General features: G+C 40.0%; 2 protein-coding genes across 5 annotated transcripts; one reads left to right on the top strand and one right to left on the bottom strand.

The window, feature by feature from the left end:
- Window positions 1–6,849: 6,849 nt before the first annotated feature.
- Window positions 6,850–23,563, top strand: PDGFRL (platelet-derived growth factor receptor-like). The gene is made up of 6 exons (XM_010570070.1): window positions 6,850–6,955; window positions 7,966–8,260; window positions 16,650–16,801; window positions 18,262–18,555; window positions 18,860–18,999; window positions 23,304–23,563. Exons 1-6 carry the CDS (start codon window positions 6,850–6,852, stop codon window positions 23,490–23,492), a joined length of 1,176 nt encoding a protein of 391 aa, XP_010568372.1. The 3' UTR covers window positions 23,493–23,563.
- A 5,625-nt stretch (window positions 23,564–29,188) lies between these two features.
- Window positions 29,189–121,201, bottom strand: MTUS1 (microtubule associated tumor suppressor 1). 4 transcript variants are annotated; one of them, XM_010570046.1, is made up of 15 exons: window positions 119,150–121,201; window positions 116,670–116,865; window positions 104,503–104,685; window positions 99,818–99,952; window positions 97,680–97,769; window positions 96,373–96,420; window positions 59,261–59,478; window positions 45,638–45,704; window positions 36,778–36,992; window positions 36,130–36,235; window positions 35,064–35,137; window positions 34,865–34,960; window positions 32,170–32,286; window positions 30,738–30,835; window positions 29,189–29,881 (listed from the first exon to the last, which is right to left on the bottom strand). In XM_010570046.1, the coding sequence occupies exons 1-15, from the start codon at window positions 121,199–121,201 to the stop codon at window positions 29,665–29,667; spliced, it is 3,912 nt and encodes a 1,303-aa protein (XP_010568348.1). In that variant the 3' UTR covers window positions 29,189–29,664. The 4 variants fall into 4 exon arrangements, with proteins under 4 accessions (XP_010568348.1, XP_010568350.1, XP_010568351.1 ...); XM_010570048.1 differs by lacking the exons at window positions 96,373–96,420; window positions 97,680–97,769; window positions 104,503–104,685; window positions 116,670–116,865; window positions 119,150–121,201 and adding exons at window positions 68,015–68,035; window positions 102,930–103,119 and having other exon boundaries at window positions 59,261–59,496; XM_010570049.1 differs by lacking the exons at window positions 96,373–96,420; window positions 97,680–97,769; window positions 99,818–99,952; ... (1 more) ...; window positions 116,670–116,865; window positions 119,150–121,201 and adding an exon at window positions 83,476–83,913.
- Window positions 121,202–144,179: the final 22,978 nt, after the last annotated feature.

Genomic DNA, 144,179 nt, shown 5'->3' with positions numbered 1-144,179 from the left:
CCCCCCCCCCCTGGCCGCCCGCGGGGCAGGGCCGGGAGCCATCTCGGGGGCGGCGGGGCTCCGTCCTGCGGGGCACAGGCGGAGGGGAGGCGGGTCGCTGTCTTGGTCTGCGGCCAGCAAGTCGCCGAGACTTTCCGTCGGGGACCGAAAACGCGGCTTCGGCCCGTGCTGGGGTTTTGGGGAGAGGCGTTTGCGGCAACACCGGCTGCCCCCCCGCCGCCGTTTCTCTTTAGGGTCGGCGTTTAAGTCCGCGGCTGAAATGTGTCTGCGGCGGCCGGAGGAGGGTCGGTGCTGGACGTGGTTCTCGGGTTTAAAGAGGGGGGGAAAAAAAAAAACCGGGTGGTGGTGTGGTGTGTGTGCACGGTTGTTCGTTTATAGAGAGGACCAAACTTTACTCGTAACTCAGTTTCAGGTTGTGATGAAGTCTTGGTGGGGAAAGAGGCAAGTTTTTGGCTGGGAAGGGACATTCATAACCAATCCTTGACTTCTATAGACTTTAACTAGGCAAAAGAGAGGCTGTTTCCCTCTTGCAAAAAGCAAATACTTAATGAAACTTCTTCTGAAGAAACAACAAGAAAAAATCCTTTGTTTTTCACAGGGCTTGGAGAACGAGGCCTGTGTAGCCCGTGGAAGGGTTTATAGAGAAATCAGAGGCAGGCTTTGAGGTGCGTGGTGAAAGGCAAAGAGGATTACCGCAAGTAGCCCGGGAGGCCATAAGGAAAAAATTCTTGAAAGAATCCTTCACCCCGAGAGCTGTTAAGCACTGAAAGAAGTTGTCAGGGGAGGCTGTAGAGTCTCCAGCCTTTGGGATAGTCAGAACTCAACTGGACAAGGCTCTGAGCAGCTGAATGGGGGTGGGAAGGGACTTCCAGAAGTCCGTTCCAGCCCAATTTTTCTTATGACTATGTGGAAAGGAATTGCACTCTGGACCAGTGTGGTGTGGGAGAGGATTTCTGCTGAAAGATGCGGTCTGTGGGTGTGCACTACCACATCAAGAAGAGTGTTTTCTATTTGAGAAAGAGGCAATAAAAGCACAGAATGAGAAATTAGTTGTAACTTGGGCAAAAGATTTCCCAGGCCTATCTTTTTCTTAGTTTGCCTAGTTCATACAGAGGTTTGACTGTGACAGCATGAAGCATGTCCAGAAGCTCAGCTATGGGAGAAAGTAATCTAGCATATTTAATTACAGTTCCTTATCTAAAGATAGAGGTTTAAGTCTTAATGTAGACATTGTGATTTCAAAACAGCCTTCCTAATTTAGCTTATATTAGTTTATGAACGGTGAAATATGTCCCTCCAGATTGTCCATATGAGTGTTGATGTGTCACCCTGTATTGTCTGTATGAGTGTTCAGATGATTAACTTTGAAGTACCACAAGTAGAGATGTGTCCAACCTGTTTTGTTATATTAGTTGTGATCACGAAGACTCTTCCCTCTCATCTTAATCCTGGTGGTTAAGAATTATTCTTTATGGTAACCTCACATGTAATTTTTTTTTTTCAAGGAAGAATTCATCAGTATCAATGAGAGTTGAAAGGTCTCTGATGCTGCCAAGATGTAGCATGGGGCCTGCCTCATGGAATGGGTACGTCTGGCGGACAGTGAACACGATTCCTCTGTCCTTGTGGGAGACCTTGCTCGCTCTCTGCTTCTGAAGTTCTCTAGGTGGACACTTGAAGAAGATCAGGGGCCTTCTCAAGTTATAACCTGTGCAGCTGTGAAACCAGTGGAATGTGCATGTGGATATAGGGGATATCTCATGTCAAAACTGGGTGCTTTTTAGCATTATGTGACTAATGCTCATTTGGGGATTGTTGTGTTTGTAACATCTGTGAGAACAAGGGGAAGACAAACATTGAAGGATAGGATGAGACAAATACTGTGAACCAGGAGCAAAAGTACTATGTGGTGTATTTCTGTGACGTATTGATGCATAGCCTTCTACCTTGGTGTGATGAGTTAGTAGGGACCCTGAATGTACTGTTGCAGAGGAAATGAGTGCAGTGCATCTTGGAAGTGACATTAGGAGCTGATCAGAGGTAGAAAGGAGGAGTTTTCTCAATGAATATTTTTCTACTAAGTCTTAATTTTATTATTTTTTTAGTAAGAAGTGCTGTTGCTGGTTTAAAACAACGAGGGCTCTGCGCATAAATCTAGCGAGATGGTAAGGTATCCCAAATAGGGCATATTCATGTACTTGCATAAAGGGGCTAGTTGAGTTTGATCCCTTCCCTGGGAAAGTCTTGCAGTTTGGGTAAGGAAATGGAGGAATCTGTGTGGTAGGTTCTGTGTTCCTGGAGGGGTTTGGTTGTATGTCCTTTTTATCTTAGGTGATAGACCACTGTACCAGTTAATTGTTTATTGGGCGTACAGATACTTGATTCAGCCATGAGAGAAGGCAGGATTGTGAGGTGCAGGAGTGCTGTCAGTAGATAACTGGACAGATTTACAGGGAGTGTTGGGGAGGAGTGTGGTTGTGGTTTGCTTGGAAACTCAACTCATGGGGAGGCGTGGCAGGGAGGCGGAACTAGGTTTTCAGTGTAGGAAGATAAAAGCTCCTCTGATGATGTTTCCTGAAATGCCCCTGCTGTCACCTGCAGGGAAATACAAGGTCAGACAGACAAGAGTCTCACTGTGTAGCTGGTAGTGTGGTATAGGAGGAAAGTGTTCAGACTCACTGGGAGCTACAGAAACATGTAACAGAGGGAGCTTGTTAGAAGAAGAAAAACTTCATCTAGAAAAAATCAAAAACGGGCTTCTGGCACTTAAAATTGAAAAGCTTTCATAGGTGAATCTTCAACAGTTTCTTAAAGGCAGAGTGTCAGGTGTGGAAGAGCACACAGTTTAGGATGGTGCATTTTCTTAAGGTGAGGTTATAAGATCTGTGTGCCTTTGAACAAGTGTCAGGATTGAGGTTGGCAGAACGTAGTGGAAATGGCAAAGAGTAGTTTGAACAAATAGTCCTATTTCAATACAGGTTTCTGGGGGAGGAAAAGGGTGGCTGGACCAAAGCTTGTGTGTTTCTACAGACAAATCTGGAAAGTACAACAGGGAACTGGAATGGCTGGTTTGAAATGGGAATGCTTATCCAAAAGGCTTATTGGGCCTGTCAATGCGACCTTCTAATACTAGGGCACAAATTACACAGGAAGGATGGAATAGTTCAACCCAAGGGAGAAGTGGCAGTATGTATTGAAGAAAACTTTAGTGTTAAATCTGATTCCTAGTGGGTTTTGTTAGTAAAAGTCATCTAGACTGAAATACCAGCCCTGTGGAGAACAAACCACCTGGTTACTGACCACCCAACATGATGGAGGGAATGAGCGCTCTGTTAGGGAAAATCAGAGGGGCAGCAAGGACTGGATAGAAAAGGAAGAATTACTTACCCTTGCGTAGGTTGGATCACACACGTTGGGGTGTGACGCCAAGTGTAATTGTTTAGATGCCACAAATGATGACTTCTTAGAGCCGCTACTTGGAGAACCCTCAAGAAAAGCAGCAGTTCTTAACTTGATCCAGAGCAGTACTCAGGTAATTGGATTCAGATGTTGCTTTAGAACAGCCAGACTGTAGTTTTAATATTCTTGCAGGAATAATAAAAGCCAAAGAAACGACCGATGCATTTAATTTCGGAAGGGGGAATTACATAAGATGAGGAGGCTCATTAACTCACATATGGGTTAAATATAAAAACCAGAATAAGGCAGACAAAAAGAGTTTGAGAAACAGCTTGCAAAAGGGATACCAGCCATAAATCCTTTTCTTCTTCTGATGTGCTGGGGTGGGGCAGGGAGACATGGCTGCAAACTTTGTAAAGCTGGTAGGAACAGGGGATAAGAAAGAACACCTACAGAAAGTAAAACTTAAATTAAACAATTATTTGTGTGCTCACATATTCCCTGTGGAGGTGCTTAGGAAGGTTTTAATGGAGAATGGTGACATAAGCATATCAGAAACTTTGAGTGCAGTATCCTACTGAACACTGTAATAGCAGGCTCCAAGACAGAATCTTTCTCTGTGGGGAGAATCATTAGAGGACATGTCTCATTAATATGCCAAAAGAGTTGGCTTTAGAGAAAATCAACAACATGAGCAGTGTCAAGTGCCATGATTTGATGATATACACCTGAGACTTAAAAGAAATTTGAATCTGAAATGGCTGAGGTCTTAACTTACGTGCATAACCTATCATGTAACTTATCAGGGAAATAGAAACATGCCAGTATTTTAAGATTTTTGAGGGAGGTACAGGCACAAAGCCGGATCTCTGTATTCTGTAAATTGAACTAATGAATAAATAGGCATGAATTGCAGAAGAGTCAGTATGGCTTTGTATGGATGCCCCCCTGAAGCGTGTTTTGTTTTGCAGATCTGCTGAAGTTCTTTGAAGGACTTTATAAGTGTGGCCATGGATGAGTTGATTGATGTACTTGGATACCCAAAGGCTTTTGATAAGCCTGTTGTTAAAAGACTCCATGGGAACCAAGGTGCCGTGAGACAAGGGAAGACCTCTCATGGGGTAATAACTAATAGAAAACAAAGAGTAGGAGTTAATCTTCAGTTTTTGCAATCTGGGCATAGAATTGTTTTTATCCAGTTGAATTTCACAGGGATCTTGTAAGGCACATGCTTTTCAGCATATTTATAAACCTGCTAAAAGAAAAGAAAACTGTCAGTAAAGAGTTGCAGAAGGATCTCTCCATTTTGAAAGACTGGGCAGTGAAAATAGAACTTGAAATTTAGTGTTGGTAGAGGCAAAGTAACAAATGATTCTAACTTCGTATGCACATTGATGGATTTCTACTTAAAAATTTCTAACCAGTAATTCCTACTTATGAAAGTGATCTTAGAGTTAGACTTGATTATTCTAGAGAAAGTCAACGCCTAATATTGCTTTCTTGAAAAGAAATGAGCTATTTAGACAGGAAAGAAGACACTGCTAATATGTACAACTGTGATTTAACCATATCTTGAACCTGGTGTACAGTCTGCTTCTGTCTTCTTTCCATTATCCAAACGTGATGTAACTGGACTGTTGTAAGAAAGATGCGTATTCTTTACAAGGAACAATTAAATAGAGTAGGACTTGTCAGTCTGGAAAGGATATGTTTGAAGAATGCTTAAGTTCTGTAAAAGTACAGATGCTGCAGAGAAAGTTGTTGGAGAAACAATGGATATTTATTCACTTAATGCAGAAACTAGGAGGCATCTAATATTTATGTATAATTTGTGTAGTTTTGAAAATTGACTAGACAAATCAATGAAGGAAAAATCCACCAAGGGCAATAAAACAATGGCAACCGTGGTTCACAGATCCCTTGAGCTAAAGGTTCTTGGAAGCTAGGAGACTAGTATCAAAGGAGCAGAGATGGTTTCCCTGTTCTCTGGTTGACATTTGACACTGGGTGGTGTCAGTGCGAAGATGTTGGCTAGGTAGACATTTGGCCTGACCCACTGTAGCCTTTCTAATGCAATGCGGGGAAGAAGTGCTCCTGCAGCAACTGCTTGCCCCTGTAGTATATGCATTGTGTCACTTGCTAGGGTAATGTGCTCTAAGTAACTAGAAAAGCCCTATTTCATGGTCTTCCATGGGAGGCAGCAATCACTTCTCTGAATTTCTCCTTTGTTATTATCATTCCCCCAAGTTTGTCAATTTTGCATGGCCAGTGGCATCACAGATGTGAAGAAAAATTGGAAGAATCATAGAATGGTTTAGGTTGGAAAAGACCTTGAAGATCATCAAGTCCAACCATCAACCATGCCCACTAAACCATGTTCAGAAGTGCCTTGTCTGTGCACTTTTTTAATACCTCCAGGGATGGTGACTCAACCACTTCCCTGGGCAGCCTGTTCCAATATCTGACAACCCGTTCAGTAAAGAAATTTTTCCTAATATCCAACCTAAACCTCCCCTGCTGCCAACTTGAGGCCATTTCCTCTCGTCCTATCTCCAGCCACCTGACAGAAAAGACCAGCACCTACCTTGCTACCACCTCCTTTCAGGTAGTTGTAGAGAGCGATAAGGTCTCCTCCCCTCAGCCTCCTCTTCTCCAGACTAAACAGCCCCAGTTCCCTCAGCTGCTCCTTATAAGACTTGTGCTCCAGGCTCCTCACCAACTTGGTTGCCCTTCTCTGGACATGCTCCAACAGAAGCATAGGTATTTGTTTCACTCTCCCTTCCAGAAACTATAAAATGTTACTCTTTGTCTTAAAATGTCATGATCTTTGGAAGCCATTTCTATTTGATCTCTAAAGTTTGTGGCTTATTTTAAGGTGGTGAGGCATCTTTGCAATGAACTTCACCAATGCTTATAATGTACAACTGGGAAAAATGTTTGTCTTTGTGGTGGGGGAGGGATGCACCTTAGTAACTGGATGTGTGCCTCTCAAAAAAATTATTCTTATTACGTAAGAGTCCAAAAAAGTTCAAAATGCATTGGGCAAACTAAGAAGACTGCAGCATTGCTGTCTTCCAGTTTATTTTCCAGTTGGTGAGAGACCAGAAGGCAAACGCTCCTACACAGGCAGCCTTACTCTGTGTGCTGAGGTCATGGAGTCACAGAATGGCTGAGGTTCGAAGAGACCTCTTGGGATCATCCAGTCCAACCCCATGCTCAAGCAGGGCCATGTAGAGCAGATTGCCTCGGACCATGTCCAGTCAGGTTTTGAATATCAACGTGGCTGGAGACTCCACAGCCTCTCTGGGCAACCTGTGCCAGTGCTTGACTATCATCACAGTAAAAAGCATTTTCTTACGTTTGGATTGAATTTCCTGTTTTTTAAATTTGTGCTCACAAGGCTCTGTGCCATTTAAAAGAGGTGTGGTGTACATCAGCCTGGACTGAGAGATGTGGAAGGCTGAAGCGGCGCAAGGTGTCCAGCTGGGGTATGAGGAACGTCACAGGAGCCATCAGTTGTGGGAGTCTGGAAGTGCCGCCGCTCATACTGCGGCCAGTACCAGTTTTAATTCATGCTAACTCAGTATACAGGAGGGCTATTTTTAATTCCAGAAGGAGCTTGTTGATTGATTTGTACAACAAAAATACCTGAGTGTTTTCATGTGGAAAAGCAGTGTTCAATGTTAATTAGCTGTCAGGCACAGTTAGTGGAGTTTTTGGTGTCTGGGGACAGCAGTTTTGGGCTCATCTCACAAAAGATCTGTGCTTCCTGCTGTCAGTTAAAGTGGGAATATCTTGATTTTTTTTTTTAATTTTTTTTAAATTTGAGACACTTCACTTACTTTCAGTTTCCTTTGTTTTTAAAGGCAGCTGGGCATCCCTGTTGTCTCTAGCAGGTAATGAAATCTCTTACCATTTGCCTCTAAGGTTCTGTTTTCATCTGGACTGTCAAAATAAATGGCTGTTACAGAGAAGTGATGAATTAAATACTGCCTTCAAGTGACTTAAGTGCTATTTGTATTTTCACAGTACTTATTGTAAAAGAAAACTACTGCATCACTATCAGTATTTTATAAATTGTCATGAAGATCCACACTTGCCAGTTTTTCTTCGTGTGTCTTACAGTAACATGATGTGTGAAAATGTTATGCAGAATCAATGGGTGTGCAAAATCCTTATGAAGACATAGAACTCTTGTAGCATTGTGTACTAAATGGCAATGACATGAGGTTGAAATGACAAAAGTAACTGGCAATAGAAATGCTGTATTTCTTTCCCTTCCCATTTGTAAAGTTCTCATACCTTACATATTTGTCTGTGTATGTGAGCTCTAAGTATAGATTTTCCACATGTTGTTGAAAGCTCTTTTTCCTTTTTCCCCAGGAAAATGGGTCATGCCAGAGACTTCAAAAACTTATGGAAATTAACTCTTAGTCATTTTTATGAATCCTTTATGGGAAGAATGAAACTTTAGTTATTCTCTGTGATAATAAGGAAGATTTTTTTTTTCAGAAAGACTATATAACCTTTTTCTAATCAGTAACATTACCTTCTTTATTTCACTAGTTATTGGACAGCCTGCGAGGAGTAAGCGTCCAAAAGAACCTGGGGAAAACAAAATTAAGCCTGTTAACAAAAAAGTAAAACCTAAAACCCCCAAAATGAAGGAGAGGGAATCTGCTGACTCCTCTTTGAAGTCCCAGTCCATACTGACACAAGTGATGGATAAAGGTCGTTTCCAGAAACTAGCTGCCACTTTAAGCCTGTCTGCAGGACAAAGCATAGAACTGCGATGTAAGGGGACTAATGTTACTTGGAACTATCCATCGTACTTAGACACCTTTAAAGACTCCAGGCTCAGGTAAGCTATTTTTCATTTTGGGGGGAGAAAGAATCCAGAACTTTTTTTTTTTCTTACCACTTTAAACATCATTGGGGTTTTTTTTGTTGTTCAGGTTTTTACAATCAAGGTGTTCCACCTAGTGGTTTTTATTGTCAGCAAAAACAGATAAGCATCTTTCAGTTCTCACCAATTGCTGCCCTATGATTTGCACTGTGGAACAGTCTTGTAGCATGTGAACTGGATTTCCTTCAGATTAATCTAAAATAGAAGATATGGTCCAGCAGGACACCAGTGTGCTCCAGCCACTAACAGGGCACCACATTAGAGCTAGTCCAAAGTAAAACTCTCAAAATGTGTGAGTGTGGATGTCAGGTACTCACTACCAACTCTGTTGCTCTAGAGACCTGCTCCTGGTGGGCTCTTCTGGTTGCTAATGTAGCTACTACCTGAGATAGTGAGATTGATTTCCTGAAGAGGCTCAAACCCACATCTCTCAACTAGCAAAAAAAAAAATACACCAACTGCCATACTAGGGAGCAAGTAAGAGTAGTCTTCACTTTTTCAGTCAAAGGTACCTTTGTGTGCAAAAGGGAATTGCAAGGTTTGTGATGTGGCAGAGTTTAATGCTGAGGATAGTCACTTTGGCTTTAGGAAGGCTTTTTCTTTCATCTAGTGACATCTTAATGGAAACTGCATAAATAGTTGTTAGAGCAGGAAGAGGAACTGAGGACTCTCCCTTTCTCTGCCCCACCAGGTGAGTGTCCTGTTGCTCTAAATATTAAATATCATCTCCAAACCCCCATACGCTTATTTGCCTTCCCAGTTTTTGGGTATAGTACACGTAGATAAATGTAGTTTAAATGTAGTAATTTAGTTCTGTATTTGAAAGAGGAGGGGCATATAAAGAACTTAAGGATGTCTTCCACAGGCATTTTTTTTTGCCGTGAGTAGTGTTTGTTTTCACTAGCTGTTTTATGGAGGGAGATCCATGTGTCTATGAAAGATGAGTAGTGAGCAGACTGTGGAGCACTGAGAACAATGCCCTAAGAAAGAGCTGTAGGGAGCTTTTCTTGGATTATTAGGTGAGAGGGGCACAGAGGTATGAGGAAAGTTATCCATTCCTTATTGTCCTTTTGTTCCTAAATTAAGTACAAGTGTGTATGCCCTCTGTAAGTAACTGAGGTCATCTGAATCTCTGTGATCCATTTCACTTATTTACAGGTATGATGCTACCTTAAAATCATTCCCAGTTAATTAATTTTTCATATGTATTTTTCTCCTTCCCACTTCTCTTTTCAAAGAGGAGTGTTGAGGATTGGCAGTTAGACACTGTGATGTCTAGCATATCCTTCTGAAATTTGTGAGCCAGTTCTTCTCGTGAATGTTGATTTGCTTGTACCTTGATGGCTGAGGAGTTCAAGAATTGCAGTGGCTGAATAAATCTCTGTAGCTAGTGCAAGGCTTCTGTCAGAGTAAGTTGGAGCAGCAAGCCTATTTCTGCTGAGGGCTTATCGCAGCAATATCTCTCAAAAGATCTTGTGGCCTATTTAAACTACTGCCTTTTCTTTTGCAAGAAGTAATGTTTTATCTGGATTTATTCCAGTAGGTGGCGTTTATCAACTGCAATACAGACCTGGCCTTCCAGCAAGCCAAAGCTGAACGTTCAAAGTAGTATCAACAGGGAGCACATGTGTGCGCGGTGGTCGTTGTCGTTTTCAAGTGTATCTTACGTTTTGTGGATTTGCAAATAGGTTGCTGGCATGATTTGGTCCTTTAGACCTCCAGGTCATGTTATCTGAGTATTAGCATCTGACATTGAAGAAAGCATGACAAGTATTCACAGTTTTTGGAGAGGAATCTGAATGCTTCTTCGTTATTTGTTTGACTGACTATTCCTCTCTTGCAAAATTAAGTAGTTTTCTAGTGATGCACATGGGACAAAATACAATAATTTAAGGTAGTTTGGGGAAAAAAGATACACATTTCCTAATTGAGTCATTTGGCATTTTGTAGTATTGAAGTAGTTTGGGATTCTGTTGCCTCAGCAATTTACCCTTCTGTTCTCATTCAAGATCACAGAATTTGTAATATTTTAACCATATAACAAAAGTTAATAATGCCACACAAGAAAAATGCTATAAAACATTTTGGCTGGGTGGGTATAACTTGCCTTCGTATTTATTTTCTTTTAGAAGTATGTTAGGTTTATATTTAAGGGTCTATACTGAAATATGATCTTCACTTTAGAAAAATTACTTTGAAATAAGTTATTGAAGCAATAAGGCTGAGTTAGACTAAACAATTTTAAATGTAAGCAGAATATCCTGTAATTAACTGGAGAAATTGAAAACAGGTTAGTAGCACTCTTCAGAGTCACAGAATAGTAATAATTTCTGGAGACACTGACCACAGAATCTTGTGCAGTTATATTTTCGTCACATTTTTAGCATGACTTTGGTAATTATCTCAAGATCTTTGCTGTAGTGTTAATGGATACATATGAAACAAAGTCTGCTTTATAGAATGTGAAATATGACACTTTATTCCATGGTTCTAGAAAGCTTTGATTGACTTTAGCTGGAAATACCATAAAGATAGTATGTTATTTAGTTAGCTCAGTTGGTAGTGTTTGTAAGTGAACTGGCAGCGGAAAAGATTATTAACAATGTTATATTTCAAGAGGAGCTTAGATCTTCCTTGCTGTGTACAAAAGACCGTGTACTGATACTACAATAGGCAAATTTTAAAATTTTACAAATATATTACACTATTATTTTAAAACAAAATGCTAAATGTAGGGCAAAGGGGAGAATCAAAAAAATTATTAGCAAATAACCTACAGAAAAAATTGTTTGATCATCTAGATATATGTCCAGTAGCCTCTAACATTTTTTGAGTGCATAAAGACAAAGTATAAGGTAATCCTTTCATTACCAAATTAGCGAGGTGTGGAGTGAAACCCAAGCTAATTAAGAGGGCTGGGCTTTTTTTACCTTGGATTTCCAAGCTGGTGTTGCTGGAGTTGGGGCACTGGTGCAAACCAGAGTGGGTGGCAGCAGCAGGGAGAAAGTGATTGGGGCCTGAGGAGGTAATGGATAGTGAAGAAAGAGCGGGTTGCTGGGCCTGGAGGATAGGAGAGGAGAGGCAGCAGTGGTGAAGTCCATGCGATTGCTGGGGACTAATGACTACCATTCTTTTGTCCATTTGTATGTCCCCACAGCAACAGATGATTAGGCATCCAATTCCTGTTTTTTCTGTAAATAATAGGAGGGATGTACAAATTCAACTGGTCTGGTGGAAATTTTAACAATGAGCAAGGTGTTTTACATCTCCTGGGAACTGTTAACATCCTCTAACTCTAGCTGCTATAAGAGGAGGCTTTAAGGACCCTGGCATCTAACAGAATTGCAATTACGGGAGGCAAAAGAGACCTTATGGTTGAGGGTGGCGAGGGCATTTGTGGCTCAGTTGGTCAGAGGTTGTGTTAACAGCAGAGGTCCAGGGCAGGAGCTGATGCTGAAGATGCTTACTGTGTTGTGTTTCCTGTCTGTCGTTCTGGGAGAAGAAGGTGTTTTGGTTTGCAACTAGTTAAATTTAGCATCCATGTAATGTATTTCCTATGGGTGGCTGCAAAAAGAAGTAGTGATGAAAGCCAGATGTTTTGTCTCCATGCCATGCTTATCACGTTTTTAACTCACCCATATGGTAAGGAGAATACAGCAGCCTGGAGGACAATATGACTTTTCTAAGGAAGAGATTATAATTAGAAAAGCCATTTCTTTAGTATTAGTGGCTATGCTTTCTTTGAGTTTGTCTTTGTAGGTATACTTTATGACCTGGTAAATAAAATATTTTTGCTTGCTGTACTAGAGAGTCTCAGTTTTTAATTGGTCTGTAGCTGTTAACATATGCTGAAGTTATCATATGGGAGGAGGGAAAGATGCTGAGTGAAAGGAGGATGAGGACTCTTTGGCTGTTTCTTGTTGAGCCAGAGGAGAAATACTCCAGTTAGGATAGCGGAAAAAGAGGAAATAACTGTACACGCTGAAATGATTTACTTAACTTTAGAGACTGTAGGATGCAATGCAACTCTGGCGAGAAAGCTAGAATCATGCAAACTTGGCTCCCAAGTTAAGGGGACACACCAGCTTGCTTCAGGACTAGCTTATCTGTAATGTTTTCTTGCCCTGTGCAGCATAAATATACCTTTCAGATAACTTCTTTTCTGAAAATTTTGTGTACTGGCTGAACTGGCCAAAAAATCTTGGTGGTGTTAACGGTCAAAAGTAGCTTGTGTACCTCCAGAACAGATGGGCTGGAATGCTGTTTTGTAAGACTGTGCAAAACAAATTAATGACTGTAGGCTTACTCAGAAACTGGATCTACAATGTATGAGAAGGATCAACAGCTGAGAGGGATGAAAGAAGAGTAAGGGCAAGCACATTTTCCCTTTCTTAAGCTTTATAGCAAAAAGCTGCTCTAGATGAAGGCAGTCTAACTTCACATAGTCTCTGCTCTGCCTGACTTGGAACATGGGTCCCTCACTTGCCAAAGACTGGCTGTATTTGTCACAGAACTTTATCTGATAAGTAAACTCATGTGGAATGGAACTGCTTTAGTGAAAGAAGGTGAGGCAAAGAGCTGGACATGGATCACATGCACATTTGTGTTTGGTGGGGGGGTGTATGGACAGGAGCATTCTAACAAGTTTTGAGGAAACTTAAGTTGTAGAGGGCAAAACTAGACTGCCTTCAGTGAATGCAGGTTCCTGCTGGCTTAGTGGGATGTTGGTTGTGCTCATGTGCAGAACTGAATTTCATTTTGTTCCATGTGCTCTGAAGTCTGAAAGCTGGGGATTTTTTTCTTGTGTTAAACAGTAAGATGTTATCTTCCTCTCCTAGTGAGCTTGTATTTGAGATAAGCTCTCTTTTGTCAGTATGAATGCAGCTGCTTGAGAGGAGTTTGCTAGATGCTCTTTGAGTGATGCTCTATACACTGTCTTTTTGTCTTTTTATATCTTTTAAGCTTCTAAACTTGGCATAGTTTTTCTGGCAAAGATATTTTGAACTTCAAATAACTAAAGCTTAATGAGATGAATGTATGGAATAAGATTTTGGAGTAGTTTTCTAGTTGTTTTTTTTTTTTTTAAACAGTCTCGAAATGTTTGTATATACTACATTTTTACTTAGTGATATGTAGAGCACAGCAAAGTCAGATTTTCCAGCATCTAAAATACTAATGAAATAAAAGTTATTCTGGAAATATTGGTCAGCTGCAGGGTTTACCATTTATGATTTACTTTATATAGCCTGTTTTGTCTGCTTAACGTGGTCATGTCACAAGTTCCAACACTTCCACTGTCAGTTGCCAGGTTTTGTTAGTGCATGTTTGTGGATGACTACCTCACTAGGCTATTTCCATTGATTACTGGATAGCTTGTTCTTAGTTAAGTAGAACACACTGTACAATAATTAATTAACTCTGACCTTATTTTTCTGTCTGTTGGGATTTCAAGCTATAGTTCAGTGTCTGCATTAATGGTTGGAGGCAAAAATGTTCTGGCATAATGGTTTCTCAGTAATGTTGACATTTAGTACTGGATACTTGCAAAACATTTTATGCTGATGTAGTCATGTAGCCTATGAAATGTGAACTGTGAAACTAAATAATAATAATACAGACTAAGATGTGTTTTGGATTTCTCTTTTCTTCCTGTTGGGTATGATATACAACAGGATCTCTTGCACGAATAGAAATCTCTCAAAGCTTATCCAAAAACTGAAGATAATTTATAATGTAAGGTAGTGTATATATTAAAAATGAAAATGTTACTACTCCATAATTACATGATTCCAAAAAGTGGAATCAGAGAAGGTCATGTAGGAAAAGTGCATTAGCGGGTAGGAAACATGATTTGCCTGTTGCCTTAGGCAGGCCTGAAAACTGTTCTGTGGTGGATGAGTGTACTAATGGTGTCTGAGGGCTTTAATGGGAAAGATAATTCTCAGTTAGCCCTGTTTGTGTTGTGTATTTGGTGGTGTTTGGGTTTTTTTTTTAATTTCTAAGCTACTGGCCTTCGCTGGAGGCTGAATGTTGGGTTACATGAACTGTTGCTTATGATTGGTGGTAGTAGTGCAGACTGCTAGCAGAACATGTAGGGAGTCGGAAGGTATGCGTGTAGCTGGAAGTAGTGGCCTCTCTGTTTAAGCGGTTATTCTGCCTGCAGTGGAGACGTAAGCAAAACAGAGCATTTAGAGCACACAGTACAGTCAGGCACGTCTACAGTACTACTGTTACGCAGTGACAAGGTGTTTTAGAGGATAAGCATTTCTTCAAAGCATCCATGAAATAAATGATTCAATCAGGCATCTGCCTTACAGAATAACTGCCTCATTAATAAGAAACAGGAGCATGGTAAATATTCAGAGAACACACAGTTGCATAAGAGTATGGGAGCTGTTCAGACTTCATGCAAGCTGTGTATTTGTCCAGAGCTCATTTGAAACACTGGAAGGAAGTTTGCTATCAAATGCCGAAATCAGGAAAAATCTCTTCTGACTTGGTTAGAACAGAAATGACTTTGTAACTCGTTGTCTTGCAAAGGAAAGCGGGGAACCCACCTTTGTGTTCTGGATGTGCTACTGTCGTGGTTTAAGCCTGGCCAGCAACTAGGCACCACGCAGCTGCTCTCTCCCTCCCCCCTGCCCCATGCCCAGTGGGCTGGGGGGGGAAGTAAAATTTGTGGGTTGAGATAAGAATGATGTAATAACTAAAGTAAAATAGAATGTAATACTAACAATAATAATAATAAAATATAATAATAATTGTAATGAAAAGGAATACAATAAAATGAAATTTTTAAAAAGGCAGCAGGGGGAGGAACCAAGAACAGACAAGTGACGCACAATACAGTTGATCACCACTGGCTGACCAATGCCCGAGTAGCAATCCCTCCTCCTGGCCAGCTCCCTCCAGTTTATATCCAGAGCATGGCGTTCTATGGTATGGAATATCCCTTTGGCTAGTTCGGGTCGGCTGTCCTGGGTCTGCTCCCTCCCAGCTACTTGTACACCTGCTTGCTGGCAGAGCATGAGAAGCTGAAAAATCCTTAACTTAGGGTAAGCGCTACTCAGCAACAACTAAACCATCAGTGTGTTACCATTATTCTCATGCTAAATCCAAAACACACTGTACTAGCTACTAAGAAGAAAATTAACTCTATCCCAGCTGAAACCAGGACAGGTATCATGTAAAAGGCAGGTGGTCAGAGGATTTTTAAGGGTCAGAGCAGCAGTGGAGTGCATCAGTACTGCCACATGGCTGTCCTGACAGTTTCCCAAGAACTGGTACTGTTGGACCGTTGTTTTTGCAATCCATCAAAAGTCAACACAGCAGACTGCCAACTATAACACCATCTGTCTGGAAGAAAGAGCCAGGAAAGCAAACCTTAAAATAAAAAAAAAGAACAAGATGAGATTGTAGCTGCTGAATTTTGTAGATAGGACCTTTGACCCTTAGAAACATAGTCAGTATCTACATATATATCTACATATTTATAAATATTTGCACATTTACAAGTGTCAGTCCACTGAGAGAAGTATCTTGGAAATTCAGGAGGAGAAAAAAGCAAATCAGGTCTGAAATAATCACACAGGCTGAATTTTGTGTAGTTACGTGATGACACTGCCAGTATACCTCCAGCAGTTCTCAGGGTCATGCTCTGAAATAGTTGAGGGGTGATGAGGAAGGAAACTCCAGTGAGAGGATGCCAGTGAGGTAGCTTAGGGCAGAGGAGTAGGCAGTGCAAAATGACTTACTTGCAGAACAAATCCAAGTGGAGATAGAAGCTCTTTATGATGGTGTTTGCAAGTGGAAACTTGGACCAGTATGTTAAAGATAGGAAAACATTCATGCTGAAAGCAGGCATAACTCGTCAAACAAACTCTTATTAAAGTACCTGCTGCTTAGTACTTCTGAATTATCTTTGTTACATACTATTGAAGCAGTGCTACAGTTAATGGTATCAGAAAAGGACTGAGATGCGTGCAGGTTGACTTGGAGCATGAAAATATGGAATATACATGGACAAACTGAGACAAAACATAGATGAACGTATTGTCTACAGCAGTTACAGCCCAGTTTCAAAATGAGGACTGAAAGGCGTCCAAGAATGAAGTGAACAAGACAAATGCTTGCAAGTGCTCCTGTGTAGCTGAAATCAATAAAGCTACTCATGTAAGCAGGCCTTTGCTGGAGCAAAAGGGGAACTTGCAACATAGCTCTGAAAGCAAAAGGTGGGTCAGCTGCAGAGTAGGAATAAAAAAATCAAAAGTAGAAGTAAGCTGACAGAAATGTATGAGGAAATACATCTGTGCTTGTCTGTGCCTTTTGTTTTTCATCTCCCCAGTATAAAGCAGCTTGACAGGTATGGTCAGCTGATCCTTGCAAACGCCACTGCAGCAGACACTGGTGAATATAGCTGCTGGCTTCAGCTGTGCAATGGTAACAAATGCAGGAAGGATGAGACTAAAATGGGTTCAACGTACATCTTTTTCACAGGTAATTAACTCACTGGGGGATTATTAATGGAAATATATTTGCTAGTAAGACAGGAATAAAGCTACATCAGCGATTTTACCGTCAAGATTTTTCCACAATTTTCATCTTTTTAGTGGATGTTAAGGAAGACAGTGCTGGTGAGCAGAAAATTACTTGCATAGGGTGATTTATGAGTCCATTTTCCCTATGGATTATGCTAAATGTGTATCCAAAACAATGCATAATGCAATGGAAAGTAAATATCTTTGAAAATAGTAACACACATTCTAATGATCTTCTACAAAATGAATAAAAAAAGCATTTAATGTTTTGAAAATGTGTCTGGATAAAGAAAATAAATCTGTGCAGAAGGTTCATTTTGTCATGGCATTCAGATCACCACATGGACTCTTCACCCCCATTTCCAGTTACCTGCACTGACTTAAAAATCTTGATCTCATTGATCTTGGTAAGGTTACAATTTTTCCCAAGAGTCTATATAGTCTGTTGAAAGGCAAAACACTCTTAAGTACATGTGTTGTTCCACAGAGCTTGGGATTGACTGTAGCCCTAACACTGCATGGATAGGGTCATAGTAGGTAACTGTGCACAGTTTACTGCTATTTGGTGCCACAGAGCTGAAATCAAATGGTTAATTTGTTCTTCTCGTGGAAAACATTCTGAATGGTAAAACAACCTTTGCTGCCTGATTAGAGCTAAAGCATTCTTGGCCAGCAAATATTTCAGTACAAAATGCTAAGATAGGATTGTTTGTGATATGTTTTGGAGCCAAATTAGACTGTGCAGAAGCTGTTTATCAGAAGTGCTTAATGTTCTGAGGTTATATTCCTTTAGAAAGGCTGGAATAAACTTTTCAGTCAAGTTACTGTGTAAATGCTCGTGCTAGGAAGAGGAATTTCAACTTTATATTTCTAAGAAGCATGCCAAATATGGAATTACTCTTTATCTGTCATTCTGAAAGCACTAAATATTTCAGCTATTTAGAGCAGTAAATCAAACATGTTGTCTAAAATTATATCTATAAAAAGGCTGTAGCTCCAAAGAATATCTCTTTCTAGTAGTGCTTATCTTACCAGTGGAGGGGGGGGGTGGTAATGTGTGTTACCATTTAAAAGTGGGTGAGTGAACAGAATTAGATCCAGATGAGTATTTGGAAACTTATTAAAAAGGAATTCCAAAGTTTTTTTTTAAGATTAAAAAAATCTGATTACAGTGAAGAATACTTTGTTTTTCTTTTTGATTTAATGTTTTTAATGCAAGCTGTGTAAATATGTACTCGCAGGTTAGAAAAGTTTTTTGTTTGGTGTTTTTTTTCTTTTGTGTACGTATTTAAAGCAAAAAGCTTTGGGTTAATTTATAATGTTGCTCGTAGCTATTTTCTTTTGTCGTATGTACTTTCTCTTCTTTCTGTTAAACAAAGATGTAAATATTATTCTAACTATATCAACTCTTCTGCACAGATAAAGAGGAACTTTTTGTACCTACCCCCAGTTATTTTGAGATTGTCTACCTGAATCCAGATAAACCTGCAGTCATCCCCTGCCGTGTTACTACTCCTTCAGCAAAAGTAACTCTACACAGGGAATTTCCAGCAGAAGAAATTGAAACAGATGGAACTGATATTATTTATGATGTGAAGAAGGGTTTTGTCTACCAGCACCCTACTTCTGATCATAAAGGTATTGTCTACTGCAAAGCAGAGTCTCAGGGAGCACCTCAGATTTCCATCAAGTATCACCTGTTGTATGTGGAAGGTAAGATGCAGTTTACTGTATGCTCACGTTGACTCTTGTTTATTCTGTAGGCATTGTTTAGAACACAATTTAAAAAAAAAAAAAATTAGTCATGTAATCAGAGTTTTAAAATCTTGATCAAAAGTATATGTGACAAAACTTTGTAGGTCTAAATTCCAGCAATTTCCCAGTGTAGAGGGGAAAGTTGCAGATGTACATCACTTACCTGTTGCATTAAGCAAACTGAGGCAAAAATTGACTCCTGAGTTTACTAGTGTATTTAACTTTAGAAACTAATTTTCTGCTTCCAAACGCTGTCTATTAGTTCCCAAGGGCCCGCCCTCAACCACAATTGCAGCATCATCCAATAGAGCAGAAGTCGGTGACAGCATTCATGTAATCTGCACGGTCCTTGGGGAGCCAGATGTAGATGTGAACTTCAGGTGGCAGTACCCAGGGCAAGAGGTAAGAGATGTATGCCCTGGCTGGAAATGGTTTGTTCTTCATAAAGGCAATGCTTTGAATGCCAGTCAGTGTGTAGATTTGGAGTAAAGGTTCTTTCAGATTGTGGTGGTCTGCCTCTTGCTAGCTCAGGCATGCTGGCAGGAGGAGGCAGCACAACCCTTTTGAACTTCAGCCCATCTCACCCTGAGAGGCTAGAAGCACAGGAATGAAGCTGAAATGCTCTACCCACCTTAGCAAAAATCAGGCTCAGCAAAGCTCACTCCTCCCTCAGGTTTCCATTCCAGAGACACTTGGCCTCTGGGCAGCATTTACAAAGAAAAGCCTCAGACAGGGTCAAAGCCAGCCAGCGTCGGGAAGCTTTTCTAGGGCAAGCCACAAAGCTTCACTGATACCTCTGCATTTGATATCCCTTCCATCTCCATGGCTCAGGCACATGAATCATCACAGCACAGAATCTTTAAGCTTAATTGTTGCCCACATCCAGAAGCACAGAAATCTGTTTCTGGGCAGCCTCATCTGAAAGAATCCACCAGAAACATCCAGTGAATCTGAGAACTTTGTTGGTCCTTTTTCTTGCACAAAATAAGATGTATCTGACTAGCATCATGATGGTCCCCTCTCTTCTCCCTCTACCCACCTCGACCAGTTACGGTAGGGACTTGTTTCTTAACCAGCCTCATCTCTACTGCTGTTTATCTGAAGCAGGCTAGGAGCAAAAGGAGGACTGCTGGAAGATGGAGTGCTTCACCAGGAGAAAGGGGTCCTCTAGAACCCGAGGGTTTGCATTGTATTCCATTTGCCAGCCCTCCTGCTGCTGGGTTGTCAAAGGACGATGCAGAGCTTGCTAATAAGGTACTTGTATCAGCATTGGTCTCCCTGAGCAAGCATAGAATTAAGTAATTTAACGGCAGAAGTAATTGCTTAAGTGAGTGATTGGAGTTGAGTGCTTACTAGGCTTGAGAAAATGAAAATCTAAAGCCCCAGAATTTTGCTGTAGCCATTAAGATAGAGACTGTAGCACTCTGCTGTCATAGGAAGGTGTGTGCCTTTTCAGGGGAAAAAATAGTGAGAGAGCAAGAGAGCACAAAAAGGATTTGAACTGCTGGTGAGGGCACTGGGCATGTAAAACCAGGTTTCTAGTCCTTCCTTGCTTAGATGTTAGTTCATTCTTTTGCTTCCCCCCCCCCCTGCTGCTTGTCTGAAGTTTTCCTGCTGACATTATTGAAGTCTGAGAGTTTTTGAGGCACTACCAACTTACCCTCCCTGCGCTGTCCTGGCTGTTAAACAAGGGTAGCCTCAACTGCATTTGGTGAGGAGCTTGGTACTGATAGCGTGAATTAGGTGATCTGAAGAGTAACTACTGGATGGAACACTGGAAGAGCTTGGCAGAATTCCTGTTTCTGGTGTCCATTTGAAGTTAGGAAGGAAAGGGGCAGATGTCTAAAGGAGCAGAGAAACGTGCAGCTGTCAGTGAAGTAAAAAGTAAAATGCTAGGGAAAACTGAAGTGCCTCCAAGTTTGGGGAGCTGCAGAGCAATAGTGGTTTTTGAGTTAAATGCCCAATGTCTTCCTCTGAATTTAGCTCTTAGCGTTACTTTGAGATGCATCAACAAATGGCAGTGTCTCTGTCCTTCAAGGTGGGGCTCTTATAGTCTTAAAACAATTCACTCTCTTGGGTGGTTAAGAGAATTAGCTTTGATTGATACGGTTTTCTGGGGTTTTTGTGTGGTTGGTTGGTGGTTTTTTTTAGCTTCCCTCAATATCTGTGTATTAGACTGTAGTAACTGGCTATGCAAACCCCAATTTTATGTCTTTTGTTAACTAACTGTAATTACTAAGAATGAAGGAATTAAATTCTAGACTCAGCTTGGTCTTCCAAGAACTCTGTATCTTATTAGTGTCCACCCCTTGCTACTTTTACATCTTCCACAGCTGAATGGCTGCCCAAGCCTGGTTGCTGGCTGTTCTTGGCCCAGTTGCTTCCAGTGGTCTTACAGCACCTGATGCAGTGCTGGCATGTGCACTGCAGTTATGCCTCTCTAGCACTGATTGAATGTAAACAGCTAAACACATGCAAATTATGTCCCTTGTTGGCTGTGGATGCTGCAGCTGCAGTGCAGGGCACATGCATGATCAGCAGAGGGCTACACTCTCTCACTGCACCCACCTACAGGGGTTGAGAGAGAGACTTTGGCCTGTGGCCTGCATCTGCCCTGGAACGGGCTGATGTGCTTATCCACTGGAGTAAACAGTCTCAGCTCCAGCTGTGCCTGGGGATAGGGAGGGAAGAGTTGTGTTTGGGTTTCTGCCCCAGCAAAATTATTAAGTAAATGTCAGAGTAGAAGCACTGTATGCTTGTTGGAGACTTAACATTTATTAAGGAAGTGCTCACATACTGCAAAGGAAAAAGGTGGGGGTGGAGGGAGAAGAGAGTGGACCATCAGTGATGCTGTTCAGATACACCTTCTTTTGTGCAAGAAAAAGGACTGGAAGTTCTAAGATTCACTGGATGTTTCCATTCATTGCTGCTGCTTTCAGTGCAGGGAGATCAGTGATGGTTTTTGTTCCCTGCCACCACCCCACCTGGTGCCTGGGCTGTCACCTACCACTTGATCCCTGAGCAGAAGCAGCACTTTAATCCCTGCTTGCTCCTAGGTACACTGCATTAGAGACCCTCATCTCATCTCTGTAGTCACTAACCTCTCTCTCTTACTTTTTTTCACTTGGTTGTTTTTTTTTCCCTTGCCACTCCCTGACAATTGCACTTGCTTATTCACCTGCTGTGAATGCATACTGATCCACTCCTTAATATGATTCCCTGAAACTAACTTCAAAGCAGAAGGCAATTAGTTTGAGAAAAACTGGGCTAGCAGGAGCCCAACCAGGCAAACAGTATCTGCCTTACATGGCCTTTACCTTCACTTTCAGTATGGTCAGGGAAGTTCCACTTGCTGTATTTAAGGACTAACTTAGACTTGAATTAAGTGTGCGGTAGTACTTGATTGCAGGTAGCACTTGATTTTCAGTGCTCTGCTAGGTACAGCTCTGCTAAGTGGCTTGATTCCTTCTAAAGGCTTAAGAATTTCTAGATGAGATTACCAGTTTTTCAAAAAAGTTCTTGCTAGTTGTAAATACCTGCCACTTCCTAGGCATTCCTTGACTGCACTGTGACTCATCCCTGAGCTTCAAGAAGACTGGCATCTTCTTCTGTACTGGCCATTTTGCAAGTGTGAGATTGTAGCTTTGGCTCTAGTTAAGTGTTTAACTTATCCTTTTGCTACTATTAACTTAAGCCTTGCAGCATTCCTATTGGTAACTGGATTATCCATCTATTTAGTGAAGCAGGAGGAGACAGTTTCCAAGCAGAAACCTCTCTCTTACCAGTTTTATCCAGGTTACTGGTATAGCACATGCCAACATGATCAAAGCTGCTGGCTAGCACGATGGATTTTGGAAGGGAAGAGATGGCCTTATTCCATCTTTGGGCCAGCTTCTCTTATCCAGTCCTTTGCAAACTTCTGAGGTGCCAGGGAGTGACCTCATAAACAGTCCATCAGAGAATTCTCTTATAGAAGAGGAAAAAGCAAGCCTGCTATACATATAACAACAACAAAATCTAAAAAGCATCTTTCTAAGCATCCTTGCTTGTATTTTTAGCTTTGAAGTTACATACATGTTTTGGAAAGCATAATGTGAAGATTAATTTAGAAACATTTCTGAATTGCTACTGTTTGCTTGTATGTTTTCTAATACAGTTTCTGAAACTAGAGGGGGAGGAATTAGTTTGCAATACATGATTTAAAGCTATTCGCTGTGCTATAAGAAAACCAGGTAAAGCTTGGTCAACTAACTTGTGCCACTGCTGCCTTGCCTCTTTGAGACATGCTGAAAGTCTGAAAATAAGTTCACACATCTCCCCCAGGATACTTCACCTATTTGATCAAGTACCTAAATGCAACCTTAGTAAGTGGCCTGCAACTGAGTTCATGCATATACTGCAGGCAGAGCTCTGGCAGCCCATCACTAGAAGAAGATACACAGTACCTGCACCTGGAGTGGAAGAGCCATTGTATTATCCTTATTTGGCATAACTTATTGGTATGTCAGTATTTAATGCAAGAATGTTGCTGCAACTGCCAGACACCTTCAGTTTCCTCACTTAAGGCTGACTTTTGGATATAGGCTCCTGCTCTCTGACCTCTTCGTTCAGGGTTTGATAGGGTAGTGTCACTAAATACACTTTGCAGAATCACGTATTTTCTTATGTGGGTGTGTGTGTTTGGTTTTTTTTTTTCTTTTAAACAGTCCGAGAGGCCTGTGATTATCCAAAACTTCTGGAGACTGATAAACAGAGGAACTGGACATACCACAAGAATCTCGAAGAGCGTTCTTGTTGTTGAGGATTTTGAAGCCAGAGATGCTGGAAACTACATTTGTATAGCTCAGAACCTACAAGGAGAAACAACAGTAGCTACTAATGTTGAACTAAATTGATAGGAAAGGCTTCTTGACATAGAATGAACTGTATGTTACTTGACATTATAGCCATTTATTTTCTTTATTAATGTTTAAATGACTCTTTTCATATGTCAATGCATTCCATATTCACTAGCTTGACAGGCCAAAACAGAGTTCCCTATGCCTAGCAGTAGCCAGTTGTGAGTTAATAAAACTACTATGAAGCATTAAAGTTTAAGCCTGAACATGCATACAGCTGCATATATTTAGGAATAGGTGCTCTTGGGCTTTCCTTTGCATATGTTCTTTTTCCTCAAACTCTCTTGTAAGGTTAACCCACTGTATGGTTTGCGCCTTATTTGTGTATGTGAGAACTGAGAGGATATTAAATATCCTCAAAAAATCCACCAAGCAGGTATATCTCTTCTGGTGCTGTGCAATTTAGAGTACTGTACGTGTTTAAAACAACAAAAACCCCAACTTGTTACAGAATTAGCCAATAGCAAATGTTTATTTTGCAAGAATAATTAAATTTTTGAACATTATGAAACCTTCAATGTGTGTATGCACCTATATATGTGTGTGTGTTCATTTCATATATGTATAAAGACATAAACACAAAATTCTCAGTCCTGGGGAAGATTAATACTAAATATACATTAATGTGCTAAAGGGTATCTCCAGAGACTTTTAAGTGGTTGGCTATGTTGGATTTTCCTTGTATGGATGTTGTAGCATTCTTACAACCTTCTTGTAATATGTAGCTTATTTAGAGTTCACTCCTCAATAGATGTATGGTGTTATGTTTACTAAATTATGTAGCAAACTATGTTTGCTGAAGGTAAAACTTGCATTTATTTATGTAGTATCATTTACAGAAGAAAAAAACCCAAACGTAATATTAGAATAATGTTTGATTATACAGCAGAATCTCTTCCCAGGTTAATAACAAGTTCAATGTGATTTTAATTTACTTAGGAGGAAAGGAAAGATGTTTCATTTACACAGAACTATATCTGGATAAATAAGCAACTGCTTCTTTCACCCTGGGTTTAGTTACCAGTACAAGGAAAGAGACTTTCCAGAGAAAAGGTAAGAACTTGATAACAACGTTGTTGAACTTTTTGGCAATGTTTTTCAAGCCTCAAGCACAGAATCTGTGTAAGTTAGAACTTCCAATACAAATCTACTCAGTGGTGTAATTGTGTGACAAAAAAACTCTTAATGCAAGCCATTTGATTTACAAGGCATGTGAAAAACAACTTACTCTGAGCATACAAGGAACCGGTCCCTTGCTTGCATGCTTCAGTGTGTCTCAGCCTGCGTTTGACAATGCTTCCTAAAGCTTTCTTCTGGTGAAGGCTTGAAGTAGGCCCTTTACTCCAGATAATTCAAACCTTTGAGCAGATGTGTACCGTACTGCTTTGAGTAGTGATAGCTACTAAGTACTAATGTAAAAATGGCAGTTTTTCAATCATGTTATTAACCTGATTATTAGTATAGCTAATGAAAACATTAAACAAGCTTGCTCAAAGTTTTTTCTTCAGCATGCAGGAACCTGAAACAATGTAACTGATATGATAAATATCCATGGTAAAGACTGAAAGGGCTCTAGCATGTTTCATGAAATAGGCTTTGTGGAGAACACCCCCCAGATGCCTGTAATAGTGCTGGCCTCTGGAAACAAGGTCACTAAAAACCAAATAAAAGTTAAATACAGCAAGCAATAGGACCAACTTCGAAGGCATAAGAGGCAGTCCCTTGTTAATCTTTCTCGTTGCTTATTAACAGGCATCAAGAATGTTACACTGTTGTAATGACTAAATAGTTGTTACACAATTTCATAGTAATACCTAAAAGAGGTCTTTGTACCTTGGTTTTTTGTGGTGGTTTTTTTTTTGTTGTTGTTGTTTTTTTTTTTTTGTTGTTGTTGTTTTTTAGGCAAGGCTTCAATCTGACCAAAGTAACTTTAACAATCCCTGAGCTTCTGGATGAGGCTGTGCAATGTGTTCATCCCTTCTTAGCGTTTTCATTTATCAGAACAACGTATTTCCCTTTGAACTACAGGAGCTGTGCCAACTCCTTAAATTTCAAAGCACTTTTGAGCCTTTAATTTGACAATTGATTTCTTTTAAAATATCTAGCAAGTGGGAGATAGTGTCACCTGTTCAGACTTGTTCAACAGTGCAGCAGTTCACATGGTAGCATCGCTTCCTCGGTGAGTTTGGCGGGAGAGGAAAAGATGATGTAAATCCTTTGCTGCATCATTGCTCAAGTAGTCTCCCTCAGATTTAATGGTTATGTGTACCAATCACATGCAGTTTCTTGAGGTTAATTATAACTACAAAAGTAGTGCCTTTAAGGAAGAATTTTTGGAATTTTTGGTGGTGTTTCCCCCCATCAAAATAATTCTCATCATTGTAAACAATGAGAATTATTTTACATAGTTCTTATTTTACCAAAAGCCTCCTGGGCATGCCTGATTCTTTTTACATTGATGCAATTACACATTTCCACATAAATGAACAGTGACACAGGGTAAGAGAATGAAGCTTGGGAACTTAAATTTAAGTGACTTGTCAAAGTCACCTGCTTAAACCTGCTGGTATTGTTATTTCTATTTCCATACCTCAGTCACCACTCTGCTAAGGCAAGGCAGCAGCAATGGACAGAAGGTATTTGTTTCTTAAGGGTTCAGTGATTATTCCAACTTTCTGATGACCTTTTTGACTCCAGCTCAGCCCTAAAAGATTTCCTGGCTGTCAGGTAACTACAGTTTTGAAGACCAGTGGTTACTCACTGTCTAGAAGGAATTTCCTGCATGAATTGCATGATACCCGTTTACATGCAAGTGTCTTTGGTGTTTGTAATGAGAAACTTCAAGTCTTCAGTTAGCGTAAGGAAATGATTCACCTCAAATTTTACAGGAAATACTGTACAAGTTGCACTAAGACCTTTAGAAGTGTTGAAGGGAGGTGAACCACCTTATGAATAGTTTGAATGGTAACAAACTATTTGGTACAAATATAAATTTCACTAACTTCCTCTGAAGCACATCATTAGAGTTGGAACTACTAGTTAAGGTTGAGTATTTGAAGAAAATCACTTGTTTAATTGCTTGACTAGCACTAGGCCTTTGGCCTATATTTATGGTAAGCAGGCTTCTAGCTTTTCCTGAAGGAAACTTTATACTAAAGAAATCACCAAAAAATATGTGAAAGTTACTGGATCGAACAAAGCCTTTGCTAACACATAGTGTTTAAGTTAAAGCTTGAAATATCAATACTCAGAGAAAAGTATTGAAACCATGCTTCAAGATCAACAGAATTACTTCTTTCAGACCAACAGGACAAACACTAAACAGGTATTTCTATAGTCTGATTTCTATATACAAGGATTCTTCATTTCTTCATAAGAGTGTTATAGATCCTACTTTAGAGAAGTTTAGAGGCGAGGAGTCTCCTGTATTGTGAAGGGAAACTATTGACAAATTAACAGTCTTTGTATTATTTACTATACCATACTTCTCTGTACTGGTAGCCTGGAAAAGCTTTCCCCTTCTCTGTTACATGAAGAAGGGGTACACTATATTTGATCTTCAAACATTTGTATGCACTCTTGCACATTTTATTTGAGGCATTAACATTGCAACTGTTCTTGTGACATGATGTTAGATTGCTAAACTCGAGGTGGCTTTTCTCACACAAATTTCCTGAGTAAGGTGAGCATTTTAATAAGAGGAGGCCTGCAGGATGCCTTTACCAGGCATATGCACATTGGGTCCCTATATTAAGCCAACTGCACTCAAGTATTTTATTATTGCTAGTTCTGTATGTTATCTGCAGTCTTTTTTTTTTTTTTAACAAACAGCCAACTCAAACTGAATCACTATTAATCACAAGCAAGCTCTGTGTAGCTTCTACCTACATTAGAGTAGTAAGGGTAGATTTAAAATTTTCCAAGGGTTAGCTGAACATTAATAATTTGTGCAGTGAAGCTTCACTATTGCTGTTCTGCTGTGCTGAGCAAGTACTAAGAGTTTTTAGTATTTGGAGGAATGTTCCTCCTTAGATTAAAGATCATTTGACTAATATAAGCAGGAAAAAAACCCTTCAATCAGTAAAAAAAAATTTATTTTTTAAGCATTCAGGTCAAATACATGTGATCAAATCTCTTTGACCATAGAAAATAAGAACGTTCCAAGATATACTTTAATCCAAGTTTTAGCCAACAGAGGATTTTCATAGTTAAATTTGAAACCCCTAGAAAACATTAAGTACTGATACCACAAACAAGTGGTATATACAGTACCCTAAAGAGGATAAAGCGAGAGCATAATGTTCCATAGAAATGGCACCCTTAACCTGTACACTTATGGAAAATTAAGTAAATTTAATGAAATAGTCAATCACAAGTTTAAGTATATTACAAGTTTACTTACTGTATAAGCACTGTTAACAGTCTGTGTTCCTCATTACTAGCCAAGATTTTTCAAGTTTGGGGTAATATAGTTTGAAATGGTTCTCCAATTGAGTTCCCTAAACGCTTTCCATCCCTTTGATTCCTGTCCCCAAGCTACTGAAACACACAGGGAAACTCAGGAGACACAATTTACCATAACAGTTACCAGTATAGCTAACAGCATTAGCTGAACAGTAGTGTAACAATGGTCCTGGAAGTGGTACTGTAAAACCCAAGCTATTGCAAGCATAGGCAGTGTTTTGTAATAATAGTTGGAAGTTGAACCTGTGTTTAGTAGGGACAATGTAGACACCTTAAACAGGTCTGACCAAGGGTGTAGCAAGGCTATGCAATTACCTTGTTGAAGCTGAAGCTCAGCATATGACATTTCCAGAAACACTGACACCCCCAGCCTCCAGTTCCGGCAGCCAGGACAATTTTTTCCCCTACTCTACAGAATCTCTTGTAAGGGATCTTTTGCCAAATGGACTGGCAGAACACTGATATCCTGCAGTCTAAGAGGGAAGGTATGGCAGAATTAGCAAGATAAATACACAGCTACCACATTCCCCCTCAGGTGAATTTAGCCAACCCTGAAGAATGTTAATACGAATGTTAATACAAATGTTAATGCTTAAAAAGGCAAAGTGTGTCACTAGATACACCGGAATTCACAAATTACTTAAGATTCTTCTTGAGAACTGAGTTAAGAATGCACCTAATGACTACTGCATTTTTCTCTTTGGCTTTCAAATCTACATCTAGTTTATACTCAGCAGACAATCTCAGCAATGGACATGCTGTTTTGGGGAAATCAGTGATTCCTTTTCAGCAGGTAAGAGGACAGGTCTAGGTTTCTAAACCTGCAGCTCAGCTATTAACTTCTGACCGTGAGGGCTACTGTGGTTCTGACTGCAAGCCTGCTGACTCAAAAGCCAAAATCCACTGTAACCTGCAAAAAATGTTTCCTCATAAATGGCAGAGTCGTGCAGTGCAGGGATATTAAACCAAGAATCCATGCAAAATATGGCTGCAATTCAGTTTGTTTTTAAAATTAATTCAAAGTTAAGTTGCATACTCAGGTCAGCCAAGACACTAGCGAGTCAGTTGACAAAGCTTTTCCTGCCTTTTTTTTACTGAACTGAAACCAGAAAGATGAAGGAAACTAACCTATAGTACTAGCGGCAGTTTCTCCTCATTCCAAGGTGAGTGTATTCTTTGCTAAAAGCATGCGTACTGACAACATTATTAAGGAAGTACATGTCAATATATAGTCTTCAGCTTTTATCCTTTATTATGTACACAGCAAAGAAGGCAGCATTAGACACACGCACCGTGTGTTACATCCATTCCATCCACAGCACACGCACGCACACACGCATACACACAGCCTTAAAAAAGTGTCTGTGATAAGGAACATATTATAAAGGTTGTGATCTTTATCTCTGAGCCCCTGAGCTTTGTCTTATAGTTAGGTGAAAAGGCAATGAACAAGTCTTTCCTTGCTCTGTAAGTGCTTTGTGCAACAATGTCCATAGAGGTCATAAACAAGTCTTTTTGCAAGGAGCAATGCGAATGTCTTACTCCCATATTCTCAGTCTCTTTATCGCCATTTTTGCACCAAAAAGTTTCCAGTTATGTTTAGTTGTCATACTTGGCTAATATAGCTCTTGCTCCTGTGATTAAAGTTAGGATTGGTTCTGCAGATTGCAAATGAAATGCAATCCCCTCTTTCTCTCAAGAGATGTCATCTCGGTGATACTGTAGGACTAGAGAAGTTACCAGAATTTCGTGGGGACTGCAGAGGCACGGATGGAGAACTGGGAGACAGTTTTCTTGGGCTGCATAGGTCACCATTGTGCAACTTCCACAGAAGTTCTTCATTTTCCATTGACAGGCGTTTGTTTACTTTTGATTCCTTCTCTAGCGACTCCTGTAAAACAGCTTGCTCCGTAGAAAGTTGCCTGCAAACATAAGATTTACATCAGAACACATAACCCAAGGTGGAGGCTACAGTACTGAACTTAAAGAAAAGTTTGAAATTGCATAAATCCCTGCTTGGCTGACAACTAAATTACTTCCTTAAAAGGAGGATATAGCCTGTTCTCATCCTTGCTGCATTTAAACTGGTAGCTTGCAGAAAACAGGAGACAGTCCCAATAAGAAAAATCCCGAAAGGCCAGAAAAAGCATCTGAAAAGTGAGACTTGTCCTACTTGACATGACGTTTGTCCTACATGACAGATGTTTTTAAATGGCCATGCTGGAGCCTTTGGGTCTCGTTGCAGGCTCAGTTCTACATAGAAGCTGCATTTCTGTAGTTTCCTTCAAACTGGAAGAGTTGGCCCATCCATTTAAGCAAGAGTTGAAGTTAGGAGAACCTCAGGCCCATTTTATTCATGTTAAATATCACCATTATTGCTACATAAAACACACTGGCCTTTTCACTCATCTAAATTGGGGACAAATCACTCAACTGAAGTGGTTGAAAGTAAAACCAGGTTTAGCTCACAAGCCAGTAATAATTAAAGAGCCAATGTACCATAGGATGATACTTCTGAGTTGCTTTTTCTTCCCTGAAAATACTGTTTTGAAGCACTGAAGAACATACTGAGCCTTTCCCCCTTGCAATCTGTTCCTGCTTGTTCTTCTACACAGGAATGCACATTTGCAGATACACAAGTGGGGAAGAAAGGGGTGTGTTCTTTTACAGAGTACTACAAAATCCCAGTCACTAATATTTACTCAGAATTTTCTCTCGTCACAGGAACGCCTTCCCCTGGTTCATAAGAACATCTAAAAGTCCACAGATATTTTTTACCTTGAAAGCTCCATGTGTTTGTCCATCCGAGCTTTTAATTCTTCATTTTCTTGCTGAACCTTCTTTAATTTATCCGTTAGGATTGTATTGGTCTCCAGCTTTGAAAAAAGGTCACAGTTACATGCAGTCATCGAGATACTGACTGAGCTATCACAGACATTCAGAATCTGGAGTTTGCAGACCTTGTTACAGTAAGTGCAAAAACCTAGAGTAATGTGAGACTGACCTGCTATTGTGGCTTAGTACTGTATAATAGTCAAATAGATCCCACTTACACAAGGATAAGGTAACACTGGCATTTTGCCAGGTGTGCTGATTAGATGTCAACAAAGGAGTACTGGATAAGGGATCTACTAGTTAACCAGCATGTTCTAGTAACTTCTGCCAGTGGTGGGCAGCAGTTTTAGAAGCTGTGGCAGACAGAAGACTGTCTAGAAATAACATGCTAATGTGACAAATTCAAGAGCTCCCCTGTGTAAACAGCTCTCCCTGTTACTGTCCTCATTCTACTTCATTGCTGCAGGATGTTATCAGAAGTTAAGGAAAAACAGTGATTAAATGGTTGGATAGTCCAAGGGCTTCTATACTGCAGCCAATGTCTGTCAGGAAAGATGAAGGCTTACTAGTAATTTACTAGTAATTGTAGACCAGGGCAACATATGGTGCTGTACAATACTGAACAACTGACATGAATGTATTCCTTTGTATCCAAACCTCTTTCTATCCTTCCTCATTAAAATCTTGCTTAAGTAAGTATTACAACAGTGTTCAAAGGCCCCACCCAGGATAAGGACCCTGTCCTGCCACAGATAAGAGCATGCTAAGTAATTACAAGTTCTGCCCCTGAAATTGCCTTTTCATGTGGAATTATGCACAGATCAGGATCAAATCCACACAGCTAAACAAGTAGCTTAAAGATAATAGCTCAAATGATTGACCTAAGCTAATCAACTCTAGATGAAAACATTTACTGCACTCCATATTTGATCCCTTCTTGTTTAATTAGGATCATTTCCATGTTAATGATTTCCTGCCAGTGCAATCTATCTTCTGTAACACTCAAGCAAACACAGCAGGTAAGGATTTTTACTTTGGGGGATGGGGGACAAGAGGAAAGGAAGAGGAAAGGAAATGTGGAAGAGGCTCCCAGATAACCCTGTACTAACTTAGCAATAGTTTATGCAAACCAGTAGTTGTCTTAAGAGGTTAAAAGGTCATTCACAGCATCTGGTGATTCCTTCCCCCTCTTTACACTACAGCCCAATGTAGATATAATTGTACCTGCAATGTAAGCGTGTCCCAGCATCATTTTGTGTTTCCTTTTAAACAAAAAAAATTAAACCTTGCACATAAGTCTGACCAGCCCGAGTTCATTATCAGAACATAACCCAGAGACACAGTCCAAACCTGCCAGACCCCAAGGAAAACTCACCAGTTTTTCCATCTTCATTAGCTTTATATCCTGCTGATGGAGTTTCTCATTCTTGATCTCCAGCACTGCTTTCAAACTTTCCAGCTCCTGTTCCAGATACATAATCTGTGGGTTTTTCTGAAAGATTTCCACAGAGGTTGCTTAGTACCCTGAATTTCAGGAACAATTTAAGTGTTTCTCTGCTATTTAGAAAGAGCACAAGAATACATATGGTAATGACAGTTTCTTGGTTTAAGTGAAATCAAGTCAGACAGTTTAGAATTTAAAAAAAAAAAAAGAGCTGGTACCACTTTCTCCTCTGATTTTGTTTGTCCTTCAGTGTAGGTGGACAGTTGCAGTTTTCCTTACAAGCTGTTCAGAACACACTCTATGCACAAACGTGAAAAACCCTTGTGAGTCAAAGGAAGGCACTAAAGCTGTCACAGCGAAACTTGTTTTGCAGGAGTGCCCAAAGGCTCCCTTTAAGGCTAGGAGTTCCAAAGTTTATTTCATATTACTCATAACCCATCCCAAGAGGTAATTAGAGTAAACATTTGAAGAGTTTTCAGATGCTGGAATAGTTAAAAAAGCACCAGAAATTTAAAGCTATGAACTTGACTGTAGCTGATTTTCCCTGTTTTGAGTCAAAAGGTAGCTGATTCATAAGCAGAAATTGAAAATTTTCAGGTTTACATTCTTCTTAAACCCTAACAATGCAATTGCACATAAAAAATCTTGCACTGCTGTACATCCCTGTCTTATCTACAATACAGCCAGTTAGCACTTTCTTTTTTATTTTTTCTTTTTTTTTTGTTGTTATCCAGGAGGTGGAAGGGAGACCAGGAAGGGGACAGGGCAGGGTCAGATCTGGTTTCCTCAAGAAATTCTTTTCCAGAGTAATGAACCATTCAAACACTGCAGAGTAAAACATGCTCTCTGCATTTCAAAGGCAAAGTCACAGGCAAAAATAGGAAAAATAAAGCAAGTCTCAGTCCATTTCCAGGTAGTCTGAGTGGAATACAAACAGAAATCAATAAATGATTAAGTGCATTGTGTAACTAAGCTTATCTTTAAAAACAAACAAAACTTGTTTTTGCATATTTGGGTAAGAATAGTGGTGTACCGCATTGAGTAACAGCTTCACTGCCATGTCAGAAACCTCAGACTCTGAGGGCAATGCCTGCAGTTTTGTGGGGTGCAGTGCCACAAGGACAGAGCCAGTACATTTTGCAGGTAACAAGGGCCTTATCACCTACACATTTCATTCTCCTGCCTGTTTTTAAGGATTGTGGCATTAGTGGTTCTTGTTTAATTTCTACTTTTGAACAGAAGTCCATGTGAGGGTGGGGTGTGCTGTGCTGCCTCAGAGGAGGAAGCAGACAATTTGAACTTCATTCCGCCTTTTTGTGGCTTTACATGGAATCTAGGAGCTAGAGAGAAAAGTGATCCTGAAAAGTTTTAAGTGCAGCTTACACTATGTTCAAAATTTAATTTTTTTCTTTCCCTGTTCTGCTCCAATGTTCTTAAAATGTCTTTTTAAAGTTAAATCTGAGCCACCTCATTAGCTACTAATAGTAGACCACAGAGACAGATAAAAAGACTGAAAGGCCCAGATAAGATTTTAGCAAAAAAGCTGGGAGTATCAAGTGACATTATCTAAATAATACTGGAGAGTTGGAAATACACCTCTGTCTTCAATGGGCTAGTGGGAATTCTGATAGCTCAGAATTTGTGTTTAGTACAGAAGAATATACTGGGTCAAATCAGTATTTTTCCATACAGAAGCCTCAAGCTTATGATGTGTCTTATGCTGTCAGGATGCAAAGTGCATTTGCAGCTATGTAAAGGCACTTGACTATTGCTCCTTCAAATTAAACATCTGAGCATGCCTGTAGAATACTGTTCAAACTCCCAAGTGCAGTGTACAACATGTTCTCTTTGGTATCATCTCTCCCAACCACAACAACATATTGTGGTTCCACGTTCTTGTGGCAGCTCTGTTCTGCCACTAGAATAAGCAGTAAGAGAGGAAAAAATAAATTAAATTCCTGTGAAAACTAGGGCAACTTCTACTAAAAGCATCCCAAGTGAGTTTTTAAGTGTGTAATTTCTCTCTGTGGGATAAGCAATACTACTGGTATTCCAGTTATTTCCAGGTAACCAGAAAGATAAGCATGTTTGTAACCCTCCCAGTGCATGAAAAAATTCTGTCAGAACACATTTCTAACCCAGGAGCACCACAGGCAACAGCAGCCTTTGGAGGAAAGGCAGGACAAAATAAAAGTTTATCTGAAGGATAAATCATCAACAAGTATGAATCAATGTTTGAATAAATGCATTAAAGACTCAAGAAGGGAGTTTTGTGATAGTGACGTAAGCCTACACGGATCATAGCAGCATTAGAATATTTACCAACTGTCCAGAAGAAAGCTATGGTACAACTTTTGTATACACAAAGGTCTTCAATTTAACTTTGGCTATAACTTACACCATGGACTTAGACACTCAACAGCTTTATAAACTTATAATGATAAGGTTAATATATAACACTGTAGTGCTTGAGAAGAACTTCTGGCAAGCAAGCCATTTACATAAAAAGTTAACAAGTATGGAAGCCCTATCAGGCTTGATTGCAAACTTTTCATACTATGCAATAAAACAAACCCAGGCTTACAAGATCTGCTCATCTGCATTACTTTTGAAGATCAAGACTTACAAGATTGGCTTTTTCTTTGGCTATTTGTTTTTGCTCTTCTAATTTCAACTTCTCACTCAGAGAGTCATTTTCACATTTTAATTCATCAATTTTTTTCTGAAATGAAAGATATGGTATAGTTAGGCCAAGAATTCAGTGCACATCTCCAAACTGCCTTTTAAGTTTTAGACTGTAGCAATGACCCCAACCCTTAACAAACCTCTAGCCATTCCTGCTTCTCTTTAAAGGAATCTTCAAGTGACTTCCTTTCAGATTCATGGGCGCTCTTGAGCTCTGCAACAAATTATTTTTGCAGATTTTTAATACTGTGTAAGACATGAAAATTCTTTTTGAAAAGCAGCAGCACAAAAAGCCAGCCAATACACATATGCACAGATGCAGAGGCAGTGACCACACGGAAAGAAGATTTATCATGAACTGATCCAAAGCATGTACGAAGCATCAGATTTATTGCTGCTTCAGATTTGTTGATTGTCCCCTTGCCTATCCATGTCATTAGTTGACAGCACATCAGTTTTGAAAGCATTCATCTACATGGAACAAAATGGATGAATTGAGCCCTCAAAAGCTCAGTTTCTGAAGGGAAACACAGCAAAAACTGAAATTGTGTCTTCCACAAGCTTCTAGAAAAACATTTCCTCTCCTACTTTGGAGATGCCACACAGAGGAGTTTGCTCTTTGATTGCAGTGGAAGCATCACCAGTTTTAATGACACAAAAGTATCACTGGAAACTTGGCTATCAAGTAGAGTTGGAGGGAGGATGGAAATCATCAACACTTAAATCAATTAGATGCAATGCCATTTAAAACTGAGCACACTCACCACCCACTCCCTGAAAAACAACCTTTGTCCCAGTATACTGTAAGCAGTGTGTAATATTTCTCAACATTCCCATGTCAGTCTGGAAAGCACAAAACCCTGCTTGGCCTCAATTTCAATTTTGAGGTGCTCCTTATAGAACTAGGGGGGTTGGAGCAATCTCTCATTAACTTGAGATTTTGAGGGCATACTGCAATTCAGACATCTTTTACTGAAAGAAAAGGTCATCTCCACTCTTAAACTGTTTTAAAAGTTTCATTCAACTACAATGGGATCATGGTTATTTCTGTATGTAAAATGAGACTTGTTCAGTTCCAAAAAAAGGAATTCAGTCAATGTTTATAAAGATAGCTGACTGCCAAGAATAATGAATTGGACATATTGATGAGAATGCTTGTGTAAGTAGCAGTACTATAGCATATGTACTTGTATACAAAATACTTGCCTGAAAAAGAGGATTCATACTCCTTTTTCAGCTCCTCTACTTTTTCTGAGTGGCTGTTTTCAAGTTCCAGCTTAAAGTTTTCATGTGTGATATTTAAGTTGTCCACCTGCAATATGATGACATGATTTTTCTCCCCCCTTACATGTGTCAACTTAACCTTTGTTTAAAGTATTGTTCCAATGGCTTTATGCAGTACATTGAGTACTTTTAAATGGTCTAGGTAGCACTTAACAGATGGTCACAGGAGAAGCTAAGCCACATACAAGACTTAATAGATGAGCACAATGCCTTACAGTTTACCACTACCAACAGGATGATGTATGCATCTGTTGCACTCATGGAGTTGTTGCAAAGCAAGGTCGCAGGCCAGGGGCATTTCTATACATCTTGAAACACAAGCTGCCTCAAATATCAGGTGGAGATCTAGAAGTCATTGAAGTTTGCAGAACACAAGGAATCTTCACCACATTTAAACACAAGCTTAAGATCTGGACAGCTTAGTGTAGTAACATTTTTACCATTGCAATGAAGTGGAGTTTCACATTAGATACAGTAACGCCATTATCAGCAAACCCCAGGATTCTCTGAAGGCTCATTTGTAGCAGAAAGCAATTGCTAGAGAACATTTCTACTTCAAATGTTACAAACCTGCTCCTGGAGTTGCGCTTTGTACTTTTCAGCTTCTTCAATGCAGATACTTTGGAGTTTCTCACATTCTGCAGTGTAAAATTGTTTAAGCCTCTCCTCCAGCTCAGCTAAATCATTGTGATGTTGCTGGTTTAACTTCTGCAAAAACCCTTCATAAGCAACTTGCAGTTCATTCCTGTCTCTCTCCAATTTCTCACAAGCTGCAGAAGTGGTTACTGAAGATGTCAAAAGAAAAAAAGGTAACTGGATCAAGTTCAATGCTAATTTCACTGTCTTCATTACAAGTATTAAAAATAGTGAACACTCTGCACAGCAACACGATTATACAAAGACAAATATAATTTATCCATGAAATGAGTGCCACCTCCAAGGACACATGAAAAGATCTTTGCAAAAGTATTGAATTCAGTGTTTCTTATGCTGCAAATTAATTGAATCTTGTTAAGCCAGGAACCTATATAGAAAGCACAAGTGTGACAGTTTGTCATGACATAGAAGAATGAATGTCTCACAAGAGACACTGGAGTGCTCCAATAAAAAAATTAATTGGATTTGCTACTTCATCTAATTTGATCCCATTTCAGTAGCATATTTGTCAGAATACTTTCATTTTTGATATATAAGCCACTTAGCTAAATTTGAAAGTCTTAATATCCTGAAGACCATCCATTCAACATGTTACTCTCACTCAGATATGCAGCAGAGAAGCAATTCTAGCCTGACATGGACTGCCCGATACAGAGCAATACAGAACATCCAATCTGAAAGGTACTGCTAATATGCATACGCCCAAGATATTTAAATATGCAAGATACAGAACAGTTTCAGGCAGAAAGTGCAGAGCATTAAGAACACAGAAAGAAATGCTGTGTAATTCTCTTTACATTTATATTAACACAGGTCAGCTAAAAAGACTACCTAGGTTTGTCTCCCCATAGTTACAGCTGATTAAAAGGCAAAACAGAAGTTAGTAACTTGTACTTTTGAGTTTGAAATTTAGCATTCCCAACTCCAGGCAGGCAGGCCCAAATAGGAGGAGTCATTCTCCTGCTGTTAATATGACTGGAGCAAGCGCCTTCTGCAGTTCAGCTGCACCCAAAGCCTGGAAGCAAGGTGAAACAGGACCTCTAACCCAAGTGTGTGGTCACTGACCTCAAACAAAACTGCTTCTATACAGACTCTAGTGCTTTGGTTTAAAATAAATTAGGTCAGATGAGTGTCTACTTAAAGAGAAAAATAAAGTAAAACATTAGTTTGATCTTTAATCAAATACAGAAGTGTGCTTGGCACACTGCCCAAACAGTATAAATATAAACTCTATGTAAAAGCATGGGAAGATTCACGGATTTTAGACAGGCAATACAAGAAATTCTCATCACAGCTGTGTTTGAGCCTTAAGATACATAAATTACAGTATCTTCAAGGACCGATTCCCAAAGCAGTACTGGGCTCTGCTCTAGGGAAAGCAGCCTGCCCCGGCACAGTGCCTCAAGTTACATGCGTCTCAGATTCCCTCTTTGCTACAGCTCATTAAGAGCAAGCGAGTAACTCGATGAATGATACTTGCACTCTCTTTTAAGGAAACTGTAAAGAACTCTTGGCCCTGCTGCCATCACTTGGAACCTGCAGTTGAACGAAAAAGTGTAAGAGAGTGAGCTGTACTGCATGGGAATCAATCTGCGTGTGTGCCTACCTGAATGAGTTTTAACAGCAGGCTTAGCTCTGCGCTAGGTCTCTGTGAAAGATCTGCTGATCAGGACAGATGTAAGCCAAGCTGTTCATCCCCTGACTGGCAACGATGCAACTAAAGGCTCAACTGAAATGTACCACAACATTCTCTGCAACCCAAGCAGATTTCACAGTTTTCTATACTTTTATACCACCACCAAGAAAGGTTTTAATTTCCCTATCTTTATTCCTTCCACAAACTTCTATTATAACTGCTCCCCTTTGGGAAAAAAAAAAGAAAAAGAAAAAAAAGGAAAAAATTAGCATTCACACTTCTATCACATTGCACTGGCATAAAGTTATTGAATATATATGCTCTGCATTGTCACGTTCTGGGGGAAGAGGAAACATCACAGGTAGAGGACATTATTCTATGATGCAGAGAACCAGGCAGCAAGCCAAATGGAGACATTACAGAGCCAACCAACCACACGCAGAACAGATCTCACCATCTATAGCAGAGTAAGAGGGGTATAGCTGAGAGGCAGGCAACACACATGCCTCATGTTAGATGCTTCAGAAGAAGCAATCATCCAATTCTTTATTTGTAAGGCCAGAGCCATTCACTTGCCTCCATTTAGCTGAAAGAATGTGCTGCCTATCATTGTCTTATCTTTAAATGTCAGCACACAGAACTTGAGATGATGCAAAACACTTCAGGAAAAAAAAAAAAAAGGCAAATAGCAAACCACACCTTTGTCAAAGGAAATAGACACATCAGTTCTCAGCCAGTCTGCAGTTCAGATTTAGGAGAAGACTAACGTTACAAAGGCAAACACAAACTTTTAAAACTTGCATTTGCAGTTGAATGTTGTGCTACCTTCAAGGTAATGTCTGGCTTCCACAAAGCTGGAGGCTGCAATGCTTCCTTGCAGATCGCAAGTCTGACTTGAATCCTTGCCATCCAAACCAGGAGCAGAACCACCACACCACCAGTGAGCTCCCAGTATCATGGTGGTGCAAGAAACTGCGCGTGTGAAGTTTCAGCAAAAGCACTGACGCAAGAATTATCAATTTGAAATTATGAGAAGTCCTGTAAAGCAAAGTTTGTCCCCATACTCCAGATTCAAGTGTCTGCAGCAAGTATTTTGTGCAGCCCTACCCATCTCCAGACTGAGTCATGTATTTTATGACTGTACACTGCCTTGTTTTAAGAAAGGGACAAGCCATAAAAAGGCAATTCCTTAGTTTGACCACTCATCCACTGCAAGGGGATGCTGCACAACTCCTGACTAACCAAACTGGGTGGCTACTCAACTTAAGAGTTGTCTCATAGAACTGGTGCTTGGTTTTGAAGAAAAATTTGTAACTGGAACATGTGCACTTCCAGGAGAAGCGCACAGAAGATCTATTTTGATTTCTCGACTTCTCTTGACTGTTCAGAAACACTTGAAGGGCATGCTTCAGAGCTTTTGTACACAACTACTGTGCTTCCTCTCCCTTCTTAAAGCACTTCCCTCCACAATTCTACATCTTCATTATGCCATGCATTATAACAGACCACAGACCTTGAGCAAAAAACAACAGGAGACAAACGGTCCAACAGCATTTGAGAGAAAAATCAAGCCACAGAGATGAAAAGATGCTCCATCAATTTGTCCATTAAGTTTGTTCAGTCTTATTTGTAAGTCTTATCTTAGTTTTAAGCTTTAAGGATAGAGCATATGGAATGGTGTACTTAGCAGCCAGAAGCAAGATTTACTTCTTTATTAAAAGCCATTAGTATTTTTCCTCCACTTGGTGGTCCCAGCCTCTCCTCCCAATCATGCAACACTGTCTCTCCCTGTATTATTACGACAGGGAGCAAGATTAATCTGTATTTTTAGGCTTCTTAACACTTGTTTCTTATAAACAAAGAGTCTGGTTCTTCTGGGCAGAACCATGACCTCTGGCAATCAGAAAGTTTCTGTGATTTGGTAAGAGTGTATCTTCAGATCAGAAATACTGATTTTTACTGATGTAAAATTAATATTCATCTGTAGTGTTTAACAATGGCCACTTGCATCTTGGGTATTTCATTGCAAAGCTTTCTGTGTGCCAGAACTGTAAAAGAAATGCCTGCAAAACAGAAGTGCAGAGAACCAGGCATGTGGCAACTCCCTGCAACTGTGCAAATGGCAGCAGATCCAAACCACGTGAAAAGTAGCATCACCTGAAGGAGAAGACTAGAAAAGTCACCTTATTTTGTAGTATCCCCCAAAAATCTATTTCATATTTTCAGTAAAAGTAGGCAAGAAATAAGACCTTAAGTTGTGCAATATCTCCTTCTTACAAAAATTTATTTTTTCTCATTCTAAAACAATTTATCATCTAATTCAGTCCTTATGGCTAAAATGCTTACATAAAAACATTTTTCAACTTACATTCTGCTAAAAGTCATGATAACCATAGCTCTAAGAAGATAAAACACAACAGATTATTTTTCTTTTAATCCTAAATTAAATTGTTTTGAAACAAAAGTTATCTTCATAAAATTGTCTAAGTCACTCACTGGTCTAGGTATGATTTATGAGAACCCATTAGACTATCCGACATTTTGAAACAGAGGTCACTAGGACAGTAAACTAGCAGGATTTTAATAGATGTGGGGGATGTGAAAAGGGGATAACTACCAGAAAACGTCAATTAGTTAGCATGGTGTAATGTCATGGTACGTAACACTTTATTGCTCTAACTTTATATTTCACATTGCAACATCTATTTATTGTATATGTTCCATCAATCAGCAAGTCTATTGTAGACACAAGGGCTCATTTCCTTCTCTATATAGTATTTTTTTTTAAATTGTTATCCAATAATTAATTGGTTTTCAATATTGGAAATTCTTCTACCCAAACATGCTTCCGAGTTTATGACCAAGGTTTTCTTGGTGTTACTTCTATAACGAGACTAACAGTACAGTGTGTTAAGCCACATTTCGTATTTTTGTTCTTGGGCAAGCTGAAATGAGACAGGTAGACCAAAAAAGCATGCTTTAAGCTACATTTAAGTGGGTATGGTTGAATACATATGTGAAGCATTCAGATATCTGCCAGGAAGTAAGTTCCTATACTCTAATGCTGCAAACACAACAGTGTCAGCAGGCAGGCGAGCATGCAACTCGTGGCAAGTTAGGCCCTGCCCCAAATGATTGACAGAAATGTCTACCTACTAATAAGTATTTTTTTAAGGCTTACCAAAACCTGAAAACCAAATCACATTCACTCCATCCATCTGTAAAATACAATAGTCTTTTTTTATCCCAACCTCTACAACATTTTTAAGGTCATTTATTAATAAAAAATAGCACAAAGGTATTTTGAAGAAAATACCATTTATCAACTGCAATGCCACAAATGGAGGGAAGAGAGAGGAGTAAGGCATTTGGCTGTACAGGATACATGGAAGCCTTTCCAGCCCACTGAAAAAGGCTCACGAATGGCAATTTTCAAAGGGCCAAGGCGGGCGCAGGCTGAGTCAGCTTTGCACCTGCAGGTTTGTAGGACTGAGCTGGATCACATCCAGCACGGTTGCAAAGAGGCTCTGAAACAATTTGGAGCGCAATTAATTTAGAGGAGGCGTTTCGTACCTCTGAAGAAATATGCAGCTCTTGCAATTTCTGCTTACCTAATTAAACGGGTAGCTAGAAATAATTTACAGACTAGCTTGCATCTTAATAAGATGGGAGACAGGTGACAAACAGGACATCTGTACCTGCTCCAGGCCCCAGAACCAAGGCATTTACATTCAAATAACAAAGTTTAGTCTTTGTGGCTGGCGATTTTAAGGAAACCCAAGTTCAGAACCTGACTGTTAATGAATTTTAACTCCTTTAGAAAAGCCTGACCCCAAACACATCATCATTTCTAACCCTCACAATGCGTTTCCAGCTACTGAGAGCAGAAAGCAGTGTCTGGTAACCGTCCACCCCACGCTCTACACAGCCACATGGTCGTTGCCAAAGGCAGGATCTGGGATCACAATGCGTATTTAAATCATTAAACAAAAAGGTGTTTTGGTAGAAAGGCTCATGCAGAATAACCCAGCAAAATGGGAAATTTGACAGCAAGCCAATTTGGTTTTTTTGCAAGGTACATCAAGGAGCTTGGGAGCACACACAATTAAATTTTAAAGGAAGAAACTGAGGAATCCAAACTGTGCAGGGTGCAAGCTGCAAGAGACTTCATGTTCCTCTCAGACTCAGCAATATGCAGGGCACAAACTACACTGAGCTGGGCACACCTGGTTCCTCTTCCTAGTCTGCCTGCTCCCAAACTGCAAAACAACAGGCATTAAAAACACAGAAGCTGGGGCTCCAGGAAACACGTACACATATCCACACGGCCAAAGTAAGACTCAAACTGTACTTAACTTTCTGAGCCAATCCATGCCTAGATCATACTATGAATCAAAATTTGCAGTACCTAATGTCAACACAGCCTATGGAAACCTTAAGTTCAGCTATATCCATTTAACAGTGGCACTAGAGAGCCGATTAGCAGGTGTGTATTTAAATAGATTATTTTCAGCTAAAGCTACTGTTACAAGAATGCTTTTCTTACACCTTGTCAACAAGTGAGGTCTGGCTGGCTTATTTATTTTTCTTAATTTTTATTTTTGAAACATATCTTTTTGAAGACAGATGGGATTGAAGACCTGTGTCGTTTTTCATTTCTGTGATTAAATCCACTCCCTTTACATGCTGCAGAGAGAAGTACAAACAGGCTAGACGTGTGACGTGGTTGAGACAAAGAAGCTGCATGAAGATAAATGCTTCACTGAAAGCATGGTCTGGTAACCTTACGAAGAGAAGCGAGCCCGAGGCTGCCACTCAGATGCTCCTGCAGAGCTGACCCAGTAAGATCAGCTCCGTGAGGGGAACAGCTGACAACCTCGTCCAGCAGCACACCAGCCAGAATCCCCAGCTGACAGCTCTGTGCACTCAGGCATCACAGATCCATCAAGCTCAGTTGCATTTGAAGTTTTTTCTAGTTATCAACCTACTGAAGGGCATATTCTTGCAATGGGAGTCCCACATATGAGCTCAGTAGGCTGTTAATCAAAGCAGGAAGGTAAGAAGTTTATGGGAAGCTCATTTAAGAGTGAGGCACTGTTAGAAAGAACCAAGCTTTCAAACAAAACAAAAAAAACCCCACCAAACCAAACCAAAACCAAAACACCCCACCCCAAAAGCAGTAATGGCCAAAAGTGCTGGCTACCTTTCGGTCTGCCCATCTAAGCTGAATTTTCCCTTTCCTGATAAGTGGCAAACATAATACCAAGGTTGATAAAGGAAAAACAATATTGAAGATGCAAGCACATAGAAGAATAGAGACTTTCTTGCTTGAACAGCAATCCTTCTGAAGTAATTTTCAGGATAAGGTAAACAAACGGGTTTGCCCAGAAAGTCACACATAGGTACACACACACACACAAAAAAATAATCTAGTCTATAATGTTTATAACAGAACTTTGTAGGAATGCAAGAAGCCCATTTCTGCACTAAGACTCTAGTTTTGTTGTTGTCACTTCAGGGTGACAGAAGCGCCGGCTGCAGCTGATGGGGGACACAACCCTCCACCCTGCTGCTCCTTCCCGTCTGCTCCAGCACCGGTGCTCCTTCAGCCACATGCTGAGCCAGGCCGGGCAACTTTGGCAAAACAGCATTTCGAGCTGCTAGTTTTCAGCTGGCTGAGGTCCCCAGGCAGCTCACCACAGGGCTCGGCGCACGGCTGCTCGGGCAGTGGTGCTGGCACAAGGCAGGACAGAGGGACGCAGAGGCAGAGGAAGGTCCGGCTCTTTCAAAGCCAGCCCCTACTGAGACCTGCCTGAAACAACTGCGGAACTGCAGTCCAGGTGCTTCCATCAGTAGTAGGAAGGTTAAAAGCTGCAGCTTGACAGATGCCAGACTGCATCAAGCTCTAGAAAAGCCTCAGCTTTTTAATACTAAGCTTCCAAGAAAGAAAATGCTACACATTTCTGCAGTGTCTTTGGTACTCTCGACTATCTATTTAGGCTGCAAGGCTTTCTCTGTTTGTGATACTCCCCATTCACACGTTTGCAATTTAATGCAGCACCAAATAAAGCTCCCAGAAAGCAGCATTTTAAAGTAACCCTCTAAATTGGATGTCAGAAATAGTGACAAGTGGAGAAACTGCTCTGTTGCTTCAGCTGGGGGCACATGGGTACCGCCTCCCCCTCTGCCACTTCCAGCTCTGAGTAGTTGCCAGGGAGCCCTTGCCTTATTAACCAGCACTAAAAAATAAATCTGAACATTAAATGCAGCACCTGCAAGTAACAGACCTACATTCACACTCAAGTTTCGCTGAGACAATACTCAACTCCCAAAGCATGTGAAAATAAATATTTCTAACTTTTCAATGATAAGTACATACCTGAAACTGCTCCACGTTTTACTTCTGCTTTCAAAGCTTTTTTTATTTTTTTTTATTTTTTTTAAAGGGGCTTCATCATAACAGAAGCGTGCTTTTATAAAATGCTAGCTTCACTTTCAAGTGCTATAATTTTCAAGCAAATGACTTTCTGCACTCCACAAGATGATTCTGCTTGGAGTTCAAGTTATACAAAGTTACCATTAAGTGCAGTTAAGTCAAGCTTCAAAGTTGGCAAAACTAGCCCTTGCACATTATAGCTCAATTTCATATTATATCTGTCCACTAGGATGAGTTCAAAGATTTAATCTCATTAGCCTGATAGCATTTCCTTCTGTTAATTTTACACGCATTCACCTACAAGCCACTAAAGCAGAATGCAGATTTTGTGCAGTATATTTTACAGGTTTATGGATTTTTTCCAGAAAATCTCTGAAAGACTGTGTACAAATAACTTAGGGATCAAACAGAAGTATATATACTGTCAGCCATCCTCCCATTTTTAAGAAACTGAGTGCTTTGGTCATCAGACACATGTTTTGCAAGGAGGCCCTGCTAGGCGCAGTCAGATCAGTGCCAGGAATTCAGTGAACCTGGGGTCATGCTGTCAGGGCTCCAGAGAAATGCAGCGATTAAAGCATCTGAGCAGATTCAGTCAGGGAATTAAATGACTGCCATTACAATACCAGGGCATCTGTCTTTCCGCAGATGTGTTTTGCTGCATTTCTGTTCTCATGAAGCATAGAAAAATAAATTCTTACCTAGTTCTCCTCGAAGGTTAACTAGCTCTTGAGATAACTCTTTACGCTGTTTCAGTGCTTCCTCCCTCTGCAGAGGAAAAAAAAAACAAAAAAAACAAAAAAACAATCCCAAACATTTGGTTACTAGTGATCTGAGCAGGGCACCTTCCAATAATTAACTTACATGTGTTCTGTAGGAAAACAAGAGGCAGGAGCAAGAAGCCAAGATATGAATCATTTAGGATAACAGTTCTGCTGTTACAAAATACACAGATGTTCTTCTGTTGTTAAGGAAGTTATAATTTAAAACAAAGAATAGCTTTTTCCAGGATAACACTGCAATTAAAATCCTACTTTGCAGCAATTAGTTATATATTTTATGATGGGTGTAGCAACATTAAACCTCCAAAACAAATCAAGTGATAGCTGTCAAGGGCACAAAAGTACGGTATATATGTGAAAGAGGCATGCATTAAATACTTATCTTCTGCTCACTCAAACACAAAACCAAAAAACTTCACTAAATGCTCAGTGTTCCATGAAGGAAAGGCACAGCCCCGTTCAAAGTTGAATACCACCCACCCCACTGCTTGCGGTTCTTAATTTTAAGAGAGATGATGTTTCTTACACTGAGAGAATCCTAACAAGTCTGCTCAAAACAAGCAGAAGCACCCATCTCCCGGCTTTGCCTAGTTGTTGTGCCTCAGCCGGGGGAAGGTGGCCGGCCGGGCCCCTCTGCCCCCGGACCCACACCCCAGGGAGAAGTGGGGGCACAGCCACAGCAGAGCTGTTGCTCCACGGCTCGGTGACCGGCACGCCTCACACCCACGGCCACGGCAAGGAGGTGGCAAGGTCTGGGCTTCCTACTCCCAGGGCGCTGTCACCTTCAAGCTCCCGTCCAGCTCCCTGCCGTCGGAAAAGCGCTGCGAAACAAATACTGATTACCCTTGCTGCAGCACACTGAGAATAGAGGCATAGTTTGCTGCTAGAGCAGCCCATCTTCCAGCTCCGGCGGACCCCCGCTCGGCCCCCCGGCCCTCATAGGCAACGCGCAGGTGGCGGTACCACCGGCCAGGCTGGTCTGGCCACGGCCGAGCGGCAACCCGAAGCTGGACCTTGCCTCCGCAGGTTATCCTACTTCCGCGCCGATCGCTCCCGACAGCGGCAGATACTGCAGCTTCTGCAATTGGCACAAGCAGCCAGCGATTACTTAAAGCCACAGCCCTTCTTTTATGAAAGGCGAGCCCCAGACGTTAGACCAATCGATCTGGAACGGCAGCCGGGATGGTGAAAGGGAACGCTGCCCTTCTCTGCAGATAACGGAGCTTATTTTTAGCCGGTTCGGGCTTGCTATACACTGCTTTCGCGCTTAATTTGTTGATGCAAAAATAAGCCGCGGGAGGCCTGAGCTGAATGGGAGAGCCACAGATACAGCAGCTTTGCTGCTGTCAGTGCCCAGGCTCGCGTCCATGGCCCCTGCGCACGCAAAGGGCCTGAAACTCTCTTTGTGTGCCTTTCCTTCAGCTAGAATACATTAGAAAAACTAAAAATAAAGCACTGGCCCAAAAATCACTTAGACTTTTTCCTTCAGCTACTACACAGCTGACCACGGTAGATGAGTTCGCACACTGGCAGGGCCACACCTGCACCTGGTTTTCCTCAGGGAAAACCTCACCTTTACAGCAGGTTCCGCGTTTGCCCCCAGTCACTCTTGCCACAGCCTGACCCCAGGCTAATGTTGGCACTCGCTCACCAGGTCACCCGGTTAAAAGCACCCCGGTCCTAGAGGTGGAGATACCCACTCCATGCCTGCAGAACAAATAAAGCAGTAAAATACACTGTTCTTAAGAAAAAATAAGAGGGAATGAGCACCCAGAAGCCAGACATGTATTAAGGCCTGACACAAGACTAATCAAAATGAGTGATTATTATGCAATGCACTCTCATCTGCTGCAAGTTATAGGAAATTATTCTGCAGCTGAAAAGGCTGTTTAGAAGAAAGGGCCAGCCCTTTACTAGCAATATTTGTATTCTTGACCTTGTATGGGAAAGATGCCTTTTTAATCACTACAGTTTAAGCAGTCTTAACAGTTATTTGGACACTGACACACTGGTAGGGGTATTAACTAGCTGTATTGCAGTTTCACATTAAACACTTAGAAGCTTTCTACAGTGACAGTGGGCTTAGATTGAAAACCACGCCTCGCCCTCCACAGTAAATTCTCAGGAGAGCAGAGAGCTCAATTATTGAAAGGACTCGCCCTGCTCTTCCCCATTTCCCTGCTCAGGAAGGAGAGATGAGTCATCTTGCTCCCGTTCAACACCAGTTCCTGCTACGGACACAGCATCTGATGATGGAAACGCGAAAGCTGCAGTGAGGTATTTGAGCTGCATCCTAGCACGCCGGGACACAACCACATAGTGGATTTGCAAGCAAGTTAACTACCGAAGCACTTTTATTTTCATGATGTGGGCTCCTGATGGGATTTTCCAAGGCATTTACAGTAATCTTGTCCATTACTAAATTAGTGTACAAACACATTTAGGAGATTTATTTTGTTTTTAATGCCCCCCTTCTTGGTTTGCATACTCACTCTTCATTCTAATTCTCAAAAAAATCATCCTTGAACCTGATTTCTTCCAGCCCACTATGTCAGTAAAATATCTCAAAGTTTTCTCCCTCAGCCTAGTGGCTGGACTACGCAGCAGTCCCTTTGCAAACACTAATGTTTTTGCTTAGTGTTTCCAAAAGGCCTACACTTCACTGTCCACACATTGTGTTTGTTATTAGTTAAAGCTATTTCATGAGAAAAGGGCATATAAGATCAGAATATACTAAGGACTGACAGAGGCTGAGACTAAAAACCCCAAATAGAAAAATACTGTCTTTTTTTTTTTTTTTTTTACTCTTTCTTGCTTTCTGCTGCTCTTAAGTACTCTTGCTTTTACTACTGCTGTTTAACCTTGTGCTTCAACCTCCAGCTTGTCCATTCATAGTTTCACAAATCAAGAAATACAGACAGACAGACTTGTATCATCACTGCCTGTTAAAGAATATATTTGGAAAAAGCTAGCCATAGAGACTGCCAGCCTAAAATAAGAATAATGAGTTGGTCATATGGTTAAGCAGCCACATGAAGTAGTCAGACTGACTAGCAGTTAATTTAGCAGACTTTTATCTAAGTTCTGAGAGAACTGAAGCTCCAGGTATGGGAGTCTCCTCAAGAAAACATGAAAGTTTCCAATATGTGAAATCTAAGTGCAGTGAAATACCAAAGACTACTCAAATAATCCAGTAAGGGCCATCTTCAGTACTTAAAGACAGGCATGCACATGCTTTGGGCTGGAAAATCGAGCAACCTTCTAGTTTATAGTTTACAAGATTCTAGCTGAAAAAATCGATACGAGAAATTGAAAGAGCAGAACCAAGTGGGAGCATACAGGATTGAGCAATTTTGGCATTGTTCATTTATCCAGATAAATCTAGCAATAGGGATTATCATCGCTTGGTTGTCAGAGACTCAAGGAGGGTCTTCAAACCAATTTAAAGCTGTTTCTGGCACAATTTATGAGTTTATGCCAAGATCAGGTAAGATGACTGGGTACCTATTTTTCTTATTTCAAAAAAAATCTATTGTAGGTGCACAAGAAACCCAGTCGAGCTTTAGCCAAAACATTGCCCCTACCATAAACATGGAAGCTGTAGGAAGGAACGAGTTTGGGGAAAAAAAGCTTTTCCACAGGCAGCATCAGGGAGGTGCACCTCTGCTGTCGGACACTACAAAAAACCCCTCTCAGCACAAAGGAGGAGACTTGGACATTTCTTGTTATGTGAAACATTAGGCAATTAAAAATCCTTCATGTTTTGAAAATTTGAGAAGCGAGTTCAGGAGGATGTGCACCCTGTAGCAAGGGCGCTTGGGAAGGTGAGGTACGCCCCACTACAACTGGATGGCAGAAGAAGAGGTCCAAGGTAGGGTGCTGGAGAACATGACAGTTTCAAGATGACAAAAATGACCAAGTCAGGAATAAATTACAAAATTTCTCATTCATGTTTGTGCTACTGGCAGTTATGCAGGCCAGTTACAGGCTTAAGAGTATTTTTCCTGGCAACCAGCTATTTTTGCTGCAGCTCGAGATTCAAACAGACCATTCTCGGGTCATTTTAGATACAAACAAGGGTGAAGATACAGCAACATCTGAACAGTTTCCATTACTTTGCTTGAAAAGCAGGAAGCTCTACAAAAGTCCACGTCCCAGAATGAACAAAACAGGTATTTATACCAAGCACACAAGCAGCCAACCTTCTGGCTACGTACCTATACCAAATCTTCACATGAGAAAGACACGAGATACCTCCAAGAGCTGAGGTTATGAGCAGTTCTCAAGCTGGAACGCGTGGGTATTCCTGAAGCCTCCCACAGCTCCCACAGCAGACCCCAAATCCAGGAGCATGCAGTTTTATGGCAAACTAGCAACTCTTATTTCCTTGAGAAGACATGCAACTAGCCAGACTAACCATTTCAGGTTTCCCAGCACAGTCCTGTTGCTAGCCAGGTGAGGTGACCTTTGTGTGGGAGCCCCATGCTCTGCCTGCAAGCCAAGGCTTTGAAAGCCACAAATAGGCCATGCCTGGCCAAAAAGCCCTATTCACCTTTTGCAAGTTTTTCCTCCACGTTAAAAGCTACAAGTCTTTCAACAGCTATCTATGTAAAAGAGCAACCCATGGCAGAAACCGGGTTTCAAGTATGTGCATCCAAATAAGCCAGCACCTCCCATCTGGTAGCAATTATCCACACATCACAGTTCACATTTTAAACAACCACACTCCTTCTGGAAACAAAACGTGTACTCTATTAGAGCCTTACTAAAGAAAGAATTCACAAGAAGCAATACTGAAAAGTTTGCACTTATATAGCAAAATATGGGGGGGTTGTTTGTGTGTTTTTTGGTGTTTTTTTTTTTATTTCAAGCAGCTATTTCACACCAGTATCTGTGATAAGCTACCTATCACAGTTGCCTAGTCTACCCCATGCAATGTATCACCTCCTCCAGGAGCTCTGTGGCATTTCAAACTTCTTAGCAAGCTTCTGTCATTTAACAAAACCCTCTCACTCAGTTTTTCATCCTCAGATTAATGTTTCCAGATTATCCTCAAAACTGCACTCATGGGAAGCCTTGTATTTTCTACACATTAACAGCTTCAGAACAAGCATCATGCATTGCCGCAACTGAAAACTGCAAAGCACTAGTACACTGCAAAGGAACAGACACAACCCACTTTGAGGTCCTGAAATATCTTGGGGCATCAGGTCACGTCGTGGGACTCTTCCCGTGACACAAACATACCGTGTCCATACTGCAACTTTCCCCTTTATAAGGCTGGGCTGCGACATGGTCCCTGCCCAGAGAATGTGGAGAAAGGCCCAGATGATGCTGGTACCAAGCGCTCCGTGGCACGCAGGCAGGCAGCTCCAAGTCACATGCAAAGGGCAGCAACTGTACCTGTCACAGGCAGAACTGGCAGGTGGAAACGGCTCTCACCTGAAGGCTGTGGATCAGCCTTTAGTTTTATCAGCAATACACGTTGTAAACAAGTCATTTCAAGAGTCAAGACTTATGGAAGGAGAACATAGACTATCAAATACAAAAACATTATGATGCTTTTTTAAAAACCATTTCATTAGACCATACTAAATAAAATTTGTTCAGAGCGCATAAAACAGAAAGGAAGCACTTAAATGTGTTTTACTGTCACACACAGGGCCAAATTAATTTTATTCTGGGAAAGGAAAGCCTGATTTTTGAAAGCCATTTGCTCAAACCACAAGCACTTACTCCTAAAAATCAAACTTAGAGAGAAATACTGAGCATCTTTAAAAAATAATAATAAATTATGGTTATTTGCAAGCAGTTCTGTAATATGAGTGCTTAGACCTTAAAGGAGATGGACTTAACTTGTATGGAAGAACAGATTATCATTTAACTACTTAATACTAGTGCAGTCTCAGTTACCACCAGTTCTTAATACAGGATGCATCTCTCATCTGAACACATACTCCTCCTACGGATGAAGCATTAGAAATTGGAGTCTACTCATACTTGTGCTGCACCAGTCATGAAAAGATGAGCATCATCGTTGGCCATACTGTAGAAACTGAGTCACATCTTTGCATAAACTCCAGTCATTCATGTGTCATCAGCTATATCCTGGAGGTAATTATGAAGCGGTAACAAAAGGGCCATTCATATCTGCTTTGCAGAATGACATTTGCTTTGATTATTTTGGTCCTTATACTACAGTATTTCTACCAGTTCCTGGTCTTTCTTTGCTGGCAAAACCCAATCCTCTAAATAAATCTTGTAAATAGAATTCAACAGTTTTAGAAGTGATTTTTTTTTTTCTAAACTCACCTGCCCCTCACCCTGCTTAAAAAAAAAAAAAACCAAACCCTTAAAATGTCATTTCTTTTGCATCACTCAGAGGTAAGAGCAAGGTAAAGAAATGAGCCAAGGAAGTGGCATGGCAAACAAGCTTTACTCCCCCTGCGCCATGTACATTTTTGAATCGAGGAGTAGGCTATTCCTGCAGTAAAGTAAAAATTCTATTAACCATCTCAAAAAAAAAAAGTAAAAATATCTACAGTGAAACAACTACTTTCAAATTACTGTTGGCATTTACCAAATGAAATAAGCTATCAATTTTTACCTTGGCTTATTACTTCAAATGGAATTCAATTAAGGCTCAGACTACAACACTTAGGATATTAGCTGATACAGATTCACTGTAATTTCTAATATTTTACTTCTCATTTGCTAGGTACATTCATCAAGAATCAGATGGTTATTCCCTGGTGTTTAGTGTGAAACACTAAAGCAGAGAACCAGCCAAACAGGATTCCTATGAGTCACTTAATATTTAACAAGGAACTTACACTTGCAGGCTCTTTATGCCTTCACAAGCTTTTTATGGGTTCTTATGCTCATATGGGATCTTTGTTTTCCCATTTTGAAGAAGTGATGTTCACCTCCATGCAATAGCTTTACAAAGTTAGGTCCAGGTGTAGTAATATGGGCTATTTAACTTTACTTCTCTATTACAGCCTATTTTCTACTTCACAGCATTTCTGAACTGTAATATTAGTTTTCATTTGCCACACAGAATGACTCCTTTCTTCCCTGTAAAAATTCCCTGAGCAATTACTTTTTCTCAGTATTTGAAGTTTTTTGTCTCAGTTAATCTCATCTGAGTACGAGACAGTCTCCATCAGATACCACACAGCTTTAACAAGTTACACTGTCACAACTTAGGTTCTCACATCTATAAAATTATAATTATAAAGTTCTTTGAAATGTTAGGATATGAGATCCTATGCTTGAGCACAATATTATAGTATTTGTTTTACATCATTCCGTTGTTAAGGCAGTTTAGAATTCCGTCTGAAAAGGCAGTACAAAACAGAAGAGGGAAATGAGAAGCAAAGATGTTATTTTCTTTCTTGCACTAACCCCTCCCTATCTATGTATCCATGTGGTAGATACCTCTAGCTTGCTACTGTCACTAATTCTGCATCTTGAAAAAAGTAAATTAGGAGAAATAACAAGCTGTAGGACGGGACTCCCAATTGTCTCCAGCTGTAACCCATTCTGAATACCCAGATATACCCAATAAATTGCTTAACTGAGGTGTCTTCTAAAAAGCTATTTCCACCAGAGCCTAGTTTCACAGTAATCAATGGATTAAAATATTTGTCGGTATGTTAAAGCTCACAACCCTTCAACCTGTTGCCAAAAATACTCTTGTCCATCAGCAGCCATGTGTTACAGGGACCTTGAGAATAATTTGAAACTTCCTTGCTTTCCAACAGCTACCTGTCAGATGCAAGCTGCAAGAGCCTAGGTTTGCCTTTCAGAGGGAAGCTACTGTGTTATTTCTCAAATACTCTCCTTTACTGAACAGAAAATATTTGAATTCCTCAAATTCAAGATATTATCTTTTGACTTCTGTTCTGGTTTTTTTTGTTGTTTTTTTTTTTTAATTCTGAAGAAACGCAAAAACTATCTAAATTAACTATCCTTATTCTCCCTTGCAAAAAGTTATTTCCATACTTTGGGAAGCCAGATTTAAAGAGAAGTACACTGTGGATGAAAATCCTAATGAAAACCAGTCAAGTTTGATGTTACGTTCTAGAAAATCAAAACTATAAATTTAATTCAAAGACAGCTGCTCTAAACAATAGGCCTGCCAATATATTTTGGATTTATAGGCCAAAAATATGACAGTTCCAAAATTCTTCCTTTTACTATAAATGGTTCTGGGTTTAGTGATGCAAGGTGTACTTCTGCTCCTTAAGCTGGATATGCATTTCTCATGTGATAAATATTTTCTGCTGAACTTCCACAAAGGCCAGGGCAAATTTTTCTGATACATGTGTCTCTGTATTCCAAGATGGAAAAAAACTCTTTAAAGTGCTAAGGAGTTCTCAAAACAACTAGTATCTCGACTCAAAGTCATCCACATGTCAGGAAATTCCAGTTATAGTAGCTCATACGCTAATGGTTAATTTCTGTTTCCACCTAGAAATACTGAAGCCCATTTCAGCCACACAATTTCTAGCGCATTATTTATGTTGCTTCCTGTGTCACATCCAGTATTAGTGGTATCCGCATATTATTGTCAAGGCTCTACAGCCTCTCTAATGGCATTTCCCTCTACGAAGGAAACTTCTTGAAGATGTTACCACAGTTATTCTCAAGTAAAGTTTGAATTGTAAATACCAGTCTTCACATAACCATACCAGGAAAAACACAACAGGGAAATTTAGTTTCTGTTCATCTCTGTAGCACAGCCACAAATTTGTAGCTCATTTCTACAGCAGAGTCTGCTGAGAGCTCTTGAAACTCTTAGATTCGTTTACTGAAGTAGAACAGAAATGGGTGTTTATAATAATTAAACATTTTACCATCTAAAGTTTTTTTTTTAAACAGCCTGAGTAGTTCTGAATGTGGCAATTTATGCATTAAAATGAGAGGATGAAAATGTACTATTTGTCAATTCATACTTTGAGCAGTCACAAACATGTTCAAGTCACTCTAATAATACATTACCTCTCCACTCAAAAGCTAAGCCTTCCTTAAACAGTTTTAGAAGTTACCAAACCCAGATTTAAACCCAAGCTAGTACTGTGCTGTTAAAACAAACACCCCCCATCCCCAAACAGGTAAGAGTTTATACGTGGCAGTAAGTGATACAAACTCCCCAGCTGCAGCGATCACACAGCCTTGCAGGGGGCAGCCCTGAGGCAGGGGAAGGGGCTGAGCACCCCCCAGGAGGCAAGAAGTAGAGGCTCGCACAGGAGCCGCCACAGCCTCAGTCTCATCAGCCGGTAATGTACCTTTGCAGGACATCACGAAAAGAAGCAGAGTTTGAGATTTTCCTTCCCAAGGAAGTATCTGGCTCCTACCCATAGCTGCAGACCTCTTGGGTGCGTGTTCCCAGCACCGGGGGTTCTTCATTGCCCCTCCTTCCTGCACTTGGGGTATGGACAGACCTATAATACTAGATGCATAATTGGGTTTTTTTCTTCCTGACTGGGTGCCTGAACTGGCTCCTCAAGGCCAAGTGAGCACCAGCCCACAGAGACACAAGGGCAAAGGGAGAGAGGGCAGGGCTGCAGGAGTGGCAGCCACGGCCTGACTTACCGCAGACGTGCTAAACCACGTATTTAAAGCCTCTGTGAATGCATCTGTTACTGAAGGGACAAGAAATAAATTCAAAGTTAATATGCAAAATGAATACCAGGGCAAGTTAAAAGATCAACTCAAATGCAGTGGTGCAAATTTCAGAGCTTAAAGTAGTCAAAGGTTAACGGAAGATAGCTTTCCTTGGCACTTCTTGCACTTACTGTAAATGGCTGATTTCACCATTTCCTCTGTACTGCCACTTTTCCTTTCTCATTTGAACTTAAAAAAGAGGAAAATAGTTATGAAGTCACAGGAATGACTGGAGAGGAGAAAAGAACTTTAGCCTGGAGAAGAGAAGGTTCCAGGGAGACTTTATAACACCCTTCCAGTACTTAAACGGGGCCTACAGGAAAGATGGGGAGGGACTCTTTAACAGGGAGTGTAGTCATAGGACAAGGGGTAACAGTTTGAAACTGAAAGACAGTAGATTTAGATTAGATATTACGAAAAAATTCTTTACTGTGAGGGTGGTGAGGCACTGGCACAGGTTGCCCAGAGAAGCTGTGGATGCCCCATCCCTGGAAGTGTTCAAGGCCAGGTTGGATGGGGCTTTGAGCAACCTGGTCTAGTGGAAGGTGTCCCTGCCCATGGCAGGGGGGGTGGAACTAGATGATCTTTAAGGTCACTTCCAACCCAAACCATTCTATGATTCTATTCTACGAACTACCAGGGGATTGGGGGAGCGCAGTAGTATAGAAAGACCAAGCTTGCTTTTGTGACTAGCCTGCAGTTTGACATGTTTCCAACACCACTAGTGCACACACATCTGTAACAACAGAAAAAACTCGGTACAGCGTGGCATTCTCGGCAGCCACAACGTTCATTGCCATCAAGTACTCTAGATGCCAAGAGGGTTTCCATCTGGTATTAATCCAGTGCAACAGTAGCTCCTGCAAGGTAGAAATTGGGTTTTTAGGATTTTTAAATTCAAAGGAGCCTTGGTAAAGGTATTTAAGCATAGAAATTCCCTGGACAAACCCTGACAGCTCAAGTGTGAAAGTATTATCAGAGCCAGCTGTTAATATTGACAGCTCCAAGATAACGCTTGCAACAAACAGGTTTTTGCTCAGGCAGAGTTTTGTGAGAGATTCCTGCTGGGCTAGAAACAGCACAGCAGCATTGCTTAATCTCGTTTAACCCTTCAACAGCAGCCTCTCAACTTCACCCCAGATGGGCTGGCTGCATTTTGACAGAAGTCATTGCCAGCAAGTCCTGATTTTGTTCACAGCTATCCCATTTCAAATGAGCTCATAAGAAGAAACTTTAAGTTTTGTGCAGAAATGAATTGGGACCTCTTGGAAAAAAAAAAAACCAAAACAGAAAACAAACCCAAACAAACCCAACAGCTGAATCACCTCCCAGTAACTTCAGCTTTGCAGGGAAAGTGGGAGATGCTGGGGCAGGTTTTACCAAGAGGCTCGGGCTGGGCTGCACAGCCTCAAATTAACCTAACAGCTCACTCCAGCTCTTTCCTCCATTTGGCCAGGCAGCCTGTTCTCCATCCCATCTCACCCTCACACTGGCTCTGACCACACATTAGGACAGTCCACGTTGCTAATCTGGCAAAGAAATGCTCTCTCTTTGGCTGGGTTAGCTTTCTGGTAGTTGCAAGCTGAATCAGCCTTCTGCAGGGACAGATCAGCACCAGGAGTCCAGAGCAGGACCTTCCTCTGGTTACAGCAAGATATTTCATCAGCTTACACTGCATCGTGTCACTTCACACTTGCTCTACTGGGAGGAATGGAAGCACAGCTTTATTCTCCCTGTAATCAGCTAAGCACAATTATTTTTTTTTTTTAAACCAGAAAAGCTGAAGTTACTTTCAGTTGGATCTGCAGTAGTTAAGCTATGAGCCCCTGCCTTACAAGCTAAAACCTAACACCAAGTTTCTCCCCAAGTTTACCCAAAGAGTTTGAAAACTACATCAAAGGGATCCCCAAGAGATACTTCAGAAAAATAAACATAAGGCCAGTTGACATTGTTAGCTATATCAGACTTCACACCTCACCAGAAAGGGGAAAAAACCCAAACCAACAAACAAAACCAAAACAAACCACAAAACCAAAACAACTCTTCACAGTGTTCCCCAACACAAAGAAATCCTATAGGATGTTACCCTCAGCTAACTACCGGATTCCGAGTATTCCTTGCACCACCATGGCAGAAGAGTCCTTCTCACCCCTACAGTAAGTACACAAGAATAAGACAGTGACTCTTCAGCAAGCATTGTCTTATCCTAGGAAAGGAGAGAACAACCTCAATACCAGTAACTGGTATGAAAGTATATCAGTATGTCACATTTAGCCCAGCTTCATGTGCTTAGACTTAACTTTCCAAGATTACCAATTTTATACAATTTGATAGAGATAAACCAAAAGAATAATGGAGGAAGAAGGAACAAAATTACTAGTTTCCTCCATCCAGTTCTGTCTTCCCTCCAACACCACTTTTTTCTTTTTTTTTTTTAAAACTTTTCCCCCCTCCTTTAAAAAAAAAAAACAAAAAAACATTCCCATTATTCTAAAAAAAAAAAAAAAATATCAAAAAACAAACCAACCATCATTTTTAGACTAAGTGACCTGTAAAATAGCCTGGAAAAAGCAAATACGTATGACAGGCTTCTTCTCATTAAATATGACACTGATCGAGTATTCCTGAATTTTAAAAAATTGCAATGCAAAATATTTGAGAGAAGGATCTAGGCCAAGACATTTAATTATAAAAGTTACCAAAATTCAAGCTGTTTATTATACAGTAATTAGAAGATTGCACACAAGTTCAGCAGTGAGAATGTCAAATATAAATTTCACAATTTCCTATTAGATGACAGACATCCAAAAATCCTGTATCAAACTGCTTTGAAGATCTTAAAACTAGTTCCCTAGCAGAGAAAGGTGTTCCAATCAAGAGTTTAAAAACCCCAACCAAACCCAACCCACAAAACTGGCTAAGAGCCACTGCTCTTACTGAGTTGAACCAGACTTGGACTTAAATGCAGTATTTTTAGATGAAATGAGAGCAAGCAGGTATTTATTGCACAAGAAGAGAATGTTATGTTTCTGGCAGCATACTAAGACAACTCAGTGCTTTTTTGTATACCAGACTATAAAATTACCACATATCAGAACAGCTGAACTAAAATTGATACCAATCTTGGAACATTAGTTATAAATGCAAGAGAAACTGCTATTAAAACCTGCATCAAATGTTGCAGCCTAACTCCATAACTGTTATAATTTCCTTAACTTCAGATTTTTCTTCTCTCAAAAGTTTTCAAAGCAGACCAAAAGCTCCTAGTGTAATATTAAACTGATCAGATCATTATGTGTGTCAGACTAGAACAAATAAACATTAAACCACATCAGATTAATTGCACTCTAAGTTCCAGGTGCATTTCTAAATTTTTTTTTTTTTAATTAAATGTTGATAATTTTAAGATACCAACAATAATGCAGGATTCAATAAATACAACCATTTTATCTCACACTTTATTTTGAATAGCTCAAAAACATATCTACCCCTTATATACTCTTCTATCCAATGTCAGATAACAAAGCAAGGTCATGCAGATTATCTGTTGAAACTAGTTTTTCCTACAAGGGCAGAACTTGAAGTATATACTTGGAAAGGTACTCAACCCTGAAGGACTTTCTGACTACAAACATTTAAAAACTTCTCTTCTAAAAAGGACGTGAAGCTGCAAAGAGGCCAGTGTCAGGGTTTTTTATTTTTTCTATCCAGCTGATGCCAGGAGCAGGTTTGCTGCTGCCTCCACAGGAAAACAGAAATCTTTGGAATGGGAAACACAGATGTTATGTATCAGTATATTAATATTTTCAGAAGCCCTTGTGAGAAGAGTTCAAAAAATAAAGCCAAAATTGATTAGCTGCAAGTTTTTACCTCAGATTGCAGGTGCTGGATCACAACTGTTAATGCTTCAAACTTCTGGTTACTGCTTGTCAGGAATCTTTTCAGCTGAAGGATAATTCCACTTTGGGTCTCACATTTTGTTTTGTACTGTGTCAACTCGGCTGTTTTTGTGCCAGGCGAATGCACATCTGTGGAGGCTTGAGTCTGTATGCATGAGCTCTTGGGACTCCGCTGCTTGCCCTTGTCAACTAAAACAACAACAATAACTAATTAACATGCATTTTATGTTGACGTCTCACCACAACTTAAAAGACAGGTGCAAAAGAAAGTCATTATAAATTCTTATAAAAACCTCCTGAAATACTAACTAGGAGAAACGGTTATTTCAGTAGCACTGCAGAGCAGACACGATCATCTGCCAGGTTAATTTCTAGCACCATAATCTTGCATACAATGTTTTGCACTTCATCCTCACCTTCATGTATTCTGTGGCTCACTTTTCAGCATACTCTTCACACTGTGCTTTGAATAAATATTTTCATAAAATGCAAGATCTCTGTCATCCTACCTATCCAGTAACTTATTTCTAACATAAGAGTCGAACACTTTTGTTTGCAACACGGATTTCACATTTCCTGCACTCTAACATACTGCTGAATACAAAACCATTTTCCCTACATTTACTTCATCTTTTTCTTCAAGATATTCACTGCAAAAAACTCTCCTCTCTGCAGCTCAGGTTTGAGCTTTATTAACTAGAGGTCTTGCAGCATTTCTTAGTGTCAGCAATTTCAGTCACTAGGATGAGACTTTAAAAAATGCTCTAAAATGAAATATATTTCAAGTTCGCCCTGCCACTATTCACAGTCCAAGCATTATATTGTTGATTTAATACTCCTAGTTATGTTGCAACCTCAATCCCTTCACAGCACACAATCATCTCATGTCAGAGGAAACCACATTACATAATGCAGCGCTTGACTCGTAAACACCACGGAGGTTACAGGTTTCTCTGCTGCCTTCAGACTGGAAAGGGACTACACTACTGCTGTGTAGATAGGGCCAGTCTTCCCCATTTGATTACACAGGGAACGAGCAAACACTTCTGCAATAAAAGGCTGATGCAATACATAAATATCCCTTGACAATTTAATGAAGACATCTAAGTAGATTACTTTGTACAGTTTCAACTTAACAAGATTTCTTCAAGATAAAGTGAAAAAACTGGAGAGGTGAGATTTGAGAAAAGAAAAATAGGAACATGTGGAAAAAATGGGGGACAAACTAACCAACTAGAAGTAGTTGCTCATAAATCCCTTCTGAAGCCCAAGCACCTGGTTTGAAGGTTGTCAAGTGACTCTGGAATAGTCTGAGCAGTATAAGGTTCAATCACACAACTGGAGACAGTATTAATAACAAAAGCTTTGATTCTCAGGTAATGTTAGTCTGAATGACACGTCAACTATTGCATTAATACATCAGTCTTGCACAGCCTTCACTTGTTTTCAAAGCATTTGAAAATATGTTTCCTGTTCAAAATACTTGTGTCCTCTGTGCCTCTCTTACTGAGCCTGGTAAAAAGTGGCTCCTGAGCCTATTAATTTTCCAAATAAATCCTCTCTAGGCAAGATTTTCTGTCATCTCTCATAGTTAGAGAATTGTCAGCACATTGCTTTATCATGTTCAGATGCTCTTGTATTCTTGGAGATTTCACTACACTTCTGCTCAGAGATGCTGACTGTTAGAGGGTATATTTTCAATTAGAAACATACCATCTTGCAGTTTAATAGCAGAGCTGTTAAAAGGTATATCAATGTGATAACCCAAATCAAAACACAAACCTGTAGGGGAAAGAAAGATCAAGCTTGGCTGCCAGTTCTGGTTAGCTTATTTTTACCACCATTTTAACTAATGTGACCACTTTTTTTCTTGCCATGCAGACATAACTATGTCCTTTGAGTAGACCTCTTCAAATGAATGACAGTTCACATTTGAGAGCAACCATGTCAGATTTCCAGCAATCTTATGGAGAATGCTGTGTTCAGGAAAATACTGGTTACCCTCTGAAGCTCCTTCAAAAAAAAAAAAAAAAAAAAAAAAAAAAAAAAAAAAATCACAAGACACAATCAAGAAGAGAAGAAAAAAAGAGCAGGGACTAGAGAATAAACATGTACAGTCAGTCCTTCCCTGCCCTACTGGCTCACATACTCCTCTTCTCTCATATATTCCACCTCTCTACCTGAATGCTCCACTTACAATAAATAGAAAACTAGAGCACTCTTCCTGATTTGAGAGTACTGGGTAAATTCACTGATACAGATGCTAATGTCATCATTTAATTAACTATATGAAATGCCTTCTACATCCATTTGTAGGACCCTGACAGAGCTGCATTAAACCTGAAAAAATGTTTGCAAACAATTTTTATTCTGGGAAAAAATGACATCACATACTGTTACCTAATGAAGTTATTTCATTTAAATGCAGCGATACAACAGCTAACCACAAATGACACGAGACTCCAGATATCCACTGTTTGCAGAGTTCAGTGAGCCTTTATCAGGTTGCCAGTTTCACACTATTGCTTTTATCGTGATGCCCAGACGACCAAGTCTTTTCCTAGAAGCTCATTCAAACTTCCAACCAAGCCAAGCCTGTATACTATACTAAAAAAAGCTGAACAAAAACCATGCACTAGAGAAACTCAGTGACATTCCTGTTGGCAATTTTATCATAGACATGTGCTATACACAGCCACTTCAAATGTTGAAAAGCATTTCTCTGCTAGCATGAACCCTCTGTAGCATGAACTGCCTCTACAGATTAACACCAGCGACACTCCAATGCTTATTTATGGCTTACGTACCTCTGGGCAATGACAGATTGTTTCCAGATTTGTATAGAAGGCATGCTGTGATGTCAAAACAAAAGCCATGTTTTCATTAAAACAAAAGCATCATGAGTCTAATTACTGATACAACACACCAGTGATGGACTCTAAATTAAAGACAGTATTGGTTACCAGCCCAAGTCCTCCTCACTTTGGCCTTTTTACTTGCCACCTTTACACAGTCAGACTTGTAAAGGAGAACAATTTCCACGCTTAAGTTAGGTTCTGGATTCCTCTCCAACAGGCTCAAAAACACTGCACCCAATCTAGTTGAAACGCTCAATTTCTGAAAACTAGAAATCAGATTCTCAAGTACCGCATGTAGCACAGTAACCGGACAGAATCACTATTTAAGGTCCTATCCTTCTTCATATCAGTTAAAAAAACCAACCAAACAAAAAACAAACAAACAAAAACCCCAGTGATTTTGCAAAGACTAAGCCTTTCGATCACTGAATCATTCCCAGAAGATTCAGTATTTTGCTGGCAAAAAGAATACCCCATGACTTTGGAAAAGGTCCAAAAATCCTCCTACTCCCTCTACAGTCGCTACCTGGACAGCAGCAGCGAACTCCAGTTCTTTGGGGAGAATATTAGACTCATCCCAAGCTTTTCCATAAAGCAAACTGATTCCCATACATAGCTTCCCTAGTTAACAGGCATTCAAAAGCAAGAAACACACTGTCTGTACATCAGGGTGTGTTCCATAAAGTTATGTTTAAGTGCTGTGGTATTGCCCAGTACTTGAAATTGTACTTGGCTGGCTATCTCAGAACTTGCCTGGTACCGTTGGTTTCCTGAGCCTCTCCATCTTGTGCACTGTTGCTGGATTACCAGATGAAACATCTCTCACCCACTTTTTGGTTTGCAGAGCCAAATCAAAGCCTTCCTTTGCTTATCATATACTAGGAAGGTCTATGTAGTAATGTCTATACTAGCTAGAAATTATTTTCTTTAAGCAAGAGATTAAATTTCTAAAAAAATTACATTTCTTAACAGCATTCCAAATAGCCTAAACAAACTACTTGACAAGCACAAGTAGGAACAACCTCACTTCTCTCCCCACACTTTTGCAGTCACCATTGTCTTACCCCTAAGCACCTTCTTTTCACATTCCTCATCCAAACTGTTAACTTCCACAGGTTTTTCAAAACCCATGTGTGTCTTGTGTAAGCATTTTTCAAAGAAAAATCCTCGCTCAACATTTTCTCTTGTAGGAAGATGCAGGCTGGTAAAAACTTTCTGCCTCTCCTCCATTTTCTGGAAAGCCTTGTCTACACATGTTAAATTAGTGCTCACTTCTTTGATCAGTAAGACCAGATCAGCCTGAGTATTTAATCGAGCTTCCATTTCTTCTCTTACTCGCTGGATTTCCTCAAGCACAGTTCTTATATCCAAGTGACTGGACTTCACCTCCGCTTTGAGATCTTCTTTCACCTGTTGTTGGCTCCTCTGAAGTGCTAAGACTGTTCTGATTTCCTTTTGAGATATTTCTACATCATGCTTTAGTTCCTTCTGTCCAGCCTGCATTGCCTCCTGGCTAGCTTTCACTTCTGCCAACAGAGCAGCGAGGCACTCCATCCTGATTTCACAGGAGTCGCAGGACCTCTTCCAGTGTCACAGCTTCCAAGCAGTCAGGGACATTTGTGAGCTGATAGCAGGTTTCCTTGGATAGCGAGAGAGCTAGCATATAGCCCTCAGCGTGGTATCCTACCTCAATTTAGTGTGCTGCAGTGAAGGTACTAGGTAAAAGTCTAGTACAAGACAAGACAAAGGCACTAAATAAAATAGTTCAATAAGCAGGGCTCTAGAGCCAGAGCTCCTTCTCAGGGCTCAGCCAGAGCACTAATCAGTTTAATTGGCAGATTATGCCACACCTGAATTTTTTAAAATCTTTTGCTGACATCATTGTACATGGGACGTCACCCCAGAAGCCACTCCCAACAGTCATTTGATCTGTGCATCAATCAAAGTATGCCCAGGCATCAGTAACCAGATTTGTTGCAACACAGCCAAACACTCCACAAGAATGCAGCTGCCCTTCCTTTCCAACACAAAAGCTCAAAAGGAGCCCGAATTGCCTGCGGGAGCTGAAAGCCAAACAGTTCAACAGCGCTTAGTTATTGCAATTGTATATTCAACAAGGTGATTATGCACCTGTCCTTCTGCTAATGTTTGCAGTGAGGGTTCAGGAGTACATCTGTGAGCACCTTGGACATTGCCCCACTCCCACTGAATGCCCTCCTCATTCCCACAGCTAGCAATGCTCTTTTAGCAATCTGGAAGAACCCAGATCCTGAGGAAGCCCTCTAGTCCAGAAACAATAAACAGTTACCAGAGCAATACAGGAAAACTGACTAATGGAATATTTTTGGCAGGTTAAGAAGACTAAGCCTTTTAGCTACCAGGTCCAAATGTTAATTTTTCTCTGTAAAGTCTAAGGCTTCTTACTTTTAAGCACAGAACTTGGAATAGGTCTAGGCTCCATGTAAAAACAGGTAGATTAATGACACCAGGCTGTTAGCTGTTTTGTTACACAGAGATTTAATTACCCAGTCATTGGATTCAGTGTGGAAAAAATGACCCAACACAATGTAGATCTTGGTCTACAGAAGGCGTCAGTCTCTGCCTTCAAAGAGGTAAGCTGGTATTCAGTGCAACAGCCAGGATTCAGAGCAGGACTCAGAGCAGCACACAAGCTGGAGCTCAGGAGAGATTTTACACCACAGCTTTGGCCCTGTCATGGCTCCAGGATGCTTGTGGAGGCAGTGATGATCCCACAGACACCCCAGAGCAGAGGACCTATGCTATCCATCCAAAACTATGGCAACCCCCATCAGCACCGTTTGGGGCTGGGAAGCGTTACAAAGAATGCCGATAGTCCGTGCATGCACAGATGTAGGATTTCCAACTCACCATAGTGCTACTGGCCAAAGAGCCAATCTGGGCAGTCCTGCTTGCAAAGATTAGTGCTTACTTTCCAGTTTGCCTCCTACACTAATCCAGGCATACTCATGGGACCAGGAAGGTAGAGACACATCCTCCACACAGAGCACCTCATGGCTTACACGTATCCCCCGACTATGCTGCTATTACAGTGGTCTCACAGACCCTGGTGGACACAATGTCAGTGGGAGAGCTTTTTTCCAAGCCTCTGTATCACCTGCCAGAACACCAGACACTGGCTTCCTGATGGGGTCTCCCCAGCACAGCTACAGGCCACAGGTGTAGTTTCTTCCTCCCTCAGCCCCTTGCCCCAATTCTAGCTAGATAGCTATCCCAAGAGCTCCTGAACGTTATTAGTCACACACAGTCACCGTTAAGGACCCGTACACAAAACAGACTGCAGAAGCACAATCTGGAGTTTGAATCCAGGCAACATCTCTGGCAAAAAATTTAGGTAGGTGAAGAGAGCCAGGTATGAGCACTAGCAGTACTTCTACATCCCTAGACCAACATCTGCAGTAATTCACCTCAGCAGCATAACACTTCCTTCTAACCTTTAGCATGCCGTAGTGGTTCCTAGAAATCTCACAAACAGAGGTGAAGCACTTGCAGAGACCTTGTCAGACACTTCCTGGCAGCAAATCAGAGTCCACCTGAATTGATTTCCATTGGTTCAGGCATGATACAGGTAGAGAATGGGTCTCTCTGTGAGAGGGAGGGTATTCACCAGGCTCATTGATGTAACCACCTGAGATCTAACTCTTCCTGACAGCCCAAAGGTTGCAGCCTCCTTTCTACATGTGTGTGCACCCACCCCAATTGCCAGCTGCTCTCTGCTATAATAAAATACACTGTGATAAAAAGCTCTCCTTGGAAACTAGTCTCTTGCTCTATATGAAAACATTAATTCCATCCTGAATGTAATTGATGTGTTTGGTACATTCCTCACTCAAACTAAGAGGTGTGATCACTAAGGACTCTTTGCTGATTTATAAAGATCACCTTCACAGAGCTTCCAGGCAGGTTTCCTTTGCTTTTCTCCACTCTGGAAGACACTCTTCAAAAACTTACCTAAATTAAATTTGCAAGTAGATACTACAAAGCAAACTAAAAGTCTACAGAGCTTGCCGGTACTTTGAATTTTACAACCTGTCTCTCAACAGGAATACTTGGTAGCTAATGACACACGAATAATAGCTTTCAGCAATGCACAACCTTCCCAAGCCAGAATTCATCGTCTTGGAAATACCAATTTCTGCTGCTGTACATCAGCTTCTGCTCCAACTAAGCTGTCTCTATCCTCAATGCATCTCAAGTATCTTAATGTTTTCTCCCATTTGGGAGGAAAAACCTCCTGATTTCATAGACTAACAGAAGTCTATGAAACATCAAACACTGATGAGGGATTTCCTCTCAAGACCAAATTAATGATTAGAAGAAAAAAAAATCATATTTAAATAAAATCTGGTCTATTTGGGTGGGATGTTTGGGGTTTTGTTTTTTTGGTTGGTTGGTTTTTTTAAAGTATTTCGTCTGCTTTATGAAAACACAGAAATCATTTAAACAATTAGCTACCAGCAAACACAAACCATCCCTATTTCTATAGCTCTAATATTAAAGAGAATAAAAACCATGAAGTTAAAACATCTGAGAATAGCACCATGCATAGTTTTGAAGTCAACACAGAAACTCGCTAAACCACAGTAACAGTTATATTTTACAGTGTTAAGTAATACAGCGCGTTTGAAATATTAAACAAAAGAGTTTACACAAAGTTTACAGTGAATCATAGAAAAAAATCCATTACTTTGACCTTCAGGGTGGTTTCACGTTCTGTACAGCTGACCAGTCTGTACAACTAGGACTGGGGTCAGATTTAAAACAGCAACCAGATATTTTCACTTCCCAAACATGAAAGAGGAAGCATCTAGTTGCCTCTATATATTGACTTCTCCCTTTTTCAAAAAGTCTGGTTTACACCCAGTTACAACTGGTCACTGAACACACTCCCCCACTGCAAAAAAAAAAAACCCAAAACCAACCAAAAAACCCCAAACCAAAACACAAACAAAAAAATCCCACCCTTGAACTTCTTGATGTTAGGCTAGCAAAGAGTTTGAGAACTAACAAGAAAGACCAAATTAAAAATGAAAAAAAGAGAGTAAGGACTAGAGAGGGCTACCAAACAGACTACTTCCTACACATAATAGGAGGGAACACTCAGACAAGAACATATCTTTACAAACTAGATATATACTCATATTTATGAAATCAGCCAAGTTACAACTAAAATACTGAAATAAGGGTAAGAAAATGCTGCTAACGCATCCCACAACACACACACTGAACCAAGTTATAGAAAGCATTACAAAACATGTATCCTGTACAATATTAACAGTCATGAAACACTTATAGCTAACTGTGTTCAGTGGAGTTTTGACCTGGATCAAATTTCTCCAAATACACTGATAAACACTGAAGTAAACTTGAAAATCTACTGGTTTTATTAGAGCCTGAAGAACACAGACCTACACTGCTGACCTCTATTCTAGATGCTTTATCTTTTCCTCCTGTAAGCAAGCTAGCCCCATTGATGCAGTACTGCATGACCCATGGGTCTGATTCTGGGGTTTTTCCCTTCAGGAGTTATCAAATCTCACTCTCACATCTGAACCAGCCCATAAGTGAGTGCATAACTTCACCTTGTATGTTATCTTTACACACCTAATTCTGAAGCCTCAAAAAATCTCTACAATTCTCCCACCACCCTCCCCCCTGCTGCAATGCATACAAGCTATTTGAGCAATGCAACAGAAAGACCAATCAACCATTTGATCTCCCAGCTTTGATTTTAAAGTTTGCTTCGTGACAAGCTACGGTACTTCAGAGGGAGACTTCAGAACATCCATACAAACAAGGAAACTGTTGGGTTTAATCTGCAGTGGTACATACATTATCTTCCAGAGGACCTGGAAATTTGGCTACCTGTAAATTACCACCCTAAATTCTTTCAGAACTCCTGCTCTGGGCTATAAACCCAGGAAGCAGATTCAGACAAATATACAGGGAAAGCAGTCACAAAACTAAATTAACGGTGTCTGCAGAGGGCTTGACAGGCTAGACTTGGATGGAAGCCTTCCAAACCCCCAGCCACTCCACAGCTTGGTCAACTGTAATTTTTGCCTGCATCCAGCCTGGCAAGTGGCGAACGCACACCTTCCTGCTGTGCCTCTCGGAGTCCAGGCTGGTGGCTGTACAAACGCAGACTCCTAAAGAAGTGATGTTCTGTTTCTAAGCTCTGCCTCAGGCCTGTCTGCATAAGCTGGTGCAGGCAGCCCCAACTTGCTCTGTTCATGCGTCAAGCATGTCAGTCATGAGCCAGTACCAGTCCACAGGAAAGCGACTTCAGTTTTCAGAGTTGTGCCTGAATGATTTGCCCAACTGAAATTCTGAAGAAGACACTGTACTTCAGAAACTCTTCTAGATACTTATTCAGCTGGTCTTGTCTCAAGAAGCTGGGGGAAGAGACACAGCACTTCTCATCTTGCATCTCCCCCCACATCAATGCAGTCTGAAGCCCAAGACAACAACTGAATGCTTTCTAGAGCAGAACCGCAGCTCTCCCTTTCCTTTACTCTCACTGTAACCTCTTGAGTTTCCCTTCTTTAGGGTCAGCCACTAGGCTGTGTCCAGGAACATCAGCTTGTTGTAGCTGTCATCAAATCCTTTTCAAGTCATTCTGAACAAAATAAACAGTAACCGTCACAGAGACTTTTAAAAAGGTTCCAGGAACTGAACAAAATTTAACTGCAGGCAGGTAAAACCTGACCTAGATGCTTAAACTGACTCAGCAAGATTAAAACATACACAGCAGAAAACCCTCTGCCTTTCTTTGCAGGGGTACAGAGGTTTTTCAGCATGTTTTTCCTTAAATGCTGGTACAGCCTGGAGGGGGAATGCAGAAGCATCACATATTATTCCAGGCATTCAGTCTGAAGTACTGTTTCTGAAGTCTGTGTCTGTCTTCTCATGCCAACTCATATGTTGACTTACAGTATTACAGCACTGACTTCTAGCCTCAGTACAGCATTTTAAATCCATCCCTTTTTACTCCTTACTTCTAGCCGGAGAACGGGATATTCTCTTTATACACACAATAGCAAAAACGAAAGGGAAATCTCAGACGTATTTATGTACTTCAGAGAGCTCTATGCCTGTTTAATGCTTTAATCACATGCTTAACACGCACATGTCTTGCAGCACTGGCCACACAGGGTTTCACGCTGGCAGGAGCAAGTCTCTTCTGAAGCAGAACCTATTAGCATGTCAAACGCTTCCCTGTCCGTTACAACACTGACTATTAGGTAAGAAACCAAACGTTTACAGACCACGCCAGAGTCCTGCAGCCTAAAGTTGTTACCTAGAAACTATAATACAGCGCATGCAGCTCTTTATTAGCTTCCTGCTTGTTGACACAACAAACAGAGCACGAACCAAGGGCACCGTTTCGTTACAGCATACTTTACACAGAAACAGGGGTGGAAGAGGAAACCTGCAAATACAGGTGACTGGGAGGAAACCAAGAGATAGCAAGCAAGGCCAGTTTTCCAACTGCACACCTTCTAAGCGAGCTTTTGCACAATCTCCACAAAAGGCTCAGCAACCCCACGCAGTCCTTAACTACTTCTGCACAAGGGTTCTTCTGAAGACAGATGTGAGCCTACTCCCTGCCGGTTAATCTGACACATACTTCATACTCTTTCAGGCTCTGAAGCAACAACCCACAGTGTGTAGCAAGCCCTCTGCCCTGCAGTGTGATGGTCTGGACTTTTTCTGTTGGGTTATGAGCACGCCCCCGCTGCCTCCCTGCAATCAGGAGGCACTGGAGGCAGCCATGAATCCAAAGCAAGCAAGATATCAACAATGCAAGTGTGACATTGCACTAAGGCTCCTAGATAAGCCTCAATACATCATCTTTCCAGTTGCTACCCCAATAGGCTCTCACCAACGTGACAATCTTTGAACTGGGTTCCCTGTGTGCATATGCCTATTAAAATTAACCACCTGTTAAGGCCTTGATGCTTCTCAACCAAAACCATGCCTTGATCCGAATGATTAACACTGATGTGTCTTCGCTTCCCTAGCGTGCTACAGAATATGGCTCTTCAGCTTGTACAACTGTTTTAGGACATTACCAAATACAGTACTGATCACCTGAACAGTACTTTTTCCCCCTTTAGGAAGCATGTTAACGAGACACATTTTTGTTTGTCTGTAATTTGGTATCATCTGTTACTATACTGATTAAGCATACAGAATCTCCATGTTGCATTAGCCTTACATTTCTGAAGATTATAATTTATGTTTTTAAAACCTACATTAACCTTATACTGAAGCTTTGCAAGGAGCTAAATTATGATGTTTGCAAACATCTGAGAAAAGGCATTACCTTCCAATTGCTGGTGGCTTCCAAAATAAAAGCACAAAGATTAATGTTAGCTCAACTCATGTCATTGCTGCAACTGCCTGATCAACCAGCCTGTGCATTTTTTAAAAAGCAAGCTTTGAAGGAAAGTCCAGTGATCAAGAACTCCTAAACTGTGCCCTACACTGTCTTAGTGTTGCACATTTCCTTGTCACTTCAACAGTAGCTGTTTCTTTTCCAGTCTTGATGATGGCAAAGTTAGTATCGGGTGAGATGATGTCAAATGGCCACACATTTTGTCAACCCCAGTAGTGCTGCACTGACAAAGTCAGTGATGATAGCAAGAAAGAATTTAAAAAACATTTCAAAATAGCAATGTCCAAATTTTCTAGCAGATTACAAGATTGGAAGGGATAATCTTTACAAGCCATGTTTTACAAAGGACTTAAAGGAGTCCCAGACTCGAACATTGAGTGTGTAATTAACATGCCAGACAGATGTCTGCCTGTTAAATACACAGTACGTGTGCAAGCCTGACTAATACTCTGAAATCTCAGCATTGTGCCCATGACACCTTTTACCTTATGCACCACAGACCTATCTTACAGAAGCACTAGTTGAGTTTTGAACACTTAATATACAAAGTATTTTGTCTTAATATTGCATTCACAATATATTTAGTCAAGTTTACTGGACCTGTAACATCTAGAATTGAGTTAGATTTTCATCTAGCCAGCACATATCAAGCACGAAAATGAACCACACATCAACTACAAAGATAAAAAAATACTAATAAGCCCACCATACATTCAGAGATGACTGCGAACTAAATAAACAAATTTGAAATGCTATGCAATTTACAGAAAACAACTCTAACATGCACCACCTAGACTACCAGTGGATCAGGTTTGTTCTGTTATTTTCTAAATATTTACTATAAAAGTAATGCAAAGCCTAGACCATGGATATTTTGACATGAGGGGGACTGCAGGTATGTACACTGATGAATCAACTCTTCATGCATCTTAAAAATAATACTGCAGAGTGATCCATTTTTAAGCACAAAGACAACAACAGGATGGAAAGTAATTGTATAAGGATGTGTTATGGTGTGCTGCAGCCTTGGCCAGTAAGGACCAAGTTAAAGTTTGTGAAATATCTCAATCTATTACCCTTCCTTTAGATACTTGAATTTTGCTGAATCAGTTCATCATATACCCCACAGGCAATCTTAAATCATTCAGTTCCCCAGCTTTTGAAGGAAAGAAGAGAAAGTGCTATATTCAGAAACTAGCAATTGTGTTTACATAAGGGGTTTACATTTAAGTAAGTTTCTAGTTCAGGTGTTGCTCTGGGTAGGCAGACATCTGAAGCAGTCCTCTCCTACATACCTTCCTATAGTTCAGCTGTGTTTTGTCATCCTTGAAATACACAGCTGCCCAAATAACCAAGCACAGGGAAGACGACTGATGTTCCTCCTTCCTTTCTGTTCCTGTTTCCTCTCCTCTGACTTTTCTCTCCATTTCCACCTCCTGTACAAGAAGTTGCTCCGTGTTGTCTGGTGCCCTCTACTGCTCCATCACAAGTACAGAACATGGCATATTTCTGCCCTTCATTCTGCAGCTTCTGTCTACACAATCATACCCCAGAGACAGCTGGGACAGGGAATCCCACCATGACTTGCCAGACCCTATTAATTGCCTCCTCAGTGCAAATCCTGATCCCTTCTTCTTATCTCCACATCCTTCTTGGATATATTCAGGGCTACGAAGTTCCCTGTTGGCAGATATGTAGATGTGGGATATCTTCACACCTGGGAAAAGACTCAGTGGGGACAGTGTGGGGGGGTGGCATCACAGAAAGAACCCTGCTATACACCCACACAGGTGTGTGCACGTAGGAAATCCTCTCACACAACACCAGAGAGCAGAATGATGTGTTACTGCCACCCTTCTCCACTTCTGGGCTTTCTGCAGAACTCAGGTCTCACATGCTATCAGGGCTGGAAGGGCTGATGCACAGCCAGAAAGGAAGGAGCCATTTGAGTTGCAATGGTTGAACTCATTCCTTCCTTAATATTTTAGTTCACTCTTTTGTTGACTACCATGCTCAGCATCAAAAATGTAGGGCTGGAAGAAACCTTCAGAAGCCATCTACATTACTCCTTGTTGAGGCAAGGTAAACACCACTTGAGCAGTCTGACAAAATGCCATTTATGTCTTAACTGTTTCAAGTCTCACCACAAGACACCGCCCTGCATTTTTTCATGATACCTTTCCTTCCAGCTCAAATGCGATCTGACTTCACGCAATTAAATCACTGGCTATAATCTCTCCACTTGCCACATGTTTCATACAGATACTAACAGGCTAGCAGAGTTGTTTTCTCTTCTGTTCTCACCTATGCATGGTAGTCTGCTATGTTCTGGGAAGTCAGATATGTAGACAGCTTAACAATTTCTTCAACTACTTTTTAACATGCTTCTTTCCCAAAGGACTGGCAAGAACCACAAGTATGCTTGGGATAAATATCAAGTAACCGGGAGAGACACCCTTGCTTGCAAATCCAAGTAAGAGAAGTTAATGGACCTAATTTTTGGCATCACAAATTTGTTCTGGATTTATCTGTCAAATTTGGCTCCAATGACCCTAGGTTTTAACAGCTAATTGTAGGAAGAACTCCAAAGAAATCCAAACAGGATTCTTGTAGCATATAAAATTAAGCCTTTAAGTTTGAAAGCCACTTTCTGTTTATGTACTATGGAGGGCCACTTCGTTGTAATAAATGAAAAAAAAAAAAAAAAAAAACACAAAAAAAAAACAAAAAAAAAAACCAAAAAACCCCCAAACCAAACCCAAACACCACCACCAAAAAACTAATTTGGAACTTAAATTGAACCACTGAATTTCCTTTCATCGATTGTGCCTGCCTCTAATTTAACATAGCAATTCTTCCTTCATAACCAACACAATTAATTAACTGCCAGAACATTTATTAGCTCAGTTTAATGTTAGATTCAAGAATCTGATATTTCTCATTTTTCTGAATTGCTTAAAGTCTTTCAGAGTAAAAGTCTATGTAAAGCTCAGTAACTTGCAATGAACCATAATCTTCCCTTGAAAACAACTGTGCAAGAGACCTGAAAATACATTTTGACCACAAGACTAGCACATTAATATGCAACATCATTTCTAGCGCAGTATCTGCAGCTATCTTAGATGGAGAGGACAGAGTGGCTTTTAGTTTGAACTCAGAAGCTATTCATTCAATCACACTAGTATGAGCTGATGTTATATGACTGTAACAAATGTCACTGGACTCAAGCATGGCACTGAAATGCTGCCTAAAGGATATTACGGAAGGAAAAAGTAGGACAGGCAGTAGGAATTTGAAGAGCTTCCAGAGCCTTGGTTATATTTTGTATTATTGCCTGTGTGCCAAAACTGTTTCTGAATGTATTCAGGAATAGCCTCCTGTGTTTATGAAACTTTACATTCATTTAAAAATAAATAAATCCAGATTACACTCAAATTCATTGATGCTGTTCCTTAAAAAGCTAGGTCATAGCACTTCTAAGCACTACCATCAGTGAGACATTATCAAAAATAGTCATACTTTATCTACCGAAAGGTCACTAAAACATTCAATTCTAACATTTCCCCCAAACAGATGACTACAATTTGCAATTTCAAGTTACAAAATAAACAGCTAACATCCAAATTCACCTTTTGTTACAGAGATTCACCTTTCAGAGAAGTCATGAATTTCTGGGTATAAAATAGAGTATAAAACAATTCAGACCAAGCTAGAACATTAGTTTTGCCCACAGATTAAAAAAAAAATAAATTAAAAAAAATCAGTGATATTAGTGACAATATAAGCATGATTAAGCTTACAGGTTTGAAATTAACTAAGAAAAAATAAAGTTTACAGTAACTGTTCAACTTACCAAATCCCTTCAAGAATCAGTCCTAGAGCTCTTAGGAGCTATGTAGAAAATGCTAATGTAGCATTTTCAACATTGTTCACTTCGGTATCACCCAATGTTCTTGTTCCAACCAGTATCTCGATTGGTTTTAATCACAGCCCCAGATAGCAACCCAGTAGGCTGCTCCCCCTCCAGCTACACTAACTTCATTTGATGAGTTCAGGTTCAGTCCCAAATGAGGTGTTTTCCCGTAACTAAAAAATAACCAAGCAGTTTGAGAAAAGTGTGCGGAAGTGACGGTACAGATTAACAACACAGCAGGAGCATATATTTAGCTTACTTGCAGAGGACTACCCTGGCATGTCTAGAAAATCATGTAAGGGAAGTCGCATTAAACTCTTTCAATATGTAACTAAAAGGATTATCTATTTCTACAACTGTTTCATACCTCGGTTAAGAATCTGGGTTACTCTAGATCAGCACGGTTTTTCTAAGGCACTAGAAATGGTATTTGCACAAATCCACCTTCACTGTGTTGGTTATACTTAAAAAAAAAATATTCTCACAGTGAAAGTTATTTTTACTTTTACCTATATTACTATTCCAATTTACAGTTTTAGCACCTATGCTATTCATCCTTTTGATTACACAGATCAACACAGTTAACATGAAGTAAAGTCTCTGCAGAATGAATGAAAATTTAAGCAGCCACCAAAATCAGAGATAAGCTTACAACTTTGGGAAAATGTATTTTAGGAGGCAGCAGCACAGCATGTTTTCAGGAATACCAGCATAGTTGAACATGTGTCTAAAATTAACCCTGAAACAGTACTTTAAAGCTACCCTAGTGGCGAAACACAATTTGCTGGTCAACAGAATAAACAACACCTTAATAGAACCACTTCAGTTACTGCTGGTCAAAATCATCCATGCGAATTCAATCTTCCCTGCCGCGGTGAAAGCGCAAGACAAATTATGGCATCTCAAGTGCCACATACCAGCTTTAAGCGTCACTGGAGCATCCCCTTTTCAAAAGACACAAAAAATTAACTTATGTAAATCTTGGCAGTCACCACATCATAGTTAAGGGCCTATTTGTGTATTTCCTGTTATGTTAAACAGTTTTCCTGTTATTAAGCAGCAAAGATGTCTCCCCAGGGACGTGCCTAGAACATTGCATGCCATTGTTTCAGGAACAGCCTGAGCGCAACCCAACGGAGCCCACGTGGAAACGTCTTGCCAAGCTGAAAACAAAACAGAGAACAGGGCAGCACCCAGCGCTTCTGTTAGCCAGAAATACAATACGACCCCACCCTTTCAGAGGTGCACAGTCCTTCCGCTGCTTGCTGACCACCCCTGGAAGTCAAGGCACTTCTCTTCCCAATGACTCCTAACCAAACCACACGACCAAATATTGCTTTGGCAAAGGCTGCCTGACAGGTACCGGTGCTGCCCTCAAGGAGTGACTGCTGGCCGTGCCTGCTGTGGAGGCCAAGCAGTTCCTATGGAGGAAGTTTAAAACATTCATCACATAGTTCTTCGCATTTAATGTTCCCCTGAGTCTCTTCTTCAGGTCCTTAAGCTAACAAACAATTATGAAGATGGCAGACTTTTTGCTTAACTGAGTGGTGGGCAGGGAGGGAGGGAAAGAAGACAGCAGAAACTTTCCCGAGGAGCTGCTACCTCAGGTAACTGCAGTGTTCACCGGGGTATACCCATAGCTTACTGCAAAGACCAAAACCCCAATGAAAGGTTAGCCCCCACGCAAGATCTCTAACTACAAACACCTCTACTCATGCCACCAACAAATGCACCAAGAAAAATATTCACTGTACATTACACATGCATCTCCGCTTCCTTGACCCTAACTCCTAGCTGAGAGGTCCCTCCCAAGACAAAGGGATATAGGTTTAATAGGGTTATGCTACTCAGTTCATATTAGGGCTTTTTATTTTTAAGTGGCAAAATATCTCAATTTGATAAGCAGGTTAATCAGGTGGTAGTTTGTACAGTAATATTTGTGGAAAGAAGTGAGCCTTGATTTTATGTTGGTTATAGAACAAGTGGCCCATGCTTATGGCTAAGAAAAAACAAAGTTTTCTAGCCTTCTGTTTTATTCAGAGTATAATAATGTGCAACTAGCTTTATAAATAAGCTCACTCATTCTGCTGGAAGCATTTCTGATATTCCTGTTTTATTACTTCAAATCTTCAAAAAGGCTTAACGCAAAGTCTATTCTTGTAATAAATATAAACGTAACGTTTTAAATAATTTCGGTGCTTCTGGTATTAGCAATATTCACACACAGATAAAAATGAAGGCCACTGAAATATCTGAGAGTCTAAAAACAGTATTAAAGAAGTGAAGTCATTAATGAGTACTATTTGTAACACTCATACTTTCCCAACTTTTCTACTGAAAGGTTGCTAGTTCTCTTTAAGAAAAGGATGAGCTTTCATGAAAAGAATTCCACTACAGATGTTCCCAGCTGTCCTGTTTCCTGCCTAACTAGAAGTATTTCCATAACGTCACATACAAACTGTTTACATGAGCATCTTGAGGAAGAACCTTTACTTGCTATAAATGTACAAGCATCATACTCCCATGACAAGGAGTAGCAAAATTAAATTTAACCAGGAGTTGTACACAGGACCCAGGATAATTAGTGCCCTTGCTACAACCACTAGACATTAGTAAAGATGATCCCACTGGAAGGTTCATAAATAGCAACTGTAAAGAAACATCTCAGCCAGATACAAGCCAGGTTATTCAAGGTGGGTTATTTCTACATTTGACTATGCAGACAGCTAAATTGAATAGGATTTTTATTTTTAATAAAAGTTTTAAAGATTTAAGTTATACTGCTGATGCATTCATTTTTCAGAGGATCAAATGCTATTTTCTTCTCCCTGTAGGATGGAGAACAGAAACAGTACTCCATGACCAGGAAAAGGTAATGGGGAAGATCACTGTTGGTGGACATGCTTAGGAAGGTGATACAGTGATACCACTACCTGCAATCTAAATCATGAATTAGTAATTCTGCAGCACTAGTTGACCATATTATCATGGTAAAAATAATTGCTTAACCTCCTCTTAAAAACAAGATTTAATTCAATCAAATGTTTCTGACAACAACACTACTCCATTGGACCACAGACAGCAGACACGCCTAGAGAAGAACAAATAGAGGTACAGGTGAACTCAGTAAGATAGCCGGCTTGACCAAGGCAGTCTTCACTGAATTTTGTTCTGGGGGAAGACAAGGCAAGAGAGATGGGGTCTGCCTGCAAATATTTTCCAAATAAGTTCGGTTTTGGTATGATATTTGGTGAAACAGTCAAGAGCTGTTTTGAACACCAGCACTTTTCCTAAAGGCATCAGATCTATCAGCTTTGGACCTAGGTTTTTCCTATGCATCATACCATCCAGGGATTAGAATTTTTTAAATAATAAAAGCAGTGGAGACACTGCTTCATTGCATGACACTAAATTAACAGCCAATCTATAAACAGAAATTGACATTTCTTGCCATTGATTGCAAAGAGAGTGGTAAGTGTGGTCCCAATCTATTTAGTACTGCCTCCACAGTACTTAAAATATAATTATATTTGATTAATTGAAGATGCAAGAAACTTTTTTTTGCCTTCCACCTCCCTCTCACATCAGAGTTTTCTGTGCTAACAAAGAAAGAAGAGTAACATAAAACAGCAAGCCAATTGGCTGCAAATACTCAAAACGTTGCATTCTAGCACTGAAATTTCATGGTATCGTTTTCCTCAAAAAAACTTTTGCTTTATGCCTTAGAAAGTTCAAATTAAAAGGACTGAATAGGTAGTAATGCTTCATTTGTCTGAATGCTGCAAGCCATTTCTACTATGGTAACAGATTCATTTGCACAAGTTGCAAAACTGGTAGAAGCAGCTTTTAAAAGTTTAAGTCCAGTTTTACCACAATGGAAATCCCCCAAAGTAATTTAAAAGCTACTCAGGTTTTTAAGTGTAAACGTTGCTGCCTGCCACTTTCAAACCTCAGCCTACTTCATAGCAATAGAAGTTACAGCCAGACCCTTTTCACCTATTAGACATATCAAGTGGGAACAAATGCACACTTAGAATATGCAATTATATTAGCAAAGATAATTTGCTAGGTCTTTTGAATTTACTCCCCAATTAACTATTCTTCTATGAAGTTGAGCTTGAAGCAGCAATTCTACTTATTTCATGTTGACAAATACTTGAGGCATCCTTCACATACAATTATTCTGTTTAAGTGAAGGAATTACAAAATCCAACATCACTCACTACAGTGGAGCCAGGATGCAAAAGCACATGCACTATGCATGTGCTTTTCACAGCACTCCACTTCTTTCTCCAAAGATTTTTTTTTTTTGAGCAAAGCTCCTTATTTACATTAATTTTCATGCTTTGTTAAATATATGCAGAGTTTAAGTGTTTACATCACATGTAAGTTGTTTTGTGACTTCTTTGGTGTGGTTTTTGTTGGTTTGTGGGGGTTTTGGGGTTTTGTTTGGTTTGTTTTTGGTGGGGGTTTTTTTGTTGTTGTTTGTTTTAACAGCTCCTTTCTGCTATCCAGGCTTCCTTCGAAAAGAACTAGAGTTATCTGCATTTTATACCTACCGTAAATGCATCAATTGCATGAGATGCGTATAGAGTACAAACTATACTTACAAATGCCAAAACACAGAGCCCTACCACCTGAAAATGAGAACCTCCATTTAGCTATCATCTACATGCCTACTGAAGCCATGACATATTAAGACTGAAATCAAGCATATCAGGCAGGTCATTCAGCACCCAGTCTTGAATAGATGAAGTCAGAAGCAAAACAGTCTTATTGACTTTAACAGGAACATGATTAAATCCAAAATCTCCCATGATGAATGGTTTTCAGTTATTCAACTTCTTTTGCTCAGAATAGATAAGCTGGCTTTACTGCTGAACTATATTTTTCCTTGGTAGGTGACACAAATATTTAACATACTTGTCCTGTATCAAATCCCTCCAGCAGACTTTTAAATTTAGAATACTTGGTAGGGTTAAGTGTGTTGGGTATCTTTCTACAGTTCTATATTAAACTGTTGTGTCAGACATTAATCAGTACTTCAGTCATTCTTTAGGGGGTGGGGGAGTGGGGGTAGGGGGGGCAGGAAGGCATATGAAGAGTTAACTCATGACACCTGAGGCTTTCAGAATCCTCCTTTAAAAGCACTGCTTTGCAATGTGCAGAAGCAATTTCAAAGTTCGCAATGTGATCTGAAGCAGGATTTAAGGAAAAGGTTGTATTGGAAAAGGATATAATCTGCTCAAATAAACAGGTCTGTGATGTTTGCTTGTTGCTAGCAAGGCAAAAAGGAAATTTTTAAAATTGGTATTGCCATAATGACATCAGCTACTCTTTGCCCTCTGAGACACCTCTTATTCCCAAGGTAATAAGAGAGTAACTAGGTTTAGTAAGCAATGGAAGTCAGCAGAGAGATAAAAGTACTAAGTACAGTTTGCTTAGGGGAAGAAGAGGAATAGAAAGAGTAGCAGGAAGGGCTGGATGAAAACATTTTGAGACAAAACAGTTTACCACAAAAGCAATAGTACAGTTCAGTATACAAACCTTGAAAAACCCTGAACAAAAGGCACAAGAGCTTTGACCTCCATTTGCAAAACTAGTTCATTGTCTAGAATTTTATCTTTATGCAAGAGAAAACATAAGTAACTCAAAATTATTATTTTGAATCATTCATAAAAGAATGTCTTTCTCTGGCTGTTTATATAGAATCATTCCGAGATGATGATTTACTCTGTCACGCCATTGATGCTGAAGAGCATAAGAGCACTTCAGTCACTCTTTGGTAAAACATCACTGAAAGACACTGGTTCATACTTAACTCCTACCTCTATCACGTTTATGCAGTTCTGAAGTGTTGAGATTTTTGTTGCAGTTACTTGCTACAAATAAGTTTTATTTACCCAACCTGTGACTTGTAAAGTATTTCCTGAAGCATTTCAGTATTTTTGTTTTGCTGAAGAGGACGCTCATTATATACAGCTAACAATGCAGGTGTACTATACTTCCAGTAGCTGAGAAAAATGACACTTAGATGTCTGCCTGCATTTAAAGGGTGAAAAAACTTCTGGATATGACAACCCTGCAGCAGCATAGAGCGCACAGTGATGGAAGTTAGACACAAGGCAACAAGCTGAATGACCTTAAGATACACTTCAAATTTTACAGCAAATTTCCTCTGGATTTATTCCATTCCTAGAAAAATTCCACTTTTATTTGGCTTCCCCTGAACAGGCTGTATGCTTACACTGCAAGGTATTTGAACTACTCCAGTTAATTTGACACCTCCACATGGACAAGCTGTAAGCAATGCAAATGCACTCCACCCCAAGGATCCATTTAACTATAAATGCAACGACTAATCTAGACTAACTTAACACCAGTGCAAAGAACTGTATGTCAAGCCATACTACCTACTGTGAAGAAACTACAGCAGGCTGCTGCAAAATATCCTCAAGTCAGAATGGAAACTCAAGAGTGAGTTCCATCCTCTTCCTCCTAATAGCGCTTATGTCCTAACTTCACCAAGTTATTGCACCGCAGACTGTAAGCCAGGACATGTTAACAGAAGAATCCAACTTGACCTGTACTCCAGACTACTTTAAAACTCTACATTTCAACAATTGCCATAAGTATCTCAAGGCTGCTCTACAGTCATACAAGGTGGCTGGTCTATGCTTTGTAAAAGGGAGCAAAGGATGAAATCCATGATAATACTTACTAGAAGTGCAATCTACACCAAAACTGGAACCAAATGTTGCTTACATAACACTCATACATATTCACATTCCTACACGGACCATGAAATTCCTTTTTTCAATTACTCTCTCCCTTATTTGTTGACACAGTCCCTAGTATATTCTATTTCTCATTGCTTATGTGACCTTGGAAAGAAGCCACATGTCATTTTAATCCAATCAAACCCCTACAAGAAAAAATACTCATACTGGCACTGCAAAACCAAATACGGCTGCTCCTGGCATTTAACATAAAGAACCATTTACGCTTCTGATATACATTGTCATTGCCTGATCTACTGTTGCTGAGTTTTATGAACCTGAAATAATCACTAACAAGCTTCAATGCATTACACCATTTCTAAAACCACAGTGTATCTATACATACTTACACTCTCTGCTGCAGAATATGACCTGGTTTTCAGATGCCCTACTTTTTTGGTATATTCAGCTATAGCTAACCACTGGTCAGCTTTCTGCTAACACACTTCCTACAAGACACAGGACAGCAAAGCAGAAGGGGGAGACCAGGCAAAAACCCCTCTAAGCTTTCAATGCTATACCATTAGCGTGTACATAGTGCACACAGAGAAAACACACAGAAGGTCTATTCAGCACTTCTTATTTAGTGAAGTGCTGCTTAACTGGAACGCAGGGCTAGCAATCTATTTTACATGCTGTATTTAGCAGAGGCATCCTACAGGCAGGTTTTGCTTTCACATCCACTCAAACTAAATAGAACCACAAATTGATTCTTATCATTGTAAAATTTCCTTTATACATGCACTGACATCTATTTTTGGTTTTTTCAGAATTATACAAATTTCAGTGGCAGTTAATGAACATTTGGAAGATTGAACATTATCACCCTGCCTTCTCTTTTAGGATTTTTGTCCCTGGAATATGTGCTATGTGGAAATTTCATGCTGTTAGCAACATCAGGGATGTAGGTATATGCACAAAGACTCCCTTACATAAGAATTTTTAGCATCAAATTATTTTAATCCTAGCTTAAAGCCACGCAAGCAAGCTGCAAACAGAAGCCTATATTATGTCTGGATAGTTGGCTTGTGTTATGTTCATAACTGAATTTATCATTCAGGAGGAACTTGGAAACCGGATTTACTTTGCCAAGGATAAGTAATGACAAGGTGAATGGTTTAAGCTGCTATGTGAAATGCCAGGACAGGAAGGAAAGCTGACTGGTAGAACTGAACTCCAAAAAATAAAAGCAATGAGGGTGGTGTTCAAGACAGAAGGGAAATGCTTGAGAAAAAGAGCTTCTGCAAAACTAGCTTATGTAGCTGCTTACTCCTCCTTAAGTAAAATGCAAGAAAATTACAAATAGTGCAGTGGAGAAAAAGACTTACATAATATGCAGGCTGCCATCAGTTTCTCTAAATGTCATGCATCTTAGCTAAAACAAACAACAAACAACTGACACCCTCCACCAAAACAACACATGTATGTCCTGGAACAAAGCTCAGCTTCCATAATCTTGTTCCCATTCCAGATACTTGCTTTATTTGCTTTACCTGCCACTGAAGATGAAAATCAGGTCAGATGCAGCTGAGAATTTTGTGGTGGTTTTTTTGTCTAGTTGGTTTTGGGGTTTGTTTTTTATTTGGGGGGGAGGGGTGGTGGTTTAAACACACACACACTTGTCATGAATGCCTCTAAAACCTCATACTTTTGGGGTTTGTATCAACACAAGTGAGCACAAAAGTTTGCTTGTCCTACTTGCAAATAAGATGTATTTAACGTGACATGTAGATATCTGCTATCATACATACAAGTTCAAATATTTCTCACAGACAGAAAGCCACATCGTGACAGCCTGTATTCATTCCGCTTCCCTCCCTATTCCCCTCCTGCACTCAAATCCAGGTATAGAAAAGACAGCGCTGCCAGGAGATAATCATTAAAATCATTAGATAAATATTTAATAGCACAGACTTCCTGATACTATTTTTGGACTTGCGGGAGGAAAGAACGAATTCCAATTTGCATTTCATAAACAGAATAACCATCTTCCAAACAAGCAGCTCAGCACGGGTGCATGCACACACAGAGACTTAAAATATGAAACTACTTTGCTCAAAAGTCAAACTTCTGTATGAAATTCAAAAACTTTCATGCCCAGTACAGTTTTTGTTTGCTAGAAATAAGCCACCGTTGAAGTAAATAAGATATTCCCCTCAAAGCATGCTCTAATCATTGTATTTAAAAACCACAAACCTGTATGAAATATAACAGTGCTTTTCTTGTAGCCAGAAGGTAGGCGAATGTTTCGGAGCAACCCCTTTGCAGTCAGCCGTACACGCATGTTGGATAAGGAAAATTTCGGGGACCATAACATGTCTTCAGTACAATTGGGAGATAAACAAGCAAGAAACAGCCTCCATGTACTGTCACATACTATGTTTTAAAATCACTACTGGCAGAAGCAAGCAATTCTTGCTAAAGAAAACAGGCTTGAAGAAGTAATCAAGTCTCCATTCCTTTGCTCTTATTCCTTATGCACAGACAAGCAAAAAAATCAGTAAAAGCAGATATCCACGGCGTAAATGCTGCTGGCAGCTCCTCCTCACCAGATGTTGTGGAAACAAAGCTTGTCCTCAGAATAAAACCGACTTAGTGATTCGGAAAACCAACAGCCTCTGAATTGCATCACAGTGTTGATGCTTAATCTGCTGTGGGACTCCATGGGCTGGAAGCTAGAAGAGGAGAAAAGGGAGGAGGAGGATGAGGAGGGAGGAGGAGGAGGAGGAGGAAGTGGGTGGTCTCCCCAGCTGAATATATCATCCAGCAATGTCACAGACCATGTAATTGTTCTTTGGAGACTGTTAGGGAGATTATTTGAATATTCCTGGAGGCATATTTCAGCTCTCCTCTCCAAGAATCCTTTCAGGGTGCATTTTTTTTAAAGTTTCTTTCAATTAACATGAATTTATCAAAACAGATTTATCAGCTAACATTTTCTACCAAAGTTTCTTTTAGCATTAAATATTATGTCAACATTTAAAGTCTTAACAAATCCACAAACATGTCTATTCTCCAAGAAGAATTCAGTATTTGAGATCTGCTTAAGGGAAATACTATTTAGCTTGGCAGATCAACACTGCAGATGCTTCCGATTATCAGAAGAGGACCAAGAAAGCAGGCATCAATTTCATATTAAAACAGATCTCTGCCAGCTGGGTTTTGAAAGCACCCAAACATTGTAGCAAACAAGCAGCATTACAGGAGTTCCTTCAAAACAGATGCCATCTCCATATTTAATTAGCCATCTTAAAATATTTCTTCTTACTATTTAATGAGCTCAAAATTTTTGCATATACCTTGGTCCCTTTCAGCTACCACTAGCAAAAATAAAATGAAAAATAAGAGTTAGAAGCTAGAAAACAGAGGAGTAACTGTTTTGCAGAGATTAGAAAATGTCACATTTTTCACCTATGGCCATGACTATCAATACATGCACTGGCCACCTTCCTGTGTAAAAGAGAAACGTTTCACTACTTTGCCTACAGTCAGTAGCTGCCCTCCTAGGCAGCCGTAGGAGCAGGGACCATCCAAGTATCTCACAGCCAATGCAGGAGACAAGACAGTAACAGCTCATACCTTCTTTTGGGTTGCTTGAAGAGCTGCCCTCCACAGCCTCATGTAACTTTTTAGAGACAACAAAATTAGGTACTTTTCCATGGATTCTGCACATCTACCATTTCACCAAACCACAGCTAATGCTCTCTAGCACCTATCCCTCTGACAGTCTTTCCAGTTCCAGAAACAATTAACCCAACTTGCTCTGAAGCAGGTATAACCCAAAGCAAACATAATTACACCGGCAGGTCTCATCCTAGCAGTGCCTTATCCGTCCTCTCCTTACCACAAGTCTGTTGTATTTTAACAGCATGTCTTACTTGCTCAAGACGCATAACATTTTAAATTCTCTAGTGCTTATTTACCACATCAGCTAGAATTAAAAGCAGCATTTTGTTGCTTTATCCTGGTCTCTGGATATCTCTAACGTCACACAGGCCAGCGCAGTGACAATAAAGCAGCTCATTGTCAGTAGAGCAAAAGAACTGCAGCCCAGCATCGAGACCGTCAGACCCATCAAGCCAACCTCCACAGCACACTGTGGGAGAATACTGCTGAATATTTTATGATCATGTACCAAAATATTTATTTCCCAGCACAGTGATGTACCACCAACTCTGAAATACTAGAATATGTCTTCAGTCCACACAAAACCATTCAAAATAAGTACAAAGACAGTAAATTAGCTTTTTTGTTTGGTTCCCAGGGCAGCCTCTGCACACAGCAGGGCATGCATGTCATTACTGCTAAAAAATCCTCATCTATTCCTTCTAGTCTGAAAAGCTTTGCCACTAGCAATGTGTGTTCATCTATCTTTCCAACAGCCTGCAGATCCAAACCCTTTCCTAATCCAACACCACTATCAAAGACATTACGTCCCTTCTGTGTTGCTGGAAGATTATTACGCTTGGAAACCATGCTCAGCAGTAAACCAGAAGGCTTGTTACAGCACATTAGAGTAGCCTCACGTATTCAGCGTAGTTCATTAGCCCATCTCTTCAAATATTAGATCAGTATTGTCAAATTCTCTCTTAATGAGGGCATCGTGAGTTTTTGACTGGGCCTACAGCCAGTCTTCACACACTATTCAACACCCAGCCATACCAGGTTTTACCCTTCTGTCAGGGCACCCACTGGAACTCCCTTTTGTTTTCCTCCTGCCCGCCACAGCTCCCCAAGGGAGGCACTGCTCCATGTAGTAAATGTTCTCTCACCATCCCAATCCGATGCTCTCATAAAGGCAGAAAAAGTCCAATCCTGTTCAAAAAAGCAAACAAACAAAAAAACCCAAACCAACCACAACACCCCCCCAGCACCCAAAAAAACAACCCACTGCCTCTCCCCACACTTGCAATAGCGGCTGGGACAAAGATAACAAACTTCTCACTAGCCTGTAAACCTAGAGAAACTGAAGTACCCCACTGAAACCGTAACTTCCTTCCTAGGAATAGGAGCTAGAACAAAGAATCTCTAGAGGTCAAGCATGATGTAATGAACCAGTCTGGAGACTGAGGAATTAATGAATCACTGCGCAAAATATAAGCAGATAAAAGCTCTATATGGACAACAAAACCCTTGTAGCAGAGACCAAAACTCCTCTTACAGAGGTACACAAATAATACTTTCACTGCCTCCTCTTTCCCACCCTTAGTTTGGGTGGAAACAGGCTGTGAAGAAACAGATACATCACAGTATTTAAAAAAAAACAAAAAAACCCCCACAACCAAACTTCTGATTTGAGGAAAATGCCTTTCTAGCCTCTAGGGTTGGAATCCAGTTAAAACCCAGAAACCTAAAACAAGGCTCCTTTATGCAGAAGACGACTGACAGCACTAATAAAAAGCAACAGATGCATGTCAGTCTCATCTAGCACCCAACCCTCAGAGAGCTCTGACAGCAGCCAGCAAGAGGACTACCCATCCCTATCTGAATAGCTCCCAGGAGAGATTTAACTCAGAGAGGTTCCTCCAGTGCAGCCTTTCCAGAGCTCTGCGTTACACCACTGTACACTGTGGTGGCTGTGCATCTGCTAGCGTTGCTTCCTTGGCTCAGGAAAACAGCATCTCCAGGTCTGTGGCTGTACTCCTACAATGACCATCTCTCTAGCGCCTGGCGCTGGCAGGGTACAAAGCCAGGACATAACCCATGGGATCCTAGCACAGCATGCCAGGAACATACACTGTCTACAACTCATGCATAACATGAAGATCATAGAGAGATCTTCTTCTATCTTGACATTGGATAAGGGCGATAAAAATAGCACCAGAAAACAGCAGAATAAAATAGGAAGTGATATACAGCCCAGACAGAGGACAAAAGGACTGATGGATTTTATTTACTAGCACCTTACTGCTGGCTTCCCTTGAACTCCAAGGGCAAAACCGGAGATCAACATGGACAAAGGGGCTCTATTCTGTTATGACCATGTAATTCAGTCTGGGTTGCTAAATGCATCAATACCTGATGACACCATCAGATTGATGGTGGGGCTAGACCTATTTTAACCCCAGCAGATTTAGCGTATCTGCCACTCCCTGGGAACATTAGCAATGTGACAAGAAAGAAGCAAAGGGCACTGGCATTTGTATGCTTTTAAATTCAGCCTCATGAGGCCAAGTGCACAGCTATCTGTATGCATTTCTGCTGTCTCTGTCCCTCTTTACACATCCAACAATCACTAAGAAAGCCATCAGAGCACAGTTAAGTGTCTCATTGCAAAAAAGTCTAAATCAGAGGCTAGATTTTTAGATCTGAGAAGCCCACGCAGAAGACACCTGGCTCCGCGTCATAAGACAGCATGGGCAGTGCAGAGCAGATGGGTTTTACTGGCATGCTTTACTTCAGGATGAACTGAGAGGTGATTGCTTAGGCAAAGAGAGATATGACAAGTAGGAGCCTACTAAGCCCCAGGTCTTGGTTTTATTTCTGGAAGATGACTGCCCCCTTTCCACTTTCCTGCAACCACCTTGCTCTAGCCAGTGCTCCAGTTTGAAAAGCTAACCTTTCTGCAGGCAACAATACCCACTGCCATGCCAAACACAGCTTGCAGCTTTGGGACTTATTTTAAGCTCCAATCCTTACCTGAAGAAAAAAGCAAACCTCTTCCTCCCTCAAAGCAGGAACTAAAATCCTAAATAATTTAGGTTTCCTCTAGTACACAGACACTTTTAATCATTATAAATTCAGCAGCCTGTCAAACAGAAGGTGATGCTGCAGTGGATTCCCAGGCAAACAGCTACAGCAGTCAGGCTGATCTGTCTCTCTCACGCAACAGTGGTGGCATTTACGACATCTGCACTCTTCCAGAATTGAGAATGGCCACAAGACACGGCAAGAATCATTTAATTTTTAACTTCTGACTTAAGGGAACAGCAAGTTATTTTTCATGTGCAGGATGTCCCTTCCAAAATGGCATTTTTGTTAGACTGCCTGCGTCAAAATCCTACAGTGCTTTGAAAAAAACCTGCTACTATACAACAGTGAATAACGTCACTAACACTAGGATAACATGCCTTAAAATATGAAGCTTCAATGATCTAGCCAGATGTGTCAAAAAACCCAACACCCTCTGTGCTAGGGACTTCTGCTCAGCAGCAGGCTAGGTATATGTGTAAGTCCTTGTGAGCTCAGGCCTCAAGGAACAGAGGAAAAATAAAAGTCTTACTTAGGGCCACAGCTTACAGATGTATTAATTATTTATTCATGCAATACTGACTTATATGCACTGTGCAACTGTTTTTCATCTATGGACTCACAACAATACCCAGACATCCTCTACTGAAAAGCAACACTGCAAATAAGGACAATTTAGGCAAGTATACGTCCTAAGACATGCTAGTGGTTTATCAGGAGATCACAGAGAAAGTTAAAGACAACTCACAACAAGTATGTTTTGCTTATCTTTGTGGGCTTTCATGTGTTCTTCATAGCCCCAGGTGTGCAGACAAAAATGCAGACGTACATTCACTTTACAAGCTGTTTAGCCATCTTTGATACAAGATCCATGAGTTTCATGTGTCTGGAACAGTTCCATGGTCTTTCAAGTATTATATCAACTTATCTGCCTAACAGGGATCAATGACAACAATATGGGCAGCTACTGTATCTGCTGAAAAATACCTTAAGAAATATGGGGAAAGAAAGGACTTAAAGGAAAGCTAGAAGGAACAAGTCAGAGGACTTAAAAATAACTGAAAAAAACCACCCTTACCTCAAAGTTAAGGAAGAATTCCAGTACAATGATGCCCAATTACTCACTGTTTACTGCAAACACATAAAACAATATGCACAACCTAAGGAACTCCAGAGAGTCAAAGGAAAAAAAACAAGTCTGAGAATATCAAAAGAGATCCACATGTAGGTTTAACTGGAGAGGAAAGGGAAAAGACGATAGTAGAGAAAGAATAAAGTATTAGGATGGCATTTTCAAGAAGGCGGTATAATTCAGCATTAACTACAGCAACTCAGTTGGGAATAAAAAATGAAAACAGTTTGCTACTGGTATGTGACCCTGCTGGTTAAAGCTCTAAAGTCTCTTAAAATAAAAACCTATTGTCCTCTTAATTACTGAAAAAAACAGTGAGAATTTAGATATTTTAAAATTCATTCAGACAGAGCATGCATGCAAATACACTGACACATTTAACTTGACAGCTGAAGGGACCAATCTGGAATACAGTAAGACTGTGTTGTCACGCATCTTAGTTTTTTGCATCCTATTCTCTACTCTGACAAACATACTACCTCAGGAAAACACCACTTATTAAAAAAAAAAACCAAACCACAAAACAAAAAAAAACCAAACCACAAAACAAAACAGCAAACAAAACACTCAAAACAGATGACTGCAGAGTTTAGGGTGGCATTCTCTGAACATCAGCACCAGTCATTTCACTTTGAAGACTTCTGGAGCACAGCAGTTCTCACCCAAGGAATTAAATCCTGAGATCCAGCTGTTGTACTATACTTTATTTGGTAATGCTAGAAAAATCTGGCCAAGAAAGTAACAGCTATTGGGTATCAAAGGTTATTTCAGGTTTACAGATACTCCCTTAACTCTTCAAAATAAAAATCATTATATGTCCCTAATGAATGCACTTAAACTCAAATTCACATAGATTTAGATTAATTCTGCATTTATTTATGTAGAAATGGCAAAACAAAGACCTGCTTTTATAGCTGGTTCATGTGTAATAGCTACACCACTTAAGCAACTCTGCTGTCTGTTTATAAGAACATTCCTTATTAGCCTGAAGGTATTCTAAGGCTAGATCACATGAGACTATTAAGTCATTCAGATAGTCCTCATAGTTCACATGGATGAAAAAACATCTAAAAAAAGACTATAGCTGGCTTTTTATCACAGCTAGGCAACAAAATAGTCCAACGCACAGTACAATATCTGTAAAAAGAAGTTTAAGCCTTATCTTTTCAAGGGAAAAGGAAAGACTAACTTACACTATTAAACTCCTAGAATTCCCAATGTGTAAAATATTAACCACATTAAACTAATATTGAATCTTATCTTGTTCCTGCTTCACCCCATTAAGTTTACAAAGCTGTTCAAGTTTTTCTGCAAAATTTCCAGGCTTTTCTTTTGGAAAGAGGCGTAGAGACAGAAAAACTGACAAATCCAACTTATTTACAAAAGCTGAAGCTCTTAACATGAGAGATTGAGAATTCAGTCTCAACACATCTATGTTGAAATTCCTGGTTAGAACTAGCCAGAGATGCTAGTTCTGCAACATGGAAAACTTGAACCAAAATCCTCCCTGCTCAGCCCTGTTTTAACAAGCACTTAAACACTGCTTTTCTACACCTGGAGTGCTTTAACCACTGAACAAACTATTAGCTGTTAAGAAGCAAAATCTTCCTCTTCCTCCCTGCTTTTAACTTCACTGCAGAAGGTACCTAGTTTTTTCCAGTGCAGAACAGGAAAGAGCTTTAAAACATTTAAGGTATTTACCCATCAAACTGTCTCCTGTATGATTCTTGAGGGAATTTATTTCCCATGAGCTGCAGAGTACAGTATTAGAAGATGCTGAAAGAAATGCAGAGTTGGTTCAACAACAGAAGTTTTACTTCATGGAAAAATTCTACACACTACCATAGAATGCCTTTTTTTTAAAAAAAGAAAAAAATGGATACATGAGACTTAAAATTACTGTTTAGATGATATTGAATAACTGTTCAAAACCTGTCACATAGAGCTTTGCAACATATATTCTTTATCAGAATTGTTGGGGTTTTGGGGTGGGGTTTTTGTTTCTTTTTTTAAAAGCAGTTTAAGACCTCTGGGATTTTTTTTTGTATGAACATTCTTCTGAACTGAAGAAAATTTATTTAATAACCTTGCACCTGCAAAGCTGGGTACTCATGAAAAACAAACCAGATCTGTCTATATTCTCTAGCAACAAACCTAGTAACATTTATGTTATACAGCAGGAAAATCATATTAAAAGTGAATACTAAGATAAAGCCAAAGAAGAACTCCAAGTGCTGAGACGGAAGCAGTGGGCTCCATTTTCTGCACATTGCTAGCATCAGTTTCATGATCTATGCTAGAACTACCACTCATTCTTCCTGACTTGTTTTTAACTTTGGTGAGCTCTCCAGTCCTACCTGCTCTGTGGCCAGTCATATGAGCACTTGTGTTAGAACAGACTAGACTATTTCAGTTGGAAGCGTCCTACAACGTCATCTAGTCCAGCTGCCTGACCACTTCAGGGCTGACCAAAAGTTAAAGCATGTTAAGGGCATCGTCCAAACACCTCTTAAACACTGGACGGGCTTGGGGTACTGACCACCTCTCTAGGAAGCCTGTTCCAGTATTTCACCACTCTCTCAGTAAAGAAATGCTTCCTAATGTCCAGTCCAAACCTCCCCTGGTGCAGCTTTGAACCATTCCCACAGATCCTGTAACTGGATCCCAGAGAGAAGGGATCAGCACCTCCCTCCCTCTTCCCCTCCTTGGGAAGCTGTAGAGAACAATGAGGTTGCCCTTCAGACCTCTTTTCTCCAAGCTAGACAAGCCCAAAGTCCTTAGCCACTCCTCACAGCACATGCCTTCCAGGCCTTTCACCAGCTTTGCTGCTTTCCTCTGGATGCATTCAAGGACCTTCACGTTCTTCCTAAACTGTGGGGTCCAGAAATGCACACAGTACTCAAGGTGAGGCCACACCAGTGTTAAATACAGCAGGATAATCAACTCTTTCAACCAGCTGGTTATGCTGTGTTTGACACACCCTAGGATGCAGGTTGCCCTCTTGGCTGCCAGGGCACATATGTTCACGTATGCATCAAGATCTTTTCACGTCTCCAAGCAACAAGAACACTGCTTGCACAGTTTCCTCTACAACTTGCAAAAACTTCTGCAAGCAAACACCCCCCCACCCTCCTCAAACAAAACCAACCCCCAAAAGACCTTCTGGTCAGATATGAAAGGAGAAATACAGCGCTAATAAAACACTTGACCAGATATCTCTGATCAGTAGGGTAATTTGCTATACCATGCTGAAGACTACTGATGGTCAACTAGATGAAAGAATTCACCAAAGACCTAAGTACTTGACATTCACAACAATGTTCATCAGCTCTCAGTTACAGTCCTCCCAATTTTTAAAGAAAGCTTACACCTTTTCACATAGTATCATGTATCATTTTAAAATATTAAAGCTGTTTTGTTGTTGTTAAAAAGAGCACAAGCACAGTGTGACATACATTAATCCCTTGTTTTCCAGACATTGAAAGTGCAAGTATTTTGAGGATAACCTATTCTATCCAAGAATCTATAATGTAAGAAATATGTTTATCCTGTTTCCTCCGAGTTTCAACAGTTATGACTAAGCGCATGACAGAAAGGGGTGTTAACTGAACCTTGAAATATGCCTCAATCAACTTTTGTTTGAACCAGAGTATTGTGTTATTATTAAGCATCTTATCCCAGTGTAAGAGTTAGAGTGAGAAGCCAGCATCCATCTTTAACAACCTGTTCCAAGAGACAGCTACATGGACTGTTATATTTATACCTTATTTTTCCATTTAAGCTTGATTAGCACTACTACTCACTTTTTGCAATAAGACCCCTGACTGAAGTTATTTCCTCCCCCAGTGTTATATTTTCTCACAAATGATTAAACTAAAACGAGCAGCCTTTTAACCTCTTCTTTATGAGGGTAAGACAACAGAATACCATCTTTCATGATGGAGCATATGCAGGTTTTTGATGAAGCTTCTTTGGTTGTCATGGCTTCTACAGCCTTCAGTAACTGATTCCACTACACATACTCCATCATAATACAAAGAGAGATGACATAAATCACACTGTTTGTAGTTGCTAATACTTTATAGGTTTATCCAGCAGTTGCCCTAGCTTTTCTGACAACAGTGTTGTGCCACAAGCATAAGTGCAACTTGTTATCCGTAATACACCATACATCCCTTGTAGGGTCACTGAACAACAGGATAAAGCTTTCCAATAAATATTTACATGCTTTATTCCTAAAGCAATAGCTTTATCTTTGGAACTGCCAAAAAGGATATTGGCTTTTGCTTAGCTTATGTAGTTCTAGGGATTACTGTATTGTAACTTGTCATGTCTCTTATTGACTGAAGGTTAAGGATAAGTGAATATCCACTGCATATACACACTGCACTGTAACATACTGCACAGGTATTAGAAGTAGGTCACATTTTCTCCAGGGAGGCCTCGAGAAACAAAGGAAAGAGCACTAACTTTACACATTTTTAGAGGCAGTTTTGCATCTAGTTCAAAATTACATCTCCCAAGAGGCAACATTTTTACATTACATTTACATTAAGACATTACAGTAAGTGGACATGCTCATTCTTACTTGAAGTTAGCAAGTTAAGAAGTATAATAAAACATATTATGCCCAAGAAGTTAATTTTGCCTTAGCTTTAAAGCCAGTGCTGAAGCACTACACCACAGAACTTGTAGAAATTACTTGATCCACTGGAATATTACCCATGAAAAATACAGAATTCACAAAAAGGAGCCTTGTGAATATTTTAACACAAAGGAATGAACAGCTGCAAATACACAAGTCTCTCCAATTTTACAGGCGTACTAACAGAATGTTGTGCCTTGCTTTGTCAAGCAGATTCTGGCTTTGCATCATTGCTATAAATGAAAGGAAAAATGGATAAAGAGCACAAACAGTCAGAGAACAGAGACCAGATCCTAGAAAATCCTGCTATTTTTCCATCCTTGAAGTAATGTGAAAAACAACATTAACAACTGAGCTAGACACTTAATTAATGCCTTAATATTGTAATCAGTTATCAGAGTTCTGCCGCAATAGATTAGTCCCAACTCTTCAGACAGAGCACATGGGCAAGAAATAGAACTGGGGTTGGACCTCCTCACTGAATGAGGCTAAAAACTGTAGAGTTAGCTATGGCCCTGAAAAAAAAAAAAAAGAACAAAAGCTCTAAACTAGCTAAAGTCACTAGAACAAAGCTTCACTATAATATCAAGGCCACTAAAAAAAAAAAAAAACAACAACAACGATAGTGGGCCCCATTCTACATGGTACCAGCTGGCATTATTTCAGTTCATTTCAAAAAAGACCATTTGTTTTTTCTTAAAATGTGAGACTTTGTACTGCAGAACATCCAAGCAGCCACACAATATTTTTATTCTGTAAGAACTATTTGCAACTGTGAAGATGGAAAAATTCTTTCTTAGAAAAGCAAAATACTCCATCAGAAAGCTTTGCATTCATAAATGGGAAATTATACTAATGCTCTGTACATTAGAGCATTAGAAATGTAGAAAAGTTAGAAATGTATTAACTTCAACGTCTAACATCATCCAGTTTTGGAAGCTGACTCAGTACATGAAACAGTTCAGGTTTATTAAGACAAACACTGAAATACAACTATTCAACTGGCAAAAGTATGATGCTAAAGAGCATGTGCTAAAGGATCACTAAATATTACAGCTAATTTGGAGTTTCTAGCTGTGTTTCTATGGCATTGAATATAATACTTCAAGGCTATGTAGCTACATTCTTTATTAGGCTGGAAAAGATGAATCACAAGAAAAACTATATTTAGTAAAAAGGGAAGGGAGCACTAATTACTTTTCTGGATGGAAAAAAGAGAGAAAGTACCATGCTAAATTTAGGGGAAAATAGTGTTATCTATCATAAAAAAATAGAAGAGGAATTTAATTTTCTGTTTCTAGTCCCAAAACACTTTGTTGCTTATGAGTTTCCTCAGCTGAGCTAATAGACATCATGTTGTTAGCTGTATCATCCTCTATACACTCTTATATGACAGTTTACATGTGGACATAAAACGTAGTGTCAGGCTATACCTAAACTAACATTAGTTCAGCCAAGTATCAATAAAAGCAACAAACAGAATTAGCACTTTGTGCAAAGTATTACGCTTGCTGTGTGACAGAAGCCCTGACTCTTAAAGGTATCAAGCAAAGTACTCAGTCACAATTAATATGTAGACATTTGACACCCAAGAGAGTAAAAGGCAAAAGCATTAGACTCATGTTATGACTACAGGAAATTAAAAACATACTGCCACAGTACCAGAGTTACAGGTCAGAACTGATTTACCCAGTAATTCCAGACTCAAATTCATAACATCTGCTTGGCTACAGCACCTCTTTCAGAAAGACATCTGCTATTCACTCAGGGGACATAGGGCTTTCCAGTGATCTTCAGTATCTTTCAAAAGGGGCTTTTCAATGACTAATTAATTACAAGCAGCTTTTAATTCAGCAAATACACACTGATGCTAGGGAAACTAATTTAGACTGCCAACTCTCTTGAAAAGACCTGGAAATTGCTGCAAGTAGAAACATCATCTGAAGACTTTTCTGTCTCCTGGCAGACAGAAACTAGCACCAGGTGTCCTGACTGGCATAAACACCAAAAACAAACCCAACATGAAGTCCTTAAAACTCTGCCAGATTTTGGAACACCATCTGCCACTTAATCAGCTGCGATTCCTCCCTCTACCATACAAGCAGACACACACATCAACATGCTTAGATAATTTCAACTCCTTATTCAAGTGCAGTCTGTGGTGATACAGAGACAGCTCACACCAAAAGGGTATCTATCATGAACCTTCCAGAAAAACCTGTTATTCTGCATGATTATTCTATTTTTTTATTTTTTTTTTAAAGCCACAACACATGAGCTTTAATCATCGCTTACCTCACTGTGGCTAAACAGCAAAAACTACATCCAAATTTCATTGCCATACTTTTTTTTGGTTACAGTTAAAACCTCCTTATGCTTCACTGGAAACAGAGCAAAACAGATAGCACAGACTGCATATTCTAAGAGCTGGGTAGCCAGAAGACAGCAAGTAGAAAAAAAACCAAGACTTTTCTTCATATCCCCTGAAACTGGAATCAGTGACGGTTTATGCAATTACCCGTTGCAAAACTGTTCTCCCAAGAAAAGAACCAATATACTAATATAATGTATAAACCTAATTTAAGTTACACTGCAGAAAATGTAAAAATGCATTCTGAAAACTCACCAGAACCCAAATGAGATAGGCTTTGGTGTCCATTTCTTCCAGGAGTACCTACGATGTTCAGAAGAAAGAAAAAAAAAAAAAAGAAAAAAAAAGAGAGAAACAGAGAGAGACAGAGAGAGAGAATTACACTTCAAGCTAGTAAGGGCCAGTGGGGGTGTCTTGGTTGGGGTTTTTTTTGCCCTTTTTTTTTTTTTTTTTTTAAGCTCCTCAAACTTCACAATTTCAGTTTCTTTCTTGTGATGGCTGATGGCATGTGCAACAACAAGATTTAGCATCATAAGGTTAAACTACTTGGAAAATGCGTAATGAATTCCCAATAAGCCAAACATTTTTTTTTCCCATTACAATTATCATACTTCATTTAAGCCAGGTAGCACCATTTTATTTTACTCATTCATACAGGACCACAGATAATAAAAAACAATTGTCTATACCAGCATCATAGTAAGTTTTTTTCCATCTATATGCTCCATTTATTTTATTTGTATAAAGGAGGTATAAGTTAACAGCACTCTGAAGTGTGCTACCAATCAGATCAGATATAAATGAAAGCACAGAGAAGATTAATCTACCCTTACTGTATTGTTTTAAAGTCACATGAAAACCGACCTAAGAACCTCATTATTTTGAAGGATATTAATTAAATGAAAGTGCTCTTTTGAACTGCTAGGTATAAGTCCAAAAGTCACGTGCAGAAGTTTATAAAAGGTCTGTTGACAACACCTATCAGCTTTCTTCAGCCTTTACAAATAGTGTGTGATCCTATAGCAGGTGTTTCAATAGGAAACAATCTGCTTTGTATGGCTACTGTACTTGTTTCCCTCACCTCAGCCATAAAAATGGAACTTTGCTCCCAAAGTGAAAATTTTTTCTTATAAAGCTTGCCTGAGGATTCATACCTATTCTTTTCATTCACTCTGGTAAAAATGACTAATTTCAATTGAAAGTTAAAGATAAAACAAGCATCTAATACAGAAATGTAATCTGGTCTGGGTTTTGTCTTGCAAGTATATGATCTTATAAGCAGGTGACAGAACATCTTTTAACAGACATTATCAAGTATTCGGAGTCCTCATGGGATGCAAGTTTCAAGCAGATAGTGGACAACGAATGCCCTGATTTTTTCCTCCCAGATTAAACAAATACATAAGGAACACTTTGCAGACTCAGTCTCTAATACCATGAACCACAAGGAAAAAGAGCAGATTGACTATCTCAATTACTCTGAAGTCACAGAGCACAGCTTCTCTCGACAGAGGGATTCAAGAATGTGAGTGAAAAATTGACTTTACCCAACAGCTGATTACCTCTAGCCTCACTGACTTTCCTTGCTGAGTGCAGTGGCCCAGATGATTTTGGTATGCACTGGTTCAGTGAAGCAGACCTGGCCTTGGCTCCTGGAAATAAAAGCTTAGATCAGGTTTAAAAGTAGAACTACGTCAGCAATTAAAGACATGCCTAATATTACATATTTAAAAGTACAAGATGCACAAATCTACTCAAACAAATACAAAAGAGAGACACCCTCTAGAAAACTGAAGCTATATTTAAACTTAGCTTTGCTTTACCAGAACTCATATTGGAAGAAATAAAAAGATACTTTTAATAAAGCTTCTAAGCAGAAGAAAATGTTAACAAAGATTTCACTCTAGGACTAAGATCGAATTACTTAATTCAGCAAATACAACACAGCTACGGAAACATTGGCTGAAAGGGACCTCCAGAGGCCAGCTATCCAGCCTCCCACTCAGAGCAGGGCCACCACCAAGATGAGATCAATTGACCATGCTTTTGTCTAGCTGAGCCTTGCAAACCTCCAGGAAGGGAGGCTCTACGGCCCCACTGGCCAATGCTGCATCTCCCACTCCACAATTTGCAATCATTTCCCATTGCCACATCATCTGGTACTACTGAGAAGAGTTTGGCACCATCACCTTTGTAGCCATCCTTTTCAAGTTACCGCAGACTGTTATAACTCCCCTTACTCTCCTTTTTGCCTGACTACACAAGCTCAACTCCCTCAACCTCTCCTCACAGGTCCTGTGGTCAGAGACCTCAATCATCTTCCTAAGTTTCCAGTTGACCCTTCCAGTTTCAAAACAACCCTCTTGAACTGGGAAGGCCCCAAAACACAACAGAGTAGTCAAAGTGACATAAAGCCGAGGGGGGAATTCCAGCTTCTTCTGGCCACACTGCTCCTGGAAGTGCTGAAGGCACAATTCTAGCACCCAGGTCACTGAAGATGTTGAGCAATGCATCAGCTTGTCAGACAGCCATATAATTTGTGTTTGTTTCCAAGTAATTTACCGTTTGTGGCAAAGTCTGTTTCTTTTCACTGTTTGCCATTTTAAAGCACATCATTCTAGCATGACATTTGGCAGGCATCTCTTCTATTTATTCTCAATTATGTCAGATACCAGCTTAAAACTTAAGCCTAAAGCAGAAGCATAGTATTCAATTAGGTTTATCCAATTACGATAACCAGTTCACCACAAAGATGGTCAGAAGCAAGCTGATTATAACTAGCATTTAGGAGAGAGAGACAGCAAGCTTATTTATCTGTTCTCATTATGTCTTTAATTTTGGCCAGAGAATGAGTTGTCAACTGCTGTTTGTGGCTGGAGTGGAGAAGCACTGTTGGCTGATCGAGAGGTCCTGGCTCGAATAGGAATAGGAACCAGAACAGTGTTTCATACAAAGTCAGAAAGTACATTTAAATTAATGTTTCCTTTAGCACCAGATGATGAACCACAACTGTCTTATCTCCGTTAACAATTAGAGCAAACCTCTGCTTCCACTTCAGCCAGTAAGAATATCAAGAAAAAGCAGCATGAACAGCTGAGCTGTTTCTGGGGCTCTTCCCTTGGAAAGATGGGACAATGTCAGTCACCCAAGACTGACTTACTCCATCTAATAATACCTTCTTTAAAAAAAAAATATCCCCATCCCCCAAGGTCCTTACTGTCCTGAAAGGGGTGAAGATAATGCAAACTGTGCATGAGGATGAGGACAACCATACACTCAAGATAAATCCAGGGTAGGTCTACCCCACAGATCACCAGCAGCCACAGAGTCTGTGCCTGAGCTTTATGACAGAAAAGAACTCTTATTAAAACCGCGTAAACCTCGCACAATGACACATGCCATGTAGCAAAGCGTGTTTAGTCCCTGTGCCATGCAAACCTTAGCCATATCACAGTGTGGATGTCCTCCTCGTTTTCCTGAAATATCCCAGTCAATTATGACAATACAAAGGATGTTTTAGACTTCCTATGAAACCTTATAAAAAACTTGAGACACCACTGATGTAATTTTACTCCCTCGCACTATTTTCCAAGACCACTCTTCAATAAAAACTGCTTCAGGAGGCAGCCACCTGCAAAAGTTAAGGTACTGTAACAGTAATAACTATAGTTCCACTCTATCTACAAACGGACTCATATACCTTTTGGAGTTGACTTCAACGAGTGAAATCTAGGTTTTGGTACAGCTTTCAAAGGGACAGATCCTAAAGTACCATTCTGGCAGTCTGGTTTTGCAGGCCATTCTCCATTCTTGATGATGACTGTGGCACTTGCAGCTGCAACACAGAACAACAAAGAATTTGCTCTAGACAGCGTCTAGTTTGGGGAAAATTAAATCCTAAAACAAGCCTTTTTTACCCGAGGCTAAAGTTAGGAGAAACACACGTTGGAATGAATCATAGAATAAAAATATTATGACCACCTCTGATTTCTTCAGTACAAAGAGACTGATGAACTGTAACAGAACAGCCTATGACTGTTACAAACACTTCTCAGAACCAGACATACAGCTTTGAACTATGTCTAAGAGGGGGATATGTATAGAAGTATATTGGTCAAGATACATAACTGGAAGCCTGATCTTGCTGTACAAAGCAAACGCAGAACATATTTCAAGTTTAAGCCAAGAAAAAGCATCATCAGTACAGAAGGACGTTCTGGTGACAGAATTGACTGTTAAAATAACAAAACCCAAATAAATGTCAGACAAATTCCTCACACAACACCTTCCCTTGTTCTCTCTCGTTTGAGAGCTGAGCGTGCTGTTTCAATAATATGGTGCACGCACCACCAGCAGACTCTACACCCCTTCCACCCTCCTTGTGGGGCACGAAAAAACATGTGAGCCCAACTGCGTTCACCAGCTACCAAACAAGTTTTAAGAAAGGTTCCTGTAGTCTCTGTTCATAACAGCAACCTCCTAAGTGACAGCAGACCTCGGAAGACTCCCCGCCCCACAAGAGCTGATGTCATACAGCAAAATACTCCCTGCAAAAAGAGGCAGACAGACCCAAATTGGGAAAGGCAGGACAATAAGCAACTGCTACCTCATGTCAAAATCAGGTTTCCAACTAACAGGACAGTTGCTACAGAAGACGTTCTGTACCATTTCAAAGGAACTTGAGAGAGGTTTGGACTTATTGTCACAATGAAAGCTTTTCCTTGAAAAAAAAGAAAACCAAAATTTAGGGAAAGCATAGTTTTATTTTTCCAGAAAAAATATGAAAATACTTCTAAAGTAAGTATAGCTTGAGTACACTTTGGTTCAGGTACTGAAAAATTATATATACTGACACATTGAAGAGTAAGAAATTGACATTGCGTTTACCAGAGAAAGGAAAAACTAAGGCGGGGGAATAGTTTGTTACACTGTTGCTTTTTCTCTCTAGTCCTTTAAAGGGAAAAAAACAGGGGATGGAGGGGTGGGGGTGGCAATACCAGATTTGCTTCAGATAAGTGTTTTAATGAGGCAGGTTACCTTTAAAAAAAATGTGAACTACATGTCTAATATCATTCATTAAAAATGGAACATACAGTCTTGAGATTATTTCAGTGTCTTTAAATGCACCAGCTTAAACCATGTAAGTTAACTACTTCAAAAAGATGCTTTTTGGCCACTAATCAATACATTTTCAACCACAGAAAGAGAGACAGAACTGCTTTCCCTTTTAGAAACATATGCAACTGTAGTCTCCCTCTTTGTTTTAAATAAAGTTGGAGCCTCTCTAAAGGCACAAAAGCTAAATATTTGCAAAGAGATCTATACATGAGGAACATTAGTATAACACATCAACAACACAGTTATTTTGCAGGAATCTCACCCTGCTCAACATCAGATTATTCAAATGACTTTGTTTCAGTAAAGCACGAGGCCTGAAGCAGTCCTTAACTTTTTCTGTAAAACACTAAACTACGGATTTCCGCTCAGAGTTCACAGCAAGCAGCTAACAACCGCCTACAAACTGCTACGCTACCTTCTTCTGAATCAGAAGCATGCCATGGAAGTTAACACTTTGGGTAAGCGAGCACACTTCTGCTGCAGGACTAGTTAGGGTACTGTTTTGTCTAATTAGCTCTGGAGTCAGCTAACCAGGCTGTGTGCAGAAAAAAAGGCAAATTTGCAGAGTTTGGTCACTATATGATTCAAAGATGGTTATTCACAGGAGTAGCTACTGCAATCTTGATCAAAGACGGACAGGTATGAAGTGATCTTGCTCCAGCTAAGATCTAAAGGGCTTAAAAACACAACTTATTAAAAGAATTTAAGTATTGACTGTACAGAAATGCACCTCCAGGTCAATTGCTAGGATCAGCTTTTTAACTTCTGAAACACTACTTCTTTTATATGCAATTATTCTAATGCAATTCAAAGTTGGATTCTTGTTCTTAACCTCAGAGTTTAAACATTTCAGTATGTTCAAATGACAGTATCTTCAGCTCAGCACTGAAATTGAGAAGATTTCTCTACTGTTACAAATTCAGGTTTTCGATGCTCAGACTGACAGCTTGCATTCAAAATATGTTTTTATTAATAACAGCATTTCAAACTTCATGATTTCCAAACTTATAAAATAGTAAGTCTTTCTAGAGAGAAGAATCATAAAACTCCAGTGCTCATTAAACAAAAAAAATCCTAATGCTGCCACAGGAAATTACCAATCCAAGGACACCCCCTAACAAAGGGCTGAGCTGACACAGCAGGAGAAATGCTCTCTTTTTACATTTTTTTCTCTGCTAACACAAGGCAAACTCCTTAAGCAAAAAAAGCCAAGCGACTTCGTCAATTTAATACTGTTGACAGGACCGCAATAGATAGTCATAAATTTCATGACATTCACAGCATAAGCCTCCCGTCTTGGTCTTTGTGTGTCCTACCAATCTCATAAAAACATTTTAGGTTTACAAATATTTTTTTCCTGACATTATTTTATAGTAGACTAAATGAAAGAATAAAAAATAAGAACAGCACTACACTTAACATTAGAGTACAAAGTAAATTCATTAGTTCTTTCCAAATTGATTTGAAGTCATAAAAACTTCACTTTACTAACATATAATTCATATGTAACCTAAACTCATTGTACTCACAAAACCTGACCATCAGACATAAATCATTCTCATCAAGTGTAAGAAATTAACTAAAGAAAAATTATCTCGCAGAAAATCCGCAAATCAAAACATTGCATACATTTATCAACCTCCACAAAACAAAAAACAGACTTTAAAATAGAAATTAAAAGGAATACAACCTACTTCTTTTCCCAGTAAAGGTGGCTAACAAAGGAATAATACAAAAGCTGTAAGATCCCACCACCAGCAACGTCAGTAAGGTAATATCATAGTGGCTTCCTGAGTCAGTCGGTGGTGTTAGTGTAGAATTGATGAAAATAATAGGAGAAAAATTAGTTTCTGTGCAACTGCGGAGTCCTCCTGGTATAGTCATTTAAAAAAGATCAAAGCAACCTTAAAGCCAAAAAGACTGCAGCCATATTCAACCTCTCACATTGCTCTTGCTTGCTCTTCGTGAATCGGAGTGGAAAAAATTGTAAGCTTGAAGGCAGTGGACAAAACAGATTAAACCAACTAGCAAATCAGGCTAAATAAGGAGTCATCTGTTTAGATACTTAATCTGAATACGCTTCTTTGTTATGAAGCGATGACCCTTTCCTTTGTTACATGAGGGAGTAAAATGAAGAGAGGACAAAGCTGCTTAGGAATTCCAGATACAGTCCTAAACCTGAACAGCAAAAGTCAACATGGCTGTCACAGCAACCGAACCGACCTGATTACACAGAAACATGCACTGCATATTTTATTACACATACTCTTACTCCTTTGAGGAATATGTTAGGTCGTAGTTTTTTAATGAAGGCACTACAGGGGGGGAAAAAAAGAGCAAGAGAAATTTTAGTTATATATGTATGTATGCATATGCGCATACATAAACTATAGACATATGTTAAATCACAGTTCTCTTTTTCAGTCCATTGAAGACAGATTTAAATGGCATCTGGCACAAAGCAAAGGCCTTTGCCCAGTCTCCAAGATATAACAGATGATGCAATAGTAACAGAATATTTGAATGTACTCATTTGAATATGTATAGCTGGGAATACTAATGTCTGACAGTCAGTTGTGTATTATTTCCTTCATATTTTTGCCCCTAGAATTCCTACAACTGCTGGTACAGACCCTTTGTAGAGTTTCAAATCAAAGTGAGTTCTGTTATTTTTCTTCCTAGTTTTAATCAAGGTAGATTCCGTTCAGGTCATACAGCAATGCTTAGTTACCTTAGAAATTATAGAAGTCTACCTGTGCAAAGTTTTACCTTCTAAAAGCAGTTTCTCTTAACTGCTTTTGATCTCATCTACACATTTTGTCTTAAAACACTGAAAGCAGATATAACCTAGTTCAAAAAGAGCATTTAGTATCAAAAAACTCTAACGAGCTGTTCCAAATATTACGACAGGTAATCCATTCACACCATTCAGACTTATTTCTTATTACACTATATGTAAACACAGGGAAACTTTTGCTCAAGATGACCCACTCATTTTGTACTGTTTCAGAATGGAAGAGGAGCTGTACTGAAACCTCTACTCATCAAACAGAAGTCCAAGGCTCAAAGATCCTTCAGGTTGCATGTCTCAAGAAGGAAAGTTGTAAGTTAAGAAGCAAAAAGAATAAGACCTAGAACTAATAATAAGTAGTACAATGAGAATTAACACAGCCCTTTGTCAGACAGGACTCCCTTTGTGGGGATTTTTTTTTTTTCCAACAAGCAGCTGATGCTATCAGTTAAAACCCTAACCCTGAGGATACTTACAATTACTGCTGAAAAGACTTCGCTCACTCTGAGTGCTGCTGACTGAAGAGATGCTAGGTGTTCTCTCAAGCACTGATCTTTTGACAGGCACTTGGGATTTAGTGAGCAGTTTACCAGAGCTAGCCCAGGAGGCTGGAGAATTTTTCGGAGAGGCATGCTTCTCTCTTGGCAAAGATCCTATACCTGTCAATTGGGGGGAAGGGGGAGGGAGAGAAAAGAACAAAAGGAGCTGGAAAGAAGCTTAAACAATTGCTGCTTCTAAGTATATGCCTACAAGTAAAAAGATTTACACATAAAAAAACCACATATAAAAAGGCTTAATCTACCTCATATTGACATGGTAAAAAATGGTGTAAACACAGAAAAACAGTTCCAAGGATTTAAAGAATCCCATTTTGCATATTGACCTCAGGAACAAATCAAGAGCTTTACAGACTGGCCTTCAAGGCAGACATTTGCACGCACAAGAAGTCTTTCTTGCATTTTCCTACCTCTGTGTATTATGGTTAGCTATACTGGCGATCCCATAAAAATATAACCTCCAGCTCAAAGACAATCCAAGAAAGATTCTTTTGTTTGTTCCCACCCCCAAAATGGAGATTTCCCCACACACCTTTGACAGGGAACTCTAAAAGATAGTATCTTTTCAAGGACAAACACAGCACAAGAGTATCAAATTGTGTTGTACTCACATAATATACTGAAAACTGACTAGTTCTGCAGAACTAGTTAAACAGCACTCCCTCGAACAAAGTTCTTCATGGCTAACTGGTGCAGACACATTTTTTGCATTAATAGCTGTTTTCATTTGAGCTTCTTGAATACAAATGCCCAATAGCTAAGGTAATCAAATAGGAAGTGTATCTATATAGGAGACAGGTGTGCCATCTTCAGATGGGAGCTTACTCTTGTACTACTAACAAAGCAACTACACTTTCTGCAAGAAAATTTGAGTTTAGTTAAATTATGCTTTTTGTTTATTTCTGAAAAGTGCACACCCAGATTAAAACTACAGTGGCCCAAAGGAAGTTATGTATACACAGATTTGTCTTGCCAGCACCGAGTTGACTCCTGTCAGCTTTGACATAAAGATCTTTATACAGTCCTCTGAATAAATATGGAAAAGAGTTTTTTTCATTTTTGTACAAAAACAAGAAGAGAGAGATGGAAGATAGACTTACTTTTTTAATATTTTGTTATTTATTATAACACAAGACATCTTACAAAATATCTTAACTTCTGATGTCACTACCATTTCAAGTCTGACAGACATAATTTATCTTACTTGAACAGATGACTACAGTGTTTCAGATTTGCCTTAGAACAATCAAGTTTCTATTTAAAGGGAATACCCACCCCTTTATTCTCATCACTATAAACCACATTTCAATTTTGCATAAGCTGTGTAAGAGACTGTTGAAATATGACAAAATTAGCTAGTAATTCCACTTTATTCAACATCAGTTTTGCTGCAGGATCTCCACTCAAATACTAACGACCAAGAAACCATCAATTTGCACTAAGGCCAAGAAAGCACGACATTAAGAGGATTACATTAAGATTTAGGCCACAAAACCACTTACACCCAATGTCTGCTTTTCAACAGTAGGTGGTGTGACAGGATTAGATAACTCATCTCAAAACGTCATGTATCAAGTACGCAAAAACAGGAACAGGACTAGTAGAGGAAGGTATGTCCAAGCTATTTCCTTTGGTTCAGATCAACTCAGTAACAAAAGAGAAAACCTACAGACAACATACACTAAGCATGCATTAGGATATTATATAATATTGGTCACTAAATATAATACACAAGCTTCAATGAGTCATTAAACATGCTTTATGTCAGACCTCTTGTTTGTCATTACTATGAAGAACTGTGATTCCACATATGGCTTTATTGTAACCTGGTATTAAATCTCTGAGACAAAATTATCAGTCGTATTTTAGAATTTTTTGTAAGTTACTGCAATGGACGCTTGAATATATCCAAGTCACTGAAGTGCATACAAACTTTGTCATGCTATGAGAATGCCACAAACCACAAGCTCACACTTATGAAAACACCTCCGAAACACAGCACTCCAGACAACATATCTGAAATAATTTGTGTTTGAAAAAAAAAAGTCTGTGACATCTGAACTTCATGCAACAAATCTGACAGCTTTATAAGACTTTCCACGCTGTTTCATTAACAGATCAACATATCAGAAAAGAAATTAATCCAGACAAGTCAGAAATTCCTTTTCTAAATAGCCTCTCAGCAAAACAACGTGCAAAAACCAAACACCCTCCCTCCCCCCCCAAAAACAAACGAAAAAAGGGCTGCCATACAAACACTGCATGTTAAATTTGTATGACTTAGCAAGTTAAAGCTTTACATTTCAAAAGGCAGCTAGATGAACAAATGCAGCTTATCAGCTGCATTTTATTGTTTAAAGATGAGGATAGCATGCTTGATTGCTATTGTGCTGGATTCATCCAGTTCAAAAGGTACGGGAGCAAAACCCTGTTTTCTTCACAATGATTTTCACTCAAGAGGGGTCAAGGCAAGCATGTGAAAACATGCGGTCTCTTCTTGTACAGCATGTTCCGTACATATGATTTGCAGCCAGCCCGACTTCTCTGCACATGCTGAAATGCGGCAGTGCACTAAACCAGCTGTGAGCAAAAACCCATTCTGTGAGCACAGCAAAGTCTAGGATGTCCAGTTTCAGAAGCATGTCAAACGGATGACCTTTGACCTCCTCTTAGTTCTTCTACTCCTCAGCACTTTCCTATAAAGCTTCTATTAAAATAATTACTCAAGCACTCAAATACATTTTTCAAAAGCCCAGCTTGAGGGAGGATTTCTTTTAAGTTATGACACAAGATTATTAAACAAGTACTCATAAGTGTTACTTCAACTAATAACAATGGTTTTACAAAGTATTTTTGTAAGTATCATCCCCTAAGAAAGGAGTCACACAATTAAACGCAAAGGTTTTGAAGGCAGAAACAGGAAGATATGGTATATAAACAAAAGTACTGGAAACAAGCACAAAAGCAGGATATTTAGTGACCCATTATTATAAAGACAACAAGCAATAGCATCAAAGCAACAGGCTTTCATCAGTTGTTTAATCTAGTCACTGAAGTGGAATACTAGAAATATCACATTCCTCTACCGTGAAGTAACGAGTTGGCAATTCCTTAGAAAAAAGTCTCTATGCAACAACCACATTACTTCAAGTACGTTAAAGTATCTCTTGTATTGGAACAGAAACAAGCAAAGAACAAAACTCCTTTTTCAAGAATCTCTGAAGTCAGATTTCTTATCCTTACTCAAATACTCATCCTCTCAAATGAATCTCTCATAGGTGGTTATTGTCCAGAATAAATTAAGGCTTCCCTTCCCTTAAATAACACTGGGAGCCTAAAAAAAAAAAATCAAATTGAGAGAATAAATATACACTAGCAGTGGTGAACTTGGGACTTTGTTGACACCAGGCAGACTGTAAAGTTGAGTATGTATTCACCAGTTCTGATATTCAACATCCACCATTTCAAACCATATCTACACATTTCACATCTACAACTGAGCACAGAGCAATTGGCATTCATGGAGCTATACAACACCTGGAAATTGGGGAAAGGCTTTCCACCACTCAACAGAAACTTAGGGCAGACTAAGTGCAAAAGGAGTCTTTGGAAGGATGCTTTTTATTGTTGTTTTTGTTTAACCCTAAAGCTAACAGTAACGGTTGGTTTGGCCTTTTGCTGCCTTATCTCTTGAGTATGTTTAATTTTGGATTTTTGTCTTATGCTTTTCTGATTTTTTTCCTGCAAGTTTAAAAATCCAGAGGGCTCTATTTTAGAAGTGCTAAACTTCTTAGCTTTTAAAAAAAGACAATTTTAAGCATGATGAAAAAGCCTGATCTAAGCCTATAGTACAAGGCCTTTGTAAAGCAAGGGGAGTAAACCTTCAAGAAAATATGCTATTTTTTGGCATCTCTTGAAAGGAGCAAGTAAATCGTGGAAAGACAAACTGGACTTTGGTATTGTTTCCAGTAGACCGATCTTAACATAGTTTTAAGATCATTTATGGTTACTATTTTGAGCACTGTAAAGCAGTAGCAGTACTAACAGATTTCTGACGGCTGCAAGCTCCCCGGGTTGCCTGATTAGCCATTCAGCAATATTAGTTATAGTATATTATGCTACACATATATCGGTGTTCCTTCAAGGAATAAAGAGTAGTTACAGCACATTTCATAATTCTACCTAAGATGTACAGATAATCTCTTTCTAGTTATCTCTCCCTTTTAAAGTCTCAAATTACTACCAAAATTACCAAAGAAGAGGCAGGACACAGTTCTGTTATGTTGCTAGTAATGCCTCAACTGCGAAAGAAACACGGACAAAGGCAGTGAATGTTAAGTTACTGCTGGATCTTGAAATATTTACATGAGATGGATTTATTTGTTTAGGGGATAACAGCCGATAAGAGAACAGTTTACATATTAAGGCAAGACCCAATTCCCCATCTGATGCAGACTTCCACAGTGTTGTTCCCATTCACCTACAATCCTTATGAAAGTGCTCCTCTTTGGCACAGGTATCAAGGAACCAGCAGCAAGCTAGCGCCAAAAACATAACAAGGCTGTCAGCAGCCATGCGGGTAGGCATTCATGTGTTCTTCCTCTTGCAGCTCAGTATTCTCAGAGTAAAACTGGAGAACTGATCATCAGTGCTACAGATCATTATATTAGCAGTTAACAACAACTAAACCAACCCTTTTCATTCTCTCAAATGCTCTCACTGTCAGAAGAGCAATTGGGGTATTTTCAGTTAGGGGGAGAGAAAGGGAGAGAACAACATTCATGTACGTCTACTGTTAAATTTCACTTTTTCCCCTTCCTATTTGGCCCAGTTTTGAAATGTGGCAGACTTCCTCCCAGTTAAACCCTTCCACGATCAGAGAGACTCCTCCCTTGCCCATATTCCCTCAAGGCTCAACGCCTTGCATGTGATCTCTCCAAGCACCTACAAATAGCCCTTCTCTTGCCCGGCCTCCAGTCCGAACTCTGTCCTGCCCTCCCACCTCCAGTACTGTCTGCCATCAAGTTGCCTGCCAGATTTACTCAATTTTAGGTTTTTCTTTTGTAGACTGAGCTAGAGCAGCCCCATGAGAGACCATGTCCACATAGTCATGCTGTGATCTCCTACGACCCCAGGCAGAGCCAGTCTCCGGACAGCAAGTAGTTTTACATCAGCTTCCCAGGTAAGCTGCGCAGTGGTCGCAAAGCTTGCCCACTCCAGCTTTGCCAGGAGACTGTCGTAAGCTATTTGCATCCTGACTTAAGCAAACAAACCCCAACTGCTAGCTTTAACAGTTATTGGGGAAGTTCTGTCCGTTTAGGAGCAGTGGGCACAAGGAGAAGTCAAATCAACATACTACAAGGAAGGCTGAGACAGAAGAAAACCACCAACCGCATCTAATTGTGCTTTTCATTATTTGTCCAGCTCTTCATACCACGCACCCCTTCATGTTACACACTGAGAGTTTTTTGATAGGTTGCAGCTTTTATACCCACGTTATCTATAAACAAGGACTCCTGTTTCTCTCCTCCTTTACCTCTACCCTGAGAGAATTCAGAATTAACCAGTACAGGTCAAGAGTTATTTGAAGATACACCAGCATGTCCTTGCAAGTAAGTGACTAGGTACCAAGAAATTCCCCTGCAGGGAAATGGTACACACCTCACTCCTAAAGGAGGGTATTCTTATAGATGCATCCACATTTCTGACAGCATTGATATGTTGACTGTTAGTATCAGCCTCTGCAAGTACAATCATGCTTCTTGCTACAGGTATAATACATTAAAACCCTGATGGGCTAGTCACAAATCACCTGTAAAAAGTCTGGGAACATACGTGAAAACTTTAATTCCTTAAGTATGGTTGCTGATGGTGCCGGAAACAAAGCTGACAGGATGAAATGCTCCCTTTTGGGAGCCGGAAGTCAGAATACTGGAAATACCATAGACTTCGGAATAAAGATCATTTAAATTCATCTTCAAATGTTTCTAACCCCACCCTTCTCCGCCTAACCCCCAAAAACTCAGAAGACCACACACAATCATACCAAACCAGAGATAAATCAATCAACTTGCTTTGAAATCATTCATTATAACAGATCCCATACTACCTCACAAACAAAACCCCTTCTGCTTTTACTCATTTCTCATGGTCATTTTGACTTATAAAACTAAATAGGAGAGAGTTTATTCCAAATGGGTGTTTTTATGCTGAACCCTATGTAAGGCTTGTAAAACATGAGCAGTATCTATCCCATGGTGAGAGCTCCTTGTTAATGAAAAGTAAAAAAAGAAAGAGGTGTCAAAGTTATAGCAAGTTTTTCTACTAGTGTATATAGCCAAAGCTAAAAGCAGATTGACTAAGCTGAATTCAGATTACATGATTTTATAGCTCCTTTCTGGCTTCAAATTGTGAATTGACCATTCTGTACCTGAATGACCAACAACTGGGGCAGAGGCTTAGAGGTCAATACTTGGCACAAGGATATATATTGCTCCGGGCAGCTGCCAGCAAACCATTCCTGTTGAAGATGGCCAGGAAGTGAGGGCAAAGTGGAATGAGAAACATTACCAGGGAAGTCCAACTCAAGCAGTCGGAGAAGGGATGACGTGCAAGGCTCCTAAGCCCTCACAACTTACACTGCTTTCTGAGCTCTCACAAACTGAACAGCTTGACAAAAGTCCTTTCAGATACATTGCATATGTCTTCCCCCACTTTATACTGCAAATTAAAAGAAAACTGGTTATGAGATACACAGTCACTATGCAGTGGAGCTCTCTGGGTGAAGATGACCGAAGAGGGATTATAGACAAGCTTTATGTCATACTATAGACTACAGACATTATGCTCCATGGAGACCCATGTATTGGTTTCCTCCCTCCTACACCTCTGAAAGGGAATATGGGAGTTTTAAGTTCACTTTTAACACAAGCTTTAATTACTGTAATGAAGCCCTACATATGCATTAAAGAAAGGGAAAAGGGGACCAAGTAATCTAGACTCATAAGTACAAATAATGATCTTGGACAAGCTAGTGTATGAGGAACCTCCTTTTAGGATCCATAAAAAAAGCTAGCTGTTCTGCGAAACTAAAAACAAAAAGCATAAAAAGACTGGTTGAAACTAAATTTTAAGCATTATTTGTGGACCCTGGTGCATTTCAATTTGTTCATGAGAAAGTATAAGGTTATCCTTACAAGTAACTCTCCACTCCAGCATTTTAAGAAAAGTCCTGACTGTTTCAAGGCCAGAGAACCTGGAAGTTATGTTTGCCTTTTAAAAATATTCTGTTTCTTCTTGACAATCCAACTTTAAGAGAGTCACATGGTAGATAGCAGGAATGATGCAAGCTGACAAGTGATTTGCAGTAACCATGTTTGGTTTAGCTCCTGGTTCAGTGTCAGAACAAACTCAAGGATTGTGGAATGCCTACTGGAACTGAACTGTTTTGGTTCTGCTTCACTAGTATTGTGAAGGGCTATACCAAAAAGTCCTGAATTATCAAGTTTATATATGTTTCCAGCTGTATGAAAACCCACTGAAGCCATTTGGTTTCAATTTTCCATCTGAAAAGCCTTTCTTTGTGCAATAAACAGCAACAACACTCAATAATGAGCAGAGTCTTAATCTGTCATGGCCTGTTCTGGTTTTAACTTCGGAAGCTTCTCCGAATTACACGTTTAAGTGTAAGATCAAGCCAAAATTCAAGCGAAGGGATTCAGCAATTATGAACTAACAAGCAAATCAGTATTTCAAAGTATCACTAAACCTGCTGTGGTCGAATGCAACTTAAAACATAATTCCCCATATGCTATAGGAAATATTTTTCCAGTGCTTCAGTTAGTTGCAGAACACCAGAAAAGTCCTTCAGTATGTTCAACTTTTTATAATGAAAAGGTCTCACTTGTCCAAAATCTTCAAGGAAACACAGAATTCAGGCTGTCGAGCTTCCCCCTACCCAAGCTTTCATTACTCTAGTTAAATGCTATGAAAATACTAGCAAAAGAAAGAAGGAACACCACTGGATTGGACTCATGGAAAAGGTAAGTAAAGCACAGGGCCATAACTCTGCTAATTGGATATCAGTGACTTAAATCAGAGACAAAATGGTACCCAGAATGTCAGAAATAACTGTCAGACAGTGAAAGACATTTTGGTTACGAAGATGATTTACATAGCTTCCCTTAATTTCTAGAAGTCTTTAACAGTAAGTAGACGAATAATATTTTTGATGCTTTCATATCTCCAAATAGTTTCAATTACACAGAACTTGACAGAGCTCTCATAGTTAAGATATGAACAACAACGTGAAGTTTCATATAGTGAGAACCAATTTAAAGCAATGGTGTAATTTTAAGGCAGAAGCGTAGGTGAAGCATTAGCATATCAGAAATCTTACATGCAAGTAAAGCTCCTTTCTTACATACTTCATACTTACAGGTAGGTTTTAGTCAGCAATAAGAGAAAAAAGGCAGTGGTGGGCATTTACATTTTTAGATCTAAAGTAATTTATATCCCTATTTTATGCTGTTCAAACACAAATCAAACAATTTCCTGTGGCTCAAACTGTCACAGTGCTTCCATCCAACTGCATGGGTGGTAACATGCGGTTGCTGGGGCAGGCTGACTGTAGAACTTGGAGTCATGTTCCATGGGACCACCAAAGCTCCTTGGCTTCTCCAGTCCCCTTCCACCCCTCCCTTCAAGTGAGAGAAAGACATGAGTCTTCCCAAACTGTAATACCTCAACTATTAGCAGGCTATTATTCCTCCACAGTAGTTATGTAAATCCAACTAGAAGGCTGTATGCATTTGCTGGGAACAAAAACAATGGTTGCTTTCATTTCAGGACTGGTTCAAAGTCCTGAACCAGGGCTCCAAAATTACATACGCCTTCCAGTAAAAACCAGGTAACTCAAACACCTTATTCTCTGTTTTGAATTCTAATAAATATTTTCACTGATAGAAAACTAACATAGCAAAAGGCATACTGCCTTTCATCCAGTACTACAGAAATCTGCACACACCACCATGGAAAAATTAGCTGTAGAGAATTAAGATTTTTGTTTGAGAATGAGTATGTGATTGCAAGTCATTCTTATGGAGAAATGGAGACAAATAGTTACAGAAATCATTTTGAGGCGTCTAGCTTGCAACTGTGACCCAATTTCTAGATTTGCTGCAGAAATGGGGCTTCACCATTTCACAAACCACTTTGGTACACTGAATCAAACCGGGCTCACCTTTTAGAGAACCAATTTTTAATTCAGCAAAAACTCCCAAGTTCCAGCCGAGATGCACCAATACTGGTGAACAGTGGTCAGCAACCATTTTGAAATAAATAAAACAGTTATTTCTAGCTTAACATGCTCTGCAAATAACCTCACAAAAATATAATGTTTGAGATACAAGTTTCCTCTCATTCTGTTATCTCCTGTTCAGGAGAAGATGAGGGAATTTCCTTAGAACACATGCTTCCTACTGGGTTAGTGTGTTACCACTCAAAACTTAAGGTTTACATTTACAAGTGAAAAAAATTACCAAAATCTCAACTCCTGCCAAGTCGCAAGGATCTCATAACTGGTGTTTTATACAGGGCATGTTTTTCTTTTATTTCTTGGTTGTAGGGGAGTTTCCTGCTTCCCACTCGAAATGACAGTGCATGATACAATCCACTGTTCACAAGCTCTTGATTATTCTGGGAATAATACATATACTAATATGTTTTGGACAGATAGACTGCTACTCTCAACACACAAATGTGAGGGATGACACAGAGCTATACCATCACTTCTCTTGCTCAGAGTATTTAATGGACTCACTACACTGTCTTCCTGCCCAACGATCCAAATACAGCCAGCAACTGGTTAAGAATCAGTTCCATTTACGTTAGTACCTCAGGAAGCAATGACGTCGTTAGGATTTGGACATTTTTAAGACTCAGCTTGACAAAGGCCTGAACAACCTAGTCTGAATTCAGTGCTGACCCAGTTATAGGCGGGGCAGGGCTGGACTAAGTGACCTTCAGAATTCCTTTCCATCCTGGATTTAGCTAGTTTGTCTGTAGTCTGGAGAAATCCTGACAGCAAACAACTGTACAGCTACCGAGTTATTTATCTGTACTGTTGGAATTATACCAAGGCACAAGTGTAATACCAAAGTGTTCAAATTACTTAACTGGAAGAAATAGTTATTCCCTACAGGAAGGCTTTAGCTAAAACTGATAACTGGGTTTGGTTTACAAGCTGCCACTTGGCCACAGAAAGTGTATGTACAGTTTTACTTGAAAACTTTTTAAAACAGATGAGGTAAGCAGCAGTAGATAGGGTTTTACCTGAAAGGTGTGGTTGCAGGGCTTTGGCAGCAATACCAAGTAATTCCTACTTTTCCCCATCCTTGCTTCTCCCACCCCATACTCCCATCCTCCTGATTTGCATCAGTACCATGTTTAGCAGGGAACAACAGACCATGTTTAAGCACTCCCTTGGCAAGGGATAGGGGAAGTTAACTTGATATAGTTTAATGTATGAAATCCTACTTTGTAGCACCAAAGTGCTGCATAAGCAAAATGAAAGGTAGAATGTGCTAGGAATAGGGCGCATTGGCGGGGGGCTGGGTAGACGGCATGGAGAAAGAAATTCTTCTGGTGCAGCATTAAAGTTCCAGTCTCATCAGATCATAGCATGAGTTTGAAACATTGAGGTGCTGCTTCATGCTTTTACCTTAAGCAGCCTTTTTCCAACAGGAAAAGTTTGGAAGGTATTCTACTGGCTACCATAATTTCAATATACAATGAGTTAAGGAGTGACAAGTTTAGCTAAAGAAACTTGGGGAGTAAAGGTTTTTATTTTTCAACAGCAAGTGACTTCTGCTTCTTCTGAAATTGCATCTGATTTTCTCCCCCCCACACACCTTTTTTATGAAGGGAAGAAGTTAGTCCCATAACCCAGCCATGCTTACATTTATTTCTAGTGATGGTGTCATAAATCTACTCTGGCTTAATAATCTAAGGGACAAATACACATCTACATCTATATCCACCTCAGTTCTTCTAAGAGCATAATTACAGATAGAAAAGCTCTGAATTGGTATTTAGAGAGGTGATGAGTCTTCCAAGAAATTGGTGGCTTACAGGTAGGTACCTAGTTCACCGAGCAAGTCCCTTACATTACCAAGGCTCAAGTCAGAGAATAGCCTATATCCACTTTCTTTGAGGGACTCATCCCATAAGGGACTACACATACAGATTTTATCACACTTCACCCCTGTATATAATTAAGAGGAGTACTTTGGACTGTTTTATAATCTTAGATTGAGTGGGTTAAAAAAAAAAGAACAGGTTTTACTGGGTATAGCTGGGTGTGCACACTTACCAAATTACAGTGTATTGTAGTGTAGTCATTTATAGCCAGGCTGCCTTTGCAATTAGCTATACTGCCACACTTGGTTAAAAAAAGCACATAACCTGCAAGAGCATTTCTGAATCTCTACAATACAATTACAGAATGTAGTTTCCAGTCACCAGACAGCAGCCTACAGACTAGATGTGAAATCTACCCCCCCCTTAGTATTAATCAGTCCGAGCTTAATTAGCAGCTCAAGCAGTAGTCTCTCCTTCAACTATGTTCTCCCCTTTCTAGAAACTATAGAGCTATACTAAAATTAGGTTGAATAAAATATGTTATTCCTGTTGGGATAGCGTATAGTTGCTCATCGTAAATGCTTTGTACCTGAGCTTTGCAGTTTCTCCTCTTCACTTTTACATTTTTCAAGTAATTGTAGTTTTAATTCTGCAAAGTACTGTCATATAACCAAACTATAAATAATAATATTTAAATATTTTTTTCTTCTAACACCACCACACCCTCCTAAACACATTCCTTATAAGAGGAGATTTTACAATAACGAGGTGTAACCTGTCTCCCCCCCCATTGTACTAGCAATTTGTAATTTAGATAGAATCATATTTAGCATCAAAAATACAGCTCTGTACCATCCTAAAAGTTCTGTCAGAATGTACATTAAATATGGTATCTTAATTTTAAGAAACTGGTTAAGTGGTAGTATTCCAGTGAAAAATTCTCTTACCAGAGCTTGATGACAGAACAGCTCCTTTGTGGGAAGGTGCTTTAATTGTGCTGATAGTTTTATTTTCACACCCTCTCTTCAAGGGCAACACAGGTGGAACCATTTTAACCTTGGGAGCTGATACACTTCGTAGAGTGATTGGGCCTTTCTTCAGTATGTTTCTCCCTTGTGTTGTCCCATCTTTCACAGAAGGCATCTGTTTTTTAAAAAACAAAAACAAACAAAAAACAACCAGAAAAAAACCAACCAAACAAAACCAAAAAAAACCCAAACAACCACACACCACCACTCTGAGAAGCTGACGATCTCCCTTTCCAGCATCTGTAATGAAATACTGCCCACACAGGTAAGGGATATGCTTAGCTGTTCACTGTCATATTGTTCACATTTGCAGTTCAGAACCTCAATAATCATCTCCTGAATGGCCTTCAGCAACACGAAACTATTAGTTTGAAGCTAATCACTGGTAATGACAAACACTAAAGAGGTTACAGAGGTCATTTTACATCAGGATTTCTTCCTCTTCCTCCCCAAACTCTAATTAAGCCATTCAATTACATGACTGCACCTAATCTCAAGACAAATTCTTTACCAAGCAACTACACAAGTTAGTTGTCCTGTACCACCTGAAACATCACAGCCCTTACAATGGGTTTCCTGGTCTAGGTCTTACATTACAGCACAGAAACAGGTTAAAATCTTTCATATTCAGGTGCCATAGATAAAAGAAATTCAGGAGTAAACCCAGGACAGGTTTAAAATAACTGGTTTATATGTAGCACTCATCAACCTTTCATACAGAATTCTTGATCCAGTTTATGTAGACACTAATTCATGACCACTCATGCTGTAAAGTTAAGCTTATGAAGGTAAACTCATAAGAATGTACAGCTCTTCACATGCTTTTCTGTAACTCAAGCCGATATGCAGCAATTTGGTCATATTGATGCACTTTGTACTTTTGACTCCAATCCTCATCTTCATTTTCAGAAGTTCACCTGTACTTTTCAGAAGACCGCTTGTTTATATCTGATTGGTCTACTCCACATTTTACAGAATTTGCTCTATTGATTTTCCAGGTACCAGCAGAACAATTACTATCACAAAGGTTTCCATCTTGGCAGCAGGGTGAATTAAAAGCATTCTCTCCAAACCTCAGCAGCAACAGAAAGGACTGAAGCAGAATCCAAGCTCTGAAAGACTTTAGAACTAAAATAGACCATCCTTGCTTTCATGTTCATTTCGGTTTTCAAGTTAAATTATTTATCATAATAAATAATGTTATGTACTAATTTCTTGTGTAATGTTTCAAAAATGAATAGCTGCTTCTGTTTTGCCTTAAGTAGCTCCCTCTGTATACTGAGCTTTACTGGAGCTTTTCTGGCCAATCAGTAAAGCCCAACAAAAATTCAGACAACGCCAGTTTTACCGGTAAGAGCTGCTGCCTCCATTTCACCAATTTAACATAAGCTATTGAACCCACAAATGAACAACAGGTGGGACTCTATATAGCATCAAGACCCCATCTCTGTGTCCCTACCATGCCTCCTGAGATCTTGGTCGGCCCAACCCCAAAGCTCTTCCCTCTTTTCCGCACCGTTCCTTTTCTTTTAACCTTCTTTCAGAGTGTTTGAAAGCAGCACATTTCTCCTGACAGGCAGCTGACTCATCTGAAAATATTTCCCAACCAACCAGCGCACGCATACCTCCCGGCCAGGAAGTTTGCACCTTCCAGCTGGCTGACTGCCCAAAACCAGGTATATGCCCTCCGCATGGGAAATATTTCCTGGCTACTCTTAACTACTCTAATGAGTCCCAGTTCTACTTCAAATAAACAAACTCCCAAATTATTCAAAGCAGACAGTTAAATTAAGATGTTAAAAATAAAATGCTTGACCAACTTGTTCATCTTTGAGTTTTGTGCCATTTAATAATATTGTTAATATATGCACAACATTTCTGTAAGTAAATTTTTAAAAGTGTAATTTAGTTCTAAAGCATGTTTTGAAAGAAAAGAAAATACTGAACACAGCAATTTACCTCTAATGTCTATTTAAAGTTACAGCACCACTAGAATTATCTTGATAAAAGCACATATTAAAGCTATATTTAGAATAGCTTCACCAAGTTACGTTATGCAATTTTACCAGTTTGACTAAATTAGGACTTGTTTGCTTTTATTAGAAATCTTACCAAATGTATTGTCTTAAAAAGACTTTACAAAAAAATTTTTTAGACCATGGAGTAAGATGAAGGCTGAAGATATTAAATTGCACTTGAGGCCAAGTGCGACCAGTCTGCAAAACAGTATTTCTTCACTCCCTTTATTAGGGAGAGACTTCACCTCAGAAATCAACACTACAGTTACATTTGTAGACACAAAACCCACTCCCTAATTTCCATTCAACACTTTGCAATGCAGAAGTCCCTTTTTCCAAATGTACAAAACATAATTAAGTATGGAAAGAAGAAAAGCTTACCAGAGGAACAGAGTGCAGGTCAAATGTTTCATTTGCCACATCTTTTATCAAGGCTGCTTCCACAGGAATTCCCATATTGCTGCTTTGCTCCTTTTCATCTCCAGTCGGGTAGATGTTTTGAGCACAGGGCTGCATTAAAGAGTTTGAACCTTCCATTTTCTCATTCAGCATCTCCTCTGAGTTCTCTACACACATTGGAAGCGCAGCAGAAACCAAGGAGCATGCCGAATGGGTAGAGCTTTCTTTGCCAACGTCTTCCGGATTCTGCTTTAATGCAGGTGTCTTTGAAGCCTTGTGGGAAGCGTTTCTGGGATGTGTTGTGGCATGTACGACTTGGCTAGTGAAGAGGTGTTTGTTAAGATGTAGCTTATGGGGCTTATGCACAGGCAATTCCACTTTAGTATCTTTAGCTAGATCCATTTTCTTTTTCAACACTTTTACAGAGGGGGACAACTGCCTTGGGGAAGCAACCAGTGAAGATGAGACAGCTGATAGTTGGGGAGACTGGGGAGACCGTTTTAATGCTGCACTGTCTCTTGACTGTAGCACAGGTCTAGAAATAACCTTTGGCTTAACGTTTTTGAAATTAGGTTTGGGAAAACTAACAATCTCAGATTTCTTCGCTTTGGTAATTGTTGACACAATAGGAGACCTGCCCACTGGTTTTCCTGCAGTTTGACCTGAACTAGCTTTAAGCGAAGGCCTTTTATTATGTCCTCCTACAAACACATCTTTTGGTCTTGGTTTAGGAGACTTGCCTCCAAGTTCTGCCAAAGCTGAAACAGAAAAAGTTGTATTTTGTGACCGTTCTTTAGGGGTTGAAGTACATAGAACAGAATCGCTTTCATCAGCCATAGGACTGAAGACCACAAAAGTTGCTTCGCATTTCAGGTCAGGCATAACAGTCCTCTTTAATCTTGGTACACTGCAAGATATGAAAGTGGTGTTGTGCATATCCTGAAGAGCAGCATTTCCAGAGATACTTTGTTCTTTGGTTAAGGGTTCACTGGTTTTCTTTGATACTTGTTCTCCATCCATTTTATCTACTGGGAGAAGGTGCACATTATTTACAGGACTATCCACGCATGTTTCAACATTGGAATTAGCAGTTTCATCATAGTCAGCGGCATCCTGCAAGGATTTCACTTGGTGACCTTCATTAATATTAATGCATAGTGATAATGCATCTCTCCTGTAAGGATCCATACATCCAGCAGCTAGTTTTACAGACTGTGCTTCTGTTTCCTGTGATTCTTTATCAGTCTTGTTAGTGTTTTTTAGATAGTGTTCGACACCTGCAGAGGCAGGATGACATACTTCAAGTTCCGAATAGGCATCTGGACTTTCTGAAGCCACTATCATAGTGGAGAAATTAGGTATTCTTTCTGAGCTGGTTCCATCAAATTTCTCTCTGGTACATAATTCAGAAGAGATTAGCATTTCCCTCAGATGCATGTCATCATTTTGATCAGTTCCCAGAGTTTCACCTATGACATTAGTAACAGCCAATGTGCTCAGGTGGCAGCATGCCCTGTCATTTATCAGGGAGTGTGTGTTCTGCTCTGAAGCAGGAAGAGGTAATACACATTTAGAGTCAGTCTGACTACAAGGCACTGATTGTTTGAAACTCTGATCTTGCATTTTTGCCATAGCAACGTTACCTTTCAGTAATTCTGTTGTTTCTTTCAAGTCACAGTTCAAAGCATATACACAAGTCTGTTCAGTCACAGAAGACTTGCATGGAGCATCTGCATCTCCCAACAGAGCTCCTGTGCAGTTGTATTTACCAGGTGCCTTCTGCAGATTAAGTGCTTCAATACACTGCTGTTTTAAAAAAGTACTTCTGAAGTCAATTTTCTTTTCAAGAATGGTATCATCTTCATGTTCAGTCACTATACCTTGGTCAGTTGAATTACCATATATCTTGGTGGCACAACTCTTTGTGGAAGGTGTAGCTCTGTCACATGCGTAGTTATTTCTATTTTCATCCCTTATAAGTAAGGAAGACTTCAAGCCATTCTTTGCTTTGTCGTCTGACTTTTCAACATTCATTTTGAAGGCTAAATTTTAACCTGTTTTCATTTTATACTTTTTTAAAATCTCAGAGAATGCAGATTCTTCTGAACTTTGCAGAAAACAGCTTTTCCCTGGAATGTGTCAACTGTCCTGAAAAATATTTAAAAAGTAGTTCTTTGTTTTCATGTTTCCCAAGAGGATTCAAAAGTTCTGGAATTAAAAATAAATTAAAAACAATTAGCCAAAACAGGATTTTAAGACAGTAAGCATTCTTAAGCTATCAGTCTTTGAATCAAGTGCAGCCATTTTGACCAACTTCCTTAAGCAAATTAGGCTTTTACAATGATGCCATCCATGCATGCTTACCTTCACAAGCCATTTCCGCCTCCCAGACTGCCAAGCAACTTTTGAACCCTTTGGTCAGTTGCAACTAAGTGTGACTTTAGGTTTTCATTTTCAGATACCTGGCTTGCTTGGCTTCCAGGCAAGCAAAGGAAAAACCCAAAAGATTTGGCTCAACAGGAAAAAGGTATCCGAGGGACAACATGATAGAATGAACCATCATTTTTCCCTCTTCCAATAGCAGGTACCCAACAAAAGGGCATGGTTCCTCACACAGTGTGTAGTGAAGCTATGAAGCTTCTTACTGCACGGTGCTTGCAAGCCAAAAGCTTACACAGACTTAAACACAAGCGGCTAAGAGCCATGTAAGAAAAATCTGTCCAAAACTGAGTACCAAACTGACTCAAGAATCTCTCAGTCACAAGTCGCAAGCAGCTAGGAGAACTCTAGGGAAGAATCACTACACACTCATCCTGTTATTATACTCTTCACTCAGCATTTAGCCCTGGTTACTGCTGGAAACGGGACACAGCATTAGGTGGATCTTTAGTCTGACCATATCTGGTCACACCTATGTTCTTATGTACAAGTTTGCATGAAGAGAGGAAATTGAGAGAGATCTAAATTGTAATAATGATGAAATGCTACTGTATAAGCTCAGGTCTAGAACAGACACCAGAGCAGCAACATAGGAACAACCCCTAAGAATCCCAGTGAAGAAAAGCTTCAGTGTTCATCCCTTGATGCACATAGCGAAGAGCATTAACAACGCCATACAGAAGTTTTTCTCTGCACTGAAGGCCTCCTTCCTGCCTTTCAAGGAAGCAATGCACATCAGAGGCAGCTCAAGATCTTCAAAGAGTTGTCTTAAAGACATCTGACCTGAAATAAAGAGAAGACGGGGAGGTTCATAATCAGCTCTGGGGTTACAGCAGTACACTACTCCAGTGCTGCTGGGGTAGCCAACAGATAGATGCATGAGACCCCTTCAGAGTCACTGGAGAGCAATTCCTTACACAGCAACAGCCTCCGTCTTCTATAAAGATGACACAAGATTAGCCAAGTGGGGAAACAATTGCAGCACCATCTCCAGCAGAGCAGAGCCACGTATCCTCACCCAAAACCCTACAGAAGCAGAAGAGGATGGAGAAACAACCAAAAAACTAAAGAAAAGGCCTTGCGACGTATAAGGACAAGTTCCTAGCAAGCACTAAGACTGCACCCAGGTACCAAAACCACAAGGACATGAACGAGAAAACATCCAAACTGTCCAAAGCAGCTGGATGACCCCCATAGCACAACTCCATATGAAAGGCTCCTAGTACCAGAAATGAGACCAGACGTAGGAAGAACTTCAGGTTTATAAGATGTGGTTGCAGTGGGGTGGAGGATCTGGTGGGAAGAAGGGTCACTTTCAGAGCAGTGAAGTCTAAATGGGGAGGGACAGAGGTCACTGGATCGAACAAGGGAATCGGGCTGAAGATGCGTTCATTGACAAAGGTCAACTTCCCAACCAAAGAACAGGGAAATTGGACAGGTGTTGAACACCATCACACATCTGGAATGACAAATTCCACTCTCCAATCAAAGAACAGGAAGGAGGAGAATACTTGCCATCAAAAACAATGAGCAAACAGGTCAGTGGTGTTTAACCAAAATGCAGACACCAGAGCATGGTATCCTCAAGTGAGGATACTGATATAATGACAAATTTGAAATCTGGTAGGAAGAAAGCAGCAAGACATGAACATCAGGATTAAGTATACAGGGTGGACAGAAAAAATGTACACTAATGTGAGAATTACATTAAAGTCTGAAATTATTTGACTGTAAGTTAACCACAATGACTAGCAGAGTCCCTACAGACTGAAAATCCAGAGATAACAGAAAAACCGAATATTTGATCTGCACTATTGACCATCTCAACTAGGGTGACAATACTGGTTGCAATATACTGAGACAGGTCAACAACAAGAACAACAACAACAACAACAAGAACAACAACAACAACAACAAGAACAACAACAAGAACAACAACAACAAGAACAAGAACAACAACAACGGGAGACTTCTGCTATCTTGATGTTGATTAGGCACATTGAAGAATAATTCTCTGGTCATATTTTTGTACAGGAATCGATGCCTGCTTTGGGAAACAAGTTTGCCATGAGAAGAGAACCAACTCTTGATTTGTTCTCCAATGAAGAAATTTAAATCCTCACAGAAACTACATAAACCATTTTGGAAACCACAGCAGGGGAAAGAAAACAAGCTCTTATCAGCAAATACTTTGGAAAGTGTAAAATAAAGCCAGCACACTAAGTAGTGACAGGTTAAGTTGCTAAAAGCAAGAATGCATAATTCAAAAAGCTGACATTTTTCCTTAACCCTTATTTTCATCAGCTGGAAACACAGCTTGAATAATTATGTTCAAAATAAATCCTTTTTAATATCAATGAAAAGTATAAAGCTTTCCAGACAGCCTGTAGGGCCCGTAAACAGTTTTGAGTACAAAAGCAGCACTCAAATTAAGACCATTCTAGAACTGCAGGAATTTGCATGCTCACTGTGGACCAAACAGAGTGGCTTCTGGCCCACCACCTTGTCTTTATGTGGGACTTTAAGCATCTGTCTCGCACTGAGGGTAAAAAGACCATGGAACAAGGAAACAACAAGCTACTGAGATCAGACAGCATCCTCCTCTGTCCCCCCCTTCCTCCCCCAAGATGAAATGGCTTAACTAGCTTAAAATCTCCTCTTTCCTTAAACTGGTCTAGATCCTTTGCCTACATACTATTATTCAATCCCTATAGAAGCATGAACAATTTCAGTACCCTCATTTACATCTTCCATTAGGAAACCTAAGGCAGATTCAAGAGTTCTTCCAAAAAAGTCCTCCCTGAAGGCAGGGCAAGAACCTGTCCTGAATAATTTTCCATTCATTTAAGTCAATCACAGAATCAACTGCTGAAAAATATTTGCAAACTTTGCTTTCACTGTTGTTTTGACACATTAAAACTAGTTTCTACTTGTCTGGAGACTAGCCCATTACACAGCTTGCTCACCTAGTCATGCAACAAAAAGTTAAGATTCCATTTTGATCCATCATTAGCTCAGATCCAACCAGCAGTCTTGCCTCTTTCAAGAGCTTTCTTACTACAGAAAACAGGAAACTTCAATATGCCAAGACTTCGCAAGACTGAGATCCCAAGAATTTAAAGAATGACATGCTAGCTTACAGTATGCATAGATAGTAATGCCAAAATTTGAAACAGCACAGGCAGCTAAGTAAACCTTGATCCAATCGATGCTGAAAAAGCTCCAAGAAAAATAAAAGTATTTTTGAGACTGAGTAGAGAAATGAGGAAGTGTGTTAGAGTTGCATATACAAATGTGCACAAGTATGTGTAGAAGTCTGCTCATGCGGTGCTCTGGACTTCCGCATAACCAAAGAATATACAGTAATAAACCACTGATTCAACTATTTTTAAAGCAAATTTTCACTTTAGTAATCAATACTTTCATGAGCAACTAGACCAGCTTCAACCACAGCTTCATATCCACATTTAGAGTCCTAAAAGTGTCCTGCATAAAAAGTGAGGTATTCCTAAGGATTAACTATAGTGTATAAAAATCTGTAACCTAGATGAACATTAGTCCTTAAAAAAATTGACATTCTGTAACTCTGCAGGTACTAATATGTTTGTCAGGCTTATAAGAACGCTTCCTGGCAATGAAAAATTCTTTAGATTTAAGATCTGCCATAGGAGGCCGAATGAAAAATTAACTTCAGCCAGCATATCCTTCATAGTAGTGACCAGTAGCAGATACACAGACACAACAGTTACCCTTCCCAAGAACATTCCTTCCCAAGAATACACTGTTCCTGGCAACTAATGACTTGGGGTATTCTAAACTAAATACTACTAATAAACTCGCTTGGAGTTTGTCTTGCATCAACAAGCATGATGCATGCCTGGCCTCCACAACACCCTACAGCGCAGCGCGGAAGAGTTCAGTTGTTTTGTACCTTCGGTAAACCTCAATTTGCCAAATTTCAGTTGTATATTTCAAGTGCTTACACATTGCAAAAAAAGTCTTACTTATCAGAGCTCTAAGCTTTCCCCTTCCTCAAGAGATATAAGAGCTTGGGGTAACAGGAGTATCACTTTGAAAAAAAGGGAAAGGAGCTTGGCAAGCAGATTCCCCTAAAAGAAGATCAGCTGCCAGCAGCCCCAGATCCAGGAAAAACACACTACACTACACTACACAGAACTGGGCTCAGAGCAAGATCTTGTCACTTCTACTAACCTACAAGGCGGGTCTGGGGTTGTTCTGTAAGAGGGCAGAGGGACAGTGACTCATTCAATACTGGGTAAATAGGAATCAAAACCATATCAATTACAATAAATAATTCAACCTACAAGTTTACAAATCACTACAAACATGCAAGTCAGTTTGTGTTAGTGTCACAACACAGACAGTAATAATTTACACTTTTCCTGGTATTCCACCTGGAACTCTGTTCTTTCACCCCCACCATCACACAGCATTTACTCAAACCCAGCTACGGGTTTGTGCAGCCTGTATGAAGGGGGGTGGGGAATAAATCTGGAAGGAGAGGGTGTACCCAGACATGCAGGAAGGCAGTCTAGAAGTGCTCTAATCAACTAAACATGCTTTGATACCAGACAAAATGCACCATCAGCATCTGTATTTCAGCAGAAAACCATATTACGTGGTCACGATTACCACAGTCACTGAAGTCAGAAGCCATTTAAGGCATTTCATATGTCAACACATTACACTACAACCAGTTTACCTGACTGTGGTCTGTAATGCTCTAGCGCTTTCCCCAAACTCACGGTCTCCAGTGATTCAGTCCTCAGAGCGTTGGTTCAATGGAAAGCTTCAACTGCTTTCGGACCCTTCTTTTCTCTGCCCATAGTCATTGCTTTTCTAAGATGGAGATTCTTATCTAATTGTTCATAAACTCTGGCCATCCCTGTTGGCCTGTCTTTAAGGATGTTAGGCTGTTTTCTTTGTCTTCAAGTTTAAACTATTATTTGTAAGCACACAATACACTCAGACATTCCAATGGATTTATACAGTGTCTTGATAACACAGTTTTTCTTCCTTTAATAATTGCCAACTTCTGATTTTTATTGTAAGGTAAGTTCCAGGAGAACTCTGTATTCAGAAGTGGAAGACTGGTCCAGTGACTTTTCGCAAAAGTAAATTAAGTCCGTCTTTTACTTAGATAACCAAGATACTTGAAAACAATGCCTAGAAATGGCATCGAGTATTTTGCAGATTTGGAGGTGCAAGCCCCCAGACCAGGAAGTTCTGCAAATGCACATGCCTTTCCTCCACTCTGTTCTACATCAACTGACAAGATGAAACTCACAGAAGTAATAGAGATAAGCATACACAAACCTGTGACAAATGCTGGCTATTAAGATGGCGTAAGTAAGCAAGTGTACTTTATTGTTTGAGATTAACTGCATGATCAAACAAAACCAAAGCTACCTATTTGAATGCGCAGATGAGAATACCAACAAGCCTCTCACTTGGCTGTTCCAGCGCTCTCTAATGACTTAATCAGGCTCTCATTTGTAGCTTCATTAAGACAGCATTCATTGCTAAAAGTGGCACAGACTACTCACAAGGTTTTCGAAGTATGGTGCAGTATACAACTGCATACACGGTCAATTATATACTTATCATTCGTTCATCCATTGCCATCATACAGAAAGGCTGTGCATGGTTTTCCATGAGATCATTATTCAGTCTGTTACTCTTTAGTAACTTGTAAGAATGATGTTAAGTTATTACTTCCTGGTTAAATTAGTCATCAACTTTTCAGGAAGATGATTTGGGGTGGGGGTTTTTTTGCTATTTTATCACAACTAAGTTGTTTAGCAGAAGCTTACGTTCTTGTACAAGGAAGGATAAACTTTCAGGTCAAAATGAAAGTAAGGAGCTGGAACTTGAAAAAAACAATAGCACATTTATTATGGCACTTCTAGAGAAGGTCAAGGTTCAAGTCTTTCTTTTTGAAAGACTTGATTGAATAGCTAAGCACAAACAAGACTGAGACTGTCAGAGCCCTACGTTCAACAATCCTAATCAGTGTCAAGTTCTTTGACTACATGGGGGTTACAATATTGCTCACCTTCCCTGTTTCCTGGAATTCAGCTAAACTGATTTGCTCCATTGCTACCATTTCATGGGTACATTTATACATTTTGGTATCTTCAAGTTACAAAACAGTGAACCACAATTATTCACAGGAATTTTCCCTCTAAGACTGAAATATTATCAGGGTAGGAAGAAAGGTGGTAATAGATTACAAAGAACAAAAATGCTTTGTGAATTCATGCTAGGTCTGCCCAGCTACCTGCATACAGCAGATAAGTCAAACTTTAAAGCTGAGCAAAAAAGAAAGCTCACAAGTTTCAAGATAGTTTTCAGATATCTAGCAGTTTTCCTAAGCCTCTCATCATACATTCTTTATTGTAATTTCTCATTATTTAAGGAAATTTCAGCCATCAGCATCCTTGCTGCCCATGTTCCTTTGAACAAACTTCAAACATTCAACGTAGGAGTTGGGCTGACCTGTTCTGAACAACTGGTCGGTCCTCTCAGCAACCTTTCTACTCTCCATTACATGTTTCTCCTCTTTTACAGAGTTGTCAATCTTTTTAACTTGCCCCACATTCCCCACTTGCTTCTCATCTAGCTGAAGTCAAATCTAGTACAGAAGCAAATACACAGGGAAGCAGTGCATAATAGCCATTACACCTTGGATTCTCAAGACAAATTGGGGGGGGGGGGGGGGGGGGGGGGTGTTGCTGTTGGTGGTTCTGGGGTTTTCTGTTTTGTTTTTTTTGGTTGGTTGGGGTTTTAAAATTTTGTTTTAAAATACCCCTCTGAGTATTAGGTCTACAGGCGTTTAAGTGAAGACTTTTTATCTGCTGCTAATCTTCTCTTGACTGAGAAGTACAAAGCTTTCACAAAACAACAAGTACAAAAATGGCAGAAATACTCCACAGAAGCAGCCATGCTGCTAAGGTGGTGGCTAAAATGCCAGTCATAACCCTGGGGGGGGAGGGGGGGGAGTTCTTGTTTCCTAACAACAAGCCACAACTTAGTCATTCATTTGGCAAGTCAGAGCAGAGATGGCTTTAACCATTACCACTGAAATAACTCCTGCATTAAATATTTGCCTTTACAATCAAGTTTTAATGCCAAGCAAATATACCACAATGTGCTAGGCACAGACTGAGACTACTTATGGTTATGTGCTGACTTGAAACTTTTCATGTTCCTGAACTATTTTATGAAGCATCTGTGCCCCCAGACCTAGTGTGAGTGCTACACAAGTAGCTGACTTTATCAGTATTCTGGCTAGTACAGTGACTGCGACAATGGAATCAGATAGCTAGGGCCACAAAAAGACTCATTCGCTCACGTGCATTGCACGTCCTTTCAGATCTTCACCTAAAACTGAGAAGTTGTTCAGCAATTGGCTGTATTTAACATTGACATATAATATGAACTAGTTTACAGAGCATTTGGATTACTCTCAACATAACCTGTACTGAAGCAAGACACAGTAAGTACAGCAGTATTATTTAGCTCTAGTGGATTATTCTATGTAACAAATCTATAACCTGATTAATTTACCTGAAAAAGCAGATCAACATGGTCTCTAATGACTGAAAAAGCAGCATCTTTGCCAGATATCATTTTGCAGTACAAATTGAAGAATTATACAAGATGCTTAGGCTATCTCACATTAACCAGGTCAGAAGTTTAATCAGCTCACAGTTTTTGCAGACTCAAAGATGCTTGCTGTGCAGAAGTGGTCATTCATTCAGAAAAGACTACAGCCAGCCAAGAACAGTTTCCACTTACTCTACAAGAAATTCTACCACTCAGTTAGGACTGCACTTTTGCAGAGCAACAGCGTCACAGAAGAATTTAGTTCTGAAGATGCTGTACTTGCCAATTAAAGAACAGCTATTACTACACCTTTTCAAAAAATATGTTCAAGGCTACTGATTATATATAGTGAACAAAATCTAATCAAACTGCAATAAACTGGTTATGGGAAATAGTATTTTGGTAGCCAAATAGGAAACAGCTCTAACCCAATGATTAGAAGTCATAAAGGTGTAGTGGTTGTTGAGGAAATTCAGTGCTGAATAGTAGTTTAAATCCTATCAATCCTAACAGTTTCACCAATATTTCACCTGCAGTGTTGCACAACTGGGATCTGGAGCAACTGGGCAATTCATGCCCATTGTTCCAAATGTTGTAGTCTCAGGAGAAAAAAAACCACATTATTTTTATATTCACAAAATGTTATGTTCCCTACAAAGGGAACTTTCTCACGGTGAGATCAGTCCTGCTACAAAAGCTTATGTTTTATTCTTTTTATATTTTTTGTTTGTTTGCCTTTCGGTCCCAGGAGACACAAGCCTCCGAATCCAAGAGGGACTAGCTCTGCAAAGCTAAACACAGCACTGCACCTCCGGGACAGACAAATGACAAGAAAGACGCCATGACAGTGTTGCAGAGCTGTTCAGAGAAAATAGCTTGATTTGTGCAACACTATTAGGTAGCAGGCTGCAGCTGGTGCTCTCCAGAAAGCACGACCGCTTGACATGGCTGCCGACGGGCTGCCTGTAGCCCCGCGAGGGCCGAAATTCCACCGGGACCTGGTGCGTGAAGGACTGGAGAGAAGGGGGAGCTAGGCACACGTTGCTTAGAAGGCTGCCAGGGCAAAGCTATTAGTCTCACCCAGGTGATCTGGAAGGGATCCAGATACGTAGGCTGCTGCCTGGCTCCCTGCGGATCCCCCTCGGCTCTGGGGAAGGGGGCTCCACTTGAGCCCTGAGCAGCAGCACTCCTGCGGAGGGTTCTGCATCTGCAGGGCAACAGCAGGACTCGAAGCCCTTGCACAGAAATTGTCCTGTCAGTCCCTCTGAGACCCTGCAGGAATGCTTTAGTCTAGCAAAGAATTATAAATTTCTTCCTTAAGATTCAAATCCATTATGTTAATATTTTTCCTTGAATCGAGTTGCTTAAAGTTAGGCATCAAATCCAAATGCTGCCTATTATAGCCTACACTGTTTTATAGTATAGCCAAACCTCTACACCAAAGCCTGAATCAGGGAGCTGAAAAGTGTTTTAACTTCAAATGCAAGCCTCTCAAACAGTTCTCCCCATTCAACTATTTAGCTGACTTGACAGCTTCTCACAAGAGAAAAGCATATATACATCACCAGATCATTGCAGACACCCTGGAACTACAGTTATATGGGAACATTAGCTTTGATTTCAACTCAGGACTTACCAAATCAATGCCATGGGCAGCATCAGAAGCGTTACACACTCGGTGCCACATCCATACCTGATGTTCTCAAGTGAGTTTCAGCTTCTGCTACAGCCTTGCCTTGAGACAAGAGATGCACACAACTAGAGAACATTACACACACACTAGCAAAGTACTGTCTCTGTGCTACAAAGTGGAAAAAGCAGCACCCTAGTTTTATAATAAACTAGATCATAACCCTTGAATAACTGACAACCTAACAGGAGCTACATGATTAACAGGCAAAAACTGCCTTTCTCTTCCTTTGGCTGGTTTTTGAGAGTCAGTTCTGTCTTTTTTGCAAGGACTGATCACACATTAACTTTTACCATACAGCCCCCTAAGTCAGATGATTGACTCGTACATACGGATTAGTTCTCTAGAGTCTCTAGGACTTGGTGCCATGCATAAACTACCCAGTTTACAATACAGCTCACCTCACATTTAACCCCTTTGGCTTTGACTTCAACGGCTTTATAAGCCTGATAGATGGAAAACCTGGATTGCATACAAGCAGTGACAGCAGCATGATGATTTAAAGGACATTGCTCTGATCTAGTACACTTCAAGCAGTCCTTCTACAACCAGACACCCAGTTTGTTAGCAGCAACCTATAAAATACTATGTCTTCAGCTAAAGCACATTTAAGATCTGCAAATCTGCAGCAGAAGATAACTGGGAGAACACACAGATAAAGGGGCTTTCCATTATTACCACCCAAAAAAAGTGTTAGTGGAAAAAAATTACTGCAACTTCTATAGATTCTGCACAGGGACAGGCAATACAAAGATTCAAGTTGACTGATGCTTTTATATTCTTACAGTTAAAACTCAAAGCTTCCCCTGCTCAAAACTGTAGAGAGCACCACGGTGTACATACAGCATCACTATGCATAAGCTTCTCCAAAGCTGTGCTTTCAGGGCTGTTCCTCCAAGGACATAATACACATCCATCATTAAGAGGGCAACAGAGACAGAATATTATTTCTGGATTTATGTTGGTCACAGACCTTCATTATTTAATTCTGATAAGTACCAACACCAAATGGCAGCTGCTGGGTCAAACAGTCACTTAACAGTACAGAAAGCCATGAAACTATCATCCATATCAGAAGCAAGTCAGAAACACTAGCATTTCATACAGCAAGTACTTCACCACTCTGCAATGTGGAAATGTGGAATGTCCCAGTGACTGGGACAACTGTCATGCAGGAGGCCAAGGTTCAATTTGCCTAGAAGTACCAGTAGGAAAACTCCTACACAGGGCTAACACAAATAAGCGTACCTGTGTAACTTCATACAGTTGATGTTAGCTTGGGACACAGATAAGCAACTCTGCCTCCTGTGTTTCAGCTTAAAGCAGCAAGAAAACAATTCTCACATTGGAACAGGTATTTGGGCTGCACATAGCATAAATGGGGTGTTTTGTGGGAATGAGGAAGAAACATTCTTGTCAAAAAAAAAAAAAAGAGAAATTTGCTTAGGTACCTAATAACAGTTAATTGAACTTGCACAACTGAATACTGTCCTGTGAAGGGTGACCAACTTTTTTTTTTTTCTCAAAGCAGTGTCAGCAAGTTTAAGTTTACATGACAGAATTATTTCATCTATCACCATCAAGTTCACCAAAGCATGTTAACAATGCTGCCGTTTCTAGATTTCCATCTAGAAATTCACCAATCCACCACTGTGAAGTGCAGAAGCAAGGATCCTCACATCCTGCTCAATCAGGACTCTGAATGCACTGTTTGTTGATACAAGTTCTCTGGTAAATGAAATTACAGAATGCTGGAGCAGCCTGATTTGAGAAGGGTTGCCTAGGCAGGGGAAGGGAAAAAAACCCAACAAAACGGAAAAAACCCAAACCACAGACACACACCCAGTGCTGAGTAATCCTAGAAAATAAATAGGGGAAAAAGTCATGAAGCTTCTCCTGCTAGGAAAATACATAGCCCTAACTGCTGAATGCTGAGGAAAAAGTGTTGAGCTGAGCAGACCATCCAGAAAGAATCCACAAGAGATCTGTCGCCTGATCTCTCGTTCCCATTTCTCTAATTTTTGAGTATTTATTAGTTAGAGTGCTCTCTCCCTCCTTCATCAGGTATTGGGGGATGTTCCTGGAAGAGGACAGTTTCTACCTTGATGTTTTCCTTCAAATCCACCACTGGGGTTCTGTTTTCTCTGAGCCAAGTTAAACATACCAGAGGCATTTTCACAAGTCATTTGGGTAGTATACTGCTCACAAACATCCACTGCAAGCAGTTAATGCTGCATTAGGAACTTTCTCCAGAGGAAATTGGCTCACAAGAAGCAGGGCAGAAGGGACTGGCACCTGGAAACCACTTGCTTCAGTCCTCTGGAAAGTCCATCTGCAGCTAAGCCTTCAGGGTTGCAAAGCAGTAGTTGGTGGTTAGACTTAAAATTGTTCAAATGTTTTCTGAAATAAGTACAGAGGAACAGCAGTCCACAAAATAGATCTAGGAATACACTGGGTGTAATAAAGCTTCCTTGGGCTAGATTTCTCGCATTTACAAAGTAGTTTCCAGTCAAAACTGGGTATGCCAAAAGTCAGAAGTGGGGACAGTCCCCAGTGACTGGGACAACTGTCATGCAGGAGGCCAAGGTTCAATTTGCCTAGAAGTACCAAGTGCTCAAGTTAGATGTGCTCTTCCACATGACAGACCAACCGGTGGCTTGGGTACTTCATTTCTGACCACTGATAAACAACTTTAAAAAAAAAACAACTGGTAGGTAGCAGAAGTAACCATTTTCATAATATTAAACTGTACTAAAGTCTCCTGAATTGTTTCACACAATCTTCCTCTCCCCACCCAAGGCAGAAGCAAGAGCAACTGCCTGCTTAAGCTCCCAGTTTCTAAAGGTTTTAGGTCTTACCAGTCTACCACCCACCTCTGTCTTAGTAGTTGCACCAAATCTGATTTGTGTTTCTCCCCACTGTGTCCCTGAATTCCAAGTTTGCATGCTAGGATTGAGAATTTGGGGTTTTCAATTATTCCCATCCACATTTCAAACTAAAACTTGGCAACTAATAAATTTAAGTACTTCGGACAAACTACACTTATTCCTAAAAATTATTTTAGGTATACAACCCAATAATTCCATGTACTACACAGAGACTGTGATTTCACATACCAGGTGGTAATACAAACCAAACCCAAGCCAAGCACATGCTATAGCAGAGAAGCAGCATTTGGGATACTATATGAGAATGCTTTTTATCTCCAATACATGCAAGAGATTCACAGAGACTCCACTGAAAGAGCCTTACACCTTGAGAATAAAGTGGCATTCACATACCAACAAGCTGGAGAGCATGTTCTGGCTTAAGCAGAGTAATCTTTACTAACACAAGAACCACTGCAGCCATCAGTGCCTTCTATTCAACTCTAATCTCGGTGCACCAGCTTAGTAACCAATTTTTACATCTCCATCCTATCACATTATTAAATCATGGTTCAGTTATTTTGCACAGAATGGACCAGACACAAGATACAGCACTATCCCACTGTGCTTACTTCAACAACCCTGCCCAGCATTAGCTTCCAAATGCAGAAATAAAATGGAATGAACATCAGTATTCAGGTTTATTTATACGTCAGGTACCTGTATGTTTGCTCGTAAGACCACGCAATAGAAAAATGGTTTTTAAAAGCTCTTTGACAAAGCAATCGCTAGTCTTATCATAGCCACAGATTTAGTGCAATAACACATCGGAGCTTACTGTCAGGATAACTTGATGAATCAGATGCCTATCTCTATCTTATTCTTTGATATAAAGTGTAACTCATTTATATTCTACAAGGACAAAATACCAGTTCTAGTACAGAACTACAAATTACTAGTAAAATACATTTACTAAGATCCCTGTTTGGTTAAGCATTCAGCGTGAAATATGTACGCAAATCAACAGTTAGACCAGTGAATAATTCAGATCCCAAACCAACCACAGGAGAATTGCTTCTATTCTGAATGAAACAGTGCAATAACAAGTCAAATCAGGCTGCGCTAACTGAAATCAGAGCACCAGCAACCATGAGCACCAACACCTCACTGAGCAAGAGTCCATGTTTGCCTAGACTCACCCCATGGCCTGGACAGATTAATCTTGCACGTACTCAGAAGGTCAATACATTCAAAATATTCAGTATAGAAGGGGAAACCAAATACCAACTTAGAGAACATTCCTGTGGTCTTGCCACCAGACCTCTCTCAAATTGAGGCTGCCAAGTTTCATGTATCTCATGTTACATGAGTCACAAGAGTTTGACAGCCCTGTCATGCCATCCCACCTCTACCAAGATGCACAGAGCCAGCTGAGGTCCAGGAAAGCTGACAGCTCCTCCAGCACAAAAGAAACCACCTCAGCAGCTTCTAAGAGCTGAAGAGATGCAACTGCAGCGATCAGAGCTGCGCACTCAATTAAACAGCAACAACTACAAGGACTATACCACCATCAGGATGGGGGTACACCCCAAAACCAGACTCTCCTGACTGCAGGCTGCAACACATTTTCCCCACAACAAGAATAAACCCCAACAAATTCACACACTCCTTTAGAAAGCTATGGATGCCTGGAAAAAAAATGTTTTAGTCAACATAGAAAGAAAAATTAAGATCCCTCCTGAAAAAGCATGTTTGAATAAGAGTCGCCACCCAAAGCAGAACAGCAGAGATGACTTTTAGATTACCGACTAGGAAAAAAAAAAAGTGGGTGAGAGTCACAAGACCACTTTCCACTTAATACCTACCATATTCAGAAAGAAACAAGATGTCAGTACTGTCACACTTATTTAGAAAGAATATATACAGAGAAATACCAGTCACTAGCTCCTTCTGGCAGCAGGTGCTTGCAGACTTTCAGATATTGGTTAAGTGCTTGAGTGGCAACAGCCACAGAACAAAAGTCAGCCACTGTGCTGATGCAAATACAAACCACCTGCTTTCACCAACTAAAGCCTCATTGGTAAAGCAGAGAGCCAGGCTGACAGCTGAAAGTCAGGAAGCCTCTATTGCAAGGCACAGGTGGGCGCATTTGCTTTCCAAGCACCTGGATGGGTTGTCAGAGACAGCCTCATGTAAGGTAGGGTGACCAGGAACAGGACAAGATGTGCAAGGATCACACAATTGCTCCTTTTTTTCCCCACAGGTGAAAGTCCATTCCTGGGCAGCAATTGGTACTATGTGATCACTTCAGATCCCATGCTCCCTCAGATCATAGTAGGGGAAACAAAGTTAGCAGTCCCCATCACTGCCTCCATAGCCTGCACTCCTTCACTCCATCTGTTGAGGAAAGGATCAGTTTCAGAGTAATGAAAAGCAGCACGTCAGTCAGCTGTGACGACAGTTTCCCCTTTTCCATTTGAAAAACATATCTGTATTAACACAGAGACAGGGGTGTAGGTCAGAGCCCACAGCAGTTTCACTGTTCTCATTTCATTAAATGTCTAAGCAGATTCAGCTTAATGCACTTTTCCAGACCTTCTGGTTGGAGATGTTAGCCCACTGTGCTACTGGCTAACCCTGTCTGGCTGTGTAGCACTCCTGACACCCGCCACAGTTTCCACTCTGACTGTTAAAGTGTGTTAGACACTATTCCCCACGTGCACATGCTTCCTTGCATGCACTTTTCACCTTTCAGTGGCAATAAGATAAAGACATTTTATTAAGAAAAAGCTTAAGCTTTTTGGAAAAGCGTTGTTACCAGTCCTACTCTATGGTAACAGAAAGCCACAGGTGAAGATGTGAGGTATAGAAACACAGGCATGAAACTAAAACTAATCCCTCCCTTCCTCCTCTGCCATTTCAGGGTTAGAATAGGGGACGCTGAAAATAGGTGTTATTCTTAAAGGTTGTTAGATAACCTAAGAAATAGCATCGTAAATTTAAGATATTACCATTGCACTACAATCCTTCAAAAGCTACTTCTGGGATTTCTTTAGAAATAATTACTACTCTTATCTAACAGAGACTGCAGGTCTGAATGCCACATCCAGCCTTTCCTCCTGCATAGCTGTTTCAGCAAGAAAGGTAAAGATCACAGCAGAGCTCAAAGCTAAAGTGAAGCCATGGCTACCTGTTTTCTTGTCCCAAAGCCCTTGAGTCACCAAAGGAGAATGGCAGCAAGAGGGAGGGAGCCCACTATCACCTGAACTGCAGCTTTTTAAACAGTCACTGATTTGCCTGTCCCTGTTGTTAAGCTCTATCCCTGAGCACTAGATGCTTGTTTGTAGGTTAGTTAGTCCTGCCTACAAGTTCAGCTCTATTAAGACAGAGTATTTATTACAATTTAATAACACATTCAAGTCAATAACTGTGTCGGTTTAAATACATTTTGCAATATAACATTGATTTCCTATTCTTTCCCATTCTAGATATAGGTCTTCCCCCCCCTCCCCCCATTAAGGGGAAACACATTAAATTTCTACTACCACCTTTAAAAGTTTCATTGATCTTTCCTTCTATTTAGAAATCAAATACTGGTAGCTCCTGTTTTAGTAGCTTAGCTTAGCTAAAGATAGCAACAGACAAAAAAGCAGTGCCTTAGCATACAAAGATCATCTCAAATACTGAGAATACCAAAAAAGCCACTAAGTAGAGGCCTTTTATCATCCCCGACTCTCCATTTTAAGAACAGCAACTTGATTGTTCTTCCCAAACTTTAATAGAAAATGGCATATTATACTAGTTTTGCCAACACATCAACCAGCCTTCCAGGAAATAATGTGTCAGCAACATCTGGAAACTACTTGCAGGGGTTTTTTTGACATTTCTCTCCCAGCCTGGCATGTTTTTAGCATTAATTGTGGAAGCCACTAATGCTTCTGGTTTAGCTGTTAAATTTAAAACACCAGGGAACATTAAATCAGTAATAGTATGTGGTTATCATTTGAGAGAAGTCACCAAACCTCCCTCACAAAGACTACCAGCTTCTATTTAATTTTTGCAACTAAAAGGTTTACTTTGGACTACATTTAGGCAAACAGCTTCAGAAAGTACAAGTAATCTTATTATCCCCTAAGGAGCAAAGAATAAACTGTAAGAGCCACATATAAGAGTATGCTTCTGTATTTATAGAATAAACAAAGTAATACATTTGGAAAGTTATTTGGAATACAGTAGCATCTTACACTAGGGCATGGGGGAAAGAAAGACACACCACAAACTACTTACCATAGTCAAAGCACAAGCCTTCTAAAAAAGACAAGTTGAGGCTGAGTGAGATTAGTCATCAAAAGCTCTCCTCAGTGGCATACATCAGAGCACAAGCAATCAGAAAAATTAAGGGGAAAAGAAAACAAAACAAAAACATAGAAGCCAGAATCAGAGTCCTCTCATGAGATCTCAACTTTCAGAGATCAGTTCAGCCACGCAGCAATAAAAGGCTCAGGCTGAAGAATTTTCCTTAGACTCTCTGCCAGCGCTGCATCAAAAGCTCCCTGTGTGTTTCCAACATGTCCTAAGAGCAGGTTTGACTAGGACTTCAGAGATTTGACAGATGATGCTTACAAAGAGGTATTTTCTGTAATGCTTCAGACCTTATTTACAGTGGTGGACAAGAACTCTGTTCAACAAAGTAACTAACTGGTTTGCCCAGCCAGGTCTGGACCAAAAGGAGGATGGATTTGTCCAACTCCCCTTTCTGTTACTGAGGAACTATTAAGACTTAAAAAAACACAAACTGCTATTTTCATAAAGCTGTGGGCTACCACAACTCAAATACAGAGCCAGGCTATGAACTTACTCCGCAGCAGTTACCGTGCCCATGAGTTTTTGCACAGTCACCTGTGCTGCCTGCCCAGGCTCCATGAGGAGCTGGGTGTCCAGAGCTCGCGGTGTGCAGGCACTGGGGTGGCAAAACATTGCCCCTGTGCTCCAAGTCACAAAGAAGAAACACACACGGACATGCAGGTGTCCCATGTCGCCATCCCCCACCACCACCGTCCTCCCCCTGTGCATCACAAATTACAAAAAAGAGCTACCATAGAAGAAAACTTTTTATTAAAAGTCTGCAGAGCAGCTCGGACAAATTTAATCTCAGCCTACCTTCAGATAGCCCAAGGAAAGAACAGTTGCTTGGAAAAGTCATATTGCAACACGTCAAACAGTTATTCATTTTTGCCCTACAGAACTAACTGTTCTCCCTCACCCTTTTTAAGTGACATAAACCACAGTCTCCCACTCCTGTCTGCTACAGGCAAGGAAAGATGAATATGGTGCTTCCAAAAAGCTGGAGACTTTCCTTTACTCAATTAATTTAACCACATCATAGATTTACCCTAGAAGTGTGTAATTTGCTGTTATGCCTATTTACTGTAGCCTTCTCAATTAATTCAGCATTGCAGGAAAAGTAAAAGAAAAAAAAAGCAAGCTAGGATACACTAGCTATGTAAAACAGTGTTAAGTATTTCTTTCCTCAGGCTATAAAAGAATTGCAATAAATATAAACAAATACATTTTAACACAGTCAATTTAAATGTGAACTTATGACAGCTATATTAAACTCCACTGTAACATATTCATCATTCAAATTAAGACAATTGAGTGACATGTGCTCACTTACAATGTTTTAAACAAAGACAAACCACTGGCTTTGGATACACAGAGTTGGAGACGTAAACATTTCAGAATAATTTCTCTTTCTGAACAAGAAACAGAACTTTCCATTCATTACTTTATTCAGTTCAATGACTGGGTTTTCAAGCTATAAGAAATGAAACCAACTTGAAGTCTCTTAAAAGGTCACAAAATTAAAGAATTTTTTTTAAAAAAAACTCAATTACTTCTGAAAAAAGAAGTTAGGAATCTAAGGTAAAAAATGCATAATGTGCATCCCGTTGGTGATACATAAGCATTACAAGAAATGATGCAGTTATCTTTGATTATAAATGAGAACTGATAACGTACCATCCTTAAAAGAAGGCACAGAATATCAACTAACTCTTCTTCCTACAGAGAAATATGTGAAAACTCTTACACTACCAAGACATCCTTTAGCAACAGATGCCAAATGAATAAAATGCTCTCAGGAAACAACTCTTAAACTATCACACGTTCCTAGATGACAATCTCTATCAATGAGCTTTGCAGCATTAAAGTCCTTCAAGGTGTCACATGAACTAATTTGGCAAATCCAAGTCTCCTTCTGTTCCTGAAAGAGCCTTGCAAAAGTTACGTGGATGGCAATAGGCTTCAAACTCCATCTAACACACAGCATACTACAGCTCTGCTGAGATACCAGTGGGAGACAACAGTACTGGAAGAGCCAAGACTTTAGCACTACACAGCTTGTCATTGAGATCCCATCTCAATGCCTCAAATACTGGCTCCCAGTTCATTGTGTTTACCATCAGAAAAATACACTGCACCAGAAACTTAATAGAAAAGCAGAGAGCTGAGCACCTGCAAAATAGGAATAGCTGTCTGCAGGCTATAATCACCTCTCGGAGCAAAAAACCAGAAATCAGAAGGTACTAAAGCAGTAAGTATATATCCATTGACCAGGAGGATACTCGGCTTGAAAAAGCTCCCCCTCAGCACCACAGGCATTCTCCATTCAGAATTTCACTGGGTGCTAAGTCCTGCTGCTGCTCAGCAGGTGCACAGGACAGAGCAGGATACATTAAACATAGCCATCTAACAACCATGGGCTACCACCACCCTCAAAATAAAAACATCACCAGCTGAAGCTTGCACATCCAGGCCATCCCTCCCCCGCTGTGCCAAGCCTGCCATCACCTCACCATTACCTGACCTTCCTGGGTCGCTGCTTGAAGTTGTTATGGCTTGGTCATGACCTTCAGGATTTCTGAAAAGCTGCTCTTTAAGGTCAGTCACCACTGAGCTGTGGGCTGATGTTTCTGCTTCATTACTCCCCACTTTGCTCATGACAATCTCCCTCATGCAGATTAACATGCTTTCACTCTATTTAAATACGGCCCAAACACCTCCTTGCAAAAAAGTGATCACCAACCACCCTCCCTCCTTCTCCTGTCCCTTTCAGAACAACATAGATCCAAATTTATCTTCTGTTTGACCCATCCATTCATATTTCATCAACTGATTAAACTTCCACGCTTTCTTGCACAGGTTTCTCAAATTGTTTGCCCACCGCTTTGACTGCTAGAGTATTTACCCTCGACTAAGGATGCTAAAGAGTGCTTCCAGAACAAGCCACTTACACACAGCAGCACCAGGCAGAGATCACCAGAAGCTTCTGAGAGTTGAGCCGACAGTCTGAAGACATTGTTCTCCTTCATCCAACTTAACACGTGAGGGTTAGAAAAGGGCCTTTTTCTTCATAAGTAAGATTTAAAATTTTCATCCTAAAAGGAAGGTGTAGTAAAGCTCCGACTAAAAGTTTTCTAGCCAAGGTATTTACTGTCTTACTTCTTGGATGAAACACAGATTATCATTTTATTATCCAACTATAAAGGACTCAAAAGTAAATTCTGATTTCTTTAGTTTGATCTTCTCTTTCCTCTGAACCACCAGCAAATGACATGAAGAGGCTGGTCAACCAAAAGCACATCTGTCTTCCCTTCCTGTGGTGGCAAGTGAAACAACTATTTAAGTAGAAATTTATTTAATTTATAGTGAAATCCCCAAATACATTAAATTATCATAAAATTTTGTCTCCAACTATTGGCATGGATGAGAGAAAAGAGTAAGTAGTTCATACTAGTTTTAGAGTTGTAGCAGTAATGCTGCTGACAGGAAGATGCTTTTCGGCACTGTACATATTTCATAACCATTTACTTAGGCACCACCCTTTAAGCCACACAAATCGCATGATAATATGTGACATATTAATTCTGTGCTGGCCATTTGCAGAATCATTCCTTTCTTTAGGATCTGCAAACACGAGCTCATGCAATTAAGTAACACTGGCCCAGAGTACTTAACTTCCATGGTGAAATACAAATACCACACAACTTAATCAGAGTTAAGCAAAACACTAGTTTGTTTGAGAAGTTGTTGCAGCCTCAAATATTTATTTCATAGGCTTGAAGTTATGGGATTTATAATTATTTTCATTAAGAGTTCTGAAGTGTGAGGTTTCACATCTACACATGTTGAAAAATTCACATACTTGTTTCACTTGAAGATGAGATTTGTATAACAAAGCAGGATGAGGAAAGAAAATTGTCTACCTCTGCCCAACTAGGCTTCTCTCAGCATGCCTTGTATGCTGCTTCATTCCCTCAACTACAGAGAACATCCAGTCACCAATGCAGCATGGTTGTGACCTGGCCTCTAATAGAAAATACTTGAGATGCTTGGCAGAAAACTTGGGTTTGCATCATCTGGCAGAAGAAGCAGGAAGCGCTCCCCCGAGAGATGCGTTTAGCTGAGTTCTTGGTAAGCTTAGAGTCAGAATAAAACCAGATTAGAGATGCAATCCCAGGGTTGAAGTTCCCACCTCCCTTGAAGACATAGGCAACACAGTCCTCTGGATTCAGATAAAGACCACTAGACACCTGAAGAACATCACTGCAATTGCTCTTGGCTTTCTAGTTTAATTTTTTTCCATTTCAAGTCATAAGTACCGAGAGTCCCAAATTAAGTTTAAGCTTTACGCTCACCAAACCTTTTCTTAACCCTTGCATTCCAACCCAAACAAAGAAAACTAAAAATAGTTATCTGAATTTAACAAGTTACTCAGTTTTCAACAAGTTTCAAATTCCTTCATGCAGATCAGTATCTTTTACCAGAGTCCACACTAGCTTGTTTATACAGTACTTTGACCTACAGATGAGTGCTCCTATTTAACCTTAAAAGTTCCATAAAAAGTCCTGATACCACATCTGTAAAAATTCCCTTCCCATCAGCTTAATAAGAAAACTGGATCAATAGTCCTTCTTTAGAATACCCTGGTTCAGGATTAGCCTTAAATTGTAATCTTTGAAGTTACCAGATCACTGCCCTATTGACTTCAGGTTTTTTGGCTACCCAGGGTTTGACACTCGGAGTTAAGCACATGCTGTTCTACTTAAATGGCAATATGCCAATCTGTTTAAATATTTAAACATTAACCTCAAAGTCACTGGTTTGTAGAAAGGCAGCCGTTACTCCAGAGAGATTAAATTTGTTCTCCAGGCAGTATCGTTGAGTACAAAGGGCATTTTGCCACTTGATGAAACTGATTTCTGGAAGAGCTGAAGAGCATGGAAAAGTTACTGGAGTATTCATAATTGCTTCAGTGACAGACTTCTTTTCTTTGCAAGCATGGACAAACACATATTATGTGGCATTTTCCCCTTCTGGCACTACACATTCAACTTCTGTGTTTAAAAATGCTACTGGTTTGCATTAGGAAAGTCAGAAAGTTTTAAACATTTCACAGGCAAGTTTTCCTTTGGTTATTCTACATCAAAACCCAGCTACAACTTTAAAAATTTCTCTGTGACAATGAAGGAAAAAAAAAAAAAAAATAGCGCAACAGCTTTGTCATAGTTTAACCCCAGCCAGCAAGTAAACCCCACACAGCCGTTCACTCACTCCCACCCCCAAACCGGGTGGGATGGGAGAGAAACTCAGAAGGAGCATGGCATCATATGGTCTGGAATATCCCTTTGGTCAGTTGGGGTCAGCTGTCCCAGCTGTGTCCTCTCCCAACTTCTTGTGCCCCCCCCAGCCTCCTCGCTGGTGGGGTGGTGGGAGAAGCAGAAAAGGCCTTGGCTCTGTGTAAGTACTGCTCAGCGGTAATGAAAACAGCCCTGTGTTACCAACACTGTTTTCAGCACAAATCCAAAACATAGCCTTGTACAAGGTACTATGAAGAAAATTAACTCTGTCCCAGCCAAAACCAGCACAGACTTAAAAGAAAAAAAAAAAAAGAACAAAAAACCAAAACCAAAACATCAAAACAAACAAACGAAAAACCCCAAAAACCAAACAAAAAAAGAACACTGAGCTCATATCTACATTTACAAAACAAATACTAGGCAACTAAAAGCTGAATGAACAAGCACAGGGTTGCTATACTTACTCTTTTTAATAGGTTGTATGATTACTCAGTTATTCAATGTTATTTTGAGGCAGTAAAGAAGTTGAATTTGAATTTGCCATTTAAGATTTCTCTGAAACTCTGCTTCTATCAAACAAAATCAGGAAACAAACCTCACACGCTGAAAGGTTATTAACATTTAAGAGATTCAAGGATCTGCCGCTTTTGTGCGCCATTACAATTGTTCACTCGCAACTATGCACAAAATGGAATGAAATGAATATTGCATTTTTAAATGAAGGGGGGGGGGAAGAGATCATCCAA

Source organism: Haliaeetus leucocephalus, unplaced genomic scaffold (genome assembly GCF_000737465.1).
Source record: "Haliaeetus leucocephalus isolate CR32 unplaced genomic scaffold, Haliaeetus_leucocephalus-4.0 Scaffold284, whole genome shotgun sequence".
Taxonomy (NCBI): Eukaryota; Metazoa; Chordata; class Aves; order Accipitriformes; family Accipitridae; genus Haliaeetus; species Haliaeetus leucocephalus.
This window is presented reverse-complemented; position numbering and strand designations above follow the sequence as displayed.

Excerpts from the sequence above, each read along its gene's own strand:
- MTUS1 (XM_010570046.1), bottom strand. The coding sequence starts at position 121,201 with ATGAATGTTGAAAAGTCAGACGACAAAGCAAAGAATGGCTTGAAGTCT. Across the intron at positions 59,479-96,372 it reads CCTATCTCATTTGGGTTCTG|TTGACAAGGGCAAGCAGCGG; the intron begins GTGAGTTTTCAG and ends TTGTTGTTTTAG. Across the intron at positions 45,705-59,260 it reads TCCAGCACCTGCAATCTGAG|AGGGAGGAAGCACTGAAACA; the intron begins GTAAAAACTTGC and ends TTTCCTCTGCAG.
- PDGFRL (XM_010570070.1), top strand. The coding sequence starts at position 6,850 with ATGTGGAAGGCTGAAGCGGCGCAAGGTGTCCAGCTGGGGTATGAGGAA. Across the intron at positions 16,802-18,261 it reads AACGTACATCTTTTTCACAG|ATAAAGAGGAACTTTTTGTA; the intron begins GTAATTAACTCA and ends TCTTCTGCACAG. Across the intron at positions 19,000-23,303 it reads GGCAGTACCCAGGGCAAGAG|TCCGAGAGGCCTGTGATTAT; the intron begins GTAAGAGATGTA and ends TCTTTTAAACAG.